Below are 144,179 nucleotides of genomic sequence, written 5' to 3'. Positions count from 1 at the left end.
GTTTTTTCTGATCATAGTGTGATCTATGAAAGCATCTACTCTAAATGACAAGGCAATACACGTTTGATTTGCTGTCCAAAAAAATCCCAAAGCTGCAGAATTGTTCAATCAATGAGAGAGCTTTCATATTTCCAGAAAAATTTGCTCAGCACTGCACAAGTCATACAGAACTAAACTACCACCGTGCCATACGAGACAGTCATATTGTGATCTTCTCGAGTTTCCCAGAGCTTCAGAAATCCAAACCCAGTTATGGATTTAGTGTTTAGTGAAATGAGAATGCTTTACAGGATATTTGAATATTTGACCAAGACCCTCCGTCATATAAAGCATTCCCATAAGGGGGAGGGGTCAATAGGTGATCATTGTCTGGGTGCAATACATGGAGGGCATGGGGGTATTGACTGGAGGATGTGCTGCCTGAACTGTGGAGACATGAATATAATGAAAAATCAAAGGGTTCAACAGCATTTGTTTTCTCTGACATGGAGACCAGAAATAGTCCCAAAAGATCAATAAACATCCAAAGGACTGATTGGATTAGCTCCTGTTTGTTGACAATGACAAAAGTTTTCACCATGCTGGCCTAGAAATACATACAAGATGCTAACCTATTGATTCAGTTATTAATTAAAAACTAGTAGTGTCTTAAATAATAAGATTTGTAATAAGGGTAAGCTATAAAGCTCAAGCCTACACCTTTTCAGTCCATTATTTTCCATGTCTTTCCCTTTCCTTTGTAATCAAATGCTTTTGTTATTTATTTATTTATTTCTATGTGTATTCCTGATTGAAAACTGTTCATATGGACCAAAATAAATGGTAACTATTATCTATCTATAAAGCAAGAAACGTCTGTCTGTCTGTCTGTGACTCGCATATCTCTCTGACAGTAAGTCAGATCGGCCTGAGCTTCCGGTTATGGCTTGCGCACGCACGGCACGAAGGTGTGCATCCTTGATTGATTATGAAGTTATGACCAAATATGTAGAAGTTATCATATTTATATCACGCTCGCGGCGAATACATGCGCACACTGAAGGCCACAGTAACGATGGGCATGAAGCGGCATGAAGTAGTCTCAGGCTAAACCCCGCCTCCCTCTGATTTGATTGGCTGCTGCGACCAAAGCTTGAAATGAGTGACGAGCGGGACACACACAGCAGATCTGCTTCCTACGGGCACTGCACTAGTACTTCTAACATCACATCGGTTTTGATCTCAAAAAAGCTTATTCTTGATTTAAGGCAGTGTTTTTTTTTGTTCTGAGCGCATTATTGGTTTTGATATCACACTTAAATGTTGTTTAGAAGTTTAAGTACAAGTACATTACTTTCCAACTATTGGCTACTCAGACTACCCTTGACGGAGCAGGCCACATTCTAGGCAACATTATAACATTCAACTATAGTGGCTAGTTACTTCCACACTGTTAAAAACAGAAGGGATTCTTACCACGATTTTTACATTTGAATGTAACACTTTGAAAATTATAACTAATAACTTATTTTAGCAATTTTAGTATAGAATAAAACCGCAATAAGAGCTATTGGCACATTATGTTTAATGGTATTTAAAGTATTTCTAACTGAATGGCAGCTATTAAAAACCAATGGGATAATGCACACCAAAATTTGTTTGTAGACGCGGGTTTTGTAAGTGAGGGTAATCCCTTTTTTTCTATTTTACATAGAGCTGATTGTAGAAATGATGTAGTGACCATGCCATATGCATACAATTTGGACGTACTATAAATTATTTATTTCATCGTAACACTGCGCCTTGATCTTGCCTTTTGCTTATACTGTCTGTCACATCACTGGTTGTTCTCCTAGGAGGCACCGTGGATGTGAAGTCGCTTCCGGTGCGCACTGGATTGTGGATCACCCAAAAAAGCATGCTGATTTCAAAACTAAAAATCAAACACTCATTGGCACCTACATGTTTTCGTACAAATTAGCGTGTTTATCCAGGTGTGTTGTTCACATCGATGCTGATACATCATAACTATCTATATCTTTTTTGAGGCATTACACTCTTTAGAAGGAAACTGTAGCCTGATAACAGATAATCTGGCTACCAACATTCATTTAAAACAGCGATGTAGATTTCATACAGAGCTGTGGGACTAACCAATCAGAGTGGGGTATTCTCTGTAGCCATGGTGCATGGGACTAAGTTTCCTTTCCACATTGTTGGGGGGGTCTGGCTAAACTTTGACAACAAACACTTCATTTCCTGCTTTCTGGTGACTTTCTATGCACCGATTTGTGCCTTTTTCTGCATTCATTTATGATTGAAATGTCGTTATTTCTTTAAAGGAAAAGACAACATTCAGGTTACTCCCGGTGACGGAAATATAATGGAAGATAATGCAGTAAGGCTCTCAGGAATTCTGGATTGAGCCACGATATGGGTAACACTTTACAATAAGGTAAACAAAAAAAGAGTAGTTACCCTTTTAAAAAGGTTAGTTTACCTCTTAAAAAGGGTAGTTTAACTTTTCAAAAGGGTAGTTTACCTTTTCAAAAGGGTAGTTTACCTTTTAAAAAGGGTAGTTTACCTTTCAAAAAGAGTAGTTACTCTTCCAAAAAAGAGTAGTTTACCTTTTAAAAAGGTTAGTTTACCTCTTAAAAAGGTTAGTTTACCTTTTAAAAGAGTAGTTTACCTTTTAAAAAGGGTAGTTTACCTTTCAAAAAGAGTAGTTACTCTTCCAAAAAAGAGTAGTTTACCTTTTAAAAAGGTTAGTTTACCTCTTAAAAAGGTTAGTTTACCTCTTAAAAAGGGTAGTTTAACTTTTAAAAAGGGTAGTTTACCTTTCAAAAAAGAGTAGTTTACCTTTTAAAAAGGTTAGTTTACCTTTTAAAAAAGGGTAGTTTACCTTTTAAAAGAGTAGTTTACCTTTCAAAAAAGAGTAGTTTACCTTTCAAAAAAGGGTAGTTTACCTTTCAAAAAAGAGTAGTTTACCTTTCAAAAAAGAGTAGTTTACCTTTCAAAAAAGGGTAGTTTACCTTTTAAAAAAGAGTAGTTTACCTTTCAAAAAAGGGTAGTTTACCTTTCAAAAAAGGGTAGTTTACCTTTCAAAAAAGGGTAGTTTACCTTTCAAAAAAGACTACCCTTTTTAAAAGGTAAACTACTCTTTTTAAAAGGTAAACTACTCTTTTTAAAAGGTAAACTACCCTTTTTAAAAGGTAAACTACTCTTTTTAAAAGGTAAACTACCCTTTTTAAAAGGTAAACTACCCTTTTTAAAAGGTAAACTACCCTTTTTAAAAGGTAAACTAACCTTTTTAAAAGGTAAACTACCCTTTTTAAAAGGTAAACTACCCTTTTTAAAAGGTAAACTACCCTTTTTAAAAGGTAAACTACTCTTTTTAAAAGGTAAACTACCCTTTTTAAAAGGTCAACTAACCTTTTTAAAAGGTAAACTACCCTTTTTAAAAGGTAAACTAACCTTTTTAAAAGGTACACTACTCTTTTTAAAAGGTAAACTAACCTTTTTAAAAGGTACACTACTCTTTTTTGAAAGGTAAACTACCCTTTTTAAAAGGTAAACTACTCTTTTTAAAAGGTAAACTACCCTTTTTAAAAGGTAAACTACTCTTTTTAAAAGGTAAACTACCCTTTTTAAAAGGTAAACTACCCTTTTTAAAAGGTAAACTAACCTTTTTAAAAGGTACACTACTCTTTTTTGAAAGGTAAACTACCCTTTTTAAAAGGTAAACTACTCTTTTTAAAAGGTAAACTAACCTTTTTAAAAGGTAAACTACTCTTTTTAAAAGGTAAACTACTCTTTTTAAAAGGTAAACTACTCTTTTTAAAAGGTAAACTACTCTTTTGAAAAGGTTAACTAATCTTTTTTGAAAGGTAAACTACTCTTTTTTTGTGTACCTTATTTTTAAGTGTTACCACGATATGTATTGTCGTGGATTGATCAACACTTTCTTCAGATTCAAAGCTTATCACAGATGTTTTGGGCTGTAGATTAAAGTCAAAGTCAAAATTATTTCTATAGCACATTTAAAAACAACATCAGTTGACCAAAGTGCTGTACAAGATACAATACAAAATAACATATAAGATTCATGAAAAAAAAGTTAGGAGTGTCAAAGTCTCAACTTGTGTTGAAGGCCAATGCAACAAAAGTGAGTCTTCAGCAACGTATTAATCTGTTCAACTTTAGGAATCATGTTCATCTCAGCAACAAATCTATTCTAATAATGAGACCGCCAAAGTTTAAATCAACATAAAAGCCATAACACTCAAAATCACAAGGAATCACATCTTTATTTTTACCTATAGGAGTAGGCTGATCTTACAGTCCCATTTAAAACACTTGATACAATTTAATATTGAGGACCTGAAGGTAAGAAAGTGTACTAGTGGTGTTAGAGCCATATTTTATGTTAGTTTAAAATCTATTATTATATTAAATTAATTCCTATTTGATTTAAGGGATGTTTATGTTTTATTCTTATCTATTTAAATATTAGATTTAAGTTGGATTGACCGGAGGTATAGCCTAATTAGAGGCAGCCGGCAGAGAGTGGGTGGGGCCGCCAGGCCAGGTTAAGAGCAAGGAAATGAGCTATTGAGAGGGGGAACAGGGGGAATCGAGACTGCTTTAGACCTCACGCTCACACTCACTGATACCATGCTCAACAAGCTGAATTAAATGTTCTGTGATACGAAAGAAAATAAATCATCTGAAACGAAGAAACAAGACTCTGAGTGTAATTGAACAGAGTGTGCGAGTCCAGCGAGCGATCCCCTGTACGGTGAAAAGTTAAAACTAATGTTAATAACTGGCCACAACATAGTCTAAAGCATCGAAATCGCTTTTAATGGGAAAAAGCTGGTGAAGGAAACACACAACTTGGATCGGAGTGACTGTGTTTGGAGCATGGTTTGGAGCTGCAAAGCAACCGCAGCGGGCCGCTGACTGACAATCAGCTGTTCGCAGGCACACGCTGATACGGTGAATGGAACAAAGGAATGGATCAAGCCGTGAGTAAATAAAGTAACTAAACGGATGAAGATGATCTGTGGACTTTGTGATGATAAACTATAAAACTGAAGGCATATGGATAAGTTTGGATGTCTGTGTAAAATAAGGAAACTGGAAACACAGCGGAAAGAAATGTTTGTTGATGCCGAAGGAAATGTTTGTTGATGCAACTCATGCAAGACGCGATGAATGGAAAAAAGTGATAAACACATGCTTATGAACTGATTGATGAATTAATTGTCTGGAACGCAATAAAAGTGAATGATGGCTGATGAAATGGCAAAAGCTGAAAATGACTTTAAAACTCTCAGCGCAAGTCGCCGAGGGAAGCTGGGCGCATGCACGCGCAAATTGAATGAAGTCAAAACACTGCTCGTTACTGACGGCGGTGATAGTGAAAAGGTGTTGAATGCTGTGGAACAATTCAAAGTGACGTTAAATGACTTTAAAGAGGCCCATGTTGCCGTACAAATGTTCTTATCTCCTGAAATAAAAGAGAATGAAACAAAAGACTGGTATGAACCCAAAATGGAAATATTTGAGGAATTCCTAGTAGAAGTGGATTTATGGAAAAAGTCAAGGAAAGATCCTCAGACACTCATTGGACCTCAGGACAGTGTCTCAAATGTGTCTAAACAAAGTAACAAATCCAAAAGTTCACACCAGACGGCAGCATCTTCATCTTTATCTTCATCATCCTCAACACGTCTAAAGATAGCCACAGAAAGAGCAGCTATGCAAGCACGTATGTCAGCATTAAAGGAGAAGCAGGAGGTGGAAATGGAACAAATTAAATTGCGAGCAAAACTTGAAATGGAACAAAATAAATTGCAAGCAAAACTTGAAATGGAACAAAATAAATTGCAAGCAAGACTTGAAAGAATTGGACTACAGACAGATATCGCTGAATCTGATGCCAAACTAAAGGTCTTAGACAGTTTCCAACAAGCAAACTCTCAATATCAAGCACAAGAAGAGGATGGCATGAATTCATATGTGGGCAAATATAATGACGGTGAGGATGATGAATTGGTACCCTCTCCTATTAAATTTGCAGGATTGGGAGCAATACCCAAAACACCCCTTCATAGATTCCTGACTCAACCGGAGGACCCCAGACCAAACCCCAGGCAGGAACAGAGAGAACAGACAGGATTAGATTGTTTTGAGGAAACAAGCTCAAATAAAAGAAACAATGATTTGCTGCATGTGATCCACAGACAAAATGAAATTGCAGATTTGCTTGTTGTACATCAAAAACAATCATCACTCCCCTCCAGACAAATACCAATATTTGATGGTGACCCATTAAGTTACCAAACATTCATGAAAGCATTTAGACATGGTATTGAAAAGAAAACCTGTAATGAAGAAGACAATCTGTTCTACCTCGAACAATACACTAGAGGCCAACCCAGGGAACTAGTCAGGAGCTGCTTCCATATGGAGCCGAGCAGAGGCTATGCAGAGGCACAAAAACTTCTTAAAACACACTTCGGAGATGGATTCAAAATTGGCAATGCTTACATGGAGAAGGCTGTCAATTGGAGCAATATTAAATCAGATGATGGAAATGCATTACACTCCTATGCCCTTTACCTGCGAGGATGCTGCAATGCTATGTATGCACTAAAAAGCATGGAGGATCTGAATCTCCCATCTGCCTTAAAACTCATCATTGCCAAACTACCATACAAACTAAAAGAGAGATGGAGAGCAATAGCTCATGAGCTTTTAGCAAAAAACCAGCAGAGAGCCATATTCTCTGATCTAGTGTGTTTTATTGAAAGGCAAGCCTCCATCCTAAAGGACCCTGTTTTTGGAGACATATTGGATGCTACGCCCAAAAGAGCCTCCTTGAAAGACAACACAGCAGACTCCCGACAACCAACCAACCAAAGAGGTAAAAGAAGTAGCTTTGCCATGACAATTGGAATGAGAGACAGTAACACCACAGATGATGTAAGAAATCAAAAAGCTGAACACCTCTTTCCCAACATATATGATGGTAACTGCTACATTTGCAATAAAGGAAAACATAGCATTGATGAATGCAAAATGTTAAAATCACAACCCCACACTGTCAAGGTGCAGCTGTTGAAAGTAAATGGTATCTGCTTCGGGTGTTTAACCAAGGGCCACATGAGTAAAACATGTAAGAGAAGAATGAAATGCCATATCTGTCAAGGAAATCACCCTAGCCTGCTACACATTGAGAGACAAGCAGTAAATGCGGAAGATAATACGTCGAACCAGATGAGAAAATCTGTTGGTGGAACTCTTGTCTCACTGGAAAAGGAGGAGGATACTGGGGCTGGAACAGAGTGCAAGCTGTCAATAGTGCCAGTACAGGTAAAAGCTTCAAAAGGCAGCAACACAATACTTACCTATGCATTCCTGGATCCTGGTAGCACCGCAACATTCTGTACAGAGAAACTCATGAGACGCCTCAATGCTACAGGAAGGAAGACTACAGTTCTTCTTCAAACAATGGGTCAAAAGAAACAAGTTAGTAGCAACGAAATAACCGGACTTCAAGTGGGGGATTTGTATGGAAACAACTTTATTGAGCTGCACAAAACATACACACAAGCAAAAATACCAGTGACAAAAGAAAACATTTTTTCGCAGCATGACCTCAGCAGGTGGTCTTACCTTAAGGAAATACAGGTGCCCGAAATCGACTCAGAAGTGGAACTCCTGATAGGAGTAGATGCCCCGAAGGCAATTGAGCCTTGGCAAATCATAAATAGCCAAGACAATGGTCCCTACGCAGTGAGAACTCTCTTAGGATGGGTGGTGAATGGACCACTCAACTCACCTGCAGCCGCGGATGGATTTGAAAGACCATTAGCATCAGTCAACCGCATCTCAATTGAACAATTAAAAAACCTTATTGTAAACCAGTACCAACATGATTTCCCTGAGAGAAAGTATGAGGGAAAACCTGAGATGTCAGCTGAAGACCAAAAATTCATGCAACTGGTATCAAGCGGAGCCACGATAAAGGATAATCACTACTACTTACCTTTGCCATTTAGAGATAAGGATGTCAGCATGCCAAACAACTACAATATGGCTGAACAGCGAGCACACTATCTCGCAAGGAAACTCAAAAAAGATGCTGCCTACGCAGAAGAGTACAAGAGTTTCATGAAAGATGTTATCTCCAAGGGCTACGCGGAGAAAGTGCCCTTAAAGGACCTTCATCAAAAGGATGGGAAAGTGTGGTACATACCCCACCATGGGGTGTACCACAAGCGGAAAAAGACACTCAGAGTAGTGTTTGATTGTACTTCCTCATACAAGGGAACATCACTCAATAATGAACTCCTACAAGGGCCCGACTTAACCAATTCACTGATTGGTGTTCTGCTGAGGTTCCGCCAGGAGGAGGTTGCTATAATGGCAGATGTAGAGGGGATGTTTCACCAAGTTCGGGTAAACGAAGAGGACTCAAACATGCTAAGATTTCTATGGTGGCCAGACGGTGATACAAGCCAACATTTAGAGCAATACAGAATGAAAGTTCATCTGTTCGGGGCTGTTTCCTCACCAAGCTGCGCCAACTACGCTCTGCAGAAAACAGCTGAAGACAACAAAGACAAGTTTGATGCAGTGACAGTTGACACCATTAAATCAAACTTTTACGTTGATGATTGCCTTAAATCCGTAGCTACAGAAAAGCAAGCTGTTATCCTCATCAGAAATCTCAGGAACCTGTGTGCTAAAGGAGGGTTTAAATTAACAAAATGGATTAGCAACAGCCGTGTGGTCTTGGCCACTATCCCACATGAGCACCGAGCCAAACGGATGAGAGAGCTGGATCTAGACAGAGAAAAACTACCGGTGGAGAGGGCCCTGGGGATGTACTGGAACATTGAAAAGGACACATTCGGATTCCAGATGGCACCTGAAACTACCAAACTTACCAAACGAGCAGTACTCTCCACTGTCAGCTCAATATACGACCCGCTAGGTCTTGTTGCACCGTTTGTGCTCAAAGCAAAACAGATTCTTCAAGATATTTGCCAGGCTAAATGTGGATGGGATACACCAATACCTCCTGAACTCTCCAAACAATATCAAAGATGGCTGACAGAGCTAGATCAGTTAAGACATTTCAAGGTCAGCAGATGCGTGAAACCAGAATTTGGACAAGTAAAATCAATTAACTTGCATCACTTCTGTGACGCCAGTGAGCAAGGCTATGGCACGGCTAGCTATCTCAGAACTGTTAATAGCTTGGGTGAAGTACAGGTTGCTCTAGTGATGGGAAAGGCTAGAGTAACTCCCCTCAAGAAAATGACTATTCCCAGACTTGAGCTAACAGCCGCCACCCTAGCTGCAAGAATGGATAGGATGTTACGCTCAGAGCTTCAACAGGACCTTCAACAGTCAATCTTTTGGACCGACAGTCAGTCTGTACTCAAATACATCCGCAACCAGACCAAAAGATTCCACACCTTCGTAGCCAATAGAATTGCTGTGATCCAGGACTTGTCAAATGAGACCCAGTGGAGGTATGTGGACTCCAAGCAGAATCCTGCAGATGATGCTTCAAGGGGCTTAAACATTGAGCCTTTCTTGAAATCTAAAAGATGGATACATGGACCGGACTTTCTCCAAAAGGAGGAATGTCAATGGCCAAAGAACCCCGACACATCACCAAAAATGTTCCTCCCTCCTGATGACCCTGAGGTAAAAAGGGATGTGATCGTCAACACAGTGACTTTAGAGGAGAAGAGCCCCACCAGTAAACTGATTGAATACTACTCAGATTGGAGCCACCTGAAAAAGGCTGTTGCCTGGATACTGAAGTGGAAAAGCTTACTCCTGGAGATCACCCAAAAGAGGAAGATGGCAAATAGTGGCAATAGAGGAACATTGAAGGAGCATGCTGCAAACTCAAAGGTTGTATTGAGCACTAACGTGACTACTGAGGATATGGACAATGCTGAAAGAGCCATACTGACATTCGAGCAACGGCAACACTTTGAGCAGGATATTGCCCTGCTTGAAAGAGGGAAACACTGCAGGAAAAATAGTCCTATTTTGAAAATGGATCCAATCATGGATAAAGGCATTCTCAGAGTGGGAGGAAGATTGAACAGATCAGCAATGCCTGTATGCAGCAAGAATCCCATAATCATACCTAAAAAATCCCACATATCAGAAATGATCCTAAGACACATACACATCCAAGTTGGTCACTCTGGAAGGAATTATATGCTTTCAAAACTAGGACAAAAGTACTGGATGCCCTCTGCAAACTCCTCAGCAAGAAAAATAATCAGAAACTGCGTCTTCTGCAGACGAATGCAGTCCAAAGTAGGAGAGCAAAAGATGGCGGATCTCCCACCTGATCGCGTGATGCCAGACCTACCACCTTTCACTTCAACTGGCATGGATTACTTTGGACCCTTCGAGATAAAGCGAGGTCGTGCTAATGTCAAGCGGTGGGGTGTTATATTCACTTGCCTGACTAGTCGTGCAATACATCTTGAGGTGGCCAGCAGCTTGGACACTAATTCATGTATCCATGCCATACGCAGATTCGTATGTCGAAGAGGAAATGTAAAAACAATAAGATCTGATCAAGGAACAAATTTCATTGGTGCACAAAAGGAGCTCGAAAAATCACTAAAGGAACTAAACCACGACACAATCCAAAGGAGTCTACTCCTAGATGGAATAAATTGGTTATTCAACCCAGCATCCGGCGCTCACCATGGAGGAGTATGGGAAAGACTCATTAAGTCCTTGAAAAAGATCCTGTGCTCTGTGGTGAGGGAACAAGTTCTCGATGACGAGGCTCTTCAAACAGCTTTATGTGAGGTGGAGGCAATAATGAACGACAGACCCATCACAACTATAACAAACGACTTGAATGATGTGGAACCTCTAACACCTAACCATCTACTCCTCCTTAAAACTAATCCTGTCATGCCAGTCGGACTGTTTGAAAGAGAAGATCTGTACACGAGAAGGAGGTGGAGACAAGTACAATATCTGGCTGACCTTTTCTGGAAGAGATGGGTCAGAGAATACCTCTTCATCATGCAGGAAAGAACTAAGTGGAATAAGATTCAGAAAAACTTCCAAATCGGAGACCTTGTTGTCATCGTGGATGACTCGGCCCCGAGAAACTCCTGGCTTCTAGGACGGATTCTAAAGACCCTGCCAGGAGATAAAGGACTAGTCCGAAGTGTCCTAGTCAAAACAAAAACAAGTGTCTTACAAAGACCTGTTAACAAACTCTGTCTGCTCCTGGAAGCAGAAGAATAGCAGAATAAAATGTACTGCTGAACGAACTCTGAACCCATACGGACTGAAAAGAGCAACTGTAATTGACTGTCTGAATATTGGCTCTATTTTGATGTGCTTAGGTAATTGCTATATAATGAGCAATTAGGGGCTGGAGTGTTAGAGCCATATTTTATGTTAGTTTAAAATCTATTATTATATTAAATTAATTCCTATTTGATTTAAGGGATGTTTATGTTTTATTCTTATCTATTTAAATATTAGATTTAAGTTGGATTGACCGGAGGTATAGCCTAATTAGAGGCAGCCGGCAGAGAGTGGGTGGGGCCGCCAGGCCAGGTTAAGAGCAAGGAAATGAGCTATTGAGAGGGGGAACAGGGGGAATCGAGACTGCTTTAGACCTCACGCTCACACTCACTGATACCATGCTCAACAAGCTGAATTAAATGTTCTGTGATACGAAAGAAAATAAATCATCTGAAACGAAGAAACAAGACTCTGAGTGTAATTGAACAGAGTGTGCGAGTCCAGCGAGCGATCCCCTGTACGGTGAAAAGTTAAAACTAATGTTAATAACTGGCCACAACAAGTGGGCTAAATATTTGGGATGCCCAGTAAGTTTATGATATAACAGTCCACTTTAGTGGTGTCTGAGACTGCTGAAACATATAGTGATTGGTCAGAAGGATATAGCAATGTTCCACCCCCTGAACTGTTATTCTCACCTCTTTTTGAGGAAAGGACCTCTTGTAAATATCAAAGAGGACATATCCACTTATTCGAATATCCGAGTATTCGTTTGATAAGTTAGCATTCGGAGCTCAATTCAGTATTCGGAATATTATTGTTATTTTTTTTTCTATTTTCTGCAGAAAGCACCTCAAACTGCAACATATTTCGTCGGCAAATAATGATTAGATACACAAGTTATACAACAATTGTAAAATACACATTAGACTTTCATTTAAAATATATTATCGAATTATTCAACCCGAGATCCACACGCATGGACCGGCGGCTCTATTACACGCCTTGCCTGACCAGGGCGTGTGAGTTACACGCGCACCTCCCGTAGTCAAGATGGCCGCCGCGGTCGCGCACCTCCCGTAGTCAAGATGGCCGCCGCGGTGTTCCGTCAATGTTCTATCTATATTCTAACCTCTCCCTGTCCCCTTACCCTAACCACCCAGGGGGCTGCAGCCAGATAGTATTGAAATGCTGGGAGAACATGTCGTGCTATTCCTGGGAGAACATGTCGGCCCCTGTTGGTGCTATTCCTCCGTTCATTTAGACTATTCCTCCGTTCATTTAGACGGGCGGGAGGTGCGCGTAACTCACACGCCCTGGTCAGGCAAGGCATGTAATAGAGCCGCCGGTCCATGCGTGTGGATCTCACGCCTCGGCGTGATACCGGGTTGAATTATTTGAACTTTGACCTAGTTGGCCGCTGACCTTTCAATGCGCAACCGGTGATATCAGCTGTAGTAGGCTACGTGATGTTACCAGAGCGAGGCAAACTAAAGCGGCACCAAGCGCAGTAGGGAGAGAGAGATGGAGGAATAATAGATTATGTGTTCCTCTTAACTCTATAACACAACATTAGCGCGATTTTGGAAGGAAAAGTAGCCTAATGCTTGGTGTAATGCTAACGTTAGCTTAGCCGTTTGTTTATGTTCCTAATGCAGCGCAGCTATCGCCCATCATCAACAGTGACTTGCTTGCATAATGGGAATACGTGATCAATAATGGATATAATATGGGCACAAAAGACTATCAATTGGACCTTTGTATGGATGTATAAATCCCCGAAAAGATGCATGTTCCGGGATGAATTGATAAGCTCCTGTACGGGTTATGATGGCACAGAGGACAGCTGATTTGGAACGGAACAACAGCTGTTCGCTTCCACGAGGAAAAAGTAAGGAACTCCGACTTTATTACCGTTCGAAAGTTATTAAAGTATCAACAAACTGAGACTTACTGTCTCTGCTCACACACTCGGTGCACATTTGGATTATTAATGTTGGTTTTGATGGTGTGTTTTTTTTAGAACGAGTACTCGAATATTCGCTCGGAAAATCTAACAAATTCGAAGCCTGTAAAATGGTATTCGGGCCAGCCCTAACTTTGGGCCAGCCCTAACTGTTAGTTATTAATGGTAAATCAATGATTGGGTAAGCATTAACTACTCTTAGTTAAGGAATGTTTAGTTTAGCATTATATATAAGTTATTACTTAGTTGATGTTTTTTTAAGCATTAAGCAACAGTTAATAATGATAATGATAATGGATTGGATTTATTTAGCGCTTTTCTCGCACTCAAAGCTCTTTACAGGGTTCCAGGTTGCATTCATTCACACAGTCATACCGGTGGTGGTGAACTACGATAGTAGCCACAGCTGCACTGGGGCAGACTGACGGAAGCGTGGCTGCCATTTCGAGCCTACGGCCCCTCCGACCAACACCTCAAACATACAGCAGTCACACGAGGCAAGGTGGGTGAAGTGTCTTGCCCAAGGACACAACAACCATGACACAAGTTTCAGGGCGGGAATCGAATCGCCAACCCTCAGATCATTGGCCGACCCGCTCCCCAATAATAACAATAATGTAGCTTTATTGTAAAGTGTTACCAATGTATCGTTCGTTGCTTATAATGAATGAATTATATTGTGCTGGTTCATCAAAGGTTGAAGCATACGTGTCACCAAGTGTTTTTCCCATCAGAGCAGTGGAGTAGTGGAGAAGGACGGAGACTGCAGAACAAGGTTACAAGGCCAGCGGGGCGACAGCAGTGCAGCAGCAGGGCCACAGAGCAGATAGTATCGATAGTGTGGGGAAACGTGATCGCCTGCCGTCTGCGCTTCTTTTTCATCTGGGTGAGAGAGGGGACGAGGGAGGTAGAGAAATCAGCGGGAAAAAGACAGAGGGGATGGTGAAAAGGGATCCTGTGTAGTCTGGCTGCTGTAATCATCAGCCATCCTGTCTAAACTGCTGCTTTGGCTGCCACTCCACTGTCTATCGATGGGGAGCTTTGGGTCTCTGCCCCCCCCAGCCCAGTCGCACTGGAGTCAGGCCGTCTGTCTGTCTGTCCGCTCGGGATACTCCCATCAAAGGGGGGAGAGAGGTCTTAGTTTAGCGTATCATATCAACTTATTGATAAAACCCCCTCTCTTTACCTTAAGTGAGGAATTGGAAAGTGGAACCAGGGTTTTTAAAAAGCAGACAGATCAATGCGTCTTATATGTTGGGCTCAGTCAGTGGCACCGGAGCCTGTCTGCAATTAAAGCACTTTCATTGGTGTTTGCAGAAAGATAATTTCATACAAATGACAAAAAATTATGTAGCATTTGCACATTGCTGATTTAAAAAAGGGGGGATTTTGTAAACATGCATGCCTGCATTAACAAAAGCATTTATTTTGGAGGTGTGTCCCCTTCAGACACACATTACATTTAGCTACTACAAGACTAAGAATATTTACAATATGTGCAATACTGCATATTGCACATATTGTAAATATTGTTCATTCATTCATTCCATTGCACATCTCAATTTTATTGATCTACTTTTTTATTTACTTTCTTTTCAATTTTTTTATAATACTGGTTGCGTTCTGAATCGCATACTCTTTCTTTTTTCTATTCTACATACTACATCCGGCAATAAAAATAATCAAGTTAGGATACAGTAGGCATACTATTGGGACATACTTTACTCTCTTATTTCATCATAACATTGCGCCTTGATCTTGCCTCTTGCTTTTATATCCGTCGCATCCCCGTTTGTTTTCATATGGAGGCTTCGTCGATGTGACGTCACTTCACGTGCGCACTGGATTGTGGGTCAGAATCGCCCAAATAGGATGCAGTTTTCAACACTAACAATCTTGGCCGCATGAAGTAGGACATCCTGGTACTTCTAACCATCCTAAATCTAGCCACAAGAATCGGCACATCCTAAATCTTTTTTCTACATACTATATAGTAGAAAGTATGCGATTCGGAATGCAACCACTGTTTTTTTTATTTTATACCCTTTTTGCAATATTTAGTATGTAGAATGTATTTAATCGTTATCTTATTCTACTTTACTTTTATTAATGTTCCTATTGCACCGTGGGTCAGAGACAAACGGCATTTCGAACCTTATGTATGCCTGCATATTTTAAGAATTGACAATAAAGTTGACTTGACTTGACTTGAAGCTGGTATTTCAGCTGGAGCCCTGATTTAAACTGTACATTAAATGTAACAGTGACAACGATTTATCATCCAGGAAGTTCATTTGGAGTAACAGAAATGGGTTTCAAAGATGTTGTTACGTTACACGTTTTGAGTTTGTATTAGGTATTTTATAGCCCCCTGCAGGCCATTACTAGTATGCAGTCTTTTTGTAGTTAATTCACATGTGTTTATTCTCATTGGCTGATATAAGTCACATTTTGTTAGTCACGCGATCGGTCATTATTTCGGCAGCCATTTTGATCTGTCATTTCAGCAAGATCTTTTGTCATCTCACGTCATCCATCCATGTAAGCCTTGGAGAAGCTTTGTTTGTGAGTAACTTGATTCATACATGTCTTATATAATTATTTATGTTAATATTTCATTGTATTTCATAACTTTATAAGTACATTTTATAACTAATTTGCATATTGGTTCATTTTCAGTTTCACACTTCTAAACCTGCTACAAACAACTTGTTCAACAACCTTCAATAAATGGACATACAAGTGCATGTCGACAACATCCTTAACGGTCCTTCATTATTGATCCTGTCTTCAAGTTTCGTGGGAAAAGTGTTTAGCTGTCTGGTGATGAGTGCATCGCTACGCATGAGGTTGTCCATTCAGTTTGAGGACTGATTTTCATGCTTAGTGAAATGAACAGAAGACAGTGTAAATGGAACGGAAAACATCATTGGTGAACAGTAGATAAACCTTGTTTAAAAAAGTCAAATGCTATAGTAAGATAGGGGGAAATTAAGAATGTCCCTTTTTTCTCAGTTGCCCTGGAAACTGGACTATTGTTGCATCCCTTGGTCCACGCACACACACACAGTTAACGTGGCTGCACTAAAGCTTAAGTATAATGAGGCCCAATTTGACTCAATTAGGCGGTGTTTGTGTTGATGGTTATTGAGTGTGTGTGTGTCTTTGGGGCTTGGCTGCTGGTCCCAGGGGGGCTCCCCCAGGCCACAGTGTGGATCATTAGAGTTGATGTGAGAGGGTTAACCCACCTCAGTGGGCGCAATAGAGCAAGGCAGCTCACCTCCCGTTTGATGTCTGGCCAGCTCCCTCTCTACCCCACTATATCTACCTGAATGTCAACCAATTGGGACAGTGCAAGGGCCTGACATTATGTCTGCGGGTTATCATTATATGTATCTTTTTTTCTTCACCTGATCGATTGGCTGTGGTCTGCAGTGGTGCTTGTGGGGGCTAACTGTCACTGCTAGTTAGGGATTGACCAGTGGGTATCATTAAGAGCCAGCTAGCGCCCTGCTCGGGGGGAGCTTTGTTGTGGGGAAAGGGAGGGGGCTGTGAAGAAGCCAAGCCCTTCTCTTTTAGCCTCCTGGACTAAGTTGACCTTTCACTTTGGGAGCAGCTGGAGCCCGAGAGATATTTAATTGAATGGAGTCTTCAGATGTATTTTGGAGAGCGAGAGCAGAGGAGATAGCGCCTTCTCAAGACCAAGCAAAGAGTGGGGAGAGGGGGGAGTTATCTTGACCTTCAAAGCCTAATTGATAGGCTTTTCATAGACCTTGTTTGAGATGTTGCGTTGGTCCCTGTTGTTCAGCAGACCCTTACAACTCCAAGCAGAAGTACAAAGTCAACCAGCAGGTATGAGGGGAGCCCCCAGTGGCCGCGCTGCAATCAATAGCCGGCGGCTCGGCTAACGAGAGCTGCAGTCACTCTCTGTAGCTTTCACACACACAGGGCCCCATTAACAGGGGCCAGCGCTCCGGCCCTAATTCAACACTCGTTAACGTGGAGAAATACAGGGCAACGGCAATATTATGAAACAGCCTGGAGAATAACTGGCGCTCGCATTTGGGCAAACAGAAGTCAAACTAGAAAAAAGGGCAAAATGATGGATCTGGTGCTGGATTGATTAGGAGAAAAGCAGAGTAAACAAACGAGGGGGTAGAACAGAAGCAGCCTCACCATGCTCCCTGCTGAACACAGTATCTCTCTATCTATCTATCTCTCTCTCTTTCTCTATCCACAGCACTGTTTATTTGAGCTCAGTGAGTTTTGATCAAACAGAGGGATGGGCAGCACATGAGCTAAACAGAGTGATGACAATACATTTTTTCCACCAAAGCTGCTAAGTGAAAGGCTGATGCGTAGAGTCTGTTAGCGACCCACTGGAGAAAATGCCTCTTCAAAAGTGAGTAAAACAAGCAGTTGAAGGTGTATTTCACTTGTTATTAGTACAAATCTGTCACTAAGTATTATGTTACTAGTATCAGGACGTGTTATGTATCATAATAAGCCTGTAATGCTCAACAGCAGTATTCCTCCCCCCCGACTTGTCCATGTCATTCTCTTCATTTCGAGTGTAATTTAACTGATTTCAAGTAATACATTAGTGGCACTGGTCTAGATTTAAGATAACCACCTACTTGAAATGAGGTTATTAAGTGATATTTTAGCTTTTTAAAATGAGATATACAGCTCTGGAAAAAATTAAGAGACCACTCCAAATATTCAGTGTCTCTTGTTTTACTCTTTAGAGGCATATGTTTGAGTAAAATGAACCTTTTGATTATATAATATAAACGACTGACCATATTTCTTCCAAATTCACAATAAAAATATTGTCATTTAGAGCATTTTCAATAAGTAATGTAGAGATGAAGATTGAAGGAAAATCCAGACTGGTCTCTTATTTTTTTCCGGGGCTGTATCTAAAAGTTAGCTGAAACTACACATATTGAGCATTGGTTATAGTAATAGGAAGAGCTTTTGTGTCATAGTAAGCCAGCCTTGTAACCCTTTATTTTCAATTCAAGTGTATTGAGTCTCTAGATCACACTTTGCGTTGCTTATTAGGTGATTGTGTCTTATTATACACTGCCATGGCCCAAAAAAAAGTCATCACCTGGATTTTACTAAGCAAATGTGGCAAGGGTCCTCCATCGTTCAAAAACTGCAGTGAAGTCCCGTGATTAAGCACTCCCTTCGAATCTGGACCCAACTTAGGAAGAATTTTGGAATGCAGAATTTTTCACTTTTCAGCCCAATTGCAGCTAATAATTTGTTTACTCCCTCGACAGTGGATGGTGCATTCAAGATCTGGCATAAAAAAGGCTTAAAATGCATCGGTGATTTATTTATTAATGATCTATTTGCTAGTTTTTCTCAATTGACAAAACACTTTGGTATCGAAAAGACAAATTTTTTCCGATTTCTGCAAATCAGGCATTTTACGCAGAAGTTAATTCCCCAATTCCCTTATAAACCGCCAGCCAATCATGTCGATTTGTTTCTTTCTGTAAACCCCACATTAAAAGGCTCAATTTCTGTGTTTTTCAACCTTATTTCGAAGTTGCATAGCCCCTCATTAGCAGCTATAAGAACCCTGTGGGAGCAGGACCTAGGTTCTGCCTTCACAGATCACATGTGGGATTCAGTCCTGGGTCGGATACACCCTACCTCCATGTGCGCCCGACATGCTCTTGTGCAATTTAAAGTAGTACATCGTATCCACATATGTAAAACTAAATTAGCTCGTATGTTCCCCGATGTAGACCCGACCTGTGATAGCTGTAAGAGCGCACCGGCATCACTCTTTCACATGCACTGGTTGTGTCCCACCTTGACTGAGTTCTGGACATCAGTTTTTCAAACAATTTCTGAAGTACTTCAGCATCAAATTGAGCCAAACCCTTTCACTGCAATGTTTGGCATTGCTCCAAATTCGGGCTTACCTAAAGTGAAGCTGAAGGTACTGGCCTTTACCTCATTACTTGCTCGTAGGGTTATCTTACTCAAGTGGAAAGATCCTGCTCCTCCTTCCCACTCACATTGGATTAGAGACATTATGTCATGTATGAATCTGGAGAACATTCGTTGCACTACCCAGGGATCTGAGACTAAATTTCACAAAATTTGGCGCCCCTTCACTAGAACCGCCACGGGGTCAATTTGACCCATGGTGGTTTTTCAACTGCCCATAACTATACTTTTACGAAATATTGAAGCCCCCAACTCTTTGACTTTTCCTAAAATTGTGTTGTGATGCTCTCCCTATGGTTAAATAAAGTCACAATTAAACTGGATTAAAAAAACTGGCATTTATACCTAGAACCGCCACACTGGGTCAATTTGACCCGCACAGGACAATGGAATATTTTCGAGCAGGTTGCTAGGCAACGGCATTGTTTGGGGTCCGCGATCTGACAACTGTACGTGCAGTCATTCATAAACACTTACAATAAATTAGAGATGAAGATAAATACCTAACAACATTAGAATTACTAAGTGAAATGAGTGATGCCAGTCTGATAGCGAGAGATCAGAACTGAGCGCTGTCTTCAACACACCGCAGCTCAACTGACAGACAGCTGAGTGCTGTCTGTGAGCCGGACAGAGAGCGTCGGAGGGATCCTCCGCCTCAAAACATGTCAACGTGGGGAAAAATGAATGAATAATCAATTAGAGCTTACCTAAAAATAAGTTTGCCATGTTACTGTTTATTGTATTTAGGATTTTAGCTCATTTGGACGCTGTTTTGACCTTCTATTTTCATTACTATACTTGCGATATTATATCTACTTTCAGTTTCATTACTGAGTCGCTACGAAACGTGATTAGTGTTCTTAAGCCCAGTTCAGACCAAAGATTCACCTTGCAACTGCTTGCGACGAGACGGTTTTAGAACGTCGCAGGGGATAAATCGCAGCAGTGTGAACTGCTCGTCGCAGCGCGTTGCAAGCCGTTGCAAGGCGTCGCAGAAGATTTAACATGTCAAATCGCAAGGTCCAGTTTTAGAATGTTTCGGCGGTCTCGTCGCAAGGAGTTGCAGTTGCAAGCAGTTGCAAGGCGAATCTTTGGTCTGAACTGGGCTACAAAGATACTTAGATTATAAAACAAGAGGTCCAAAACAGAGATGATTATTAAACAAACTAATTTATGACTTTATATCACACTAGAAATGCACGGGTCAATTTGACCCGCCTGGCGGTTCTAGGTATAAATAGAATGCTGGCGGTTCTAGTGTTAAATTATTTTAAAAAGCCAACGACAATAATAGAAGAGTAGCTACCCCCTCCCCTCTTTTATTTAATTCAATTTTATTTCTTGATGTTTTTTGTTTCATATTGATTATTTATTTTTATTTCTTAAAGTGTGTATTTCGTTTCTGCCATTTTTTAACATTATGTATTATTTGGGATTGTTTGTAATTGGGTGTGAGGGTGGGATATGGGTGGGGTATGTTCGGGGGGAAAAAATTAAAAATTCCATTGTACTGCAATTGTTTTGCAACTGTGTAATTTAATAAAAAAACCTTTGAAATAAAAACTGCAGTGATTAATATGTTTCAGTTGGCGACAAGTTATTAAACCCTAACTGATGCAGTGAATAGCTTCTTAGTTCTTAAACAACCATGTCAGAAGACATATGCTGTGGTTTTGGAAGAGATGTAACTCTTGTTTCAGAGGGGTGAAATTATTGGCCTGCATCAAACAAAGAAAAACTACACAGGAGAAGATGAAACTACTAAAATCATGTTAAGAACTGTCCAACGCATTATTTAAACCTGGATTGATGGTGGTGAGCCGTCACCTTAGAGGAAAAAATGTGGTCGGAATTTTTTTTTTAATGATCGTGATGGGAGATCGCTTAAAATGAATAAAATTATTTGGTAGCATCAAAATTTAAAATATTTACAGTAGAATTCCCGGCTATGTTTAATAGTGAAAGTTGAATTGACTTGACTTGTGCGTCAAGTCATGTCTTGAGTGTCTGTGCTGTGAAGGCTACTTTATGTAGTTGAGTACACACTGCTTTTCTATTCAAGGAGGGACATTTCAGGTGCACTCACACTCAGTTGATCTCCAAATAAAGTGGTTTGGAATCATATATGGATAAATTGTTAAGTTCTTCCCGACCTGTCCGATTATCTGACTGGTCAGCTTGTCATAAAGCCAAATGATCCAATAAACATTACCAGGCCACTAGTATAGACATTCCTCTCTTTGTTCTTCTACATTATAATAGTCAAATAAATATTGTTCTGCCTGTGAAATGCTTGTGAACAGTGCCGGAGCGGTGGTGGAATTTCTCTCCCTTCACATAAACCTAATTAGTGATTACATCAGGGGTTGTTAGGTGAATGGTTTGTTCATTATCCAGAGGTACATTTAATGGGCCCAACTCATTTAGACATTCATTATCAGACTTGGCAACACATTCTATTATGCTGGCGTTTTGATCTTGATCTGAAGGACGGCATGTGTGCGAAGAAAAAGGCAGAGAGGCGCGAGTAAAACTAACAACGTGCCAGATCAGCGCTTTGATTAAACATTGAAGGATCGCCTCTCACAAAGAACACTGTCGTCTCTCTACTCTGTTTCCACGGACCCCCATGAGCCCCCCCCCCCACACACACATACTATAGTCCAGACAAGCCCCCTAACTTCACCTCATTGGCCGGACAAACCTTTGATGTTTTTCATGTTGCTCAGACAAGGAGTGGATGTAGAATATTCACTCCTCATTCAGTCCTAATGCCTAATGAAACAGAAATGGGTGGAGACTGGATTTTTGATTGGCAGGCTCAACTCAATATGGAGTATTAAGGTCACCTTTTAATAAGATGCTGGTGATTCATGTTTGTCATGGATCCACTGGGTCTCCACAGAGGATGTCCCATGGTAGAGTGTGTTCTCATATTTTGAAGAAAATGGGATAAAAAATAATCGGATATGAATAATACAATGAGTGTTAGGCACAAAGTATTGCTTCATCATTTGTTTGATATGCATAATGGTGTCACCATGATTGTCTAACCCCAAGAGGAAGTGAAGAGTGACAGATGTGGAAAAACAGTCGATGAGAAAAAAATGAAAGTTGACTTGAAAAATATTACAGTGAGTTTCTCAGAGACTCCGAGTAGTGAAATTAAGAATACAGCTATAGCCTACAACTAACAATGAGCTTCTCAATACTTTATGACACCGCTACGTTGTTCCCACTGAATGATTAGATATTGAAGATATAAAGAATTCTGGCTATTGTCCTTCAATACTATTAAGTACTGCCATTAAATATCCCAATATTACACACTGCACCTTTAATTGATTGTTCAGGGGCCTCGTTTATAAAGCTTTGCGTGGGATTCACGTGGAAGCTAGCGTACGGAAGAAATGTAGGATGTACGTGCGAACAAAAATATTCTGATTTATAAAACAGTGCCCACTCACATCCTACGCCTGTTTCCCTTTATAAATCACAATCCACTCTAAATGTGGCGCAGCCTTTGCGGGCTTCACGTAACGCCCATATTTAACCATACATTGACACGCCCGAATTAATATCATTTACTGAGTGCATGAAGGCGGTAGTGGCAGTCGCCGACTGAAAGGGAAATGGAAAAATAGACTCCACACGGTGTGGATCACTAGCCTGGTGCTACCAGACCATCGTACTTCATTTAATTTGTACAGAAGGTCTGGAACTGCTGTAATTGGCAAACATTCACTCACTTGGAGGCGGGTGTCTGTTGAAGTTTAAAACTATTGGATCTGCTCAGTGCCACTCTGGATTAGCCAACCAATCGCATAACGTTTGGTCGGCTTCTGACGGTGCGTTCCAGTTGTACAGGGAACTCGGAAATTTCCGACGTCACTACATATTGTAGTCTATGGATCTACCGGTACCTGGCAACGGTAACTTACTAGAGCCTAACGTTTAGTTATTTGGATGAGAAAGGTTGTAGGCGTCCATACTTTCCAGAGCAGATGCACTGGAACACAGACAGGTCGGAACTACCAAGTCGGAAATTTCCGAGTTAAGGAACACAGCATTCAACTGAAACTGGAGCGCGACTTCGACGTCTTCGTTCTCAGCCACTTCCTCTGTTCGCTGATTGGACACTCAGAAATTTGTTTGAGCAAAATCCCACTAATACGCCCCATCCCCAGACTGACTACTGAAGGGAAAATGAAATTTGGGCGGGCAGAGCCAGGCTAGTGGATCACTGCGGTCACGCCGAAGTACCCGTTGGAGAAGTGGCGACCAGGGAAAATTTAGTTTGGTGGCACAGTGTGAGGGTAAAGGCGTCATAGTGCAGCCTGTGGCAAGCTCTGTGAACGCTGTGGTCGAAATAAAAAGAAGCGATCCGACATAAAAGTGGACACAAAAAAGTGCATATCCTCACACAGCAGTGTTTGTGCCACGAGCGGGGGACACTGAGACCCCCCATGAGATACAGATTCGGAGAATTCATCCCGGTGCAGTGACGGGCGGCGGAGGGTTAATAATAATAAACTTCACAGTCCCTTTCAAAACACAGTTACGACGTGCTTAAACACAAAGAAAAACACATAGATAAAACGGACTAAAAACCGCGAAAAATTAGCACAGTATGTGATGTACAATAGGCTTATGATTAGTGTATGAAACTGCACTCCTGTCTGCCTGACTGAGGCATCGAGAACAGCGTCAGTGTAAAAGTAATAGGTTGTATTCCACCTCAATATTATCAGAATGAATCCAATAACATGCAGAGCTTATTCAAACGTTTTTTTTGTTAGTAGGCTATTTAAGATCCTAATTCGTTTTGTTTTTTGTTGGTATCACTCCATGGACAAATCCGTGGATGCATTTTTTAATTAGTTGTAAGAATGGCTTCATCCGTTTTGCAAAGGATCTCACTTTATGATAGACCTACATGGCTTATAATAGGCCTATATTTGGATTCATTTTACACAAACACATTCTTTCTCGCACTTCATACATGTGCCGACGGAGTCGCCGTTTCTCCTTTCTCCACTTTCTGTGCGTACGCATGGGTCAGAGTTTGCGTGGAGGACCGCACATCTTCCCGTCAAGTTTGCTTTTTATAAATCCCAATATTTGCGTAGAAATTTATAAACGTGGCGTACGCCACGTTTATAAATGAGGCCCCTGGTCTTTATTGGAATTTGTTTATGATTGAAAATTAAGGAATGTCACCAAAATGTAGCTTTAAACGCTGTTTAGGGTCTGTATGCATATTCAGCAGAGCATACTTTGTCTAGTGGGTCATGATGAGCCTGTGTCGGGCCTTGAGGTATTTGGAATCAATCAGCATGTGGACCACGATGAAAAGAGAACGCTCTGTTTTAGATCTGGCGCCGTTAGAGTTGAGAGTCCTATATCCTTTCATTTCCCATCAAAGTGTCAGCGAGATCACTCGTTTCCCCAAATTAAACATCTTTCGCTGGTAACTTATTCAAGAGATTCCAATTAGCTGAAAAGTGGTTCTTCATGATTGTGTTCCCCCCTCCCTCCCCTCGCCCATCCTCTTTCCCATTCAAATACTTTAAAGAAAGCCTTAAAGGAGAAAGCTCCCCCTCCCACTACCATCCTCTTTTATCCGGTGTGTGTGTGTGTGTGTGTGTGTGTGTGTGTGTGTGTGTGTGTGTGTGTGTGTGTGTGTGTGTGTGTGTGTGTGTGTGTGTGTGTGTGTGTGTGTGCGTGTGTGTGCGTGTGTGTGTGTGTGTGAGCGTGTGTGTGTGTGTGAGCGTGTGAGCGTGCTGCTTCTATTGAGCTCTATCAAGTGGTATAAATCTTTAATTTTGGAGATCAGCATTAATGGTCGAAACATCCTCAGATCTGGGCTGCGCTCCTTCGCTTTCATCCTCTCGGCTGGAGAAATTCCAGGAGGGAGGGGGGGGCTATACGCAACCGTTTGCTCCCATAAGTACACAAAATTAGCTGCTTATCAGTTGATCTCCGTACATGATCCTTCAGAAATCTTTTCTGTGCATCCAAGGCCGCCACTCTATGCCTCTGCCAGGGCCTTGTTTCCCTGCTGGCTCCACAGAGAGCGAGAGAGAGAGAGGTTACTAAATACTCCTTTCCCCTGCTTCTTTCTTTACTCTTTAATCCAGCGTGGGCCGTGTCCTCAAGCTACAGGTGCAGGTGCGCTATCATCACACCCCTTTTGTCGCAGCGGGTCAAAGGGCACTATAGAAGCGCGATTAATCTGCGTTAATTTTTATAACGTGTTTATTTTTCTGTGATTAATTAATCGAAATGAACGCATTAATGTGACAGCCCTAGTTTTATAATGCTGGTAATGATTTGACTGTTCACCGTTTCATCCAGTGTTAATGCACAGCCTTGGCTCTGTGAACTAGCATGTTGCTAACAACGGTGGGTCAGTCCGAGCCACCGTAGCTATAGCTAGCAAGAATGCTATCGATTTAGGCTTAAATTTTGAAAACAAGCTTTCTCCAGAATAACTGGCCTTCAAAAATAGTCAACCAAAAGATAGCCTTACACACTTATTACACACAAAATGACTGTGCCAAATATTTAAACCTGTACAGGATAATTCTGTACTCTATTTTACTTTTACTGATTAGATAGTGAAAGAAGCACAGATTGTTCTGATGAAATCAAGGATGCCGACACATGAAAGGCCTGCTAGACTTACACAGACCTCAGATTTTTTTTCAGTTGATTGTTCAAATTTCTTTTGAGCAATGTCCTGAATATATTCTGAGTTTATGTCGGTTGGCCTACTCATACAGGGCAAAGCTCTTGAACGTATTCATGCAAATAAGCCCCCTTTGAATTTGAAATTTGAATTTGGAAGCCTTTGCAGACATTTGTACACAGACTCATGCTGTCAGATGAATAAAAAATATATTTATAAGACCCAAAAAAAATTGGTCGAGCAGAGGCCTGATAAAACAGATTTGACCAGCTTGTGTGTGTGTGTGTGTGTGTGTGTGTGTGTGTGTGTGTGTGTGTGTGTGTGTGTGTGTGTGTGTGTGTGTGTGTGTGTGTTTGTGATGGATTCATATAGGTGGAAAAACCTTTACAGGTAAAGGGAGCAGATTGTTATGGCCTTCCTCACCGCTGGAGTGATGTGAGATGTGTAATTAATTTCAATTGCTTTTTGACATTTGGAGAGCGGCCTCTGCCGTGACTTTGCTCGAGATCTCTGGCCAGTAATTATTCAATTACACAAGCTAATTGACACGCCGCGTGTTGTCTTTTATTGGTTGATTTATTGTGCTGCCTCTAAAAAAAGCCACTTCACCCCTTGCTATTGAAAGTCCGCGCCGGTTGGGTTCACATAGTACTTGTCAGGCCCATGACTACAGAGAGAAAAAAACAGATTTCAACCATGTTTTGGATTGCAGCTGTTGATTGCTCTAAGTGTTTTTTACATGAACAATGAGTGTGTTTCGGTATGGTCCCTCAGCTCTCCAGCAATTTAGTAATTCCCTGGATTCCTTGAAGTACCATTGAAAATGCATTGTTACTAGGATACTGCCACACATGTATTTCTATTCAAACTTTATTAAAATGCCTAAGTGAGAACGTTCTATACTTTATATACAATTGACTCATTGGAGTTAAGAGATTTAACAGCGGAGGTACAGTAGGCTAATGCTAAGGCAGCTAAGGGCGTTTTCACACCTACCTCATTCGGTGCAGATTTTTAAACTTGTCCTTTTGATCTGAACCAAAATTCCAGTTGAAATCCTCCACCAGACCAAACAGCTGAACCTTGGTCTGAGGAAAAGGAGGTGGTCTGGGTCCAGATCAAACTTCATGTCCAGAGTGATTTTATTTTTAGATGGTTATGACTTTCGGACCAATTACAGGAAAGTCCTGGTCGGCTATCTCCAGTCATAAAGATTAAAACTGAGCCGCAGTAGCACATGGGGAGAGGTGAGACACTAGGCTCGTTCGACCCCAGTTTCGGCTCGTCTGGAAAGTAGACGAGAGTAGCCGAGTGCAGTCAGGGGAGTGACGGGAATGCCTGACTGACAGCTCTGAGTCGGCTCGACTTGCATGTGCCGTAGGAAGTAGCGTCCCTGTTGCGGATGCAGATTGTTTTCTAGTATTATTTTGAAGGCCTATTAGAAACATATTCGTAGAAGAGCTACACATACTACAACCGATTAGAAGCAGAACAAAAAAAAAAGAGGAGTAAACACTTCAAAAGCGAGGGACATTTTCAAAACAAGAAACGAGATACAGTATATCCCCACACATCTTTATCTTTCTTGTTACTTTACTAGAAAACCTACTTTTAGTATTTGAGATGGCTATGATGAACTTTATTATGATGTGTAACATGTAACATACAATTCCCAGACCATTTTAGATCGCTGGGAATAAGGCTATGATTTAATCTTAATGGTATTAAAATATCACTTCACCACAAATTAATGTGACTCAAGTTTGTGTTCACTTAATAAATATATACAGGAGAGTTAAACCTGCATGCTAATTATTGCTTTCCAAATGTTTCCTTTGTCAAGGGTTCAGATCAGTGAAGGTTTAACTCTGATTAAATATATTTCTGCTTAAATGCATACACTGCGTATTAGGCCTAATGATTAAACATACATTAAAATCAAAAAGAATGGTTCGTAATTTAATTTTGAGCGGTGATGTCAGACTTTTGCCTAACCAATTGGGGGAACGCATCAAAGGCATGGGGTTTAAACTCCCAATTAGCGCTCAGCTCCGCAAGACGTTTCCCATCAAACATTTCGCTCCCGCAGCCCGTGGGGAGAAACTGCAGCGACTTGCTCCAGTGTCTGTGTCCGTCTTGATCCCGCGGCAGGGGTGGACTGGCCATCTGGCATACCGGGCATCGTCCCGGTGGGCCGACAGGCATTTTGGGCCGGGCCGGGTCCATTTATAAAAAATAAATAAATAAATAAAAATCTTTTTTTTTTTTTTTTTTTTATGGACCCTTGGCTGTGTGACTCGGCCCGGCCCGGCCAAGTCACACAGCCGAGGGCCGAGGGCCGAGGGCCCTTCCCTCTCGGGAGTGCCATGGACATATAATTGTGCGTGCAGGCTGTCAACTTCACCTGAAAGTTAAATAAAACTTTGTCCCAGGCCATTACTAATTATGATTGGTTCTAGGCTGGGCCTGGCCCAATCACACACACAGCAGAGGGCCGCCCATTCAGAGGCTGCATTAAATTGTATTATCATGCATTCAACTTCTACTCCGTTATTATGAGCATCTGACGATGGTCAGTTACGTTCAGGGCCGTCGGACTGCGGACAGGCTTGGGGGGCCCAAGGCAGAGGGGGGCTGCACCCCTATTATTTTTTTACTGGCTCAATATAGGCCCCTGATCTTTGAAGGCCCAGAAAAACGTTATTTAGGGAAAAAAAGATTTCATGGGCCTTTCATTCGTCAGTACATTTATGTTATTTTTTAAATAACATTGTTCGGGGCTACGAAGATCAGGGGCCTATATTGGGCCATTAAAAAATACAAACAAAGGAAAAAAAATCCCGAAGCTGACTGGATTTTTTAAACATGTACATTTCTTCTTTCTGCTTTTTGGTCATCTGTGTCTATACATTTTTCCAGCAAATAATAGCCTACTAAATAGCTTACATAGGAAACAGTTGATTTATCCTTAGTTTTCTCTTCAAAGTGCACCAGATTGATGAATTTTACTTGAACATTTGAAAAAAAATCTTCCGGGGGAGCATTCCCCCGGACCCCTCTAGAACAGTGGTTCTCAACCGGTGGGGCGCGCCCCCCCCCCCCCCCCCACTCTACCATGCATGTGTGTGGGCACGTGTCCCAGCAGATTTTTTAAATCTGAATAAAAAAACTTAAGTTTGTAGTTAGCAAGTGTAACATGTTCTTAGGGCAGAATTTCATAAATAAAGGTTTATTTTTTAGCAAGATATTTGGTCAAAATCTAGTTGTCATCCGTCCCTCTGTCCAGTTGTTAGGCATCTGGCTGCTAGCAAGTTATGTTGTCTTGCTAATTTTACTATTCATCTGAACTGAAATGAATATTGACTTTTTCCTTTATTATCTTCGCCAGAATGCACCAGAATGCTTAGATTACATGTTAAAAACACAAAAAAATATTCTGGGGGGGATACCCCCAGACCCCCCTTCAGGGGTTTAGTTTTCTGACAAACATTACAATGGATACTAACATGGCATATGGGATTATAAATCATCTTTGAATTGGTTGTACAGCATATCACATGCTATTCATTCAGGGGTGTGATGGCCACCCCACTCTAGCTCTGTGGCCCACCTTGGCCACCCCCAGTCAAAATTTCCTGGAATCGCCACTGAGACACACACAACTTCGCGTTCAGGCTGCACAGCACATTAATCGCAGGTAGCATTTTGAGCTAAATCTGGCCACTTTCCAAATCCAAGACTCAATAGTTGAAACATTCTCTGAACTGGGTTGTCTGACAGCAGTGTTTCCCATTGATCATAGACTTTGTTTTGTGAAGCTTTTTCATAACAGGTATACCTATTGTAGAATTTATTCTGTGTATGTTCTATTTAGGCTACTATTTTCTTCTCTTCTAAGGAGATTTTTAAAAAAAAAACATTTCCTCAGTGTCACATAAAAGTGCACCAGAATTTAACGTTAAATTATAAGAAATTTCCGGACCCCAACCCTAAACCCAATGTTCAACTCATGGGTGCGCCACTGGCCTAGCCCTTGTGATAATAACAATAATAGAGTATCTATCTATCTATCTATCTATCTATCTATCTATCTATCTATCTATCTATCTATCTATCTATCTATCTATCTATCTATCTATCTGTGTAGGGTGGTGTGTGTGTGTGTGTGTGTGTGTGGGGGGGGGGGTGTCAGGGTCGGTGGGGGGGCCCAACTGCAATGACCCAGCTTTGGGGGGGCCCAGCTTGCAGAAGGTTGAGAACCCCTGCTCTAGAAGGTCCAGGGTCCACGACACAGTCTCCCAAATTCCTGTGAGAAACACTGTGTGTGTGCATGGTTATTAAGAGTCATTAGACCAGGGGTTGTGTTCAAGTACGCGTAATGATTTGGTCATTCATCAATAGAAACATTGTGTTGTTATCTGGCTCAGAGAGTGACCAGTCACTCATACGTTTTGGACTATAGACAAACATAGCTTTTGCATGTTTGTATTGTAAGACTGCCTCTCAGAGGGCCCATCAGGACTTCCTGTATAGGGGCCCAGAATTTGGAGCAACGCCCCTGCCTCCACATATCGTATAAATAATCATGGTGGGCTGCCATGGCCAAAAATGCCAGGGCTGAATTTTTGTCCCAGTCCACCCCTGTCCCGCGGGACTTCAAAGTCTCAAGCAGCCGAGCCGCAGCCAGCCGCAGGTGCAAGTCGGACAAAAAGTTTAACCATTTTTGCTTTGCGCTCAGCAAGACGAGCGTCATAATTGCGCAGGTCTTAGCAAGACGGCTCCAACTCAAACAAGGTTAAAGTGTTTTTCTTCTTCTTCTTCTTCTTCTACTTCTTCTTCTTCTTCTTCTTCTTCTTTAGGGTTTATTGGCGGTTGGCAAACCAAATTGTAGGTGCATTACCGCCACCAACTGGACTGGAGTGTGATAAAATAAAATAAACAAACAAACAAAAAAAATTGATTCTTTCTGGCTGGTCACAGTGATGGCGTATACCAGTTGGATGCTTGCCTATTTTATGTAACGAATAATTCAGACCAAGAGACAAAGTGTTGATCAGGTGATAAAAAGTCAACTGGAAAGAAGTCCTAAAAAATGCAGACACTTTCCATGTATTTAGGGAAAGGATGAAAGAGAGTACATGAGAGGACAATACCATGAGGACGTTCAATTGATTTTGAATGATCTTACCAGCCATTTCCAACCTTCATATTTACCAATATTGTTCAATTTGAAAATTCTTTCTAATGTTTCATGTTTATAGTTGTGCCATCTACTGTATATCTAGTCCAAGTCCTTTTTAGAATACATACAGAACACTTCGTCTTACTTTTCATGCTAATTGCGTGTATTTCCATGTCTGCTATGTCGCTGCTAGTCAGTGACATAGCATCTGAAACAACTGGGTTGTTCTCCTCCATTTCCCTCCCTGCCACCTTTTGTCTCCCACACACTTTTAATGACTTGGAGAAGAAAGTTTCCCTCCTGCACACACAACTCTTCAACATAATAAATCAAAGGATTTCCGCTCACGTTAATTGACATTTGACAACATCTCATTTGCATAATGATTCAAAACAGCCTCAAGGGAGATGCTTAAGAGGAAGGGAACATTATGGATTTGCTAATTAGTCATCGTCAATTTTTCTGTGTTGCCGCAGTCGTTAGTCTTGGTGAACTAACTCGATCAGACAAGCATGGCTTTATGACAGTCGTCATCACTATTCAATCGTGATTATTGCTGCTTTTTTTCCTGGGCGGCTGAAATGATCAAGTTTTAATATATGCCTGACAAAAACTTTCCTGGTGAAGTTTTGAAATGAGAATGAATAGACTAATCAAATGAAGGTTTGTCAGATTTATTTATTTATTATATATGTTTCCACACACAGAAAAAGGACTCAAATCCTCTTTGAAGACCAGCCACATCTTAGACATCCACTCTCATTAACTATCAGAGGCTCAGCTTGTTTCCCCATACAGTTATTTAAATGTATGCTACATGACCTCTGATGATGTAATATTTTGAGAATCTTAGACCAAACCCCACAGTCAGCATGAGATTACGCTTATGCATATACAGTTTTTCCAGTTTGAGTCTTCATTTAGCTGTTAACTGTCGCAGTTCAACTTTGATTTTTAATTGTGAGATTTTGGTGTGAAAACAAGAGGTGCTTGTCGTTGGAGCACCTTGAAACCAGACTGGAGATGCTGTATCCAATGAGAAAGCAAAAGTCAAGTCAAGTCAACTTTATTCATATAGCACATTTATCACACCCGAGGCGGACCAAAGTGCTGTACAGTAAAATAAGTAAAATACATTACATCCAAAACATCATAAAGACACAAAAAAGCAAGAATTAAAATGAAATTAAAACACAAAACAATATAAAAACTACTAGTAGACACTGCTGGGATAGAACGCCCTCAACTAGAGATAAAAGCAGAGGAAAATAAGTGGGTTTTTAACAAGGATTTTAACTGAGCTCTACTACTACTTACAACTTGGTTACGATCAACCACTACGAAATGCGAATACTTCACAATATTCCCCTGGTCTTAAGATTTTGATCAGGAGTATAAGTTGATAATCAATCATAGGTTGATTAGTTGATAGAGGTCATAGGTCAAAAGTCAAGGTCACTGAGACCTCATGCCTTTTGAAAGCAAAAACGCATTTAGGGATTTTCTTCAAATTTGGTAGAAACTCGCACTTTGACTAGAGGGTAAACTGATTATATTAAGAAGGTTTAAGGTAAAGGTCACTGTGACCTTGAGTATTGTGAACACAATATCTCATGAACGCTTTGAGGGATTTTCTTCAAAGTTTGCACAAATGTCAACTCTGACTCAGAAATGAACTGAAATAGATTAAAGGTCAAGGGTTACTGTGACCTTACATATTGTGAGGTTGCATTAACCTTGTACCATATTGTATCTTCTTAGGAGCTTAACTTTCTATAAAGCATTGGGTAACACTTTACAATAAGGTACACAAAATTGTAGTAGCTACTACATAGATATGTGTTGCCTACTACATAGGTTTTTTTTTGTGTTACCTACTACATAGGTTTTTTTTTTGTGCTACCTAAGGGCCCGTGTCCAACTAACGCCTTTTTCCAGCGTTAAACGCTGGCTGTGCGCTCGGGAGTGTGTCTACTGAGCGTTTTTTTCGACTGCTTTTTTCAAGCGTTTTATGAGCTGGGAGAGAGAGTGCTGTGATCGTCACCTGTCAGTCAGACCTATCAACACTGGTTTAACTCTTTAGGCTTGCTGTTTTCTATTTAAATCGTTACATTTTAATATGAGTAGTCTTATGAAACAGAGAATACTTTCCACCATCCTCTGTTTGGATGAGGAGTTATTGCGGCTCCTGCAAACACACACGGAGCAAGTTGTAGGCTGACGTGTGCGCACGAAACGATCCGTAGAAGATAAAAAAATACAGCGAATCAAGTGTTCGCCTAATCTGCTCCCACAAACGGGCTCTCCTCCCTCTGTTCTGGTCATTTTAAGTCACTATTTTCGTACAGTTTCGGGTAAACAGAGACGGAAAAAGCAGTTTCTCTTCCGTCTTCTTTGTTGCCAAGGCGACGAGTCCCGACGATCTACTATCTGATTGGCCCTTTGAAAAAAGCGGCGGTGACGTCCCCGCCGCCTTTCTGAAAAGTTAAACTTTTTTTAACTGGAGAAACTCGAAGCGGCCGCACAAAAAGGCAAAAACGCTCGGGAAAAAAAACGCTGGGCGCTGCGCCTTTTCTCAGAGCGGCCGCTTCTCATTGGGAATCAATTGAAAAAAGGCGCTTGCGGTGGGAAAAAGGCGTTAGGTGGACACGGGCCCTAACACATAGTTTTTTTTTGTTGTGCTACCTAACACATAGGTTTTTTTTTTGTGTTACCTACTACATAGGGGTTTTTTTTGTGCTACCTAACACAGGGTTTTTTTTGTGTTACCTACTACTAAAAAAAAACCCTATGTGTTAGGTAACACAAAAAAAAAACCCTATGTGTTAGGTAGCACACAAAAAAAACCTATGTGTTAGGTAACACATATCTATGTAGTAGGTATGTTGTAGCTACTACAATTTTGTGTACCTTATTGTAAAGTGTTACCGCATTGGCTTCCAACACTGAACTTTCACTGTGTTGCAACCGATGCCTCGTACAGGCATTACAACTGCCAAGAGGTACTAGTATTTCTTCTTGAGCTTTATAACACTGGCAGTGTATTCCAGAACGGATAAGGTTTGTTCAGTTGTCGTGGAGATACAGTAGGTCAATTGTGACATTGGTATAACTGTAGACCAACATGTTTAACTGTTGGTAACTGACTAAAAGTATGCCTTTACAACTGTGGCCCTTCTATTAAAGCATGAATGTTGTTCAAATCTAAAAGTAATGCTGTACATTCATCTCCGAGCTATTCCATTCAGATCTGTGCTGACCTTTGATGATTGCAGCATTCTTCCAGTTTTTATAAAAAGAGGTTGTAACCGAAGATAGGCCTTTTATCCAAACAAAGTGAGGCACCATTGTGTCTGTGTATGGCACTGAGCTTACAGCCCCCTCCTTGTTAGAGATAAGTGCTGCGATGAAAACATTCAGCCTAATTGGCCATGACATCTCTCTTACACCGTCACATACAGTGTGTGTTTGCTGTTAGTTCTCCTCCACTGGTGAAGGGCTGGAAGAGGTGGGCAGTCTGAATCTCTACCATTATGTGTTTGTTTTCACCATGTTTAAGTGGAGAGGTGCTCAATGTTCTCAGCATCCAATTGGCAGCAACATAAAAGCTGTGATAAAAGATTCACGCGTTACTGTTAAATCTGCTTCAGCACAATAGAGCCACATCCACTAAGAATGGATTGCGCGTGCTAATAGCTCCACGAAATTGCGGTGAAATAGTGCCCGCAATCTGCTCCGTTTTAGCACGGTATCCACTAAGGGATTTGCACTTAAGAGACAACTCCGAATGTTCAGTGTCTCTCATTTCACTATTTAGAGGAATTTGTTTGAGTAGAATGAACATTTTGGTTTTATAATATAAACTATTGACAACATTTCTACCAAATTCCAATACATTTTCTGTCATTTAGAGCATTTTCAATAAGTAATGTAGAGAAAAATCCAGAACGGTCTCTTAATTTGTTCCGGAGCTGCATATACCTGCGCTAACACACCTACAACGTGACAGCTGTGCGCAGTTTGCCCTCGTTTAGCGTTTACGTGCGTGAGCAGTGGACACCCAAGCCAGATCTAGGGGTACTGTTGAAACCATACCGTACCGAACTGGTCTGTACTGCTCAATGGAAATGAGCCAACACTGTTTTAGGGGGAAGGAAATAGTTTTGATAACATGGTCCAATGTCTAGTTTGTCAGTCACCTACCAACAATCAAAATGAATATCCTAAAACCAACATACGTACATTCAACCAAACCTTACCAGTGAGGAGGCAAATCACAAAACTGCTCATATGAATCACATGGGTCATTCTGGATGGCTAATCTTCTTTACCTGGTCATTTGTATGAGCTGGAGGAGACCCTGCAGTTTACTGTTTACAACATACCAAATTACACTGTGTTTTTAGTATTTGACAATATTAAGCATGTTTTAGTCCCATAAGCAGATATTCAAGTCAAGTCAAAGTCTTTTATTGTCAGTTCTGATAGATGCAAGACATACATCAGAATAGAAATGGCGTTTATCTCTGACCCACAGTGCAGTTGGAACGATAAAATTAAAAAACATATTGAGTTAAATAAGATAAACATAAACAATATTTACATATGATTCATTCTAAATACTAAGTAGTGCAAAGGAATTTTCTGTGTATAAAACAGTATATATAAAATAGAATAGAAAGTAAAAAGTAGATAAGTTGAAATGTGCAATGTGATGAAAAATATTTACAATATGCAATATGCAGTCAACTGGATGTACATTTTAATTGGCCTTCTTTTGGTCATATGTTACTCTCAGTGCATTTGCTAACTATTATGCATAAATATATAACTATATAAAAGTTAAGAAACAGAGTGGCTTCTGGGTTTTTCTCCATCACCGCACACTCCCCTAAGGCGAGACACTGGAGGCAAAAACATACTAGTATAAATCAAAGGTCCTACATTTAGGTGTTTATTTAACCAAACCCTGCGTCTGCTTATCTCTTCTATACAACCATCTTTAACTAGCCTGGTTCTACCAGACCATCGTACTTCATTTCATTTGTACAGAAGGTCTGGAATCGCTCAATTGACAAACATTAACTCACTTGAAGGCGGGTGTCTGTTGAAGTTTAAAACTATTGGATCTGCCTAGTGCCACTCTGGATCTGCCAACCAACCATGTCATGCGCCGGCTTCTGAGCCACTCCTTCTGTTTGCTAATTGGACTGGCAGAAATCTGTCCGGAGAAAACTTAAGAAAAGACCGCACACCCAGACTGACTGCTGAAGGGAAATTAAAATTGAGCGGAAGTAGTAGGCGGGCGGAGCCAGGCTAATCTTTAACTTTTAGCTCAACATTTGTTTTTGTTTTTAAAGTTTCATGATGATATCTACGAGTTAAAAATGTTACACTACATCTGAAACTGGTAACTTAAGTCATGTCCTATATACCCTCAACCATATCAGTTCCAGTGGGCCACACCGGAGTACATGAGTTTTATTGAAAGGCCAAATATCATCCCAGTGATAATTGTCTTCAGCTCTAGTTTAGATGGCCTGGGCTGACCAACTGTCTGTCTGTCTGGCTGGCTGGCTGTCTGGTAGCTGGCTGGCAGCTCATTTGGAAAAGGGGCGCTTACGGCTGCATACAAAGTTCAATCCCATCTGTCTCCGGCAGAGTTTAAGAGTCAATGCTGGTGCCACAAACACTCACCCGTGACATTTTGCAGTCGGCTCTTCTTAGACACAAATCATCCTGTGGGGAGTCTTATAATTAGGAGTGTTTTGCATGATTTAATCGATCAACAGAGGGGGAAAAAACACGAGAAAATATCCACAAGGTATTAATTACGGCTTTCCACAATTTGCCATGTACCCACAACTCACTGGAGTGGGACACGTTTTACCCTCACGGCCTCAAGTCTCCCTCCACTATGAAACATGAATGAGCACCCAGGGTGGTCCAGGCTTCTGACTATACGCCTCGAGCCAATGCCATAGGCAAGGCGTTCTTGGCAAACCCTCCCACCCCTCTCTCCCCTTCTCCCCCCAGCCAAGAAGCACAGCCTTTTCAAGTGTGTTACACAAAGTGGAAGTGTTGAATACGAGGAGGAAAGGGGAGGAACTGCACCAACACAGACAGACCAATCAAAGGCCTGCTTGTCGGGGGAGGAGGAATACACACACCTTAATCAAGACAAGCTTGTATATTTTATTTATCGCCTATTTATTATTGAGTACATATCACTGTTCAATAATTCACCCAACTTTCTCCTTTTTTCTTACCGGTAAGTTAGGTTTCACTGCATACAATACCTAGACTAGAGGGATACTACATTTTTTACATACATTTTTTTTCCCCCACTAAAGTCTGGCTGTTAACATAAGTAGATCTCAACTTTCTTTTTACTCCCCTCAGGGGGATTTCTGATTCATAATTCAATCGTTAATTCCTCAAGGTGACATAGGACTTCCTCCAGACTGGGGGTTTTGCTTTCATAATGTAATTAGCCATTAAACAGACACGGAGACATTTTTAAAGGTGACATGATCACTCTACGTCGAAACGTAGTCACATTCCCCCTCAAGGCTCACAATCAAATCTATTGGATATGTCCAAGTACAAATTATACACAGATTACCAGTGTTAACGGGACTGTCAATCAATCAGCTGTTAGTGGAATGGTTGTCATCAGGTGGCCATCTCCGTGCTGAGTCTTGTCTTTAGGAGCATGTTAGGATGAAGTGAATAAACAGCATGGCCAGGCCCAAGCCAAGCAGGCTGCCAGGAGACGCTTTAATTAAAACTGTGACATTGTATCATAAAAACCAGAAACCTAATCGTGATGGAATAAGTATAATGTAATTATCAGCCAGGTTATAAATAGCTTTAATTTCATGCTTTGCGGAAAATGAAATGGAAATGGCGTGGAGAGGAGAGGAGGTGGCATGTGTGTGTGTGTGTGTGTGTGTGTGTGTGTGTGTGTGTGTGTGTGTGTACTTGTACCATCTTTGTGAGGACCACAGTTTCAGCTTTTTAACCATCGGAATGAGGACTTTTTTTGTAAAGGGGGGTCTTATCCCTTTTCTTCAAAAGGGATAAGACTATGTTTCAAGGTTGAGTTTAGACTAAGGTTCAGGTAAGGGTTAGTGTGAGAGTTGGGGCTAGGCATTTAGATCTGACGGTTAAGGTAAGGGTTAGGCGCTTGGGGAATGCATTATGTCAATGAGTGTCATTACGAGGGTAGAAGTGTGTGTGTGTGTGTGTGTGTGTCTGTGTGTGTGTGTGTGTGAGAGAGAGACAGAGAGGGTAGTTTACCGAGCTTGTCGCCACCCTCTGCCAGCGCCAAAGAGACAGGAGCCAAATCCAATTTCTCCTCTCTCAGGTCACACGTCTGTCCACTCAGCCATCCTTCAAACTTCTCTGGATGTGTCACCCTGCTCCTCATCATCCTCATCCTCCTCCCTGCAACACTATCCAGTGTTAGGGGGATCTGGGACAGCCAGCAGGCCACAACAAGTCCTGCCAGGTTGATGCCTTGATTAGACCCATCTACACAATACATGGAGGACCTCGCATTCTAATTCTAAAAGTGTACAAACTGAGATTGAGATTGAGATTGAGCGGGATAAGACTTTTCCAAACCCTAGTTCACTAATGCTAATAAAAAAGTGAAGTGTATAATATCCGAATATGTAGTGGTTTCTAGTGGTGAGATACTAGATAGCAATGATGCAACCCGATCTCACGCCGAGGCGTGAGATACACACGCATGGACCGGCGTCTAACTCACACGCCTTGCCTGACCAGGGCGTGTGAGTTACACGCGCACCTCCCGTAGTCAAGATGGCGGCCGCTGTCGCGGCCGCCCGTAGTCAAAATGGCGGCCGTGGTTTTCCGTCAATGTTTTATCTATATTATAACCTCTCCCTGTCCCCTTGCCCTAACCCTAACCACCGAGGGGGCTGCAGCTAGATAGTATTGAAATGCTGGGAGAACATGTCGTGCTATTCCTCGGAGAACATGTCGGCCCCTGTTGGTGCTATTCCTCCGTTCATTTAGACTATTCCTCCATTCATTTAGACGGCGGGAGGTGCGCGTGTAACTCACACGCCCTGGTCAGGCAAGGCGTGTGAATTAGACGCTGGTCCATGCGTGTCTATTAGACGCCTCGGCGTGATACCAGGTTGAATGATGCCTTCCCTGGAAAAAATAACAGAAGCTACGGTGGCCTTCAAGGACAAGAGGCTATAGTTACAAAAGATGGCATCATCCAACACTGCCTCAAGTCTTCCTACAATATCAAGTGATGACATGACAGGTGAATTTATTAACAGGACCCAGAATTTCACTTTGTTTGGCAGCCTGATTTCCATTTGGCTTTTCTGAAAACTTCAAAGGTTATGCAAAGAAAGAAGACACTTGTTTTAGTTAAATTCCCTTTACCATTTCATCCTTGAACCTTCAGAAAATCTAGGAATTAATTGAATAATTCATTCAGAAAACTGCTGAAAAACTACCGTGAGACACAGAACTTGATATATTATATTGTGACAGGACAGTAATAACTGTTTCATTATCACCAATTCATCTTTTAGGATTCAAAATTTGTGACACTGCGTCCAAAATGTCTTGCCCAGTTTTGAATAATCGCTCTTTAGAGACTGTCCTCCTCAAAAAAAACATCAGCACCAGTCCTTTATTCAAATTCTACACGTGTTCATGGTTCGCCCTGAAAGAGGCCCTTTAAGGCGAGACACGGCAGGCAAAACATAGTTTTTTGAAGCACTGGTCAATTTTGAGATTTCTGTCTATTTAGCTTCTATAACATGTCTTCTTTCATACTATTATGAATAAAAGGTCCAAAATATACGTTTTAGGTGTTTATTTTACTAAACCTTGACTGCTTGCGTCTGTATTTTGCTCCTAAATTCATCAAAAGTGAGCATTCTAACGTAACATACAGCACCGCGACCGCTGTATGAACCATAATAACCATGGTACTGTTGGAAAGCTCTGAATCTCAAGCATAACGTTATCGGATCCAAATATGGTCATTCCCTTTGTATCAGTAACCAATCGTGAAAGTGTGAGGAGGGATTTAATGCTAGGAACGCAACCTCATAGAGACAGAGCGGAACGTGTGATCATCTGAGGCCACGCCCATCTTGGGGGAAAACAATTCACAGCGCTCCATTCACTTTGTATTGAATGACACCTGTATTCTGCAAACAAACTTAATAAAAACTTAATACGACATGCCTTTCACAAATACACCTTACTTTCTTTAAAGCCACGACTCTTGTCTGTCTATACGAGCTGTTTGTGTTAAAAATTATTGAGTAATTTTCAATATCGAGACAAAAGTCTCACCTAATGTATGCTTATGTTAGCCTTCTGCTGTAGGCTAACCCTCACGTATACTCCATACACGTTTGTTAAAGTTACATTTATCCAGGAGTACTGTCAACGTCAATCCTCTTCCTTATTGCTGATAGAAACAGCAGACAATGACATCTTAAATGTCCACTTTCTGTCTCAGTGATTGATGACAAACGCGACTCGTTTAGACCCGCGGCAAACGGAACCGAGCCCGAAATCACTTCCCAAGAATGGACCTGAGTCCATGCCGCATACCCAAAGACTTCTACTTCACCTATAAGTGTATTTAGTGTCGGCTATTGATCCTGGCATCCTCTCTTCTTATCCACCGTTTCCTTCTTAACGGATCACGGCTTTTTCTTAAGGCCAGGACACACCAGCCCGATAATCGCCGTCGTCAAAAAAAATGGAGTCGGCCGTTTCAGGAAGCTCCAGCTTCCCGTCGCTGCTAAAGAACACACCGAGACGACTGTTTATTTTCCGTACGCTCGCGGGACGTAATGTCTCCACAACAGCAGGCGGCGCTAATCTGTATTGTGGCCCGAAAAAATTCGAAAGCCGGAAATGATTGGACATCTCTCTAGAGCATAAACATAGATAGAAATACGTATTTATATTTATGGACCATAAGAGCACAATTTTTAGCAGAGAGTGTCGAGCATGGTGTCGAGCAGTCAACAAGGGCTGATGCATGTGAGTACTCTCAAAACGAAACGAACAAACACATTAAAACGATGGCTAGCTGTTGTTAGCTGTTTGTGCTACCCGCCTCACTTCCGGGCTTCACTGATTCGCTAGCCCTCCACCAATCAAATTGCTCCAAATGAAAGACGGTCGGCCGCCGATTGAACATGTTCAATCGGCGGCCGACAGGCTCAAAACAAGCCCGACGACCTCTACGTCGGCCGACGTCACGGCACACACCAAACAGATTCGTCTTTTTTTTTGACGACGGCGATTATCGGGCTGGTGTGTCCTGGCCTTTAGGTTTACAAACCGTTTTAACACATTTTTACATTTGAATAACTTGTGTTGAGTGTGCAGCTCAACACACAACAGCTTTTAGGCATGTTGTGACCGGTTGTGACACTCTGATCATGAACAACTCAGACGCAAAGTGCATCTCCTCTGCTGACATGTCTCTGCTGTGTAATTCAGGGTTCTCACCCATTGGCGCTGTATAGCGCCAGGTCAGATGGGACCAGGGGTGTAGGAAGGAGTTTAACATTGGAGGGGAAACAAGCGAGCGCGCAAGCGGAATTTTTTTGCCCTCGCAAGATCTCTGCGCCTGCTTTATGGCACAGCTACTGTAATGTAAGCTTTTAGACACATAAATGCTGGAGGGGGGGGGGGGTTACCATGATAGCACTACTACCAGAAGCTTTCCACATCAGTGTAACAACCATCTGCCACCTTCCATGGAAAGCAAAAATATTATATTGTCAAATTTGCTTTGAAAATAGTAAATAGATAAAATATACAGAATAATAAAAACACCTGTTGAATCCCTTCACAACCTTCACAAAGACACCTCAGAACCTGATGAAATATCACCGTGTTTATGGATTGAAACTCCACTTATGCAGAAACACTGATATTAAGGAATTTTCCAGACAAAAGTAGTAAAGTAACAAGAAAAAAATGAAATGTAAAAAAAAATAAAAAAATAATCTTATGCAATCATACTTTGAATGTTACTGTGTGGGAGATTTAATTCTTGCAAGTTTAGTTTCCAAATTTTTCATGAAGAAAAACATCACCCTTTTTTCTTTTCTTTTTTTAAAAATCGCACCTTGCATCAACCTGAAAACCCATATTTACAGTAGGCAGCCCGAGCCCGTAGAACAGAAGGCTTTTAGAGAGCGCATGCTGAGGGGCAACTTTTTTTTTTTTTTTTTTAACCTTTATTTATACAGGTAAATCCCATTGAGTCCGAAGACTCTTTTGCAAGGGAGACCTGTTCCCATTTACACGTTACCATTCACACACACATTCATACACCGATAGCAGGCTAACTATCGACATTCACACGAGGCAAGGTGGGTGAAGTGTCTTGCCCAAGGACACAACAACTATGACACAGGTGGCAGGGCGGGGATCGAACCTCCAACCCTTTGATCATCGGCCGACCCGCTCTACCAACTGAGCCACAGTCGCCCCAAACTGTCCACAAACAAAACTTGTGGACAGTAATGTTCAGGAGCAGTGAACCTCTGATGTGCCAGCAGCAGCATGAGCGAGGCGGAAGCACTAGGCTTGTTTACAGGCTTAAATAAGCGATACGCTACACAGAAAGTTGTTTAAGTCGGTTTGGATGAAGTAGGAAGTGATTGAGCTTTTGCGCAGAGCATTTACTAACACAGGGGTTCTCAAACTTTTGATAGCTGAGGGCCAATTTAGGAACCCAACATTGGCCCGAGGGCCGCCGAAGGAAAAACATTGAAAAAGCTGAAATCATTTCAATGGCCAGGTCATCTTTACAGTTTACATGTATTGGTCTGCATCCAATAATGTGTAATTAACACATTTTAATTAATTAATGAAGGGCTAGGTTTCATTTCAACATTGGGGGGGACTAGGGTGACCAGATCCCAATTCACCAGATGTGGGACAAAGACAACGTTTGTGTGGGACAATGTGAGATATCAATGCATCGAGGCAGTCTAAAATAAAATAAAATTTAAATAAACATTTCTATTCTTCCCCTTTGCTTATAATGTTACTATGATTTGCCATTTGGTTGATTCAGCAGCACATAACAGCCTGCAAACAAAAAAGTAACAAATGTATTTAAATGCAACTTTCCCAATGGAGTTTTCATGCTGTTTCACAGTGCCCCTCAAGTTAACACTCCTGACTATGTACAATCAAACAGAAAGACAAGGCTACAATTGTTCTTTCAAATATTGTACTTTAATGTGCCTTTTCTCCAACAACAGAGAGCAACAACAACATATCCCCAGCACAATTCCAAACACCACATTTAAGTGTTTGCTCTTGTAAAAACAATAAACTGAAGTACATACATTCAAGTAGAACATACACTTGATGGGCTACATGGAGCACATAGGCTGATTATCTGAACATAACAACTCAATCAGCTCAGAATCACATAGAGATAAACTACACAAAAGAAATGCATTTGAAAATGCTCTGCATTTACTGGACCAAGTAATGCTACCAAAACGCACAAATTGGTATAGGCACTACATAAAATAATAAATAAAACCAGAAGTGCAAATCAATACTGGTCAGGAGGTAACACAAACTTGAATAAAATAATATGTTTTCATTTTTCAATAAAGTGTTTGCTCTAGAAAACAATAAACTGAAGCACATACAGTATTCAAGTAGAACATACACTGGATTGGGCTACATGGAGCACATAGGCTGATTATCTGAACATAACAAAACTCACTCAGCTCAGAATCACATAGAGATAAACTACACAAAAGAAATGTTCTACTTGAATACTGTATGTGCTTGAGTATATTATTTAACTAGAGCAAACACTTTAATGAAATATGTTTAGTTAATCATAGAAAAATACACAATTAATGCTATTCCAGCACCAAGGAGAGCACCTGGCTGAATTTTGTTTTCAGTTCTCTACATCACAGCAACAACTGCAGGCAGGCCCACACAGACGATGCACTTTCAGCACCACGGAAAGCACCTGCCAGCGAAACACAAGACTAGAGCATTGTTTTAAAATCTAGCACCACACTGGCTCAGTGCTCACAATATTCTAAATTTATTTAGACAATGTTTATCTTACCTTAGATCTTCTTGGCTTTATACTTCTTGCTTGAGCCTGCAGCTTCTAATAAGGCTTTCTGCTTAAGTGCATAACTGTAGAATTCCTTACAACTGTATTCAAAGTTGGTCTTGACTTGAATTTCACTCTTGATGAGCTCCACAGAGCAACGGTTCCTCTGGTCGGTCCAGGCTGCAGTCATCAGGGAAAACACTCTCTCTACAGATGCGTTGGTTATGGGGATGCTGAAGACAAAGGAGGCAACTGCAGTCAGGTTTGGTGTCTTCATGCTTTTGAGAAAGGTCGACCACTTCTCCACAACAGGAGCTCTTCTCTGCATAATTTCCGGCTGGCGTGGCAGAGTCACACAGTACTCCTCGTAGAGTTCGTCCATGTCCAGATTCCCCCCTATATGTAGGGCCTCCACGGCATCACTGAGCTGGGTGAATGTGAAGCTGTTCTTCAGTGACAAGCAGGCAACTTTCTTCTGATAGTTGGTGTCGTTGAAGTCATACCATTTTTCCAGGTAGTTGAGTGCTGTCTGGTAGAAGTTGGACATATCCTCTTTGATTGATGCTGCCTTTTGGTCCGGAAACTGTTGGACAATCGCACTGGTCTCCATTCCAAAGAAGGAATCGATCTGTCGCTGTTTGAGCTTGGTCTTGAGGGTCTGCATGATGTCATAGAGCTCGCAGATCCTGTCCCTCCAACAGCAGCACAACGTCATGGAACACCTTGAGTATGTTGTTGAGGAAAGCCAGGTAGGCCTGCAGCTCAATGGGATGCCCCTCACCATCCTGATCAGATTTTAAGAGCTTCCACAGTACTTTTAGGCACTCACTCTCTCCCAGCGACAAGAAGTAGCTCTTGATAGCTGCCCAGCTGTCATGTAGCCCTGGACAGCAGGCCACAGACTTAACCACCTTGTTGGTACATGTCGCCGTACAGCATGATAGTCTTCCTCCACAAAGGCGAACACTGCTTTTAATTCCTCTGTGCGCTTTGCAGAGACTGAAAAGTGGCTGAATATTTTGTTGACAACAGATTCAATGTCAATGTTCAGCATGTTTCCAGCATGCTTTGCACAGTTGTGCACTATGTGGGCCATACAGTTTGCCTTGATGATGCCACTATTTTCTGCCTTTAGCTTTTGGTAAACTGAGTTGTTTTTCCCATAGTTCACACTAGCATTGTCTGCAGTGTAAGCTGAAATCATTTCCAGTTGCAGACCATTTTCCTCTAACTTGCTCTTTATCTGGTGGTGTATGGCAGCAGCTGACTCTTGGCTATCCGCTCGTAGGTCTTTTTTATCCCCAACGCGGTCTTCTAGGCAGCGCTGCGTTAAAGCACTCCAATGGGCACTCCCCGCCTGAATGCCCCCAACCCTGTGCACTGCCTTAAAGGCTCGGTTCGGGGCACACAGAAAAACATTCAGGGGGCCGGTGACAAGAAGCGCTTTCAAAATAAAAGCAATATCAAAATCAAATATTTTTCTCCTCGCAGTATACATTTTGGGGGGACAAATGCGTCTGTCTCCAATATTGGAGGGGACACGCTCCCCCCGGTTCCTACGCCCTTGGATGGGACAAAAACACCTCAATATTGAAAATTACTCAATAATTTTTCGCAAAAACAGCTCGACAGACAAGAGTCGTGGCTTTAAAGAAAGCAAAGTCAAATGGATGTTTTATTAAGTTTTAATTAAGTTTGTTTGCAGAATACAGGTCTCCTTCAATACAAAGTGAATGAAACGGTGTTCAACGGACTCTGACAATGTTATTCGCTAAAAGGCATCACGTGAGAAGCTAGAGGCTAGCCGCGGGTAGCTCGAAAATTGCAAAATAAAATGGGAAAAACGCCGAAAATATGCCAAACCAACACAAAAAAAATACCTAATCAATTGGCTACGGACACTACATGATCGCCATTTGAAGGGGAGAAGTGTTAAAGACATGTAAATCACGTCGGAGAGACACAGACTGTCAGAGGATCAGAGGGGAGATGGTGGTGGGGAAAGAGAGCGTCTGTGCCGACTCCGGAGCAGGTTGACAGACAGTGGCTAATAATGAATGAATCACGATTAAATTAGCGTGTGGATGTAAATGTTTGCAATGCTATGGTTTATATATGTTAAGTAGTGGTAGGCCTATATGGCATTGAGGGGTGTAGGGCCTAATTCAATAAATAACTGTAGCTATTATCAGTAGAATTCACGTTTTTATCTTTAACAGCCGTTTTCTCAAAATGAGCTTTTTCCATTACTCTGAACCAAATATCTCAACTTCCACTGACATCGACCAAACTTTCCATAATCATTCATAGCACTATTTTAAAGGTTTTTACTCAAGGATTTATTACATTTTGTTAGTTGTCTGATTTATGATACATTTTCCTCCTAAAAACATGCCGAAAATGCATTTTTAAGACACTTTTTTTTATTTAATGAAAAAAAGCTGAATCCAAAATCTGTTGTGTAAAAACTTTAGAAACTAATATGTGTTTAAAATAAAATAGAGATTTTAACTCTGGCTTTATCCAACATCTAGATTTTTTGTTTGAAAAATTACCCAAATGTACGCATAATTGTGTGTACGAGTTTCGGGAAGAAGTGGTGGGGTCCTCTTCGGTTAACTCTTTCAAAAAATAGTCTGGATGAATTTTGTTTGTCAAGGGATGTCATGTACAGCTACAAAGCTGCAATTATTTATGAAATGTATGTATTTTTCTTTATGTATGAAATGTATGTGATTTACGAAATTGTTGTGACTGCTAAACTTTTATATTATGGTCATTGTTTTGTTGTTGTTCAGTGTTAAATATTAAAGAGTTTTTAATAGAGGATTGTACATCCTGTGCCAGAAATGGTTAGGTTTTCAAAGTATTCTTGAATCATGAGATAATACAGCTTGCCTCAGAGTCAGAGTTGCTTCTTTTCACCATGACGGCGATTGTTCTCTAACAAAAAATGTGTTTGTGTCATAAATGCTTAAAGTGTCCCATAATCCAATGTAACAAATTATAATACAAACTTTTTGGGTTCCACTCTGTTGTCGGACACATGAGCTGCCCAACAACGGACAGCACAGAGGATAAGGCTGAGATGAAAGCAGCACAAACAGCATTACTGATTTGCTTGTGGACGGATGGAATTCATGAAGGAGGTTCACAGGTGCGAGAAGGTGAAAAATCCCATGCGCCTGGGAGCCTAATGATCTGAGGGGGGCCTTGAAGTAGTCCCTGGGGAACCCCAATAAAAGGCAAGAGGAAGAGGACCACCACACCAAGCAAAGGCATGGTGGTCTTACTGAGCCCTAGAAGAGAGTTTTCATTTCAATAATGCAGGAGCTGATGAGGGTTTGATCATTGGAAAAGAGGAAGGCTAGAAGAGAATGGTCCGAGGCTGCACAGAAACATGCCCAGTGTTATAAGTTTGATATACTGTAGGCTAAAGATCGCATCGCAAATGTTGTTTGTTAAGGTGCGGAACGCTATTTGACACAGTGTCAAAGTTTAATTAAAAAGCCAAAAACCTAGGTCAGAGCCATTCATTCTTTTTTAAGAACGTTTTTATTTAAAAGTGAAGGTCTAAGCACCGGTATCAGCGCTTAATAGAAATGCCTACCAATGAAAGGCAAGAGAGCAGAGAAGGCTATGCTAAGGGGGTGATAAACCTTGCCAGGGCTTTTTAAACCTTCCCCTATTAAAAGACTAAATGAAAAGGTGAGTCTTAATTATACCTGCTGTAATAGGCCTACATATAAAGCAGGCTGAATGAGCTCACACCACACATAATGTTGAAGGACGTCTTTTTGTGCTTCGCAATCATAAAAAAAAAAAATCCCCATGTCCATTAAAATTAAAATGAAGCAGCTTGTTATGTCCCAATCTTCTCTAAAGCTTGCTGATGATGAGAATGTCTATTGAAAAAATTGGCTATTCCCTGTTTATGTTTATTTCAGCGTAAAGCCCTTCGGTCTTATTTAGTGTTTTTATTTTCTCCCATCTTGCCGAGATGCAATTTGCGTTTTTTTTCATTGTGTCGTATTAATCCCCCCCCCCCCCGAAGTGACATTCTTGATAGGAGCAGAACAGATGGAGATCTAGGATTGTCCGGGCAAAAATTCATCATGAAAAATGCATCCGACACCTGTGTAATTTGCCTAATCATCTTTTCCTAATAAGCTCCCGCCATTAATTATGCACGACTTCCACAATGCAATCAAGATAAAAGTAAATCTGATGACTTAATACCCTTCAAAATAATTAGCCCCGCCCCCCCTACCCCTCACCCTCACCCCCACCAGCCCACACCCGTCTCTGGGACAGCTTTTCTTTTGATATCTCCCTCCTCCATCGCCTCCAGGATTTTTAATTGGGATTAGAAGAAGAGGAAAATACCAAATGTGGCCTGTTGTCTGCTCCAGTGTAGTGTGTTCACTGCAAAGTATAGAAACCGACTTCAGCTGACTAACCACAAACAGACTCCTGCCTTTTTAGTATTGTGCACTTTATTAATTTAAAAGAGTCTTTTACAGATCATTACACTATGTCATCTCATTCCCTTACTGCATTGTGTGATACATTATCCAACATAATACAATAACAGGTATTCAATCCACACACAGTATAATGCTGTGTCCAGCTGTTTAGTGACACTTAGTGACTTTTGACCTCTTCCCAACTTAGTGAGTCAACCAATGCCTACCATACACTCTTAAATGACTTTGAAAAGACTGAATACTGACACCGTCTCACATCTAAAGACAATCAACTCTCACGGCCACGGCAGTGGAGCAGATATTAGTTTCACTTTTGTCAAACATAATTAAGTACGGGCCCGAAAATTATTGTTATCCACCATACTTATTCTGGTGGTGGTGGTGGTGGTGGTTATTCTTCCATGACATTTTTCTAGCTCCTACTCCTCTCACACCGTTACACGCAGACATTCCAAACTTTTACAGAACGTGCGTCCCTACCCCACGGGGTGTGCTAAATACAGTTTTTTTAATTTCCACAAGGGGGCGCTTTGAGAGGCCATGCCCCGCACACCGTAAGTCCGATTCACTTGAAATTTCTCACACAGATGTATGTTAGGGTGCTCTACAAAAAAGCCTCTGGGACCATATAAATCCGCCTGGGAATATTTTCCGCTAATTAGCATAAACTGAAAAAGACGGTTTTAACCACAACTTTGTCAAATTTTACTTCATCAACACCAAATTTCTCACGAAACCCCGGGGGACTATGACACACATGTATGTAAAATATTAGTAGGCTATCTTAAAAAACATGGCTGCCATTGACCAAAACGTTTACGCAGGGGCGGGGCTTATTAGCAAATTGGCCATAACTCATTGACCATAGGTCCTATCATCATCAAACTTGCTGGATACGTGCAAAAGACATGTGCATGTCCCTCTAAACTTGTAGGGATTAACCCATAGGGGGCGCCACAAATGCGAAAACCATCATTCAAAAATGCAATGTTTGACAGGCCACGCCCCTTTCCCCCTGACTATGATGGACTTGAAATTTCTAACACATGTACAGCTCATGGTGCTCTACAATAAAGCCTCTTGGACCATAGGGGTCAGCCATGATTTTTTTTTTTCCTAATTTGCATAACCTGAAATACAGTCAAGTGACATTTACTCCGTGGATTTCCAACCTATCATCACCAAATTGTAAACACAGCATCAGGGGACCGACATACACACATGTATAAAGTTTTAGCGAGATAGCTAAAAAAAACATGGCCACCAAAACGTCTTTGCGAGAGCGGCCATTATTCTGCACATTTGCCACGATTGCGACCTTCAATAGGCCACAACTTGGGACTCGAGTTTGGAAAGCGTGCGGCGGTGGTTTGTGGAAGCGTTTGAGCCGGGCCGACGGCTGGCCCGTACTTTCAAAATCTCCGCAGGATTTTCTAGTTTAGGAAGCTATCGATAGAATCGGAGAATGTTCGGATTTTCATGTAGGCTAAACACAATCAGCACATAGCATTAGGTTGTCCGTGCACTACGTTTTCACATGTTTTCAGTAATAGTCGAGGTAGTTCGGGCGAGGAGCGGCAGGTGTGTGTGTGTGTGTGTGTGTGTGTGTGTCAGTGTGTGTGTTTGTTTCTGCAGCATGCAATCTCTCCGTTATAATGACAGCCTATGTTATGATAACAGCCTACGTTATGATAACTGCCTACTTAATGTCATTCCGCGCAAGCGCAGAACGTACGGCAAGTCGGCTCAGTGTGTTCTTCGCACTTTTTTGACCGTGTCGGGGAGAATGAAGCTGACTGAATCAGCAGACTCTATTTTCTGGCAACGGTCAGTAGTCGGCCCGGTGTGTCTTCGCCTTTGAGTTTATGAAACAATGACAATATATTTGATCTAATAGATAGATAAATATGCCTAACTCTTTTCAGGTACTTACTATAGTGCAACTAACTCCACAAATGACATAGTTAAAACGATTGTGTGGATTTGGATTTACAGGGCCTTTAAGTTAACCAGTTGAAATCATGAGTCTCATCTTGCAACGACTCTAATAAAAAAAGAAGGCGTTCCTACCAGCATTGAAACTACACTGGACTGAAATTGGTGAAAAGCCTTTTGTCATAATATTCTCCCACACTGCTTGCGGATATCTCCTCAAGAATATTCTGTGGGTTGTGTCTTGGAGTGAGCATTAAAGATTTTGATCTGTATGTACATGTATAATTGAAATAGGTCAACATCATTTAACATCCCCCTCCCCTTGACTCCCCTTTAAACATACCTTTATTGACCCTATTGGAAACTGTCAGAGAGGTGTGATGTCTCAAGTGGTGGCGTATTTTAGTGTTGCCCCCTTCCTCTTGGCCACAGCCTGGTGTGTGTGTGTGTGTGTGTGTGTGTGTGTCTGTGTGGTCACAGGTAGCAGGTGCAGATGAGTGTTGTACAATGGTTCTCAGCAGGACATAATGAGTCAACCTTTGCTGGCTTGTGACGCGGCCTATCTGTCATGTTGTTATAGACTGTATGTGTCTTGACTTAACTTTGCTAAATTAGCTGCTAAGAAGGAGGGGAGGGGCTTATTCAATGGTCACTTCTCATACAGTAGCTAGGGTCACATGTTGCACCGCCATTGTAGCACAGAACAGCAGCGGCCTTAAGCCTTTTCATATATAGTGGGCGTCCTGAGGAAATGCACCTGTTGGAAGACCAAGAAGAAGAAGTACTGTAGAATAAATAACTAAATACATCTTCACCTCATCACTTGATATTGTGGAAAGACTTGAGGCAGTGGTGGATGATGCCATCGTTAGCAACTAGATTCTTGTCCTTGAAGGCCACTGTAGCTTCTGTAAATTCTTCCAAAGGGAGGGGTTAGCAAGGGAGCGTTGGCGTCTAGAAGCACACACACACCACTAGATGTTACTAAATACTCCAATCATAATCAGTGTGTTTCACATTAAGGTTCCTCCTGCTTCTGTCCTCTGAAGGTGTTTTTCAAGGCCACCTCCATTTCCCAGTTGCAACATTTGACGCTCAGAGCAAGTGGCCGGGCCTTTGCCCAAATCGTCAATCCGTGTTCTGGGTGGCTGCCGGCTCTGAGCTAGGCTTTTAGATCCCCATTAGCGGAGCCGCAGCTGTGGAAACACCCAACTTTTCTTCAGCGTGCACACACGATGGACAGGTAGTGGATGGTGAGTAGATATTAGCTGATTTTGAGAAAGAGAGTTATAGATTAGATTAATAGATTAAATTGCTTCTTATGCCTTTAACAATGTCGGCCTCATGATGGACAGTTTAAAAGTAACCAAAGTCAAGTCAAAGTCTTTTATTGACAGTTCTGATAGATGCAAGACATACATCAGAATCGAAATGGCGTTTATCTCTCAGGTAAATAAGATAAACATAAACAACATTATTTACATAAGATTCATTCTAAATACTAAGTAGGGCAAAGGAATTTTCTGTGCAATATAAAACAGTATATATAAAATAGAATAGAAAAGTAAAAAGTAGATAAGTTAAATAATTTAGTGTAGTAGTAGTGTGTGTAGACTTCTCTGAGTCAAGTGACATCATTTTAAATTAGACTTCACAGAGCTCCCTCTGGAGACACTACAGGCTTCATTTAACCCTTTTCTCTTGTGTAGTTCTCTGAACACCTGTAAACATACATCGACGTGTAGAATCAGTGAAGTTTAAATATGAAGCTAGGTTCTGAATTGGATGTTCTGATCCCATATGAGCACTAGAGTGGTCCCAATCATAGTGATTATCAGACAAGAGTTCAACTGTTGACAGGTTAACCTGTGCAGCTACAGTCTGCACCCTGATGGATAGACAAGCAGCAACAAGTCAAGGTAACAAATGGTTCTGTTTGACAGAAATAGCAGAAGGCAAACTGTGTAATACAGTAAGTGCACTTTGAAGAGCAATATCTGTTGGAAGCTTCAGCACCGCACACTTGATATCTAGAACCCTAAGGTTGTACAAGTTAGACCATGAAGAGGCCAGAGAATAAAAAACAATGGCGTAAGGTAAGCAAGTGAGGAAACCTTTTGTATTTTTTACATTCCATTTCATTTAGTGTATACGCTTTTATCAAAAGCTACTTCCAGTTAAAAAAACTTTATTTCACACATTTAGAATGGTCAAAGCTATAACAAAATTGTGTAAATTATTCCTTAATTGCATTAAAACCACAATACCAAAGCCCTGTACCTGGTTCACATACAGTATATTGAGCCAACATTAAGTTGATTAGTGTGCAGTAGTTTACAATTTTTTTTTATTAGTCATATGTACAGTAGGTTAACACAGTACAAATACATGCACTGGACCAGAGTTAGGATCCGAGAGAGAGAATAGAAGGAATGAAATATAAGAGCACTAAACATATCTTGCTGAGATCTATCTGTATGCACATTAAAGTGACAAATACATCAAATCGATGAGTACATAAATGTGACAATGTCCATTACAACTGTACTTTTTCTGCTTTGACAAGCTAAAATGTATGCTGTGTACAGGGTCTATAAAGCAGATGAGAAACCCGTCATAAAAACCAGGTCTGTAGAATGTAATGAGTATTAAGATGTATTGTGAATCTCATTGTTATATCATATTGTATATTAGGTGAGATTAACCCTAACCTAGAAAATGTTGTGAATGTAAACGTATGAATATTATAGTTATACCTCTTTAGGCTTGATGAAAAAATAAAGTGTCCCTATTCAGTTCAACTGCCTGTGTGGGCCTAAACGCGTGGCATTGGACAGGTGACTTGGAAGCTTTCATTTCTTAATCATGAAGTGGTAACACTTTACAATAAGGTACACAAAAAGTGAGTAGTTACTGAGGAATGAATGAGGAACAAATGGTTAGTTAATGAGTAGGTACTGAGAACCTGATTCAAGCACTGTTTAGTTACTGGTAAACAGACTGGGAGATACTGTATTAATGAAGCATTAGGTAATGGTTAGTTAATGAGTAGGTACATATTCACAATCGGTACATTAATGGTCAAGTAAGCATTCGTTAATGAGTATGATGCATTTCTTTACTTGAAGGTACACAAACTGCTTCACTAGATTTCAAGTGATCAGTTGAAATCTTACAACAACAAATAGAAACACTAACAACAAACAACAACAACATGCAAAGTAGAATAAAGATACAAACAAATACATAGATTTTAATAATAATAGTGTGAGGTTCTCTTTCGTCACTGAGGCTGACTCCATGATAACAGCCCTGCTTTCACACCTGTAAGGACCTGCGATGCACTGCTGTTCTAAGTAGCTGATTATATTATAGGAGCGTTTTCCTTTGTTAATTTGACATGTTCTATTGCAAAGTGTTAATCAATGCTGTTGCTGTGGCGACTGAGCAAACGGCAATGCAGGGTTGTCGTTAATTGTGTTTTTTTTTTTCATTTTTGACACTTGCAAATAGAGAGATGGAGCAAGCGTGGGTAGAGAAGAGAACACACTTTTTAATACAGTCATACAGTTCCACACTGATTTTCATTATCATTTTGTAACCGGTCATTGCGTTGGTATTTTTTGCACTGACTGCAGGCCAGAGGTGGGCAGAGTAGCCAAAAAATGTACTCAAGTAAAAGTAAGTTACTTTAAGATTATAATTACTCAAGTAGAAGTAAAAGTACTCATAACAATTATTACTCGAGTAAGAGTAAAAAAGTATGCAGTGAAAAGACTACTCAAGTACTCAAGAGTACAAGTAGGCCTACTGAATTACTCCGGATTTATTTTTGAAATATACAGAGCAACACAAACGGTACAGAATAGACACGAACATAATATAAAACAGCAATGTTCAAATAAAGATATGTTAAATAACATAATTTTAAATAAAACAATAAATAAGGTATTTAAAAATCAAATGAATAACCCTTGAACTCAAACAATAATACATTAATTATCTGCCAAATTAAATACATCACCCTTCAAATAAAATGATAATAAATTAGGCTTGTCCAAAATTATATTAATTAAAACCAATACACTTATAACACTGTTGCAATTGTTTTGCACATACACATTTTAAAACAAATTCCTACAATATGTCACTGGCCCTGAGAAAATTATCTAGGTTGTGTTTAGCCCCAAAAATATAAAACACACAAAATTAAACTTCGTTACACATCAAAACCTGCTGGCACACTCACTTAACGTATGAAACTACAGAGTGGCTGAACAAAGAGACCACTCTCAGACTCTCACGCAGCCAGACTGGGGCATGCGAAGTGAGTAGGCTACAGGGAGAACAGGACATGTGTCAAAGAAGAACAGTTTCTCTGTAATTGCGAGTGTGTGGGAGTCTGTGTCACTGTGATTGTGTGAGTGTGTATTTGAGGCTAGGGGTGTGGCTATTGCTCCTCGGAATCAGCGGTTTCTTCCATTTTTCGACTCACCCAGATAGTCGGTAAAATATGCGTTTAACCCACATGGCACGGCCACAACATCGGTGCGGAACCGCAGCCTTTAAAAAAGTCCGCGGACATTGTTGAGCCTATGGTTGAGCCCTATGACAACATGACAACACTTGTCATGTGACTGAAGTGGCTGCATTTGATTGGCAAGCTTTTGTAATGTGTTTTTTATTGGTTGAAATAGTCACGTGATACAGATGTTGGCTGAAGACTTCCCTGGGGAGAGAAATCATGAGAGAAATAGCTCTCGCATGTAATAAATAAAATATATAAGAAAATAAGGTAACGACCGTCACGTAGCCAAATGGAACGGCGTAAAAGTACCGTTCTTTCTTCAAATAATTACTCAAGTAAAAGTAAAAGTATGTTGCAATAAAACTACTCCTAAAATTACAATTTATTCAAAAAGTTACTCAAGTATTTGTAACGGAGTAAATGTAGCGCGTTACGACCCACCTCTGCTGCAGGCACATTTAACCTCCTGGAAAGATGTTTAAATGACCAGCACCTGGAAAGCACCTGGATAGCTGCTTATCAGTTGGGTTGTTGTAAATCGAGTGCAAATGCTCTAGTGCACATCTCGAGACGTTAAGCAGGCATACTGACGGTTTCAAGGAATTGACTCACTGGGCACCAGGTCTGAAGAAGAACCGGTTCTCCATTCCCATCCTGACTGAAACTTTGACCTTCAAAATGGAATCAGTTTACCCTCTGATCAAAGTTTGTGTTTGAGTGCCAAATTTGAAGAAAATCCCTCAAAGCGTTCTTTAGATATTTTCTTTATGAAGCGTTAGGTCACAGTGACCTTGACCTTTGACCTTCACAATCTTACCCGGTTTATGTTTTAGTCATAGTTTCACATTTGTGCAAACTTAGAAGAAAATCCCTCATAGCGTTCTTGAGATATTACCTTCACAAAAATGGCCCGGATGGAAGAACAAGACATACTTCATTCGGATGGACAACAGGAAAACATAACATCCGTTTTTTTTTTAGGTGGATGAAATGCTGGAAGTCTTTATATATATACATATATCCAATGCATACAGTTTTTCTGTGCTGAGCTTCAGCAGGTTTGGGGAGTCAGGTTTTGGATTTGGTCTCTGTACAGACATATCGGGAATTCAATTTAGTATCTTCATGCTGGGCATTGTTCAGGTGTGACTTTTTTTGCACATCTGGAAAGTAATGGAGCTTCATAAGTTAGTCCTCTGTGCATCTTGAAATATTGGTGGATGATGCTAGTGGTGAAAAAGGTGATGGGGGGGAGGGGGTTTAGAAAACAGCCTCTCCTTTCTCAAATGTTCACTTCCACCTGGATAGCATTTCCTGTAAGTGTTAAAAGTTGCCATGCTGTAAACAGTGCTGCAGCTTTGCACTTATACTACAACCCCAATTCCGAAAAAGTTGGGATTTTATGCAAAATGTGAATAAAACAGAATGTGATCATTTCCTTATCCTTTTCGACATGTATTCAATAAATAACAGTAGAAATACATCATATGTATTTGTTTAAACTGATAAACTTTTTTGTTTTTTGTAAATATACACAAATATACAACTTGAAAATTGCAACACGTTTCCAAAAAGTTGGGACAGGGGCGTTAAAAGACTGGCAAAGCTGTAGAATGTTAAAAGAAATACTTGTTTGGAACATTTCTCACATAAACATGTTAACTGGTAACAGGTGATATTATCATGAAATATATCTTAAAAACTAATTTCCTTTACATTCTCTTTACTAAACCTCTTTTGTGCCAACCCCACACTTCCAGAACGCTAATGTTATGTGCTGTATGTGCATCACCAGAAATGTTACAAAGCTGTATGGAAAATGTAGTAGAAGTTGCGTGTATAGAAAAAAATCAATGGGAAGTTTTAATGGGTTTTTACGTGGGTAATGATAGAGGAGGTTAAGAGGCTAGGGCGCGGGTTTAATAGCGCTATCAGGACATAGACCAAGTTAAGTGCAAAGTAAAAGGTCTGCCACCAGAGGTTAATTAACCTTTCTAAACCCAAGGTGTCTGCACGCACATACATATTGAATGGAAGCTGCCACAAAAAGTCTGTAGGTCACGGCTAATACATTCCGCGAGTTACAATTAAAAACATCACCAGACCAAAACCTGATCTCTTGTTTGAGAGCCATTTATGAAGCTGCGATTCAGGAGGCAATTTATTACAAGTCAAAAGCCATCTGAATAGGGGGGCAGCAAGGTTAACAGATATGTAATTTCAGTCAATGCACAAAGTAGTGATTGGGGAAAAGAAAGGCCAGTTGTAACAAGCAGTGAAGCGTTTACTGCATCTAGCACTCCCCTCAGTCCTAATGTTAGTGAATACAACTAGTGAGAGAACATGGAGATACAGTACGTTTGACTGCGTCTCCCCCCAGGACAATAACAACGTAATCATTAAATACGCGGACGACACGACCATCCTTGGCCTCATCAGAGGGAGGGATGAGTCTTCTTACAGGGAGCTAGTCCACAAAGTCACCATCTATGGAGAGGACAATGACCTAGTTCTAAATATTGACAAAACAAGGGAGGTAATTGTGGATTTCCGGAGGAAAGCCCCCCCTCTGCAGCCTCTCACCATCAAGGTGACAACGGTGGAGCGGGCTGACAGCTACAAGTTCCTTGGTCTCCACATCACGGATAACCTGAGCTGGGCCCAAAACACTGCTAAAACAGTGAAGAAAGCACAGCAGCGGCTATATTTCATCAGGCTGCTGAAGAAGACTGGAATTAAAGTTCAGCCCCTCACACAGGCCTACAGAGGACTCGTTGAAAGCCTCCTCTCCAATGCCATCACAGTGTGGTTTGGAAATACCACACTGTCCGAGAGGAAGTCGCTTCAACGGGTCATAAAGACTGTAGAGAGAATCACTGGCTCTAACCTCCCCTCCATGGACACACTGTACACACAGCGCTGCAGGGGGAAAGCACAGTGCATCCTCAGGGACAAACATCACCCAGCTCATGCTCTGTTCAGGTGGGAGAACTCTGGCTATAACCTGCGACATCGCCGGCCAGAGAGCATCTCCACCCACAAGGCCCGCTACCACAACAGCTTTTACCCTGCTGCTGTGAGACTGGTAGCACAGGACATTAAGATGGGAGGTAAGTACTTCACCCCACATCTCAGTCTAAATGGACAGTAGTCAACCTCATAATATATGTGTGCATTATTAACCTTAAAATAATGCAATTATATAACATAATGTGAGCATTTTGAGTGCAATAACCTTGTGTGTCTCTTTTCATCTCAGTGTTCAGTGCTCTACACCTCGTAGTACAATTTAAATTTAAGTGTGCAATATTAACCTTAAACATTTCAATAATATAATGTCAACATTTCAAGTGCAATAACTTCATGTGTGTATACAATCAGTGTAGTCTACTGTTTTACAGTGCAGTAAAAGTGCGCAATATTAATATTAACCTTAAATGCAATCAGGGAAAAATGTGTCTCATCTTATTGTACAGTGCTCCCCTTTGTTATTTATTTTTATTCTATTGTATTATATCTTGTTTTAAGAGAGAATAGCCTCTGTACATGGTACTTAGCTGTTACTTATTCTTATTTTCTACTTTTCTACGATTCTTCTTATTTTCATTTTTTTTTTTTTATTTTCCTGTTATAATGCTATTTATACATTGTTTGTATTGAAGCTGACTCAGGGAGATTCGCACAAGAATCCCAATGCACTTGTACTTGTACCTGTGCAAATGGCAATAAATATATTCTATTCTATTCTATTCTATTCTATTGATGACAGGAACCCAAAAGCCCTACGGAGCACACACAGTGCGGACAGGTAGCAGTTTGTGAGGAGATATTCACTGATTTTGGCAAAAAGTGAATTGGACAACCATATGATCCAGAATCGCTGACTCCATCATTACATACAATTAAGGCAATGTGTTTACGTAGGGATATACAGTCATTGTTTTACCAGTTAATTACCAGTATGTCTACAGTCAGCTTTCTGGGGATTTTTTATACATTTGTAAAGAAGAAACCTAGTTTCTGTTATCGGGGTTGGGGATTAGAGAAAACAGGTTTCCACAGCTTTCTTGGCCACGTTTATAGTACATGTAAGTGGGTTTCTCATCAGCTTTTTCCATAGCCTGGTGAGACCAGCCTGATCTTGCAAGCTTCATATTTGTTTGAGCCCGGACCCATCTGTTAGTGTAAGGCAGCTTCTGTTCATGTAGTCATCAATCTATCCAATGATCTTATCAATTGTATCTTATCCTGTGATTTGTGACAGAAGGCTGTCTTTGGTTGAACTATGAATGTAGCTGCGTCCCTGCTTTTGACAAATAGGTGTGTGATTTGACATGCCATATTGGCGTCTCCCCCCCCCCCCCCCGGGCCAAGGCCCCACAGCAGACCAGGGTTCGAATCCCGCCCGGGTCAGTTCTCTGCATGTCCTCTCCTCTTTGCTCCATTTCAACCCTGTCTCTCCAATCTGTCTAATAAAGCAAAAATGCCCCAAACATTTTCTTTAAAAAAAAAATAATAATAATCTCAGACACATTCCTAGAGGAAACAGCACACATGTTAAACTGATGGAAGATACATATTAGATATACAGTATAGAAAAGTAGATAATTACAAATACATTTCCCTTTAAATTTACAACTATACCAGAATACGCTACTGAGAGGTCAAACAAGCTTCTTCCAGAGCTGACTGCTTTAATTCCATGTAGCAGTGTGGGTCTACCTGTAGTTACACATTGCTCCTGCTCATCACAGTGCCTTATAGTCAGTGGCTAATGCGACCCCTCCAGCTATGGAGGAAAGTCAAAATGAGATGCATGCACGCACCCCAAAGTTACATTATCAAACGCAGCAGCTTCCTCTTTCAAGCAGTGAGTACATGGGGTTCTGCCATTCCCTCGGCGACCATAGTATCCATGTTATGTTGATGCCTCCATGTTGGAATATCCCCCATGGGCAAAAACACTTCCAAAGGGGGAACACACTTCAGGAGGAGTTTCATGCATCCGGTCTCTAGAAAGCTTCCTAGAAAAAAAGTTGCAGCTTGGAATGGAAGATAGGTTGATCGGTGTAAAAACAGAAATATATATAAATAAAGGTGTATGGGTGTAGTAAAATCCTCCGCTCAATCCCATGAGTCTGTCGATGTACACCCTCGACAAAGACATCAAAACAATCCCCTGCAACAATCCCCTGCTGGAGAGGGGCCATTTTCTGACTGCTTGTGTACCTGCACACTACACGATGCATCCTCTCACATAAACACGGGTTCACACACACTTCCATTCCATACTTCATGATGTAATGCACCTGCAAGGCTTTCCCTTTTTTCCTTTCTCCTCACTCTAGGATTTTTTGTTTTTTAATGCACTTTTGATTCACTTTCAGAGGGAAAGTTTTTTTTCAAGTGCGCCCCTCCCCTCTCCTTTGAAAGACTTCAACCGGCTTGTATTTAAACACAAAGTTTGAGTACACGCGCAGCACCTACTCTACTGGATGAGGCTAATAATCCCCCCCCCCCCCACCCCCTCCCACCCCGGCTCGCTCTTTCGAAGTAATTGCCCTGTTTTTACAGAAAGTACACGGATTCCTGCACTTACACCAGTGCCATGCTTTAATTTCCAGGGAAATATATATTTTTCTGCTGAGTTTAAAGGCACTGTGCCCGTTGGGGGATTGAGCTTTGGGGAGATACTCTGAGGCTGAGAGGAATCATTAGGCGAGGGGTTGGGAGGGGGAGGTGCTTCTTCACCGTGCAAACAAACAGTCGACAAGCAAACGTGACAACGGCTCACACTAGATTTGATTTTGATTTTGATTTCACATGGCAAGATTTACTTCTCACTGAGTGTATATACAGAAGTGTGGTTGAAGGTCAAATTTATAACAGATGAATGCTTATGTCTACAAAGTGCTAATCACTTTGATCATACATTTCATTTCTTTTGTTAGCATTTTCCAAGCTACTGCACTCGGTCCAATCTTTTGTGGTCACTTCATAATAAGTGTTTACCGGAATGTCAAACAGTGTCTGAGACTTGTGTAACTGTCTGTAAGTGACAAAAGCCGACTTCATGCAATAAGCAGGCTTTGAACTTCTCGCTCACATTTATCCTTTTATTACTTTTGTGTGTACAATAAGCACAAAGCATCAATGTCTTTGAGAAGCAGTCTAAAAGTGTGTGCCGCTATTCCAGTATTTAAACCATTATCATGGCTCAGCTTTGAGTTATAGGCTGTTCAGAACATATTCAAACATCTTTCCTTGAAAGCTGGGGTATATGTTTTGGGGAGAAAATAGCAGTTGGGATAGAGATTCGAATCCAAATACCTCAACTGCTCCACTAATTCTCTTTGGTCCCTCCCCATATGGTCCCTCCCTGACACGCTCTACTACACCAACAAAGTTGTGCCAAAGTGAATCGACAGTCCCAACAGCCAATAAGAACGGAGAATCGGAGCCTCACTCTGATTGGTCAAAGTGTACCGCTCATGTTCACTTTGACCAATCAGAAATCATATACCCCAGCTTTAAGGCCGCGTAGACAAAATTATTAAATGTATTTAGAAATATGACGTCATCCACAGAAACCCTTCATCATGGCACTTTTCCAGTACATGATACAAGCGCTACTCTATTCTACTTTATTCAACTGTTGCACCATTTCCTTTTTTTTTAGGTTGATTTTCATTACAACATAGTACCATGATAGCTCAGCCTCTGTGTAGCTGGTGGTCATAGAGACGTTAGCCACTAATGTTATGAGCGTCTATGAGTTTCAACTCAGTCTTCATCGGTCACGATTATTTTTCACATTTTAGAAAAACGTTCGGTACCTTTACCACCAAGAAAAATTTGCCGTGTCATAGCAACTTTATACTTTCATATTTTTATATTTATGATTTTAGCCTATATGTTGCCAGGTCAGATCAGATGAGCCAACCAATGTGGCACCGTCACAGCCAGCAGAACCCTCCCTTTTCATCTGCATATGTTTACCAGTCCGCCTCATCTGTATAATCCCTTCATTAGCAAAGGGTCGTCTTCTGAAACCAGCACGTTGCACATTGACAGCGGTGAGGAGATCACATGACGCTAATTGCCCTTTTTAAATGGCCAGGTTTCCCTTTGAAGACCTCTGTCAAGAAATTCCTCAATTTAAAAGAAGTGTCTTTATTGCTCTCATCCCTGGCAACCCCCTTGTTACTATTAATGTGCCTTCATCCACTGCCATGTGGCTCTCGGAAATGTGTAATTATTAGCATACGGTGGCAAACGCACAAGAAGTCATTACAGGGACGACATGGGACTCTCTCTAGCTGTCAGCTCAGAAACAAGTTCCAAATGAGCCAATTTCACAATAAATTGCTGATTACTAACGACAATGTTCTGTGATTATATCCTTAATCATTTCTTCTGATTACCCATTCAAAAAACAGATAAGCCTAATGAAAAAATAAATAACACATAATTGCTTAGTCTCAAAGAAAATGTATAACCCCCTGGAATTATATCACCCTCCTGTTTTTTTGCCCATGCAGTCAACATGGCATTAAAAAATGGTCTTTTCTGATTGGTGGCTGGCAGGTGTCAATTGGAACTGTACTGTAATATCAGGATACCGCATGAACATTGTTTCAGTGAGGAGCAGGTGAACATGAAATTGTCACACATCGCACCAACAACATAATGGCTCTTGTTCAGAGCAATGGTTCAATTCAAAGACCTCAAATTTAGTTTCCCTTCATATGTCAACATTATTGAAAATGTTATATTTCTCTATCCCATCTGTTGAGATGTTGGCAACCACTATCTTAACACAATCTAATTAGGGACTGGTGGGGGGCTCTGGCGAAGTGGATAGGGTGGTGGACCCGCAACTATAGGGTCGGTGGTTTGATCCCCAGTCTCCCAGCCACATCCAAGTGTCCCTGAGCAAGACACTGAACCCTTAATGTCTCCTGATAGTTAGCCAGCACCCTGCGTGGTAGCTGCTGCTGCTATCGGCGTATGAATGTGTGCTCCAGTTGTAAGTCGCTTTGGATAAAAGTGTCTGCTAAAATAACATGTAATGTAAAAATGACATGTAATGGGATAGTTCTCAATTCATTGCAAGTAGGTACAAGTAAGGCAATTAAAACATCACAGGGATTCATTATCCAGGCACCATGTAAACCTGTACAACTGTTATGAGTCTGAACCAAGGCAATGGACTGATGCCTGTTGCCAATTTACAGCCAAACCAGAGTTAACATAGTTAATGAATGGCTTCACCATATACAGCACATAATCAATTTACTGTGTACCAGTCCAGTTATCAGTGCATGTGCTAATCAGTGACTGGTTAAAACCAGTCAAACCCCCCATCTACAGTATTACATTATGAACAATCTCCTCTTATATCCATTGCCAGTTGTCTCATATTTAACTATTAAAACATAATGAGAGACACATGGGTCAGATAACATGATATTCACAGCTGATGTATGTGAGGATTATGGGTAAATCTCTAAGGCCTCTGATAACTTTATTAAGAAGCAATAAGCCTTTTTTATCCTGAAGTACCATATGTAAAATAATGCAACCGTCCATTGTTGGATTCCTTCGATCAAAGCTGAATCTTGGATACTACAAAGTTACATCAGGATCTGTACTAATAATGCCTTAGGAGGAAATCAGCAGCTATACTCAGACTCCCTCTGCAAATAATGAAAAAAAGATCTGAAATTGAAAAGAAAGCCTTTCTTTGGATAATTAACCGATTATAAATTAGATGAAAGAGCAGTGAAAATCAGTAGGCTTAGAAAAAGGGGTTGCTGCTCTTGTTTGTTTATCCTCATTTTTGCTTTATTAAACAGATTAGAGAAACAGAGTTGAAATGGGGCAAAGAGGAGAGGACATGCAGAGAACTGACCCGGCACTGCTGCGGGGCCTTGGCCCGGGGGTCGGGGGCGGGGGGGTTTGTTTCATATTGGTCCTGCATTTGTCAATTGTACGACTTTTAAACATTCCTGTGAACAGTTACCGTGGTTGCAGCAGGTCTTGTTTCTCTAACACCAGGTTTACTGTGTGGTGATTAGTTTGGGGGAATTCATCAAACGATTAAAGCAAACTTAAGTCAGAAGTGCCATAAGGTGAAGGGGGGCTTAATGGGGGACCAACGGACTTGTTGTGACCCAGGCCCCTCCAGGTGGGTGATCTGGCCCTGCTTATGACTATAGCAGAGTTCTATTTTCAGACTTGTCAAAGTTTTCTCCAAAGCCAGAGAAGACATTGTACAACTGGTTTCAGAAGCAGTGGCGGCTCCTGACAATAATCTCAGGGGGGGCAATTGTTGCCATGATGGGAAATATGACCCAAAATGAACCTAAATCAGATAGCATATGACAATGTCATATTGCATTTAACTGTTTGTTTTTCCTGTTCATCTGGCATAACCACTCTGGCAACATTAGACAAGCATTGCACTGTACAGTATTTTTGGAAATTAAGTTAGTTAATTTCTTGAATAAAATTATTTTAGCTCTAAAATGATTTAATTATCCGGCTGTGGCCATCACAGATAACTTGTCATCTACCAGTGTGCTCCTCAGATAGGCTTCCTTTAAAAGTTAGGAGACAAAAATGGATGCTGGCATAGCATGTGCAACATTAACAGTGCTAATCATCACATTGGTTTGGGTTACTACTGTCTACAGCACTTGGTAGGCGGGTTTATGTCGGACGGTGAAAGCAGCTGTCAGCTAAACGACGATCAACAGCTGATCGCCGAACGGCGCTGGCTCGTATATGCAGATTGATGTTTAATGTTTGTTTTACCTTTTCTGAGAGATGATGCATAGGGGTGACACCCAAAGTTATCCATGCGGTCTCTGTGCTGCCATCAGGATGGATAAAAAGCCAGTATACAGTCCATATCATCATGCAGCGGCAGCAGGACAGAGCGTTAGCGCATTAGCATCCTGCTAGCCTCGTTATCCGTTCAAACGAGCCCCGTGAAAATCCGCGTTTATACGATACCCCAATCCATCTTGGTAGATACTTGCTTGATGGTTACATTTTGTCTGGGAAAGACCTAGTCCGAGTCCGATCAAGTAAGTAGCTTGCCAGCCTAGCCTGAGTTGATATAAAGTTGTGTTGGTCTTGAATATGACCGCTCTGGGCTGCATACTGGACATGTGACTGCATCAGTCACTGTAATTGGTTTATTGTTTACTGTACGTATGACGACAACACGTTAGGGCGAGCACCCCCGGAACCCATAGATTGCATTGCGAGGCTTGCAGTTTGAAAAAAAAAAGTTTTACATTGATGTCTATGAGAGCGCTGGGGGCGATTTTCAACCAGCCCGACATCGCCCCAGAGTGACGGTACAGAGCACAGACGCTGATTGTACAATGATATTCAGACTTAGATGCAGGTAAAAACTGTATTGAAATCATAAATTATGATTATTAATACAAAAAAAAAACATCATTATTATTCATTATTATATTTTCGTTTTTTGCTGATATGGCTCAAGGAGGGCGGCGCCCTATCGCCCTCTATGGGCGAGCCGCCACTGTTCAGAAGCCCCTTTTACACAGAGATTGCAGCATATTGACGGAACAACATCACTCCAATATGCCAGCTTTGCTTGCTTCTGTGTTCTTTACACAGAACCAAGCAACGCCGGCCTGCTGGCGCATCAGTAGCCCCTTTTACACAGCGTTCCGGAATGAAAGAGGTGCTTGTAAACAGCGTCAGGTGTGACGTAAAGATTTAGCGGCGCGCCGGTCAGCTGCTTAACAACAACAACAACACTGGCCGGTGAATTGAGAGCAGAAGTGCTGGGGCTTGCACTAAGAGGGCCGTATTCTACTGTCCCCGTGATGTGCCGGTTGATCTCGCTACGCGCTGAGTCCAACATCTCTGGGACAGTTAACCAAACTGACAAAATCACTCCGCTCACTGCTTCACCTGTGTGTCTGTGTGTGTGTTTGTGTGACAGGTTGGCTGTGAGCGAGTCTCTTTGTCAGGGCAGCGATCTGCCATTCAGACATACACATACACACAGTGTGTGAAGTCATGTTACTGTAGACATAAATAAAGTGGATATACGCTCAGATTTAGGATAATAATAGCGGCGGCAATCCGGTCGCAGCCTAGCTTAGCCTAGCCTAGCTTTCCCATTGTACAACTTCCCCTGGGCAGAAATAGACTCATAAACTCTGCAAAATGAAGAGTGGGGGTTTGGATTGAGCAGCGGACCTTATGACCAGCTAGATTATACGCCGTTCCTTTTATTTGGTGATTTGTACGGGACATCAGGCCGGCGTGGTTAATGTTAAACGCACGACGCACGTCCTTCAACTGCTAACATGGTCGCATGTTTAGAACGTAGGCTATGGAATGTCAAACGCCCCCCTGTTCCGCAACAACAAGCTGGCCGCATTTATACAGAGAGGCGGAACAGATTGTGTCGGCAATCTTACTACCCCCCGAGGTAGTAAAATTCCTGGAACAATCTCTCCACCTTTCTTCCCCCGTTCCGCAACGGTCGCATTTATACAGCAATGCGGAGGGCCGGAATTCCGGCATATTCCCGGCTTTCACTGGCTGTGTAAAAGGGGCTACATGCTTTCAGCAGTTCTCCACATAGCAAGTAAACTAGATTATAACATCCCTCCGGCATGCATCCTTCCCAGGACCCTCTGGGTTTTGAATGGAAGTACTCACATCCTTTACTAAAGTACAGGAAAACTAAGAGGAACATTTATATTAATGTATAGTAGGGTATAAACGTATAGTTTATATATCTTTATCTTCTGATGATGCTGGAAGGGAACTGACAATATCCATTTGTATCTGCCAACCCAATCAGTCTTGGACCAAGGTTTAGGTGCCATGGCGTAGTTATTTTACATTGATAGAAAGGAGTACCCAGTATTTACTCCCCAACATCCCTCAGAATTCACCTATTTCGACTAGCCTATCCCACATAACTCCCCTCTCTCACGTATCCATGGAAGCGTTATTTTTTGTTTCATTGTTGTTCATTGTTTATTGTGTATTTTTTTTACTTTCGTTTAAACGATACCAGCCTGTTTTAATTGTATTTTTGCTTGTTTTAACAGTAAGGTGTCCTTGAGTGTCATAAAAGGCTCCAATAAATTAAATAAATTATTATTAAAAGACCCGGGATTTAGTGTAATTTCTTACAGCCTGTCTCTAGTTCTAGACCTGGTCTATCACTACAGGCCCATTTCATAGTTTGACGCTTGAGTGACAGCTTTCAAGTGAGTTAGTGTCCCTGACCATCAATTAAGAGAGACCTCATTGACACACATAAAAAACCCTGCCATCCAGTGCTTTCAGTAATTGCATTGGGCATGATGACAGTTTATCATTATCCATGAAAACCGCTGGGTTTTGCAAAAAAGCATGGCAGTTTTGATGGTCCTCACACCACTCGAGTGTCACTCAATTTTGTGCGTTTGTTTCGCAGTGATTATTTTTTCCTCTCCCAAGGCCAAATGGTCATTTCTCTTTAATGAGCCCAGCGTTCTACACAACACACAAAACAGCACAGGGGTGTGAAGTGCAAAGTTCCAAAAAGGCCCGATGGAGAGTTTTAACCAAGGCTGCCCATTGTAGACAATAGGCAATTATAGTTAATTGCTTTTGAACAGCTCTTAAAAACACTCTTGTTCTGCTTTGTTCTTCTTACATATATTCTGGGTTTTATTTGTGCAGATCAGAATATTAAAATGTAATCTCCATGCCAATGTTTTATTTATTTTTTCAATTCCCAAAACCCCATAAATGAAATATTATTGAATCTCAATAAAGTGGTAAAAAAAAGGTTTGTGTAAAATACCATTCACTTTCAATAGTTATCCTCATTTAAGGAGTTCGGTCTTCTCATGAAAACCGAGACATTTCTCTCAAGAGTTGTAGAAAACAATTGCATAAAAACATATTACAGTTTTAACTACTTAAGTCTAAATGATACAATTATGTACTTGTCAGCGGCATGACTCAAGTGTCAACACTTGACGCCATAATTACCATTTGACAAAAACATTGTTAATTACAACTCATAAAGTTCTGTGAAGAGCCGGGCGCTGAAGCATTCAAACATAAATGAAGCCTTTGCCCCCTCTTCACCAATATGGTGATAAAGGGATTTCACATCAATAAACACTGAAGAGATTTTTTTTCACAAGGAGCCGGCATTCCTGCTGGAGAAAAAAAGTAGCAATTTGACAGTAATATTTTCCCCCTGTATTCACTTAAGAGATTTCTGTCCAACAGTGCTCATATTTATTTTGAAGTTATTTTTTATTTGTTGTTGTTTTTTCCCAACTCATCTTGATATATCTCTTGGACTTCGGCAACCTTGTTTCATATAACATCTTCCCAGCTAAGGTAAGAAGTAGCCTTGCCTCCCTTTATCCCTTGAATAATTCATGACCATGCAATTCAATACTATTGGATTGGATGGGGAGAAGGGGGACTGGAAAAAAGTTGAATTTACAAAACATCACATTCTTTCATCTGGTATAAGTTTTTTATTTTTTTTCAGCGGGTGCAGAGGTCAATTATGAGTCCTGTGGCAATAGTTGGCATGAATAATACACCGTAGGGCTGGGGGGGAGGGGGGGACCTTGGGAGAGAGAGTTCCTTCACCACTTGTGTAGATTATATTGACGCTTTGACTTTTTATCCTCTTCCCTATCCTCAGGTGGAGAAAAGAAACGGACCCTTTGTCTGTGGTCTCCACCCCGTACTGTTCAGGCCTTCCCATCGCCTCCAGGCAGAAAGGAGGCCTAATTTGCAACCGATCTGTTTTTTTGGGGGGCCAATTATTATAATACAAAATGTAACTGCAAACACAACGAAATTGAAAACAATAAAGAGTGTAGGCCGCTACCGCTATCATGCATTTTAATACTCTCCACTCCTCATTAAAGATGCATTTCACCTTTTAGCAATTTGCAAAGAGTTTTACCTGACTCTCTTTAGACACACATATAGCTAGTGTTCAGTCAGCTACTTTGTCCTCTTTACACAACGTTTTCCACAGGGAATTTCACATGGGAGGATAGCAGAAAAAGGGAATTGCTATTCACAATCAATCCATACATGATTGAGTGACATGTGACATTTGAAACATCTAATGTAATTCCATTGAGACTTTATTTATCCAGTGACATTTTGCATTCTCTAACCATTGTATGCTTAGTTTTCCACAAGGGTCTTGTTAGATATATTTTAGGTTAACCATGTTTTGGAAATTGTAAATGGTCATTGTTTGAAGGCTAATATCACGTTGTTGGCACATTTTTTTTTATTATTAAGCATTTTCTATTGGCATGACTTTAAGTCTTTGTGTATTGTTTCAACTAGTGGCACATTAAAGCAAAAAAATCTGTTGTCGTATCCTATCCCACTTTTTCCTAATGTTTATCACTGTCATATACCTTTAAAAATGTGCACCTTCCATATTTGTATAAAATTCCCATAATATAACTCGTAGTACAGGAGTTCTGAGAGGTTATCAAATGTGTTACATACAGTAAGTCAATAAGTAACAAATGCTAGACTGTTTTGTAAAGTATGTCTTTGCATTGATATGCTGTCTGTAAAATACAAAATATTATAACTCATTCAAAATTGTGAAATGTATTGGAACTTCATCTGACATTATCTCGGTTGAATTGTAACATTCATCAGCATTATATTTACATTCTGTATCAACAACATGGAGCCATATCAGGACAGGAACTGTATGGTAAACCTCATAGTAAACAACTAGGCTTGTTTTCATCTGTTTTTTTATTCCAATCCCCAGATATATTTTATATTTCTACATTTTCCCCCCATAAAAGTTATTATGTCCAAATACTTCCCTGAAGGATTATTGTTGATGACATGTTATAGTTGAATCAATGGAAGCAGACATTCAAAGGTCTTTAGTGGGCTCTTTCTAACAGTAGCACAATCATTTATTATTAAGCATTTCTATTGGCATGACTTTAAGTCTTTGTGTATTGTCTCAACTAGTATTACTTTAAAGCTTTAGGATGCATAGCAAAAGTCATCAATAAAAAAAATCTGTTGTCATATCCTATCCCACTTTTTCTCAAGGTTTATCACTGTCATATCAGTGATATTACCGGAGAGGTGGTGTTTGGGATTTCCTCTGGTCCCTGTCCTGACTTGTGTCCTGTCTTGCAGCACTAGATGTCAGTGTTCTGTCAGTGGCTGCTGTCTGGAGCTTCCAGGCAGCATGGGTCTGCAGCCTGCGGTGAGCTCCAGAAACATGCCTCCTATTCTAGACACTCTAAAGTCCTCAGTGCTCAAGCTATAGCCTCCTGTGTCACGCCCTGATTACCCACGGCTTCACTTTTATCTCATAATGAGCTGCAAACTGCTGAGCTGCGTTTTCCTCTCGCAGACAGCACCGATGCATCTCAACACTTGTCGCTAGGTCAGTTTCTATCTTTAAGTAAAAACGATAAAAACTTTGCACATCCACAGTCAAATCTATAGAGGTCTGTCGAAGGTTCAAGACTGAGATAAAATAAAAGGAGAGAAGATAAGAGTAGTGAAAGTTGACTCAACCATTTTAATCTCAAACAAAAAGCATTCACATTAAGTATTCCTTTGATGCTCCATATAGAAACATCAGTGAAAAGAAAAAAGTTATGTTAACAGAACTGCAGGGCAATGGAAGGCTCCAGGCTTTCTGTGTGTCGACTGGTATGTGCACATTTAATTGAATATTATATTATGAATATTCAAAGAAGTATATCATCTGCAATGATGGGCCGTATGGGTCCTGCTTTAATCCCTCACCTTTGGAAAAAATAAAATAAAAAATAGTTTAAAATGTTTAATTTTTTTTCTTTCCCATTTTTATGATATGTTTGATCAAATGACGTCACATGTACACCATCCCAAAAACTGTATACATTGTACTAGATGGAGAGGAAGGTGTTAAGATGGAGCCCTGGAGCTCACTCCACCATGGCCACAAAACAAAACAAAAACTACACATGTTCAAACAAGGTAACGCTGAAACATATTTTAGACACTGCAATATGATTGATGCATTTGATATATTGTCATTAAAATTATTATTTTTGAAAGAAAATACTCATCACAAAGTTCCAAACATAAAGAAGGGAGTTTCATTCGTACAAAAATGTAATAAAGACAGTATACAAAAGTGCCTTTTGAATCCATTGAAGTCCATTCATTGAAGTTAGTACATTTTCAAGTATTTGTCTATTTTTCACCACATCTGCAATTAAGGTGTGAGTGACACAGTCTAGGTCAAAAAATAAATAAATAAAGAACCAATCCATTTAAGTATGCAGATGTATGAAGTACTTGATGATCAGCTACTACATCATGGGACTTAGTAGCCTACCTAGGCCTATGTATTTTCCTTTTGACAACACTCAATATCTACTCAACATAAAAATGTGTAAGAACTGAAATTGAAGAATAGTTCCCTATTAAAAACAAAATGATCTGTAAAGTCTGCAATCAACAATGTCTTTTCTTTGTACACGTGTCATATTCCTGGGAAATGAAAAGTTAATGACACGAAGAGAAGTTTTTTGCATTGCACAGTGGCCCACACCTACCACACATATGTAGTGGTTTTGAAACTATTTCCAATAGGCCTACATTTGGCTGAACAGTATAAAAAAATAAAATAAAATGTATTGTGTTTATTACTGCATGGTGTAGGGGAGAACGGGGTGAGTAGGCACACTTTTTACTCTAGTGAGAATTGCTCATCACCAAAACATCTGTCAATAGCCATTCCTACATTAAATTGAAGCTTAAGGTGTTGGCTAGAAATGTGTGTCTCTCTTTTTTTCCAACTTATTGTAATGAAGAAGTAATTTACCATCAAAGACACTCTGACACATTGTGACAACCAACCCCATCAAGGGGTCGGTTGTCACACACTATGGGGTTGTTTGTCACAATGTTATCTTAATGGGAAAAATCTTAAAAAGAAGGCAAGGAGGCAGAACCAAATTTGAATGTTTAATTGCATTGTCAAGTTGACAAATAGGCCTACATAACGTTCTGTAGCCTTGGCAGCTGGTCTAGTTTGGGATGCACTGGGTTGTTTTGATTTTGTTGCCCTTTTTTCTTTTGCTTGCTAGCTGCCTTTTCCTGCTCTATTCTTTCCTTCTCTGGGGTGTCAGTGAGGATACAGCTTGACAATTTCTTTCGTTATTGGGTTCCTTTTCTGGCTGCAGCCTTGAGATAACATGTGACAACCAACCCCCCAAAAAATTTGACGACCAACCCCAACTTGAATTTCTTGCTAGCATCAAGGCCAACAACCATCTGACAACTAATTAGCTTGCTAACCATAATCTAAACTATAGTTTACCCTTCACACTTTCTGAGGGTAACAAGTGTTTTGTTATAAACCCATTGTGTAAAAGCCTAGAAGAAAAATACTGAGAAGCAAAATATTTTGAATTTGACATGAAAAACACAAAACATCCTCTCACCTGAAATGCAGCTGTCTTCCTCCAAGGAAGTCTATGTATGTGACCTCTGATCCCAATTCTGGACCTTTTTTATATCAACATTTCAGAGCTAGCGTGCTCTGGTGGCGAGATATAACGAATGTGACATCCAACCCGTGTGACAAATTACCCCGTTCTCCCCTATTCCAAACATTGATCACTCCATTGAATGTAAGCATTTTAAATGAAGGCCAATGGGTGTTAGCTCTGCTACATGCATCACATGGACATGATGCATCAGTCCAGTTGTGTACACAGTGGGGGAGGGGCCTTGGTGTGGAGCAGCCAACCAGCGGGCGCATCAACAACGCAGCCCGGAAGCAGGAAGCTGAAACCCGAAAAAGAGCGCCTTGGTTAAAAAGTGGAGACGTTACCTGAAGGAAAGCCACCACGTATTACCTCAACAAACGGTATGTAAGCGGTTTAAGACATTAGACGCTAATATCGCTTATTTGCTTCCTTTAAGTAGCAGCGTCACATTTTACCTGGCACGTAAATTTGTTGTTAAAAAGTTTTAATTTCGCTTTCCTGTGTAGTGACAGGTCGATAGTAGCCTATGCTGTCCCTTCGAAAAGAAAAAAAAGCTACAGTAGGCTAACATGTATGTGTGTAGGCCTTGTTAATTGACTTTGACTAAAATAAGAAGTATGTAGACTATGTGACGTTAACCCTAAACTAACACTTTACAAGTCTCTGAACGTACCACCTCAATTTAAAGTAACATGCAGATGTAATATGACTAAGAAGGGAAAAACAAAATGAATTGACCAGTTGTTGTTTATACTTTTATGGCTATCCTTGCATTATTTATTGGGAGTTCAATCTCAGACTGAGACACATCAAGTTGCTTTAATAAATAATTGACTTATTCTTAAAATTCCAAATCTGAATTTGAATAACAATTTTGTTTGTGGGGTAGTAAGATTTATTTTAAGTTTTATCAGCCTCAATAACCACAGTTCATTGCAAAGTATATTGGTCCACTGACTATACTAGTATAGTGTAACCATATACCTCAGTTAACGATGGGATTAGAATTGAGCCTGGCATTGTAGGCATGCTTCATGAATGAGTATGAGCATGCCTGTCTCATCTAACCCAGGCCAGTTATTGCGTTTATTCAGGGATTTTTAGCTTGGGGCACTGGGTACAGGCTTCATAATGAACTACAAAGCCAGAGGTGTGTTGTTAGACGGTGCTGTCGTAGTTAAATCAACATCAAGTACCAGCCAGGCTCATGTCCGTTGGGAGAGGTGTTAGCCTGGTTAGCATTGATCAGGCCCTCTCAGTTAATAGCTGCTGACGCTGTGCTCAAATAGCCCTTTTCCACCAAGGCAGAATGGAGATGACAGTAATGAGCGGATGCAGGGCGGAGGGCTTGTCCTGCTTCTCCGTGGCTGTAGGTCAGCAGGGGAGAGATTCACACCACAGCTGGTTAAAAGGAGAGTTAATACACTTATCAGGGATAACAACACAAACACCAGCTCTGACTGTATTCCTCCTCCGCTGTGTTGTCTTCTTACTGGCGTCGTGTGGCTATTTTTACAGCAAATGTAACAGACCTAAGCATGTGCAGAGTGGAGCTATGATGTCATAGTTATCACAGGGAACGCCGGCATTGCTATTCACATGGTGACGCTGGAGTTGAGTTTTTACAAAAGATTTCATTCTGGAACCTGGTTTCAAAAGTTTACGTTTTTAACATTTAATAACAAATAACCTGAACAGATTTGAACACAAAGAACAATATACATGTGGGGGGAAAAAATGCAAATCTGCCTTCTCACAACGCAATACAGGATCATGGCTCTGTGTATCGCAATCTCGGTTTGGACATGCAAAATGGTAGCAGCTAATAGTGATAGTTATATGTCATCTCCTGTGTCTCTGCAGTGTCCTCCTGGTCACCATGAGTTTCTCCCCTGGGCCGTCTGCTCCCCTGGGACTCTCCAACATCCAGGAGCAGAGGGAGCGCTGGGAGAGGAAACGCACCCGCACAGCCAAAGAGCTGGTGCAGACCGAACAACGCTACGTCCAACAGCTAGAGCTGGTCACCACTGTATGTACCGCAAAGGCCAGGGACGTTATACTGTCTGAATGAAAGTCATTTATCAGTGGGAGACGACACCTCCACACCCACAGACCATCATCAGGGGAATTCCTAGCCTGCTGAGAGCAGCCTGATCTCCAGATCTTCACATTAGTTTCTCTCCCACAAATCAGTCTGGACTTTCTCCAATCTCCGTGGGGAGGAGTCCGGTCAAAAAAAAATTAAAAATTAAAAATTCCGGGGCCAATCATGGTCCACGTTCTTACCTAATGTTCGTCCATTGTATTGGAAGGCAGCTTCTGATTGGTTCTGTTAGTCAATCTTGCCTTGTGAGACCAGCCATATCTTACAATCTTATTTGTTGATACATGTGAATGTCAATGACTACAATAACCAATCAGGAAAGTATGGAGGGTCCGGTCTGACTGGAGGCTAGATTGATGACTACATGAACCAATCAGGGGCTGCCTTCAAGTAATGGACGGGGCCGGTCGCTTCCCCACGGAGATTGGAGAAAGTCCAAAATGATCTGTGGGACAGAAATGAATGTGAAGTTTGGGAGATCAGGCTGGTATCACCAGGCTTGTCTGAATGAAGAAATAGCTAATACATTTTCTTTAAACTGTTGACGCTGACGTTTGTCAATTTTATATCAAAGGGGACACCATTTCAGGACATGTCAAAATGTACTTATTTTTTTATTGCTTTAATTAACGCTGCAATAATTCCAAATTAAATGAGAGATCTCAGAGACAGATATAAACCACACCAAGGAGGAAAGTTACTTCATCATTTTGGATGAACCAACCTTTTAAATGTGCATTTGACTAATCCTTTCCATACTTAAACGATCAGTAAAGAATCTCCGTGTTAATCATTCTCCGGTAACTATTTGGACCTAAAGCCCATACTGTACTGTGCTGCTACATTGAAACATGTGAAGTGCACAGCCTAAAAGGTAGCATTCATGGAACTATTCCTCCCTGTTGAGAGAACAGACTTCTCCACCCACTGCTGCAGCCTCAATTCTACACAATTACTCACCCTCCACCCGTTCACTCCAATTAGGAGTCATTTTTAGGCCTAATGCACATTCAATTTGCTAATCCAATTTTCACTTCAAATGACTTGAGACCAGCCCAGCTGTCGCTTTATTGTGAGTGTTGTGCTACCACAACTTCTCTCTGTGCTTGTGCTTCATTAGAGCCATGCAGATATACAGTTATGTGCCGTATATATATAAGTAGATCTAAAGAACATAAAATATAGAATGTTAAAAGTCAGTCTGGTTTGTGGGGCCTCAGGTTCTCAAAGTCCCTGTTGTTAAAGGAATCGTTCAACATGTTCTACTTTTAGCTTGTTGCCTCACTCTCAGGTTGAATACAAGGTGACAGAAACCAGTCCTTTAACTATGCATTTTTGAAGAAGAAATGGGCAGAGGACACTCATTGCTCTTTAGCTTAGCTCAGACACTGGTAGTCAATGGGGGCATTAGCCAGAGTTTCTGCGCTTTGTCATTTTAGAATCAACTATACCAGTAGCAGTGAAAGCACCTCTTTATCAAACAATATTCCATACAATCCTGTTTTCCTTCCAGTATGTATTTGGTTCTAAAATGACAGTACAAAGATACAGAGCGCAACGTTACATCGCAGCAAGCAGACAGGACTGTTTAGAGATGTTGTTAAGTATATAATGTTACCTATTGATCACCAGTATTTGAGCTAAGCTAACTAGCAATGCATGCACAGTTAATGGTTTCTGTCGCCTTGTCTTGAACCAAAGTGTGAGGCAACAAGCTAGAAATAAAAGAATGTTGAACTATTCCTTTAATGGTTGTAAATGTTTTATGTAGTCTGTCAATGGTATTAGATATTTTGGGGTTGAAATAATTGAAATGTCAGCAGTGACGGAACCTCCTTATCAAACAATATTTCCATTCATAGGCATATTATCCAATCAGACACAGCCCCAGTTATGGCTTATTAATACAAATGCAGAGATATAACGTCTTTTTTTCCCTCTTTTATCTCCCAGTACTTTTTGGAGATCCTGAAGGCCAAGGGAACCCTTAAGCAGGACATTAGAGAGACCATCTTCAGTTCAATTAAAGCCATTCATTCAGTAAACCAGTAAGTATCCTCTGAATAATTGAAAGAATTGCCTATGCTATGAGATGGTGTAAAAGGGGTTGAGGATTAGGAGGTTTGTCTCTTGCTAAAGAATGCAGTCTAGATAAACTCTTAGTTTACCAAAGCAAGTCCTTATCTCCCCCTCCCCCCTCCCCCCTCCCCCATTAGCAGGGGTTAACGATATTGTGTTGCAGTGTAGAGGTGTGCTCTTCCCTTGTGGATACATTAAAGCCTATCAGGTAGAATTACTCCAGGTGATATTGCTAGTGAAGACCAATTTTTGTTACCGTGGAAAAATTCATGAATACTAGATGCCTGCCCGACCTGCTGCTGAAGATCTCAAGGGGGGCAGAGAGGGCCATTTGGAAGCCTGAGCTGAGTGAAGCTGATCTCATCACATCTCCCATGATATGAGCTTGATCTGCTTGCTGTCTAAAGTGCTGTACAACTCAAATCTCCAGGTGCACTTGAAAAGACTTCAAAAACTTTGGTTACGTGAATAAAAAAGGTTTGAACTGTTTTGAAGTTAGTAGAATCAATAAAGTAGATAAAATCGGACTGACTATTTGTCGATGTTATGTCAAAGATAACAATATTCGCTTTCCTTACTGGATTTTGGCTATCGTTAGCCTCATAGCATAATTGCCTAAATCATATTTACTCTACTCTATTTTTACTCTACATCTACTCTATTCTACATCTACTCTACATCTACTTTACCCTACTTTATAACCCTTAAAATATGGCTAAGGCAATTATGCTATTAGGCTAACGAAAAGAAAATGTAGAGTAGAGTAGATGTAGAGTAAAAGTAGAGTAGAGTAGAGTAAATATGATTTAGGCATTTATGCTATGAGGCTAATGCTATGTGTATTTAGAAATGGGCTTCTGAAGCATTTCACCAATCTGTGTGCCCAGCCCGGAGATGGACCTTGTCTAGACCGGGGCCAAGGTGCACTCCAAGCTGGCTACGATGACGTCACTGAATGATGAATCGGCGTCATCGTTAAATGACCCTTTTTAGCTACATATAAACAGCCTCCGCTTCTCAGCCTGATGAGACAGACATCTCAAACACATTCAATGCTATTTTAGAATGGAAAACCCTGCAGCAGAAATTGGCATTATGATTGAGTTAATGTTAAACTATGCTAAAACTATAAACCGTGGACGTATTTAATTTATTTATTTTTATTTATTTATTATTCTTCCGGACAATTACACACAATTTTCTCTTTGCATATTCATACATATTACTTTGTGTTATCGTCCGAAGGGTGGCAGGAGAAGCCAAAGGCTTATCATGTCCCGCCCCCACTGACGTATTTTAAGAGCTATAAATGGTAGAAATGGGTTATTGTTGTATACTTCATCAACTCAGGGAGGCGCATGGTTTTTGTATTGATCTTTTATTAACAGTTATGAAATGGTAGCCTGGTGCTACCAGACCATCGTACTTCATTTCATTTGTACAGAAGGTCTGGAAGTGCTGTAATTGGCAAACGTTCACTCACTTGGAGGCGGGTGTCTGTTGAAGTTTAAAACTATTGGATCTGCCCAGTGCCACTCTGGATTAGCCAACCAATCGCATCACGTTTGGTCAGACGTATGTCATGAGCCGGCTTCTGACGGTGCGTTTCAGTTGTACAGGGAACTCGGAAATTTCCAACTTCACTACATATTGTAGTCTATGGATCTACCGTCCCTGGCAACGGTAACTAGAAAGGTTGTAGGCTTCCATACTTTCCCGAGCAGATGCACTGGAACACAGACAGGTCGGAACTCGGAACTACCAAGTCGGAAATTTCTGATTTCCGAGTATAAAGGAACGCAGCATTCAACTGAAACTGGAGCGCGACTTCGTCGTCATCTGGACGAGCAGAATTCCATGAACACAACGCACCCCCAGACTGACTACTGAAGTGAAATGAAAATTGAGCGGAAGTAGGTAGGCGGGCGGGCGGAGCCAGGCTAATGAAATGGTACATTCAGTGGTCAAATATATATTCACACACATAAGTCATTAGTTGAATGCACACCCACAACCATGGAAATGCAGCCGAGCCAGCACATGTACATATATGGAAAAACGTCAATGCACTAGTCCAGCTGAATTGTGCTGCGGCTGATGCTGAGTACGGCTCCTTGTTTGTGATTCGTTTCTGTGGTTACCTCAAATTCAATCACTTTCTCTTAGGCCTCCTCCCACAAACACATCAGAAAACCAATGTATTTAGTTATCATTTTGTACCACTTTTTGCAGATAATTATGTGGACAGTCAGCTTCTAGATTTGAGAAAAACCCACCAGACAACACAAACATACAGCGTTCAGTATCAGACCGCACAGCTTGACAAACTAGTGCAGTGTGTGGTTGGGATACCTTTGATTGGGGAATGCCATTTCCACCACTAAATAATGAGTGGTGTGTGTGTGTGGCTTCCCCCTGGCTCTCATCCTCTGCAGACTGACAGGCTTTCTTGTTGAGAGTGCCACAATGAAGATTGAAGTATGAATTACACACTCTGATGTATTGGATAGATTGTTCTGCCGTTCCCATACATCTTCATTATGAGGCCCCTTATTGAATCAATGGTTGAAACATAATGACAAGCACTCCCCTTTAAAAAATGGTCCATGGAGAGACAGTGTGTTAGTGCTAGACTGATTTAACCACCGCCAAATGATTGATTGTAGGCCTCTCCCATATTCTTTGAACCTTTCTTTCATTCTGACATTTGGTATACATTGAAAATCTGTTTGACAGAGGCAAGAATAATTGACAATAACCAGTGCTGATAATTAGCTCTCATAGATGGATATGTGGGTGACTTTCTCATCCATCTGTCACACATAAGCATTCAGTGTGATATACTGTAAGTCCTTATGCATTAAAGACTTTAATCAATTGTATGGCTGAAAATGAAACCTACCAAAACACATTATTTTGGTACTGTACCAATGGGGCACAAAACACCAAGCATTAAATATCAAGTCAGATTCATAATAGTTTTCATATATATAAATTGTACGTTGGCCCGTAATATAATATATGACAAATGATTAAGTCAATAGAAGTCAATAAAAACAAACTGTTATTGGGTGTTTCACTCTTTTTGTTTGGTGTGGGGGATTAAAATGGAAGCCGAAGTTGTAAATGAGAATATGGATCATTGAGCAGGGGAGGCGGGGAGGGACAAAAATGTGTCCATCGACGCAAAATCAGGGTTGGTTCGGAGCTGGTGCCCAATCGAGAACCAGTTCTTTGGTTTTCCACCGCCAGAGAAACTGGTTCCAGGGGGCGCTTGTGGTGTAGTGGTTTAGAGTGTCCCCCATAGAGGCTCAGTCGTCAGCGCAGCAGACCCGGTTTGAATCTGTCCTGAAGCATTCTCTGCATGTCATTCCCCTCTCTGCCCAATTTCATCTCTGTCTCTCCGAGCAAAAAAAAGAAAAAGAAAAATTATCTTAAAAGAAAAAACTGGTTCACAAGTGTGGCACCAGTTTTGAGCTGGTCTGGAACTGCAAACCTCTTACGTCAGGGGCTGGGGGGGAGGTATTATCCTGACCAACCAGACCAACTCAAAATTCATGGCCGTAATCATGACGTAATCATAGCATAATTCCCGAACAAAGCGATTACATTGACCGACGAGAATACTCTGGATAGGTCTTGTTTGGTTAACAAAGCAAAGCCAGAGGCAAAACATGTAAAAATATGACGGAAACGCTGCTGTTGTTGCGCTTAAAGCTAGTGCTAGCGTTAGCATGGAGAGTGGCGACGTACCCCGTTTTTAATAGGTTCCCAAGTTGAACCAGCTGTCAAACTGGCTCTAGCTCTGGCCCAGAACTGGAACATGTTTTCTCTTGGTAGAAAAGGGGTATGATTTAATTAGAAGTGTGTCAGTGTTTGCAGAGTGTAGGTTTATTCATCTGATGTTTGTTTGTCTTTTATTGATTTAAAGCTGGGGTATATGATTTGGGAGAAAATAGCAGTTGGGATAGAGATTCGAATCCAAATACCTCAACCGCTCCACTTGTGTTCTCTCTGGTCCCTCCCTGACACGCTCTACCTGCTGTAGCTCCTCCCTCCCAACGACAGTTATGCGCGTTCATGTCTTTACAACTAGTGTCTTTCCCCGTCTTTCCTCATATCCTTGCTGTCTTAGTGATGTAAGCAGTTGTTAAGCGGGGAATAGGACATTTAGGGGCCGTTGATTGTAGACATTGTTGTTTGATGGCTGCCGTAGTGCCAAACTGTCAGACTGCTAGGGTTGTGAACGCTCACGCAACTGACGCAACAACGTCAGTGCCAAAGTGAATGGACAGTCCCAACAGCCAATAAGAACGGAGAATCGGAGCCTCGCTCTGATTGGTCAAAGTGTACACGAGCGGAAAGCAATTTTTGGGGGCGGCATACAGAGGCAGGGGAGAGCAAAGTGATGAGTAGATATTCTCAGACCACTTCACCTACATATATAGCTGAACGGTTAATATGCCATTTTTGCCAAATATCACAGTGAAAAAGTTACCCACCCCAGCTTTAACTCCAGAGTGCAATAGGAGTAATAGTAATGAAATCAGATTCCATGACTCCTACTGCTAGTTCTTACTTCACAAAGCTTAATGAAGAATACTCTTCATTAAGCTTTGTTGCGTTCTAATTAAAGGAGACGTGAATCTATTGATAAAGCCCTGCCATTCATTCTGCCGCTTACTGTTTAAAGAACAAGAGAGCAGGGAGCAACCCAATTATCCCTAGCTGCTAACATGACAAACGAGAATCAACATCTTGAAAGAGCAGTCATGGATCCAGTGAGGAGCATACAATCACTGATGGATTGCATACAGGGAGGAGAGAGAGAGAAAAGGAGTAGATCAGGCACGGAGACACACTGTTTCAACACCACATGAATCACATTGTAACAGTTCACCCAGAGCTACACAACACTGCTTTATTGCTTTATTTGTCTCATCAGTGATTTGTGTTTATGTTTATTTATTTCATAAGTTAAACATTCACGTCTGGCGGAAGCTCACACTGTGTCCTAACCGCCATCCTCAGCCTGGATTGTGTACTGGAGGATGTGTCCTCGCCCAGATGTCGCAGAATTAATGTGGATTAACGTGACCCACACCGAATGCTAATGTTATCCTGCCTGCCGCTGATGGCCAGACAATTTAATTGCTGTGGAGAAAAAAAAATTGTAATCCATAATTTCATATTTATCATAATAGCCTCTGGCGGTGAGAGAAAAAACGGAAACACAGTTTTTGCCGCCCTTTGCCCCTCGTTAGAACTCTCTCGGCAGCTTGTGCGTCTTCCTGATTATGAACAGAGGGCTACCTTGGTGCACAACTTCATTAAAATCTATTTAAATCAACTTCAACGCAAGGCAAAGTGCTCCTTCTTTCCAGCGTGTACGAACAGAAGTCTCTGGGAACATCATTAGAGTAGGGGTGTGTGTGTGTGTGTGTGTGTGTGTGTGTGTGTGTGTGGTACTTCCTCTAAGTTCGGATAACAAGCTCCTTCACAAGTGTCAACACCCCCCAACCCCCCAAACCAATTGCGTCCGTGTTACTGTAATGTGGCTGACAGACTGGCAACGACTTGCTTTGCCTTCTTTGCCTTGATCCAGTTTGTTTTGTTCCTGAGTTCAGCGGGGCGTGTTCTCACTACAAAGTGTGCCCTTGGTGCCCTGAAGGTAGACCCCACACTGCCTCCCAAGTCCCAGTAAATACGTCACCCTACAGGGATAAAGCCTTTCAAAATGACACAACTTAGCCCCTCCACTAGCTGAAACCTCCCATTAACAGGGTAAGGCAAATTCCTCTGAATTTTGCTCAACCCCTCCACACTTTCTCTAAACGTGTGTGTGCCTTTGCCGAAAGTGATGCTTCAGATGCGACTTCGCCCTTATTTGAGCTCCCTTTTTTTTCCACTGATGCAGAACAGCGGCGCGTTCCCAGGCAGTTAATGATGAGCATTAACTCAAAGTCCAATGCGGTTTTGACTGGAGGCTAAATGCTCACTGGGGGGAGGACACTTTGAAATGAACGTGTCAGGTTCTGACGCCCAGAAAAGTATGCCACACACATATTGTTAAAAGTTACTTCCGCTCTGTCATGTTTTGGGAGTTAAGGATGTTGTGTTGACTCGGTAATGATGCCTGTGTCTGCTTCACGGCATGCCTTAAAAAAGTGGGTGACCGTGACCCAATGAAGTAATGTGGCTAGGTCAGCGTGTTCTACACAATGTCTGGTGATTTAGGGAAAAGAAAAGAGATATTTTTCTTTTATTTTTTTGCCTGACCAATATTGTGGTTGCATTTTTTTTTTTTTTTTGTAAATTAAACTGCAGGACTGTGGTTGTGGTCTACATAGTTTTAAACAATATATATATTTGTACCAAGCAATAACCATGAATGTATTTTGTTTTTCTAAAGTAATAACCTGGCTTATGTCCTCCCAGAAAAGGCAGCTTTTTAAATACACTTGGCACCTCAGCTTCTGCAAACCAGTTTCCTTGGGGAAACTCTGAATTCATCCCACTTTTATAAGTTATTACAATACCTATCAACTTAAAGGTCACATATTGTGCTTATTCTCAAGTTATGTTGTAGGGTCCAAAAACTTTTAAATTTCTTACATTGCCATTGCTGAATCTCCTCTTTTTAGCTTCTGTCTGACACAATCTGTTTTAGAGCTCTTTAAGCCCCGCCTTAAAAAATAAGCCAATCTGCTCTGATTAGCCCTGTATCTAACTGTCGGTTATCTAGAGGTGTGCTTATCACAGGTAGGAGGTAGTTGGCTTCTCCCCTTATGACGTCTGAAGGGAAGATAAATCTGACTAGTTTTTGAACACAGATTTTCTGAAAGGTAAAATTGGAGAAAAAGAGAGATGGTTGTTTTTTTCTCAAGTTTTTTCGTTCTTAAGGAGTCTTGAGTCACACCGTGGAACCCATATTTGGTTGAAAAACCATTAAGACATTGCATTTTGCGTAATAATTGACCTATAACTTACTCATATACAAATATTATGACGTGGTATAGGCTGGTCTAGGAACAGAGTATTATGCTGTTTGAGTGTGTTAAGAGTGTTAAACTGCTTATTTGACTGTTACCTGTCTGAAATTGACATGAGGCAATTATCTAGATCATTTATCTTCTAGAGCATGCCTCAGAAGTGATGGTGCCTTTTGAACAGCAAAAAGACAAATCACATTCCTTCTCAGTTAGACATTAACATTTAACACAGTCATATGTTTTTTTTCCATGAAAAAGCCAAAGTAGTGGCGTGTAGAGAGCACACTACCCCACACAACAACAGAGTTTATTTTTTGTCATTTAGCCAACTCACAGAATTGGCGCTAAATAATTAACAAAAGCTGAGTTGCCAGTCGCCCTTACGTATATCCGACCTTCATCTCGTGCAGCTTGTTAAGACACAGCTAATTATGCGGGCTCTTGATATTTGAATATTGCACTCTTCCAAACTTGATTATTGGTTTTGAAATGATAAATCTTTCCACTTTAGCGGCAGTGGCTAAGTGGGTAGGGAGGTCGCCTCTGGAGTGCAGGGTCGGAGGTTCGATCCCCCGCCTACCCGCCACATGTCAAAGTGTCCCTGGGCAAGACACTGAACCCCACATTGCTCCCGTTGGTTCAGAGAGCGAATTGCATGGAAGCTACTGCCATCGGTGTATGAATGGGTGAATGTGTTAAGAAATGTAAAGTGCTTTGGGGCTGAGAAAATCAGCTAAAAAGCGCTATATAACTCAAGTCCATTTACCACTTTTAGCGTGGTGCTTTTGTGTTGATTTTATCAAACCTTTTTTTTTCTTTTTTTTTCCAGATCTCTGCTGGTCCATTTGGAGAACGGTTATATCGGCCGAGGCTTGGACCAGTTCTGTCCACATCTGCACAACTACAACACCTACGCGGACAACATCTACAATGCCAGCAAAGTGCTCAAGGTAGGAACACATGGTTATCATAACACGTCTGTGTAAAACTCTTCTGTTGCTTTTTATGAGCATTTCACAAGCATTTTATTGCATTAAATGTGATTAGATTCTTATAATCACTGTGGGAGAATTGGCCGACATATTCTTCAGTTATTGGACTGAATACACAAAAAGAAAAAATGCACAAGTGGTTATTGGATACTTTGTTGCTGACACAATCATATCCACCGCTGTCAGTGATGCCATGGCAACACATTCATGTACATCATAGCATGAAAAAACTAGTTTTGCAAATCCAAAGTGATTGGTTTTGTGGGTTTATTATGAGCACAGATATTTAATAATGTTCAAAATTGTGTGGTTTTGCCGTGACCGAGCTCGAACTATTTCCCTGCCTTCAAGTCTTTCTGCCAGCTAGGGTAAACCCCGTCCTGAATCCAGCTTCATACCATAACACACAAACAATTTATTTTTCATCTCAATCTCAGAGCAAAGCAAATGAGCATTTTCCCCAACATTTAAAAAATATTTAATTAAAAGTCATCAAAGCAGCAGTGTTACAGAATGCTTATTGATATTTGAACTGAGCTATAAAAAAAAGTCTACTAGGTCAGAAGCCAGGGCCCATCCACCCATCAAGTGTTTTGGAATTAGAATGACTGAGTATGCCTTATATAAATATTGTTTATGACACGTTATAATTATTGTTGTTTTGTGTTATATGTATTTGTATGATGTGTCATACTTGCTTTTCTTATTTATTTATTTATTTTTGTTCGAAATAAAGACGAAATGAATCATTTTAAAGCTTCATCCTTAAAAATGTAATCACTTTCCACAAATCCCACTCTGATAGGAACGGTGGACTTGCAGATACAGACTGTGTTATCTGTTGTTTTTTGGACTTGCCTTCTGTGCTTGTTGCCAGCTTTGTATCAAAGCTGCAAAAGATAATATAGTCTTAATTAAGACGAAAGATGTGTGTGCAGTGCCCTGACTAATGTCACTAATTATGGCCCAGGCTCGGCAAGTTTGCATCGATTCTCCTGCGGATCAACATCCCTTCTAATTGACTGAACAGGAAAGCATGTTTCAGTGACAGGCGTACTAGTTTACTCAGGTGACCAGCAATCTGTCCAAACAGGACAGACCTTCTATAGTGAAGTGAACACATAAATGAGAGTGTGTAAAATGCAAGGCAGTCTGAAAAATATTAGTGATGCCATTAAAGGTGTGTAATTAGGGCTTGGTGATTATTCAGTATTATAATGAATCTACTTTCAATGGAACTGTATTGCAATTAAATAATTTTATCATGCAATTACAAAAAATACTCATATACATTTTAGTTAATTGGACCAGAGGAGCTCAGTTAATGGCATTGAGCATCAGCTTGATTATTTCATTTGACAGAAATAGATTTCTGTTTTGTTTTTATTATTGTCATCCATCTCTCAATACCTTCCGACAATAACTCTGTCTGTGGCTCTCTCTGCATTTTGTTGAGTACTATATTTAGTGGTGAATTATTCCACATTTGGTGCTGTAGTGAACATTTCTGGCAGTATGATCTTTGCGTAGAAATTAGTAAAAATAAAGTGTGTGTGTGTACAACAGTGTGGCTCACTGATGTGTTTCAATAGTTTTTGGAAAACAATGGATCTCAATGGGAAAAGATACACACAATAACTGTGTGACACGTCACATTTGTTCAGTTAGAATGTATAGAATACTTCCAGACTCATCCCTTCATATAAACTTTTTCAGATTTAATAGAATGATTCATTCTCAGGACAAAAAGTAAAACATTCTCTTAATTCTGTTCCCACTGACGGTAGTTGCCATGAGATAGGTTAGAGTTCTCCTCAGGTCTATTAGAAAAACGGCAGCCATGTTTATTTTAATGATTGACAGGAATGACGAGATGAGGCTTTTTTTCTTACTCCAAATGTTGACACATACTCATGCTGACATGATGTGCAGAATGCATATTTAATGACGCCTGCACGCTCCCTCCCCCCTCCACCTTCTCGTACCTTAGCTGGCAATCCAGCGTAATGAGTGACAACAACCTGATGTTTGGGTTTGTCAGGCAGAGAATGCATCCAGGAAGTGACATGCGATTCAGGGGGGTTGACACCGGTTGTGACATGTCCATCTTTGGGGCTACAAGCTGAATGCAGATGCTTTTTGCAGAGGAAAAAAACAAGTTATGTTCCTGTTGTTGTTTATTTTCTAGACTGTCATAGAAAATGGTTTTACTTCTGACTGAGTACAGAGTATACAGGACATTATTTCAGTATCTACGCGGGCGAAGGCACAAGGAGCATTCAGAGTTTGAATGGATATCGCCCTGTTTGGAAGTGACAGAGAGGGTGATTTTAACATGACATTAGCTTATCACAGATTTTGTTCTTATTTTAATCCTGAAATACTTGAACAGTCCAGGAAAAACCTTACCGTACCTCAGAAAATGCCACTTTGCAAAGAATCAAGTTGTGTCTTGTAAATTCTGCCTGTATGTGCTCTAGGGAGTTATTTCACAATTTCTTTGTGTGTTCTTAGATCCAGGTGAAGAAAAGCAAGGCCTTCAGACGTTTTAAGGCACTTCAAGAAGCCCGACCAGAGTTCAACAACCTTAAACTGGAGGCCTTACTTCAACTACCCATTCTGCGGATTGATCAGTAAGATTTCTTCACTCTGTTTGAATGTGCTTAATCTTTTCCTTTGGCTACATAAACCTTTCGTTGCACCAAAGTTTGGGTTGGTTTGAGTTAGGTGCCAAATGGGATACTAACTCGATAAACAGTGGCAGGACTGAAAGTTCAGTGCTTTATACATTTTGCTATAAACATTGCAGTTGATTCAGTTAATGATTCAACAACTGCTCGTAATTTCTGCTTTGCTACTCGGCTCCTCGGTCGGCTTTCAGCCCCTTTGTGTGACGACCCCGCCCACATTCAGGTGGTACTATTTGCAGTGGAAAACGACCCGTGCTGCTACCAAAACCAAGTTGAGCTGAGTCGAGTTGAGTCATGGCCAAATCTCAATTGATTTGAATGGTGGTGCCGGGTTTTTCACTCACTTTAGAGAAACACCAAATACACACTCAGTATGTGGATGTTATGCCGCTCCATTGATAGCACTGCTGTAGATGGGTCACAGATTTCACGCTTGAGTTCTGTTTTTGTTGTTTTCCTTTCACCAGTCACCTGCTGCACTGCACAACGTCTCTGTGACGAATGTAATTATCAATATTTCATGTTTTGCCTAAGCACTCAGACTGTCCAGAAACTGTCAAGATCTCTAGGCAGACGTTTCTTTGTTTGGTTGTTGTGTAATTTCATGCGGTCTTGATCTTGCTCGTTAATTAGTGGAACAAGAGAAATGGGCTGAAACGTGCTTTCCAATGAAACAGATATCATGACAGAGGTTTATCAAGCTGCGTGCGTGTATCTTAATTAGGCCCTTCTCATATTCACATTCCTCCAGATGTACAGTGGAGCGCTTGAGATGTTCCGTCCATCTATCATCACAGAGAGAAGTTGTCTTTGAGATGAGCTGATCCCTCACCTTAACATCTGAGACATTTTACTGTAATCTCATTTATCTTCCCTTTTCTCCTCTACAACAATGGATCTCCTTCAGTTTATTTTTCCATTGTTCCCATGCTTGCTGGGATAATGTGGAACTGGAGCTTTTCCCAGCCTTGGAGAATTATAGGGATGCACCAATCCAACCTCTCCCAGTATGATACAACACAAAGGGTATCGCCAATATAGCAAGTGCCGATCTAATACCATTTTATTTTAATTTTTTTAATATATAAAAGCAGGGTCTTTGGCAGCTGACATAGCAAAGGCAAACAGAAAGGATTGAAAAAGGATTGAAAATGGATTGGGCTCTATGGCTGGTACAATCAAAAAATGCCTGGACCTGACACACTCCGATGTCCAATGTCTGTTGCCTTTGGTCATCACCGATCACCACATGCTGGTTAGTATTTGGGATATGTCAATCCTAGAAGCAAATGTACTATACATACTGGGAAACGGCACTACTCTGTACTCTGGCATGTAAAAGTGCATCTATTCTGTTGATATACACATTATTTAGCAAATATGGCCACTTTTTTGTCATTTTGCTTGGCCTGTAATTATGTATCACTAAATGGGAAAAATGTTCACATCAATCTTCTACTAGTTGCTATTTCGAGTTGAAGAGATCAGACATTTCTAAGTGCTGCAATTTCTCCAAGTTGGCAAAAAAAGAAAGCTGCCTGCACACCTTTGGCAAAATGACCCCAACTGACGGTTAAAGCAGCTACGAGTAACATTCAAATATCTTTTAAACAGCCTCATGTTTCCTCTGATAATCATAAATTACCTTTAACAGCAAACGAGACAATCAGTGCAAAGAAAGACGTTTTTATATAGTTTTTATTACTGCTTTTGGTCTGGTCGCACACCCAGTCCGATTTTTGGTTCGCTCGTGCAGGCTCTATGGTCACATATCCGTATTGGTCGCAGATTTCAGTGTGGCGCAGCAACGCGATTTGAGAAGCCTATCCCTCCAGGTGAGGGAAGGGGAGCGGGAGCCTTGTTTGAGACAGTTATTTGTCGTCATAATGACTGATAACGGGGCTGAACCATCAAAGAAAAAAAAGGGAATTCAATGAAGAAAAGCTAAAAGGGAGAGTGATATAGGCTACGGGTGGGGCGAGGGCGTTGCCAAGCAACGTTTATACAATTTCACGGGAGCGAATTAGACTGCAGTGTTTACTCCTAAATGAATGAGCGGTTGGTACTAACACAAAGTTTGATTTGCTTCACCATCATCAGATTACCATTATTCATCGGAAATAGTCATTATTTACAACAACATAAACACGTTACCTCATCGTGATCCATACTAACTGCCGTCTCTCGTTCATTCGCTATCTGTGAGGACACGTAATCTTTCAGCTCCGTGAGAGTAGATAGGTGACACTGCTGTATCAACTCATTGCAATCAGGTGTGTGTGTGTGTCACTGACTGGCATTAGTTGCATGTCACTAACCACTCTCACGGAGCCGAAAAGAGTCTGTGCCCTCACACTTTTAACACATGGACATGCACTATATTACGCCCCTTCTCAGTTGACACTTGCACGGCTGGCACGAGCTAGAAAACAGCTTTGCAACAGCGGGCGTCGTAAAAATACTACCGCTTTTGTCCAAAGGAGCCGCCAAGCGACAAAGTTACTCAGTGATTCTGGGGAATGTTTGTTATCACTTTTTGACAAAATCAGTGAATAACCTCTCAAAATCTTCTACCTCAGTATTGTGTGCATGCCGGGAAAAAAAACAGTGTTAATACACTGCCTAGGCTCTGTAAACTAAACGGGAATGTTGCTAGCTAATTATTCATTAATTTTAACCTCCAACAGAATAAAAATTAACCTGCTAGAAAAAAATTCACCCCCCTCAGTGTTGTCATGGAGATATGAACTAAACATACGGACTAGAATTTTTTTTTTGTACCAGGCCTTAAGTAGGTTTAATAATGCTGTGAAAACGGCATATTGAGTCAATGAGAGATTTCTCTGTTTTGAAACCTGGCCCTAGTGGCCACTTGGTTCACTGCAATTTCTGTCACTTCCGCATTGGATGCTGGCAGAACTCGCTGTGGTTGGGGCTTGGTTTACACATACCATTTTACAACAAGCGCTCTCCAGAATCACTGACTCTACCTTCAAGGTTTAAGGCAACGTATACTGTTAACAATAGCACTGAAGGAAGAAGCCAGCCAAGAAACTATTCTGTATAATTTTAGATTAAAAAGAAAAATATAATAAAAAATTTAAGAGTATAGATTGATTTCCTCATTTGGGATGAAATTCATAAAGTGACCATTCCACATTAAAACAGTTTAGTAAAATATAAAATGAATACAAATTAGCGTTAAGTGTAGGAATGGGTCTAGAAATGGGAAATCCATATTGGAATAAGAAAAAGAATAATCCCATGTTGTATAATAAGAGGCTTACCTGATCATTGCACTGTTTGAACGCATCATACCCACAGACTAGTATGTATTAGTCTATAGGGCAACATAAATGTCCTTGAAATATGTTCTTCATAAAAGTGGGTGGCCTGTTTACTGTGTATCCGACCAATATGGGAAATGAGAATCCTCTCCCTCTTTCATATGAGTAGATTGACTACTGTTGTATTTGACTGACACATTATCAGTCGGCTCCATTCTCTCCAGCTCAGCCCTCTCTCACGCCGCAATTTTTTTTTTCTCTGCAGTTCCCATCATCATCATTGATTCGTCTGTCGTTCTCAGTGAAACGCGGCAGACTCCAGGGATGTGTCTAATTGTGTGATGATTTTAAGTGGCATGGCTAGTAGATAATCATCTATGGCTGGCGCCTTACCTTGCACATGGCTCCGTGGCTGGAAATAGCAGGAAATTGTTGTCACTTATCACCATTCAAGGATGATGGATGGCGAGTATGAGGCTTGGAGTGTGGATACTTATGTTGCTGCTGGGGGAGGAATAAAATCATTGCCTTTTTATTAAGTGGCATTCACTAGAGCTGGCTGGAGCAGTCATCAGCGTCCTCCCCACTGAGATCACCATTATGACAGTGATGGAGTCTGGAGTTGATTGTGGCAGTGAATAGCAGCCCCACTCTGCCTGTATTAACCGTGTTTGTGTCGATAATAGACATGCAATTGAAGGCCTTTCGGATATATCTTCTCTAGTATAACAAGAGAATGGCCAAGTGGATTGGCTCCTCATACCGCCATGCTCTATGTAAAAAGGCTGTACAACTCTCAGAGGTTGGCAGGGGTCATTGTCATATATTTGCTAGGCATTCACAAAGTGTGTGGCTGTGTGCTGTACTGGCCATTCTCGATTTTATCTTTCATTTGTCAAGGTGGGATTCCAAATTGACTGCTTTATGCGCTCATGTAGTTCCATCATCTCCAACAGCTGAACACAGTGAGGTTCTCCAACACAAGGTCAGAAATTGATTAATTTTCTTTTGTTAGAATGTTGTAAAGCTGTGGTCCACGGGTACCCAGTTGTATTTCAGTTAATAATTTGTCTTGTCATTGTCTGTCAGTTGACCCGGTAGGTCATTGCCAAGTAAGCCGGGGTTCCTGCCTCTGTGATGGTGTGAGAAAGTGTTTTGTTGCTAATCGTACATTGAGACCACACTTCACAGTTGAGAAGAGGGTTTTCATTGAAACATTTGAATATGAGCTGTTCATAATCAAGTGACCCAAACACACTTTAAACAGTTATTATTCCAGGGGCTGAACTTCAGTCAGTTTTGTCAATTTCACCAGGGTGGGCTGATGCTTGACATATTTTGGGTTGGGGGATTGAGTTTTTTCCCCAAATCAAACGTGTCTGCTTTTTCTTTCCGATGTAGAAAAAGACAGTCCAACTACAAAAATCAGCCCAACATTAATGGTGCAAAGAAACATTTAATAATAATATCTTGGTTTTATATAGCTCCTTTCAAGAAACCCAAGGACGCTTAAGGGAATGTATTCGTAACTAAAATTAACTGAATTGTACCGCTTGGTCTTTGGAAATTCTCCTCTGTGTTGCCATTAATAAGGGTGAATGTAAACAGTGTGGTGTGTAGACGTTTAGGGCCCTATGAAATCTGTTTTATTTTTTCCCAGATTCCGTTAAATTTTTTCACAAATTCAGTTTTTTTCCGTTTTAATCTCATGACTTCCGTTTTTTGACAATTAATACTCATTTAATCATCAGAACGAGTGTCTAATTAATGTGAACAAATAATATTCAAACTATTTAATCAGATATAAGAGTCTAGACTACATATAAAATAAATAACAACATTGCACTGTTTTTAGTGCTTCAAATGAAAACAACTAGGCTACATGACTGTAAAACGAAAAAACAGATTTGTTGGGTATAACGGAAAATAAAGCCATTCATTTTGTCCTTCAAGTAAAACATTAAAACATTTTTTTTGCATAAATAATAAAGTCCTTCTAAACTTTTCAAGAAACAGGACTAGAGTGAATATTGGACAGGCTTTATAGGTCTATGGCTTTTACATGTGGGACAGTGCTTCACTCAACAGCGGGCTGCAACCAGGCTGCAACACCAACCTACAGTCTGTTGTGCGACGGAGAGCTAGTTAACATTAGCATCAGCGTTAGCCGACATCACGGCAACAGCTGAATAATGTAACACATAAACACAAGTTACACTACATGAAAACAACGGGCTGTAGACGCTAGAGTTATAATTGCTTATAAGGAAACATTGTTGAGACTGGAATTTATACCGCAGCAGCCGTTCCATAATACTACAACACTCCCTTTAGCAATGGCTGAATATAAGACTTCCCTGTGCTGTGTATCTGCGGGAGCGAGTTGCATTAATACTCTTCAAAACAGTAAACGTTTAACATGATTACGTGCTTTTAGATGCTTTAATCATGTTGAATGTATAAACAGTAGCCTGGCATTCCCAGACCTGCCACTAGGCGCTGGCAAATTAAATTTGCTGCGCGTGTTGGTCTGGACACGCTCCGTTTAAGCTTTATCAAGAAAACCAGAAATCTGGCTATGGTTTCAATTGGTTCTATCTAATATGGGCGCGCCAGAGCCCTTTATATGGTACTCTGGGGAGGACGTAACCGGATGACGACAGTGACGTGCATGCGACGTTCAAAGCCGTGATAGTAAACATCAAAGATGGCTGCGGATATGTTGTGTGAGTTTGAGACTGCTTTGGCCTCCACCCTTAACAATTTGGAAGACAGCACTCAAATCTTTCATTAGCAAGTAAGTGGAATGTTCTGTTTTGCCGACCAACAACGGCAAACGTTTAATTTAACAGTTTAACAGCTGTTCGCTAAACGAAAGGGGCTTACGTCACCTTGTGCATCGCTCTGATTGGTTGTAGTGCTATCCAACTGCGTGCAGTGGCATTTGAAATGCACGAGTAGGAGCCGCCCCTTGAGTTGGAAATTACTATTGATCGTGGCCAGACCCTCTATCGTTCAAGATATCAGGGTCTGGATTTCCAGGCTATATAAACAGACCATATTATTAACAATAAATTAAGTTATGTACATGCCAGAGTTACGTTTATGGATAAATTAGTGAGTAAACATTGAATAGACAGATTTGTTAAAGGGGTTTGGCGCCGTGTGTTACATTACCGGTAGGGAGAACGGGGTAAGTAGGCACACTTTTTACTCTAATGAGAATTGCTTATCACCTAAACATCTTTCAATAGTCATTCCTACATTAAATTGAAGCTTAAGGTGTTGGCTTGAAATATGTACCCCTCACTTTTTCTATCTTATTGTAATAAAGAAGAAATTAATCATCAAAGACACCCTTACACATTGTGACAACCAACCCCATCAAGGGGTCGGTTGTCAAACACTATGGGGTTGTTTGTCACAATGTTATCTTAATGGGAATAATCTTAAAAAGAAGGCAAGAAGGTAGAACTAAATTTGAAAGTTTAATTGCATTGTCAAGTTGACAAATAGGCCTACATAACTTACTGTAGCCTTGGCAGCTGGTCTAGTTTGGGATGCACTGGGTTGTTTTGATTTTGTTGCCCTTTTTTCTTTTGCATGCTAGCTGCCTTTTCCTGCTCTATTTTTTCCTTCTCTGGGGTGTCAGTGAGGATACATCTTGACAATTTCTTTCGTTATTGGGTTCCTTTTCTGGCTGCAGCCTTGAGATAACATGTGACAACCAACCCCCCAAAAAATGTGACGACCAACCCCAACTTGAATTTCTTGCTAGCATCAAGGCCAACAACCATCTGACAACTAATTAGCTTGCTAACCACAATCTAAAATATAGTTTACCCTTCACACTTTGTATGGGTAACAAGTGTTTTGTTATAAACCCATTGTGTAAAAGCCTAGAAGAAAAATACTGAGGAGCTAAATATTTTCAATTTGACATGAAAAACACAAACAGGCGTCTCACCTCCATTTCAGCTGTCTAACTCCAAGGAAGACTATGTAGGTGACCTCTGATTCCAATTCTGGATATTTACATACCAAAATTTCATAGACAGCGCCTTCTGGTTTCGAGATATAACGATTGTGACAACCAACCCGTGTGACAAATTACCCCGTTCTCCCCTACTGCAGCCAGGCTCTACTTTTCACGGCAGTATTTTGGTCTTTAGATGTCTGTTAACAGAATTTAATTTGCTTTATTGTATAATATTTTAATGCACAATACATGCTTTCTGGCTGTTGAACTTTGTCCCAGTTTTGCTACAAGTTGTTGTTTAGCCTTGAAGAAGAAACTGCCTAATAAGATTTTGGCACATACAGAGGTATGACGCATTCATGTGCACAGTAAGAAAAGACTCCCTAAATTTCCCATATCCTGTTATCTGCCTAATTAAAAACATTTCTGCTTTCGCCAGCAAAACGGGCTGGACACACAAACCTAGTATGTGTTTGCGCACACACCACCTTCTCTTGCATATAATCTCTGTACACTGTTCATTCGATGTATTCAATCATGTAAGCCCATTTGTGATACATGTTGTTTGACCCTTGCATGCTGTTTGCAAGTAAATTCACCTGCTTCCAAGAAGGCCTGACTCAGTTTCAATTATTCAAACACTTGGGTAGTTTGATGAAATAATTCTAGTAACAATGTCGCCAAACCAAAATTCCTCCCTAGTTCTGCTTTAATTTCAACCGTGTTGTATCCCTTTGCCTTGGAAACTGAATTTCACCAAAATAATGGCAAATTTCGTGACATTCCGTGTTAACAGTAGATTCCGTTTTTAATGCCCGATTCCGTCCGCGTTTTCGTTATCACGGAAATCATAGGGCCCTACGTATTTCACGCAAATCAAAGTTTTTATACAATCGGCATAATTATGATTCCGTCAACGCTTCATTGCCTTGATTGGTATCTCACTGCCAGCAGTGTGTAGAGGTGTGTCATGTGTCAGGTAGATTAAGACCTGCCCAGGTAGATAAAACTGTTATTCCACTTTTTTTTAAAATTAAAAATTCAAATAAAATGTATTAGTCAGTGTGATTGGTATCGTTGTGCGGCCCATGCTACATTTGTTTTTGTTGTTATTTGGCATCATTAAAGTGCCTCATGCACCGAGTTTAAGTCTACCCTACAGTCACATCAAATGAAATACATTAGTGCCACCACATGTCTTGTTACTTCATTCCTCTGCAAAGTTGATCAGGCAGCTAAAGCTAGTTTGCCTAGACAAGCCAAAACAAGGACACTTGCTTATGCCTCGTTTCCACCGAGTAGAGCGGCTCAGAGCGGGACAGCTCGCTTTTAAGAATCTCGGTGGTGTTTCCACCGCCGACCCTACCCTAACTGGTAGGGCGGGGTTTAGGCTCTACTGCGATAGCCGCCGCCAGAATATGGGTCAAACTATTGGGCTGTGGAACAACTGTGGTCAAGCCAGAGGTCTTTCCTTTTTGCTTGGTCAAACCAACCTCTTCTTTTTTTATTCCCCCCGTTTTGTGAGCGTATTACGCCTGTAAATGCACAGAGACGGCTCGGTGCAAGTCAACAGCGAACAGCGCTGGCTGCGGCAGCTACGTGACATTGCAGCAGTGGGAGACAGTGTAACCAACTGATTAATTTAATGACGGGGAAAAACACCACACAATAAACAGTGCTGCGCTCACATTTTTCGCCAAAACACAAAACTCTCTTCACTCTTGCCGAGGTGACTACACACGGCGGAAATGATTCTTTCGACCAATCAACGGACAACAGTGTGGAGTTCCACCTTTTCGGCACAGTTTCAACTGAGGAGTACCGAAAATGGGAGCGGCTTAGAACGGTTAGGCTCGCTTATATCTGTACCCTACCCAACTTTTGGCAAATGGAAAGCCAAAATAACCGGACGGAACCGCTCTGACCCAACCCGCTCTGACCCAACCCGCTCTACTCGGTGGAAACAAGGCATTAGAGACCAGCGCACTCCCAACTACAGTTCGGGCCAAGAAGCTGACGGATAACAACTCCTGGGAGTGATGTAACCCTTCATTTGTCAAATAAAGAACCTAAAGAAAGGGCAGCGCTGTTAACCCGTTGATGACTATGGCAATCTAGGATGCATGTCCTTAATGCCTGAGGGTTTTCTGAACAAATAGTATGAATTATCATTGAATTATTATTATTATTATTTTTGACGTGATTTTCGGCAAACCACACAACATTTGGGTGGTGACGTGGTCTTAAAAAAATCAACAAAACCCACCTCATGTGTATTTGAACCAATGACGGTGCATTCTATGCTGCGCACGTTATGAAAATTAGTTAAAGTAACAATGCTGCACTACGCAGCAGCCGGCAGGAGATACAATGTAGCGTCGCGCAGCAGCCGTCATCAATGGGTTAAGACACCCACGAGTAACTGTTAAAAAAATATTTCATGTTCTTTTAACCAGAGTTGAAGAAGGAAAAACAAGTAGAAGATTTATTTCAAAGCTTAAAGGTTTATTATCTAAATTGAGTGAGCAGAAACATGTAGGCCTACATGGAGCTTACTGGTTCTCAAAAATCGTCCCCAGTAAGACTGAAGACAAAATGGTGGGACATAGTGTTATATGGAAACAAATACATTATTTCTGATTGGTTGACTATGTGTTAGAGGCTGGCCGTAGATGTTAGGCTTGGCTTCCCGATGACGTCTTCTTCTTGCTGGTCTTCATAAGATACATTTCATGGTTTACACTACCCTGCTCATAAGAGAGGTGAAGGGTGCGGGGTCGTTGCTAGGCCGGTTGTCATGTACTGGCTCATCCCACACAAATAGTTCTCCCCTGACCTTGGGCAAAGTATCTACTGAAACGGCCTGCCTCTGCATATACAGTTTTGTTATGTGCACTTACAAATGGTGAATGAATGTGAAGTTACTAAACATACAAAAGTGTATAAGTTTAAAAAGCACAAGAGTATAAAATTAAGATTTATTCTCACATAACTCACAGCCACAGAAAAGAAAAATCACGTCACGTTACACGGTTATGTGTTCAAGTGCTGTTTGTTAAAGTGACAAGTTGGCGGAGATAGTTCATCATGATTAGTTCAATGTGAACTTGTCAAATCCACATTTTAGTACAAAGTATGTTTATTCAACATTGTATGGTAGGGGAGAGTGGCCTAAGTTGTGCAACTTTTTACTCAAAGTGATTTTAAAGTGAGGCCAGCGTATACAGCCATGCCACTGGCACAACTCTCAGAAATGTACTTCGCACTAGTTGCTCCGTGCTTGTGACTGCCACCTGACTAATGTGATTCCCCCTCCATTTCTGCCTTTAAATCAAGGCTCAAAACCCATCTTTACACCCTGGTTTTTCCTCCCCATTAACTATCTTACCTCTGCACTACTATCTTTGTTTATATTTGTGGATGTATGGGCTTTATGTGTTTTATTTTAGTTATTGTTATTTTACCTTCATTGTTTATCTACTGAATGCACTATGTACAGCACTTTGGACAGTGCAAACTGTCATAAATGTGCTTTTATAAATATATTTTACTTACTTACTTGTAACTCACATAGGCCCTTTGGCACAAATCACCCCAACCCCAGAATTTTGGATGATAGGCATGATGCAGCAGTTTAGGGCTGACATTGTGCTAACTATATAGACACAAAGTGTAGCATACTAAAGCACTAAAACATGTGTCAAATGTTTTCAAACGTGTCACATATAATTGTTCAGACACAATAATCAAAAAACCATGATCATGGAAATTTTACTTTGAAAGGCAAAAAACAGTTTTTTGAGCTTAAATGTGCTTATATCTTATTCCATGTTTCTCCCTTCTTTACAGGATGAGTCAAATGGATGGCTCTTCTTAAATATGTGGTCACATTTCCAATTTCTTCTATGGTTTTCTAGAAACAAGGGATGGCACACTTCCCCAACCGCACAACTTAGGCCACTCTCCCCTATACATCTGCATAGAGACTGCCTCTACTGGTTAGAACCTGGGTACTGCATACACATCTTTCTATTGGCTGATCTAGTTGAGCATGATGTGGGTGGTTGGTAACATTTTACAATAAGGGTAAATTAATTAACTTCTAGTTGATGCTTAAAGCCGCTTGTAAAAATCTGACATGGCAACAGTCAGTCAGGGTATGGTTAGGGAGGGGTTAGAATACTGTGTTATCTGGGTGTGCCTTTACTGTCTTAGCCTGCCTCCCAGCACCGCCCAAGTTGATGCACTTTTTGAATTTCATGGAGGAGGCAGTTCAGCCCAAACTAGGGGGGTTTAGTTTCCCTTTAAGATTCACAGGGCATCCCTATTCACATTTCTCACACTGACTCAAGTTGAATCGTGCAGCAGCACACCCAGATAAAAGCTCCAGTTATTCTGAAGTTTGATTGAAAAGTGTTTTTCCTAATGTCCACTTTTCTACAGATTTCCCTTCTCTTTGAGTAAATCCCTGTTAGTCAGCCTTTCAGAGAGAAGATAAGAAGCTCCTCAAATTCTTTCATATTACATTTTAATTGTTCCAGTTTGGACAATTAAGTATTTCCAGTCTTCTGTATTTACCAGGGATGTGCATTCCTTTCCTTTTTAAAGCTATTAATTTTGAGTAATTACCCTCAAGCCCATTGCCCATGTTCAGTAACCCATGCAGGAGTGCTGCCAGTGCCTCTTGTCTCTTAATTACAAATATGAATCCTTAATGCATGTATGGGAAGCAAAATAATTAGACAGATATTTCTCCTCATCTCTTTTTTTATTTCTTTACTGACATGTGTGCAAAAGCCCAAATGACCTGACGTGCCTGCTAAAGAGAGAGTTAGAAAAAAAGCCTGCATATCATCTGCATATTCTAAAAGGAATTAGAACCTCCCGCTGCTGTGCCCGGTCGCATCCCTTCACCAGCGTGTGTTTTCCAAAGCTGTATTCTTCATTAGAATATCTGAACTGCTATAAATATGGCTCTGGATTAGGTTATTGTCTCATTATCTTTTCTTTGCTTTGCTGCTAATAAGCAGGACAGGGCAGCTAAACGAGCGAGTTGCGTTTACATTATTTGAAACGTGCTGTAATAATGCTCATTAGAGTGTTCCCCTTTTTGTTACACAGCCGCTTTAATTAGATTTTTTTTGTCTCCACTCCTTATTAAGAACCGGGGCGCCCACTGCTAATAATGCCTGTAATGTATTTGTTATTACAAGACGAGACAAGGAAAGAAAGAAGTGGAATTATTTCTCTTTTTAAGTGTCTCTTAATTGAAGGATTTTTAATTGGAGCTTGTTTGACTTCCGATGAGTAATCGACTACATGGAACAATGCCCCCCTCCTTTCCCTCCTCCTCCACCCACAGTGCTAACCTACGCTTCTGTTGTTCAGCTCCTGTAAAGACAAGCCCACACACACACTTGACCAAGTTAGTTTGAGGCCAAGTTTAAGGCCACGCCTCCTGGCCCTGCTCAAGCTGATGGAGGTGCTCAGTTGTCGTGGAGATCGTTTAGTTGTTGTTACTATCTTAGAAAAAAAACTTCAGTAGATAGCAGGCCTTTGTATGGAGGGAGATGTCTGCAGTGTCATATTGGGAAATCCTTCTTGATCTTTCTCTGTTCGTCCACTGACTCCTGGTGTATTGTATTAGCTAGTTAATAGTTAGCATGGAAATTGTTTTTGTAGAGGAAAAAAACCATCCGTGCGATAAACCTTTGAGACCCATAGGCTACTTGTATTGACTTTGTGACAAGAAGAGGACAAAGTAGTTTTGCCACAAAAAACAACATCCTCTTTCTTCATGATAATTTCCCAATTCCTCGGGACGCAAAACGTAATGATACAGGATCATGTTCCTGTTTGAACACTGACTTTAATACAAGCTGTATAAAAATAATGAAGCATATTGATATTTTTTTAAATAATCTTAAATAAATAAATGTATATATATATATTTGTTTAAGATATTTTTTTGGGCATTTTTTTTTAATGCTTTATTGATAGTGTAGAGACAGAGTTGAAATGGGGCAGAGAGGGGAGTGACATGCAGAGAACGACCGCGGGCTGGAATCGAACCCGGGTCCGCTGCTGGCCGAGGCCCTTGGGGGGGACGCCTACCAACTGAGCTAAGGGCGCCCCCTATTTTAATTTTTATTTATATACATTTTTTTTATATTTCTTTAACATACTTAACCCTTAGTATTTACCCAAATATCTCTGAATACACTACCTCTTCCAAATGCTCAAAAGAGCAAAAACAGCTCCCCATTCAGTAAACGGATCATCATAGATCATCAGGGGTCAGGCAAGCATGTTTCCAAGTGCACCTTAGACTCAACATTTGGTTGTTATATTCCTTACACACAGCATACATGCCGTATACACCATCACACTAGACTTTTGTCACCCTCTTACACATGTCTCGACCGACTCATGCCACGACATGGACCAGTAGCAGAGGTGTACAGTGTGCAGGCATTACTAATGGCCTCTCTGTGGCACCACTATGTCTCTAAAACAAGCCCAGACTGCACAAAGAGAGTGCTGCCAAGGCAGACACACACTGGAAATCAATGTCAGTTGTCAATGGATTTCAAGGCCACATTATCCTAGTAAAAAGGATAAAGATTGCTGGGGAAACTGATGCTCTTCAAATTTTTTACTTTAGATGACACTGAAATGGGTACGATAACATACTTCATTTCACCACAGATGCAGTGCATTTTCAGGTCAGACTTTTCTCTTCTGTCCTGGTTAGGCCAGGCTGCTGAATATCTATTGAGTTTTCTTTGTGTAAGTTGTAGCTGTGGTCCTGGAGGTCTATTCTTTATAAGTGAGAGTGACAGTCCAAGGCACTGGATAATTTCTGGACAACTCCAGCTCATGCTTGTTTGTTAGAGGTAGGCATAACATTTTTCACTCAAACCCTGTAATACACTCATCTTGGTCTTCATGGAATAGTAATCCCAATTGGTTGAACAATGTTCGTGCTGTTTTTGTCTGATTCACCAGAGGGGCAGATTTTGCACTCTAAGTAACCCCCAAAAAACCTACTAAGATATAGGTGAGGTTAATTCAGCAAGAAATATTTAGTGAAATAGAGGACTAATAAAATAAATATAATGTGTGATCCACATTAAGGCAAAGCAAGTTTATTTATATAGCACAATTCAGACACAAGGCCTTTCAAAGTGTGTTACAGGGGCATACAACACATCAAAATTAGGAAACAGGGAAAAAGTCAAAGGCGTTAGCCATGTAGCTGTGAACCAGTACACATAAGCACAAACACCACAACACTAATGAACAAACAAAACATCAATGTTTCAGCTAACCAGAAGGACCGGTTTTGGTCTACCAGGTTTGCATGAGTTACTTTTCTAGACCTGCTGAGGTGTAGAATAAATTCGAGTGTGTGTGAGCTTAATTCATATTTAGTTCATAGAATGAAGAAACCTATTAATCAAACATTCCACACAGAACATTTTTGGACGAACACGTTTATTTTTAAACCCCTACTTAACAAGGGGATTATAAATATGCTTTTGGTAGAATAGAGTGTAGAGAGAATAGGGGAGACTATCCATTAGTTTGATCCATCAAAGTAATTCATAAAACATACATTATTAAATTACAGTCTTGCAATGTAAATTGTATTTTGGAAATGCTATTCTCAGCCAGGCTTTTGTATGATTCATTTAATCAGATGTTTCAAATAGTTTTTTTTTTTTTTTTTTTTAGATGAGATGAGTTCCACTTTCCTAATGATTTGTCTCAGGTCTTGATTCTCTCATCATTTATAACCTTTGGATTGAGTAACAGTCACTTACTTACTTAGGCCTTTAAATTCCTTTCAGAACATAGGCCATTGATGAATCGTTTCCACCCTTGTCTGTCTTGGGCCATCCTCTCCGGCTGTTTCCACGTCAGTCCTATCTTTTTCACGTCTCTGTGCTCCTTCTCCAGGTGTTTTTGGGTCTCCCTCTGCTCCGTTTGCCTTGTGGGTTCCATGTTAGTGCCTGTTTGGTTATTGCCATTTTGCTTTTTCTTAGTGTGTGACCTATCCAGCTCCACTTTCTCCTTATCAGCTGTGTCTCTATTGGCTCTTGATTGGTGCGATCCTACAGGTTGGTGTTACTGATGCGGTTTGGCATAAAGGTGCGAACACACCGCACTGGCAAACTTGAAGTTACATTACCTATGAATGAAAAGTTGAATTATCCCAACACAATATAATTAGTTGGTTCAAATGAAGGCCTGTTTTCCTTCAAACTTAAGCGTCTTAGTTGGCCTCAAAAGTAGCGCAGGCAGTTACATTAAACATTTAGAGTTTTCTTAACTTGTTTTATTTTTACAGTGTGCACTGTTCAACTGTGGCTGTGGTGCTGTTAGTGCTTGCTGTTCTAGTTAACTCTTTTTACATTTTTTCCAATTAAATGTTTTACCATTTTTCTGTCTTCTCACAGGTACAAGCATTTCCTACAGGATCTGACTGCCAACACAAGTCCAGACAACCCAGAGTTTCAGCAGCTTTCAAGTAGGTGTCTTTTCTGCCTCAGTAATAATTTTGCATATCTGCACAGTTCAATATTTTTTTATTTTTAGCTTTTTGCTTCACTCTCCAGCTCAAGAAAGTCGACAGAAACTCTTCCTGTAACTGTGCGTGCATTTTTCATGTAGAAATGGGCAAAGGTCTCTCATCCAGGTTAGCTTAGTTCGAACACTGGTAGCCAAGGGGAGCAGGTATAAAGATAAACTTTACACTAGGGGTGTCGTTGTCGTTGTCCGCACCACCCACCCTTGCCTGTCTTGCAGACTACGCGCGCACACGCACGCACGCACGCACGCACGCACACACACACGTGTATTCACCTTTACACACACACAGTTGACGTGAACTACGGTTGTGCGCACACACACACACACATTCACTTATTATTTGTTCACCGTCATTATCACTTTTTGTGCTTTTTACTTATTTCATTTTCCTTTATTTATTCTCGAAAGATCAATTGAGGTTACCCTCTTTTACAATGACGTCGAGACAGATACACAATATACAATGAGAATACAGAACAAGCTTACAAAGAGACAACAACAATTAAAACATTCAGATTAATTGAATAAAACAGAACAATAGCCTAATTAAAACAGTTACAAGTGGAGTGGGGCTGATTCAAAATAATAACTTTAAATTGGTTAACAGTTATGCGTGTATTTATTTTAATTTGATGTTGTAGGCTGTTCCAGGAGTCAGGGGCACTGTGGCTAAAAGCAGTCTTACCAAGGTCAGACCGGGCGTATGGAACATATAACATGAGCATTTCAGTTGAGCGGGTTTGATAAAGCCCATCTGAAATATGCAGCATTGTTGTCAAATAGAGTGGCAGCTTTCCGGTCAGGGCTTTATATATAAAAATATGCCAATGTGCATCACGTCTCTCTTTAAGAGAGGACCACCCAACCTTTTCATATAAAAGACAATGGTGAGTGTCATAAGCATCTCCTGTAATGAACCTTAGGGCAGAGTGAAAAACGGAGTCTAGGAGTTTAAGACATGATTGAGATGCATGCCTATAAACCACATCACCGTAATCAAGGACAGACATAAAAACTGCCTCAATAATCCTTTTCCTACTGAACAACGGGAAGGTGGCTCTGTTCCTATAAAAATATCCAATCTTTTGTCGCAGACGACAGACAAGATTTTTTATGTGAAATTTAAAAGATATTTTTTCATCTATCCAGATGCCGAGATATTTATATTCAGTGACTCTTTCAATTTGAGATCCATTATTTGTATGAATATTAAGATCATTAAAATGTATAGTTCTTGCTCTGGAGAAACACATATATTTTGTTTTGTCTGTATTAAGAACAAGCCTGAGGTCCACTAGACAGTCCTGCAGGGTGTTAAAAGAGCTCTGAAGGTTCTGAACAGATTGATGGACCGAATCAGAAATGCAATACAGTACAGTGTCGTCAGCATACAAATGGGCTTGACAGTTTTGTAGCGATGAAACAATGTTATTGATGTAAATTGTGAATAGGACTGGACCTAAAATTGAGCCCTGCGGAACACCATTTGTAACTGTTAAAAACTCAGTTTGGTGGCTTCCCAGTTTTACTGACTGCTGTCTATCAGAGAGATAGTCCCTAAACCAGCTACATGTAGAATAATCAAAACCAATATCATGCAGCCTCTGTAAAAGCAAATGGTGATCTAAAGTATCAAAGGCTTTTGACAGATCAACAAAAAGTGCTGCACAGTGCTTTTTATTGTCGATAGCTGTAACAATGTTGTCTAAGACCAAAGTGACAGCAGATACAGTACTGTGACCTGCCCTAAAACCAGATTGAAATGGGCTCAGAATGGAAGCACTGGATAAAAAGGTTTTCAACTGATTATTAATAACTGATTCTAGGATTTTTGCCAGGCATGGGAGTTTTGAAATTGGCCTGTAATTATTGAGATCACTTTTGTCACCCCCTTTATGCAATGGGATGACATGAGCTTTTTTCCAAACTTTAGGAACAATACCGGAGGAGATGGAAAGATTAAAAATATGGGTTATTTGTTTTGATATTATATGTGTAGACTTATGAAAGTTGTATTGCACTGAGGCTACTTACGACTGTTCACGACAACTGGGTATGCACGCATGCACACCCCTACTCTACACTATCACTAAACACGCTTGTGGTCTTGTTAGGACTTGTTTATTTGCAAAGTATTGTTGAACTCTATATTGCTATACGTACAAATGTAGAACTATTCCATTTACCCCTTGCTCTATATTGTGTAGCTAGTGTGTGTGGAGCTGCACACTCACATTCTCACATGTGTGAAGCTGAGGTTGTTGCTGTCACCTCCCTCTCCCCAAGCTGTCATGTGACATTCAGGGTTTGTCTGTGACGGGCAACCTTACAGCTAGTGATGGGGCTGCGATGATGTGTTTCGCCTCACTACACACACAGACGTTTGGCTTCACTCAAACAGTGGATCCCTTCCTACCTGTGACAAGTAGTTTGAAACACAAGAAGAGACTCAAGAAAAGCTATAGCACAATTACAGAATGTAGGGGCCAAGTCCTCCAACAGCATGCAAACAAACAGAGGAAAAATCAACACTTTGATCTCAGCAAGTCAGACTCTGTCATAGTGAAAGACAGCACTCATTATATTCATTTGAGGAACAAAAGAAAGTGCTCTCTCTCCCTTTCATTCCTCATTTGTTATTGTCACAGCTTGGCTTCGGATGGTGTAGAAAACCGAAAGTGAGGCAAATGCTCGATAGGCGTGTAAGTTCAAAGTTTTGACGTGGATTTTGACATAATTAATTGGTAGCGGATCAGAGGGATATTAAGCGGGGAAGCGATATTAATAAATAAAATCTTTCAACATCAACACGAATCCCCTATAATGACTCATTTCAAATCGTCAAATAAACAGCAAATCTGACTCGAGTGCGGAATGTACACAAGGAATTATTTATGTGTATCAATTAAAATCTCATTGCTTGGTGTGCTGCCTTTGCTTACAAATTAAAACAGCCCCTGACTCTAAGATGAAGGTACATATCTAAATGTGCTCCACCATCGCCTCTTCCTCTTCTCATTAGAGATTTTTTTTTAAACTCTGCTCGCTGCTGCTTGTGTGTGTGTGTGCGCGTGTGTGTGTGTGAGTGTGTGTGTAAAAAAAACTTCCTGTAGTCAGCCCGGTTGTATTGTAAAGGGAATTATTTAAAAAAAGAAATTCCAGACAAATCACATTGTATCTGATTAAGCAAACTAGCAGATATAATCACAAGAGGCTTTGTTGTTGTTGTTGTTGTTATTATCTCTTTGTTTTTTTCTCTCTCTCACTCACACACACACACACACACACACACACACACACACACACACACACACACACACACACACACACACACACACACACACACACACAACCCTCACAGTGAATTCGGGCTGGATTTAATTTTTTGTAAATGCAGAAATATGACACTCGGAAGCCTTAACATTGCCGTGGTAAGCATAACCAGGTCTGACCCTAGCTGGAAGCAACTCTCCAACTCTGTCAGGGAATTTAACAGTAATAGTTAACACGGTCAAACACAGTCTAAATAGTGAATAAATGAGAATAAAGAGCCGTACCAAGTGGAAAGATATCTTCAGAAAATGTAATAGGCTAGATGTATTATTAATGCCTCGGCCTGAGCTCAGCCCAAGAATACTGTAATTAGGAGTTTTTTTTTTCTTAAGCAAAAAAAGGCAATAGTAAATATTCCAAACATGTGCAACAAAGGGGAAAAAAGAACGTCTGTGCGGATGCGTTGTTTGCTTTACATTGTAATTGTTGTGAAGTTAAGCGTGCCAATTAAGGGCCGTGATTATTTTGGTGTAGACAAGTCACCCCGAGGATCAAGTTCATATGCAGCAGAGGTTTTCAGCGTACACAGAAAAACAAAAGCAAGCCGAAAGTTGAGCTTGAAATTAGAATCCGACTCTTTGTTGTTATTTTGGATTGCGTTAATGATGCTCAGCTCAAAATGTTTGCAGCAATTATTATGGCTGGCATTGTACACAGTAATTGGATGCTTCTGTCTATTTTGATGATTTGCCTATTTGTTCTGGGGCGAAGATTTTAAAAGCTTTGTGCATGAAAAGTAATGAAGGTAGTTTGTGAAAGACTTCTCTATACACAGATAGATGTGGAATAATGCAGTTTTTCTATTGACAGAGTTCATCATCAGTCAGATTTACATGGAACTTTTTCTCAGTTTTGATATGCCGTTGATCGACTAAGTGGTTCTGCTTTTGTGTAAAAGGGGTAGGATTAAATACATTCATACTTCTTCCTACTCCTTTTCAGGCATATCATATCAATATATGTAAATTGTAATGTTTTTTCTTTTTTGTAAAATAATTTAAACATAATTTTGTTTTGTATTTTTTTATATATGTCTGAAAGACATTTAATCAATCAATCAAATCAATTCCTCAGTACTTTTTGAATACTAGTTTAACTTTGTCCGTAGTCTTTTGTATGGAAATCTTTATAGTACTGACAGTGTGCACTGACTTAGTCACATAAAGTTCTATTGACTAGTGTTGGATCAGATATTTCCACATTTAAATCATCAGAACTCATAAGGTTTACTCTGATCAGTGTTGGGAACGTTACTTTAAAAAAGTAATTAGTTATAGTTACTCACTACTTTTTCCAAAAAGTAACTGAGTTAGTAACTGAATTATTTTTATAATAGAAGTAACTAGTTACCAGGGAAAGTAACTATTTGCGTTAGCCTACTGTAAAAAAAAAAAATTGTCAACAAATTTGGATTTTTCTGAGCAGTTTTCACAAGTCAGTTGAAATGAGTAGAACAGACAGGTAGGCCTACTTGTAGGCTACATAACCTTCAATATGTATTGCACATCAACAGACAGCAAGAGGTTTATCCTGCACTTCAAGTAGGCCTAGCCTATTTCGTTCTCAACAAAAGTAGTAGAGGAAACTGCTGAATGTACCGTGCTGATCTGCTATCACTGAAGGCCAAAAACGTCAGACTATGAAGCATGAGACGATGAGAGGAGGAGTAAGGATTTATCCTATGTTTAGCCTATTTCCTTCTTTAACATGCACAGCAGCATACAGATCCCAGGAAAATAACAGTAGCAATATTCGGCTAATGATGACACGCTAAACAGCTGTTGCAACCGGCGAATCGCTGCTGTTTAATAACGTGCATAAATTATAATTTATAGAGATCGGGAAACTCCATGCACTTACTCACAAGGGCGATGCAAACAAACTCAGGGAGAGCACGTTTCAACCGTGGATTGATAGGTGGTTACTGCGGCAACGCACACGCACTCACACAACAGAGAGAGAAAGAAAAAGAAACTTCACTAAACAGGCGCTCCGGCTGACTGACGTGACGGCGCTAACTGACAGTTATAATGTCATCCACACTGAATAAAACACATCTTAAAACAATAAGAAATAACAATCGCTTGTCTTGTTGTTAACCCACCGGTCTCCTTTCTAGCAGTTTGTGTAGTATGAGCCAGGGGTGCTTTCGGATTACACAGTTTATTCAATCAATTCATAGTAACGCACCGCATTTAACGTTCAGTAACGATAACGGCGTTGTAACGACGGAAAAAGTAATTAGTTAGATTACGCCGTTACTGAAAAAAGAACAGCGTTACCTAACGCCGTTATTTTAAACGGCGTTATTCCCAACACTGACTCTGATGCATTGGGTTTGTGTCTTGTGAAAAGTGTTTTTCTTCTTTTTTTTTAAGAAACATGTGTGTGATATGTGAATTATTATAATGAGCTTTATTAATATAGCACTTGTCAAACAAAGTTTAAAGTGATTCACAGAAATACAATTAACTGAAATAAAAAACAACAAAAGCATAAATAAAAAAATTATGCCAGCACTGACAAAACATTTAAGTTGATTCAGGTTAATTCACTAACTTTCTTTCTAACAGTCTTTATAACTTGTCAGTTGTCTGGGTAAAGACAGAGAATGTATTACATCATCACTCCATCGTTCCTAAAGCAACCAGCTGTTGTACAGGAGCTGAGGTGGGATTGGTTTTCGTGTTGTGGAGGAAGTAGGTTTATTCAACCAAATGAGCTGTGATTATTGGGGGCTGCTGTTGTTTGCAGACAATTACAGACTGACAGCTCAGCCGATTAGAAGGAGTGCAATGCATTATGGGCTACATGGGCCTCTGTGGTGGAGCCCCGCTTCGCTCTCATTAATATCACCATGCATAGGCTTGCCTACACACACACACACATACACACACACACACACACACACACACATTCTAGGGTCAAGTCATATCAGGCTGAGGTTTTTATTGTTTTTCAATGAATGATAACAACTTTGGACACACATAAACACTTATGGTCTTCACGTTGTTTGCTACCTGCTGTGTTTTGGCTGTGACTGCAGAGGTGATTTAAAGAAGCCTTTTTACTACTTAAATCTTCCTAGTTTTGATTTTCCTGTACAGTGTTGTCTTTTGTTAACAGGACACACACACACACACACACACACACACACACACACACACACACACACACACACACACACACACACACACACACACACACACACATATATACGTACGTACGTACGTACGTACGTACGTACGTACGTACGTACATACATACATACATACATACATACATACATACATACATACATACATACATACATACATACATACATACATACATACATACATACATACATACATACATACATACATACATACATACATACATACATACATACATACATACATACATACATACATACATACATACATACATACATTAAAAAAAACACAACACCAAGCCCCTCCAGACCCATTGGGCAGAGCATCAGGACCAGTCATGATTGTCGCGAGGTTTCCATTTGCCCAGCTCAGTTAAGTTCTCTGCTGGACCTCTGATTTGAACTGAAATTATTCTGCTAAGATCTTAACCACTTAACATTTCTCTCTGTGTACCTGTGCACCATTTGGTAGCATGCAATAGGTTTTAGTGTATTTTTGAAAAAAGACATTGTGTTTGGATCTGAAAAACAGGAAATGAGAGAAAAATTTGACAGTGATTTTGACAACAAGTGTTCTTAAGAGTTGCTGACTCCACCATTTAATCCCCAGGTTAACCATACATTCTCAAATATATGACTAAACATGTATGAACAGTCGGGTTCAGTGATTTGAAGCTTTTCTCACAATGGTCTGATGTATTAAGAAATATTACAGACTCCACACACATCCTACTTCTACTGCGCGTCTGCGTCTGACTTTTTTTCACCGACCGTGAAATCAACCTAGAGCGGCCACACATCCAACCTTGGCCACGCTGCAGACGGCCGTCTGAGGCGAGTCTGCAGAGACGCTTCACTTTACCTCAGGAGGCTCGCCTATTTTTTCAGGGAGACGCGCGTCTCTCTGCTTTAACTAATAGAGAAATACTCTGTTGACAGTCATACCAGCAGCATTCCCTGTAGTTTCAGGATTTCCCTGTTTGTTTCCTTCTAAATAAAACTCACCAAGAGCGAAAATGTGAAAAAAGAAAAGTAACGAGGCACTAGGATTACTGCCGAAACTCAATATTAATCATATGCATCATAACATGACATGAAACAACTCTGTATTAATGGGAATTATCTATGAAAACTCTATGTAGAAAGACAGGGCTTTTAGAAGCAGCGCTGCAGCAGCAGCAGTTGAGACGTTCCTTGTGTGTCCGAAAAAAGCGCGAGAGAGGCAGCTGTAACGGAAGGCGACGCACTCCAGAGGTAGATGTGTGTGGAGGCTGTTATATTCTTAAAGAATTCCTCATTGAGTGTCCTCACATGTACAGTATGCTATGTTAATAGAAATGTGGTGTGTGTGTTTTTAGGGGCGGTGGCTGCGGTAGGTGAGGTGTCGCAGCGTATCCAGAAGAATAGCCGCCGCCATGAGAACCACCTGCAGCTGTGCCGAGTGCAGAGACTGCTGAAAGGGAGGAAGACCAAGGTGCTGGCTGCAGGTTAGAGCCTCTATACTCACTGATTCCTTTCATCTGCTTCAACAACCATCTCCATCCCTCTATACCTCTCTCTCGGCACCCTAGTCCTGTGGGAGAGCGGGGGGGGGGGTATGGATAGGGAAATGAGTTAAGTATGGAGATGTCTTGAAGGTAGTCCTCTTGATTGCCTTGAATCAATGGGATTTATTGGAGTTTCTGCTTCATGTTTTATCTGAGTTTGTAGCCTGGATACGTTTCGGTAGTGCTAAAATCTTAATTCTAAACTAAAGTAACTAGTAACTTAACTGATAAGATAAATGTAGTGGTGTCAAAAGTTGAATATTTCCCACTGAATTGTAGCTGAGTAGAAGTAGACAGTAACATTGAAAGAAGAGATTCAAGTAAGGTAAGTGCCTTACACTTGTTTATAAGTATAGTAGGGGAGAACGAGGTCATTTGTCACAATCGTTGTTGCTGTCTGTGAAATTTTGGTATGTAAATATCCAGAATTGGGATCAGAGTTCACCTACATAGTATTCCTTAGTTAGACTGCTGAATTTGAGGTGAGAGGACTGTTTGTGTTTTTCATGTCAAATTGAAAATATTTAGCTCCTCCTAGTATTTTTCTTCTAGGCTTTTACACAATTGGTTTATAACAAAACGCTTGTTACCCTAAAAAAGTGTGAAGGGTAAACTATAGTTTAGATTGTGGTTAGCAAGCTAATTAGTTGTCAGATGGTTGTTGGCCTTGACGCTAGCAAGAAATTCAAGTTGGGGTTGGTCGTCACATTTTTTGGGGGGTTGGTTGTCACATGTTATCTTAAGGCTGCAGCCAGAAAAGGAACCCAATAACGAAATAAATTGTCAAGCTGTATCCTCACTGACACCCCAGAGAAGGAAGGAATAGAGCAGGAAAAGGAAGCTAGCATGCAAAAGAAAAAAGGGCAACAAAATCCAAACAACCCAGTGCATCCCAAACTAGACCAGCTGCCAAGGCTACAGTAAGTTATGTAGGCCTATTTGTCAATTTAACAATGCAATTAAACTTTCAAATTTAGTTCTGCTTTCTTGCATTCTTTTTCAAGATTATTCCCATTAAGATCACATTGTGACAAACAACCCCATAGTGTGTGACAACCGACCCCTTGATGGGGTTGGTTGTCACAATGTGTAAAGGTGTCTTTGATGATTAATTAACTTTTTACAACAATAAGTTAGAAAAAGTGAGGGGTACACATTTCAAGCAACACCTTAAAGGAATACTTCACCCATACGGAACCAGCGTTCTATCATTATAAAATAACTATTATAATATAATGAATTAGGTTTTTCTTCCCTCAGTCTTCCCTTAGTCTTCCCTTGGCCCAGCTGTCCTGTTATTCCTGACCCTTACTGTGATGTCACAGTAAGGAAACTGTAGGTTTAGACAGTGAGACCATAAAACACTCTTTCTGCCTTTTCTCAGGCTAAAATGATCCGATTTCAATTTTTTTTTGCACATTTATACTAAATAGGATCTCCGAGTTCAATACACCTTCATATTCCAACCGGTGAAATAGGCCTTTAAGCTTCAATTTAATGTAGTCTATTGAAAGATGTTTAGGTGATGAGCAATTCTCACTAGAGTAAAAAGTGTGCCTACTAGCCCCGGTCTCCCCTAATTGAGAACACATTAATGTACATTCTACCTCTCACATTCATTGAACATTACTGCGAGCTGTGAGCGAGCTCCTTCCCTTCATCCTGCCTTCTATGGTGGTTGTCTCTGTACTTGTGGAGCGGTGGCCCTTTCCTTCCTGCCACTCCCGTTGTTTGTCTGGCCTCCTTGTTGCTCTGCTCGCCCTGCCAATCTCCCATAGGACCAATTAGAGCCCAGCCTCTACTCACCCAGCAGCACATAAAGAGGTGTGTGTGTGTGTGTGTTGCTATATTTGCTTGGATATGCAGGCCTTTTTTATGTGCGTGTGTGTATTAGCGGATGTGTCGGTGTAGGCTGGAAGTTGAACGCGCTGAATAGAAGCTCATCCCTCTAATGCCGATGTGGGAAGTTTCAAAAGCTCCCTCTCATCCCAGTTCTCAGGCCCCTAACAACTCCGCTGGCTTTCCCCTTCCAGCCAATAAAGCTAGGCTCCCTCCAGGCAAGACTTCAGAGCAGAAGCACCACCAACCACCTCACAAGCCCCGCAAACCTCCCCACCAACACCACCTCTAACGTGGGTAAAAGAAAACGGTCTCTGCCTTTTACAGATGAGAAGCACCGGAGCCCTCTTCAAACATATTAAGTAGCTCTAAAGGAGATGAGGGGGGGCCATGGTGAGACACAAAGCCTGAATCAATGGGACATCGATACAGCAGACAGAAGGCCCCGTTTCCCTGGGAGGTCTGCACTCTTCCTTCAATTTAAACTTAAGATGTCTCACATTTTTCTATCTGGTTTCACATTGATTTTTTCATTGAAATGTATTTCCCTTTTATGTTCCTTTTCATGTATATGTATTTTCTCTCTCTTTAAATTATAAAAAAATGTATTTAATTTTTTTGTCAGGTGTCTTGAGGCCAATGAAACCACCTCATTAAATTAAACTTTATTGTACATTAGCTAATCCTACAAAGATCCATCTACTATTTTTCTACGATTTATTGCTGAAATAGTAAGAAGATATGTCAGTCAATCCACAGAAAATTAACTGACATTAATCTTTACCGTAACAAATAATTATTGAAGTCAATCATCAAGCAAACATGCCAGCCATATCTTGCTTCCAGCCTCTCAATTATAGGGATTTGCTGCTTTTACTCTGTCATCATCTCAGCCTTTGGGAAACTGTAAAAGGTTGTTTTTCCCCCTCAATGTCCTGCATTTTGTCGATAAAACAATCAAATAACCAGATTTAAGGGTGCATATCTCTCCCTCAGACTACTCAATACATATCTACATAAACACTTTACACAATCTGATCCAAGAACAATAGAATATGACTGGATTTAATATTGTTTTAGTTCAGATGAAACTGGTATATGAAGTGCGTATTAGTTTTTAGTGACTAATTTAAAAAGGGAACATTTATATTCCTAAATCAGAAATAAACTGATACAGTATGTACAGTGAATTGCAAAAGTAATCATACCCCTTGAACTATTCCACATTTTGTCACGTTACAACCACACGCATACATTTATTTTACTGGGATCTCATGTTATAGACCAACACATACTGCCGCATAATTGTGAAGTGGAATGAATACATTTCTTATAAATAAAAAACGTAACAAATGTGGTGTGCAAAAGTATTCAGCCCCAGAGTCAATACTTTGTAGAACCACCTTTCTCTGGAATTTACAGACTTACAGCTGCAAGTATTTTGGGGTATGTCTCTACCAGCACATCTAGAGACTGACATGTTTGCCCATTTTTCTTTACAAAATAGCTTATACTCAGTCAGATTGGTTGAAGTATTTCTATTGTATACTCCTACAATCTACAGAATCATAGATAATGAAAATTATCAGTTGTCGCTGATGTAGTCTTATGTACTCCTTAACACTTATAGTTCACCGCTTAATGTTATATTATTATTCACTTTTAAATGTTTTGTTTCTATTCATTCGCCTTTCTAATGTGTATTATGTATTTTAATCTTGCCCCTGTAAAGCACTTTGAATGGCCTTGTGTCTGAATTGTGCTATATAAATACACTTGCCTTGCCTTGCCTTAACTTGTATCACTAATAGCTCCAATTTTCAAGTTAATGTTAAAAGAAGCTTGTTAATTGTCCAAACTCAAGCATTGCCATACCGTGCCTTGCCCTCATTCTGCCACAGCGGCTGCCCTCTGCCTGTGTTATGCCTGGGACACATGAGTAGGAACAGGACCCTTTGTAGATCAATCTTTTATTTCCTCCCCCCCCCTACCTGCCCCAGCCCAAAGGCTTTGTAGTAGAGCAGAGGTGCTCTTTGACAAGGGGGAGCTGAAAGGCCTGGACATGGAGAGGAGATGCTTGGGCACTTCCTGCTCTTTCAACCTCCCTGCCGCCTTATAGAGCACTGTGGATGGTCAGATGTTAGGCAGGGGGTCTGAAGTGAAACCTGGTCCACAAAGAGAGACCCTTCCTCACACAACCTCTCTGACTCTGCCGATCAAGGGGTCAGATTAAGTCATCAAACTGTAAAGGTTAGGCAAGTCTCGGTTTGCTTTTAAGTAGTTTTAATAAATCTATATCTATCTATAACTCTACATACAAGTCTTTAAATTTGAGTCTGGAAAATAATGTCATTTTGAAATGGAAAATGTGTAGGAACCCCCAATATTTGTTTCAAATATTACCATTTAATATGGTAAATAAAATCTCTTGGTTATTGTCCTTGTCATTTCACCCACAGTACAAAACCATAGGACTTGCTGTGTTGATGTGAACTTTTAGCACACAGCTCCTGATCAGATATAATTTGAGGAAGATCTGATCATGTTTTGATGATCAGATCACTGCACTTGAAATGTAGTGAAATGCATCAGTTTCAGCACACTGGACACTAGCAGCATTCTGATGCTTGAGCAAACATGTATCACATCACTGCCCATGCGTGGTTTAAAACGTGATAAAATATTCTGTTAGCGGAGTATGATGCTGAGTTATGACAGTGGACATATCTGCTCTGTACTGCGTTTACTCATGCCCTGTGCTTTAAACAAACCCAAATGGGAGAGATTTATGCAGGTAAGGTCCTTACTCCTCAGTTTATTTCCTTTGGCAGCCATACGGTGTATCACTGGCACTCTGCCTGCCAGAGGCTGTCATTCAAATAGACCCCCCCCCCCCTCCCTCCAACAACTGAAATGAATAGGAACATTTCTGATACTTCCCCAAACATATTTTCCCTTCATTTTAATAAAGAAAGTTTGATATGGTACATAAAAACATTATTTATAGAGTATCAGATATCACAACGTTAAAAGCCCCTATTGTGTAGGAGAGTGCAAGAGATCTGTTTAATGAAAACATATCTCACTAAAGTTGTCTTTTAATCAAGAGACTAAAACCAAAAAATACCCAAAAGATTTGATATGTTTGCACCAGGAACCTGAATGTTGTCTTTTCCTTCACAGAAAAATAGACATTTCAACCATACATTTATGCAGAAAAGGCACAGATTGGTGGATAAAAATCAACCAGAATGCAGGAAATTAAGTGTTCGACACTTAAATGTCTGGGGGAGCACCCCATACCCCCGCCTATAATTTATCACCCAAAATGTTGAAACAAAACCTGGCCTATGTCCCTGCCCTGTATGTACGCAGGTTATATACGTAGATATGTTGTTTTTAAAAAGAAGGCATGTCAGTAGACATGTTTGGCCCTTAGTTTGATGTGTGTTTGACACCCTGCGCTAGTCTTTATGGTGAAAACACCAGACGTTACGATAAACATGCGTCGCTGCGACGCGCACGCCCAACGAGTCGCCGGTATGTACTATTTTTGACCCCTCACCTGTTTGCATCCCTGCCACATGCACTGTCTTTAAGGCATGTATAAGACTCTTCACACCCTCGTATTCATGACATATTTAATAGACAGATCACAACCACTTGCTCCAATCTCCTCACAACACCTGAGAGAGTCATGGGGGTGTCTCTGGACTGTTTTTTTCCCGTTTTGAGACCCATGGCATTTTAAAAGCAATTTGACCCTTGCCTGCCCCCCCACCACTTAATCTCAGTGGGGCTTGTCTGTAGCTGAAAACGTCCTCACTTGAGCCCCAGAGGCACGGCTCCGGCCACGCAATCACAGGGCTACTGGCTGGGGCCAATTACAAAACACACCCTGGACCCGGGCGGAATATTTCATCTTTATCTATCCAAATGTCAGCCTCTTGCTTATTAGCTTATCATCACGCCGCTGCCAATCACGGTGAAATGAGAAGAGAGCGTTTGCCTCAGCCGCCCGCCACACCCCGTCATGTCTACCTCCCACTGAGGCTTGTCTGAGAATTTTTCTCCCATCGTCTTCAAACAGCCTTCATTTATCTTTTTCAAAACGGCAAGGCTTAAGTTAGTCTCATTATTTTTGTTCTCCGCACTTCCGCAATTTGATGCTTTAGGAGATGATCATTATTACCACTGTAGCACTGACGTAGCGACGCCGGGTGAAATCTGCATTTTGTGGTTTGATCTCAATGTGTCACTGTGATTTGACAGTGTTTTTTGCAATTCAATGGCATGTTTCCAAATGAGCTTTTACCATTTGACAAGTACCATACCCTCCTTTTTACATTGTGGAACAATTTTAACCCATTTCTGTCTAAAATAATCGTATTCCTTTCCTCCTGGAATTTAATTTAATTTGTTCTCATTTAGGTTCATGATGACCTTTTAGGTTTAAAATGAAAAAAATAACTAAGTTATAAAGTGGAGAAAATAAGTATTTGATCCCTCACTGATTTTGTAAGTTTGTCCACTTACAATGAAATGAACGGTCTATAATTTTAATGCTAGGTTTATTTTAACAGTGATAGACAGAATATCAAAAAGAAAATCCAGAAAATCACATTAAAAAAGACATAAATTATTTAGCATTTCATTGAGTGAAATAAGTATTTGATTCCCTATCAAAACATTGCTTAGTACTTGGTGGAGAAACCCTTGTTGGCAAGTACAGAGGTCAGACGTGTCTTGTAGTTGATGACCAGGTTTGCACACATCTCAGGAGGATATTTGGACCATTCCTCTTTGCAGATCCTCTCCTAATCTTTAAGGTTTCGAGGCTGTCGCTTGAGCTTCAGCTCCCTCCACAGATCTATTGGATTAAGGTCCAGAGACTGGCTAGGCCACTCCATGACCTTAATGTGCTTCTTCTTAAAGATATTTTTTTTTGCATTTTTATGCTTTATTGATAGTGTAGAGACAGTTGAAATGGGGCAGAGAGGGGAGTGACATGCAGAGAACGACCGCGGGCTGGAATCGAACCCGGGTCCGCTGCTGGCCGAGGCCCATGGGGGGGGACGCCCTACCAACTGAATGTGCTTCTTCTTAAGCCACTCCTTTGTTGCCTTTGCTGTATTTTCAGGGTCATGACGTAATGGAAGACCCATCCATGACCCATTTTTACAGACCTGGCTGAGAGAAAGAGGTTGTCACCTAGTATTTCATGGCCCCATCCATATTTCCTTTGATGCAGTGAAGTCCACCTGTCCCCTTAGCGGAGAAACACCCCCAAAGCATAATGCTTAAACCTTCATGCTTGACTGTTGGGATGGTGTTCTTGGGGTCATAGTCAGAATTCCTCTTCCTCCAAGCATAGCGAGTCATTATGATACCAAAGTAAATCACCTTCTCCTAAGCATTCTCCGAGTCGTTCAGGTGCTCATTGGCAAACTTCAGACGGTTCTGTACATGTCCCTTCTTGAGCAGGGGGACCTTACGGGCACTACAGGATTTCAATCCATTACGGCATAGTGTGTTACCAATGGTTTTCTTGGTGACTGTGGTCCCAGCTGCCTTGGGATCATAAACAAGCTCCTCCTGTGTAGATCTGGGCGGATCCCTCACCTTTCTCATGATCATTGATACCCAACGAGGTGAGATCTTGCATGGAGCCCCAGACCGAGGGAGATTGAGGGTCATTTTGTGTTTCTTTCATTTTCGAAAAACAGTTGTCTCCTTCTCACCCAGCTTATCGCCAATGGTCTTGTAGTCTATTCCGGCCTTGTGCATGTCTACAATCTTGTCCCTGATGTCCTTAGACAGCTCTTTGGTCTTGCCCATGATGGAGATGTTGGAGTTTGATTTATTGACTCTGTGGACAGGTGTCTTTTATACAGGTAACAAGTTGAGACAGGTGTGTTTTATACAGGAAACTAGTTGAGATTAGGAATACTTTTTTAAAGCACGAGGACTAATCTGTGGAAGCCAGACTTCTTTATGGTCGGTAGGGGATCAAATACTTATTTCACTCAATGAAATGCAATCTTTTTATCTTTTTTTTAATGTGATTTTCTGGATATTCTTTTTGATATTCTGTCTATCACTGTTAAAATAAACCTAGCTTTAAAATTATAGACCGCTCATTTCTTTGTAAGTGGGCAAACTTACTAAATCAGTGAGGGATCAAATACTTATTTCCTCCACTGTATGTAAATTGTACTGTACACAATGTACACCCATTGTCCATTCTTTCGTGTTTCCTCAAAAAGCACATGTCAGCCTTCTGTCTTGTGGAGCTTGTTAGCACCTGTCTTTTGGAAAACATCTCCTGCACCTCTGTATAGTGTGAGATGGCCAATCAGACAGGTTTATCAGGAGAATCCAACCTCAGTCAGGCTGTGCCCTAACAACGAAAACACATTTTTATTCTGTGACTTTGCACCTATTTATGTATATTAAGGCCTTTGGTTGAACTGATTTGCAAACATCATAGTTGTTGAGGACAGATAATCATGATCCCCAGAAGATCACTGCTTCTTACTTTATTGATTGCTTGACTTTGCTTCTGTTTTTCGGCTTTTACTCAACATCTTGACATTAATTGGATGGGTTGTAAAGCACTCATAACAGGAGTTGAATAAACCAATCAGGTTTAACAGTAAATTCCACAGTGCAGTTAATTAACATTAACAAAACATAGGACTGCAGGACTGCTTTATGTTAATTAATTAAATATTTAAAAAAATAGTATTAACACACACACACACACACACAAAATGTCACCCAGTAAGAGCTGATATAATTTGCTATGGGTTATGTCACTTGGCAGAAGCAACTATCAGCGCTGACTGAAAATGAAAAGCCTGTTACCAGAATGTCCTGTACATATTTCTTTGCTGATAAAATAACTTGAGACACAGCATGTAGGAGAAATGAACCTGGGACATCTGTATTATTCGGTACTTAATCCAGTGTCATTCTGTCCAGTTCTGTGTCCCTCTGTGGTTTAAACAGTAATCAGGGGAGAAAGGAATAACCTGTGACAAAGGTCTTGTTTGAATGGTTCAAATGTGGCTATTCAGCGTGTTCAGCAGAGCTTGTCATACACAGGGTTCCTGTATTACAGTGGTATTGGATGACTATTGTATCATAAGACCCTTTGTACTGTACAAAAAGCAGAAGGATTTTTGCTTAGTGGCTATGATTGGGTTGCACCAGTGATGACATGCATTATTTTCTGTTTAAAGCCATATAGTGACACCATTGAGTTAGTAAATCAGGTTGCACCAATGAATGTCTTTACAAGTAATTCTGTTAGTAATGTGTAACATTAGAATGTCCAGTGGTCACCCATAATTGTATGTAAGACCCTATGGATCAAACAGCAGTGGCATACTAACCAATATGTTATCAAAATCAAAAATATATCGTCACTGTATTTGCTCAGTGAACATAGAAAGTGGGTGGATGCGTGGTGTCTGGCAGATTAAAAGACTGGGACATTGACAGTGTTACACATTCTTATGTGACCCCCCAGATTCTGTGATCTGTGAAGCAGTGAAACCATCAATCCGCCTTCAGGGAACCTTATGTGCATTGTGTGCACAGTTTATTTAGTTGGTATTTGTCCAATGATATTATAGCATTATGTTGTTTTTACTTTACTAAAGCTGTAGCACAGCCTGTCATTGAGGAGCAAACACTACTTTATGTCACAGCAAAAGGAAAGTGTTGTTTACTTTAGTCACAGGGTGGTGACAAAATATGTTGTGAAAGCCCTACAAAGTTTCAGTACGGTACAATCTTTTTTTATGATTATTTTCTTTTGCCAATAAGCCGGCTTTGCTTGGTTCTGTGTTATTTACACAGAACCAAGCAAAGCCGGCATCCTGGCGCATCAGTGTGCCAATTTACACAGCGTTCCACATTCCGGAATGAAAGAGGGGTGCCTGTAAGCAGTGTCAGGTGTGACGTAAACATTTAGCGCCGCACCAGTCAGCTGCTTAACAACACTGGCCGGTGAATGGAGAGCAGAAGTGCTGCGGCTTGCACTAAGAGGGCTGTCTTTTACTGTCCCCGTGATGTGTAGGTTGATCTCGCTACGCGCTGAGTCCAACATCACTGGGACTGTTAACCAAACTGACAAAATCACTCCGCTCACTTACAAGATTCACCTGTGTGTGTGTGTGTGTGTGTGTGTGTGTGTGTGTGTGTGTGTGTGTGTGTGTGTGTGTGTGTGTGTGTGTGTGTGTGTGTGTGTGTGTGTGTGTGTGTGTGTGTGTGTGTGTGTGTGTGTGTGTGTGTGTGTGTGTGTGTGTGTGTGTGTGTGTGTGTGTGTGTGTGTGTGTGTGTGTGTGTGTGTGTGTGTGTGTGTGTGTGTGTGTGTGTGTGTGTGTGTACAGTATGTGAAGTCACGTTACTGTAGAAAGAAATAAAGTGTGGATATACGCTCAGACTTCAGGATTATAATAGCGGCGGCGATCCAGTCGCAGCCTAGCTTAGCCTAGCCTTTAGCTTTTCCAATAATTTCCCCCGTTAAGAAATACTCATAAACTCTGGAAAATGAAGCGTGGGAGTTTTGGATTGAGCAGCGGTGATTTTTATGGGACATCAGGCCGCTGTGGTAAAAGTTAAAGACATTAACATAACTCCCTTTCTTGTGATATTTGCTTAACTATCCATCGACCTTCAACTGCTACCATCGCATGTTAGAACATAGGCTGTGGAACGTCACACTCGCCCCTGGTCCGCAACAACAAGCAGAAGCGCAACAGATTGTGTCTGCAATTTTACTACCTCAAAGGTAGTAAAAATTTGCGGAAGAATCTGTTGCGCCTCTCGGCCCCCGTTCCGCAACGGTCGCATTTATACAGCAGGGCGGAGGGCCGAAATTCCGGCATATATCCCGGCTTTCACTGGCTGTGTAAAAGGGGCTATTTATACAGCTGGCGGAAAGGCCGGCATTTTCCCGACTTTCACTGGCTGTGTAAAAGAGGCTACAGAGAGAGGAGGGATGACACGCAGTAAAGGTCCACGGGTCGGATTCGAACCCGCGAACACTGCAACGAGGTCTGAGCCGATATGGTACGCGCTCTATCCACTATGCCACCGGAGCGCCCCAACAATAAAAGTTTTTAAACTAAAATGTCTTCATTTCCTTTTTAAAAAATGAATTAATTTAAGGATTTAGATTTGATATGGATTTTGAAACGGGATGAAGATTTGATTGAATGATATGCACCCCGTTGCTAATCAGATGTTTTGGACACTCTGATTGTCAGGTCACGTAATTTTTGGGTTCAAAATTGTACTTTGGGTTTCTACTAGAAACTGTTTTCATGGTGTAGTGTCCAAATAAAAACCCTTTATATTTCTCACAGTGCCATTGCAGAATCTCCCTCTGGTCAGCCTCTATTTGCAACACTTTGTTATAGACCCTGTCTATTTAAACCCAGCCTTCCAAAAAAAAGCACAGTCTGCTCTGATTGGCCCTGAATCTACCTGCCAGTTAGAATATAACTGAATATTGTTTCTGGGGGTGTGGCTTATCACAGGTGTAGATAAGCCTAAATTAGGTTGGTAATGAGGGGGTGTGGCTTCTCCCTTATGATGGGTTTATAAACACATGTTTTCAGATTGGTGGGGGTGGAGAAAAAGAGAGGGTTGTTTTTTCTTTAGTCATACAGCAGGGACCCATATTAATGCTGAAAGTGCATTTTGCTAAATGGTCGACCTTTAAAGGTGGAGAGTCAGCCATTGTCAAAATCACTGTTTGTCAAAATCAGTGAATATCACCTCATAATCTGCTGCCTTGCCGTACTGTGTGTGCACTGAAAAGAAAATCCTGTGCTAATACACAGCCCAGGCTCTGTGATTTTGACAACAAGCATTTGCCTGAAACGCTGACTCCACCTTTTTAAATGGCCAACAGATACACACAGCGGCAGCAGTCACTGTGTCAGATGAGATCCATCCCATTTATCTCAGTGCATATTGGGAAAGCCATTGAGCTTCTCTGCAACTCAGACTAGCATCCATAGCTAATGACTGTTCCTTCTTCTGTCTGCTCCCATCACAGGGCGCTGGTACATCCGCGAGGGCTGGCTCAAGACAGTCCCTCCTAAAGGGGCCGACGTCAAGCCCAAGATGTTCTTCCTGTTCTCTGACATACTGCTGCAGGCCAAGCGCTGCAGCCCCCTGCACCCCACCAACGGAGACAAGTTTGTGGGTCAGCACGCCTACCCACTGCAGGACTGCACCCTGGAGAAGGTGTTCGGACACACCAGGAGCCAGGGAGGACTGCTCAGTGTAAGTATCTCGACAACTGGCCTCTGATCTGCCTACTGACAGTCATGTGTCAAGTTTATTTTAGGGGTGGGGACCAACCTGACCCAATATATGTATCGGGTCCGATATGGCTGTAATGGACTAATCGGATATCAGACTGACAACTACGCTCCACCTACCGATCCAAATTCTGTGTTGCTTGAGCCTTCCTAACCTTACACATATCATCACCACCAACAAAGAAATGTATCATGATTATGATATCAGACAGTATCTGGATTGGACGATCTCAAAAACACCAGATAACGGAATCGGATCGTGCTGACAAATAGTAGTCTCTAGCATCTCTAGTTTCTCTCTAAAACATTACAGCGACCGGGGAGTTAGTCCGACTTTGTGGAATATTTTATCAGACAGTATTCAGCTCAGTCCAGAGTGGAAGACTGACTGATAAACAACATTAAACACACCATGAAGGAAATATAAATGAGTTCATGCAGTGCTGACTTATTAATGAACATCGCATCGGCTTAAAATTCATATTAGGAGACACATAGGAACACATAAGTAAACCATCAAGAAACCCCTTAAATTCTAGCAATCACATTTTCTTATATATCAATATATTCTCCAAATAGAATAGATACATGAGTTTAAAAGGTATAGGGTTACATCTTCTATTTAATTCAATACTTTAATACCAATGTATACATGGAAAGAGTTATCGGTCACTAATAATAGTAGTATGAGATAGTTGGACACATTTTTACACCGGCCCTATTTTGTCCCACATCTCTTACAGTGATGTGGAAGGGATCGCTTCAGGAGGAATACTCTCAGATACTTAATAACTCTTTCATGGAATATACAGTGTGTCATAAAGCACTGTATTGAAATACACTATATGCTTTAGAATATAAAAGGATATTAGCATTTGACTCTCCAATAAATATAATGAACAATAACACAATAAAAAAAAGTAATAAACACAACATCACAAATCATACAGCAGTAAAAAAAAAATGTACAACTGTCAAGTATTGTATTGATTGCACATGGTATAAAAGGGTTCCACATCTCTATCCCTTTTGTTCATTGTAGTACACGTTCCATTTATTTGCTACGGTACCAGATTCAAAAAGTCATTGACTGTCCTTATGCATCATACTTTTGTGACACGGGGGCCACTAACATTATTTGTCAGGATTTAACATTTTCTGTGTTCTCTAAAATTGTTTTGGAAAAGTTTTGTGTTTATATATATAAAAAAAAAAAAAAGATTGTCGGGCAGCAGGTGTGGAGACATCTGTTCATTGGTTTGACTATACACATGAGTAAGTCCTTAGCAGAGCACATTATTTTTTTTCACTTTGATTTGTCTTACTTACGGCCCTGACACTTGCTGTTACTGTATATATAATCTACCAAACAGAGGTTTTCCTGAAGCAGAATCAAAATGTCTTTTAGCTTAGCGCTTGTCAAGGGGGAAGGCATTTGTTCCCTCACCACTACTTCTTACCCCCTAACCACTACAGGCCCTTGTTCAGAAGGAGCCCCAAAAAGTTAAACTTTTAATGTGCCTCTCCAATCAGTCTCCCTAGGTCTCAGTACAGCTGCTGCCGGCTGACAAATTGTGTCTAAATGATGTAGTTGCTGTCATGAAACATTCAAAAGGGAAAGGCGTCACGCGTCATTGAGTGAGTAACCAAAGCGTTTTATGCAGCGAGTGTTTAGTGCCAGTGCTGCGCGGGTATCAATATTCATTTGTGGCTCAAAGCGCTCTTTATGTTGAAGCTGATGTGAAGAATGGTGGCTATGGAGAGGTCTGATTACTCTACTTGTCTGTCCACACTGAGGCTTGATCAACACAGTATACACTCAGACAGTAAGTCCCTCAATACAACTAGACAGAAAATGTACAAATTAATTGTATTATATATCTTACATTAAAGGTTCAGTAAGCGGAATGGTCAGTTTAGCTAACTTCCTGTCACTGACTGCAGTTAGCAGTCCCTTCACGTCCCCACATTAATGCATGTCTTCATGCAGCGAGTTATCTAGCATCATCTCAGATAAGTCAGTGTGATAAAACATGATAAAAACCATCAAAACAGACATTGGGAAGGTTTTTTACCTGCTCCGCCATTGTAGGCGCATAAACATTCACCGATCTGTCGCTCTGCGCGTGCACCGGCAGTGAGACGGGTGCCGGTTTGTAGCGTTCTCTCTTCTGATTGGATATCAGTAAAGGGTTCATAGAAAAGTTTATTTTGCTGATTACACGCAGAGTGAGTGACTGAGAGATCGGCTTTATGAAACGCGCACACTATGTAAGTGATCACTGTATGAATAAAGAGCGATTGAACACTTATATTAACATAAATGAATCGCTTACTTCACCTTTAATGATTTCAAACTCGGAAATGTAGCACATGTAATAATAATATTAATAATAATGGTAATAAATAATTATATAGCGCTTTTTATTGCACTCAAAGCGTTTCACAGGGTTCCAGGTTCCATTCATTCAAACAGTCATAACGGTGGTGGTAAACTACGATCGTAGCCACAGCTGCCCTGGGACAAGAACATATTTTCTATATTAACCTTTGGTATTTTATAGTTGTTGATTCAGAGTAAGAGTAGTTGAGGTAACAGGGCTGTGCTTCATGACTATGACTATTATAAAAAATTAACCTATATCTATTTTTCAATCAATCAATTAGTCTATTCAACACAACCTAAGGGGAACATCTTTATACGTCTTGTATGCGACCAACAGCGCAATGCTTAAGGTAATGGATGAAATGAGAAACCAGAGACAAGCAGCAGCTCCACACATTTTATCAAACGAAACCAGAGAATGTTTGGCTGTATTTTCCTTGAGCAGATGTAAGCAGATTTATTTTTTCATTTATTTATTACGGCTCACGGCCATAGCACATGGCATGGAGCACACAATTCATTATTATTAATGAACCGTGTATCAGAATTGTTGGCAAATGAATTGTCTGTCTATTGACCAATCCAGGAACTATTGGTTCAGCTCTAATTTCAAAACACTTTAGAATAGTAAATTGAGATTGAAATCTGTACACTGAAGGATTCACTGGGTCAAGAAAAATAGATACACAGATCCATAGTTGCAGCCAAACTTTATGTTTGAGAACTCCATGTTTTGGTCTTACTAATCATTTTAAGGATTCTGAAAAGTTAACCTGCTATATTATTGGCAGGGACTTTAAAAACACACATCAAGATACGTGGGTCAAGATTAGGGCCGAAAAGATTCCTCGAATAAGGGAGGGTCTTACTTGTCTGACGTACAGTTCAGAACCCAAATATATTTACCATGACATGTATTCAATGCTGATGTATTTTGTGAGAATGTTCAGCACGAAATAGCGACGAGAGAGAGTGAACTGAGGTAATCTTAGTATTCTGTATAAGACTACAGTGTGTTCAGCATGTGTGTTGCAGTATTATCCTGTTGTCCGACATCATCATTACCAGGCCAATGTGACTTCATTTGTTGAAGGCGGCGTGAATAAAAAAGCATCCTTCAAGGGGACTAATGAAAAGGCTACTGATGGGGAGATTAGTTAGCTGTATTATTTGGTCTGTCTGTCTGTGTGTGTGTACATGTACAAATGTTTTTGTGAGAACTAATTTCAGTTTGAGACCTTGTGAGTGAGGACATTTTGTTCGGTTCTCACTTTGGAACAGGCTTTTCAAGGGCTGTTTGAGTGTAAACACTATAGGGTTTAAGGTTCACATATGTTAGGGTTAGTGAACTGGTTGGGGTCACGCAATTAGTTCTGAAGGGGTGCCTAAGGAATGCATTATATCAATGAGTGTCCTCACAAGTATAGCCGAACAAACAGGTGTGTGTGGGTGTAGTGATGTCTGCCTGCTGTAACAGAATCTCTTTTGGTTGCTGGATCAGATTAGGCTGCAGATCCATCTCTTCCGGTCCTCCAGTAAATACATCTTCCTCAAGCCTGTCCCCCCCCCCCCCCCCCCCCACCGCCCACCCCCCCCAGCACCTTATCTAATGGCAAGAAATGGCATTTCATTAGCCTCTTATCCCCGCCGAGGCCCAAATGCATACTCAATAGCATTACACGTAATTTCTCATAAGGACACATTATTGATCCCGGGTTCCCTTTACCTGAGCTCACAGAAAAGGGCTGTCAGCACTCCAGGGCCCTTCCTCATCCAGGGCAATGAAGAATTAAAGCCAAATTAAATTTGACAGCTGTAAATGCCATGGCAATCTATATGCAAAAGATGAATAAGAAAAAAATCGTTTTTATTTTTCTTCTACTTGGTCCCACATTTGAAGAGAGCTGGCTTTTAATGTGGTTCGCCCCACGTTTTTCTCTTCACCCTTTCTTTCAACCCTTTTTCTTCTTCTCTGCTCTCCCTCTCTCTGCTCTCTCTGTCTGCAGTTCTTCCTGCTAATATCCCCTCGCTACTTGAATATTTTCCCACATCCCTGACAGATTCTCTTTGATGTATAAATAATCGAGCTAAATTATGTGCGGTGTGCGATGAGCCTCCGTTCTTATTATACAAAGTCATTTCTACCTAAGAGGGTCACATTTCCCGACAAATCCCTAATTACCACGTCGGCGCAATAGAATCTATTTGTGCATAAATCAACCGGCAGCCCCCACCCCCGAACCCCCCCCCCCCCCCCCCCCCCTCCTAAAGTGGCAAGCACCTAATATCGTGCGGCACTCCTTTCGGCCCCCGTTCACTAAACTCTGTAATTAGATAATACTTTTTAGATGATGGTACATTTGAAATCTAAATCTATTTAATGTATAATGAGAGACACGCCCCTCCCCCAAAAGTTCTGTCCAAATACACATCCAAGTGATCGATATAAAGCTGCAGGTTTCCCTATATAGAGGCAGCAGCAACATGTCAATGTGAATATGGTCATTTAATATGGTGAAGGCCTGTTTTTGATCCTCTGTAATAGCTTTCCTAGTGTAATTATGCTTCTCTAAAAGCACCTTTTGTTTGGGCTCAGACCCGCCCCCCCCCGCCCCCCCCCATTCACTTTGTTTGATGAGTACAATCACTAGCTGCTTTTAGCAACGTGAACCAGAGAGTTTGATAATGACTGTTGGCTCAAAGGACACGGGGGCCTGTGACTCTGTAGAACAGTCAAATACAGTGCCCTCCAAAAGTATTGGAACGGTGAGGCCAATTCTTTTATTTTTGCTGTAAACTGGAAACATTTGGGTTTGACACCAACATATGAACATGAGACAATAGATCAACATTTCAGCTTTCATTTCCAGGTATTTACATCTGGATCTGATACACAACTGAGAAGAAAGCATGATTTGAAAATGGAACACCACAAATGTGAGGGGACTGTATATCTGAAAACACCTTTATGTCAGTCTCCTACAATACGTCTGTCCTGTAAATGTGACCCCATTACTTTACTCCACATGACTTGCTTTCTATGTTTTTCCATGAGTGTTAAACGTGATGAAAGCCTTTTGTAAAGTGGACATAGGCTTTGCTGTGTGACAAGCTTTCAGATGGAAAAAGGCTTTTGCTTGATGTTGCCTGCTCTCTACTGTTTGTATAAAGCTACTGCAGACGATGATGATGACTAACAGATGGTGAGGCCACTACAATGTTCAGTTTCTTCGACTTCGAATTTACGACTGAAAAGACTTAGTCAAAATTATTTCTAAAGCACATTTGAAACAACATCAGTTGACCAAAGTGCTGAACACGATACAATACAAAATAACATATAAGATACATGAAAAAAAAGTGAGAAGTGTCGAAGTCTCAAACTTGTGTTAAAGGCCAATCCCTACACACTGCTAACTGCTCTCCTCTTCCTTCCAGTTGACCTTCCCCAAAGCCACACTCCTGCTGATGTCCACCAACCAGGAGGATTTCAATGACTGGTACCAGAGCCTGAGCTCAGCTATCAGGTACATCAACACACACAGACACACACACACACACACACACACACACACACACACACACACGTACCTCTGTACTTTAGATTTGGCATACAGACATAATGCATTCCCTAACACACACACAAGCACTGTGTGATGGCACATAGCAGTGCTTTGTGGTGTCGATCACTGTATGTGTATAGAGTGTATTCTTTCAATCTGTATACTGGAAACAAAGCTCTGCTCCAGTCTTGTCCGATTATACAGTCCGCCCACTTTCTAACCCAGTGTCCCCAGTCGCACATTTTGGGTGGTGTCCGGTCCAACATCTTTTTGATAAAATAATTAAGAAATGAAATGAGTTATCATGGCATAAAACCAATGATCCTATACTACAATACCGTAGTCTAAAATGGCACAGCCCTCAGTTTTGAATGGAATTGGGACAATAAAATGGAAAATCCAATCTAATTGAGGTTTTGGTGAATAGTGACACTCCTAGTAGTATAGAGTGGTTTGATGTCCTAACTCTCAGTATGTGTAGAATGACTCTCAGTCAAACTTTGACAGAGTGCTACTGTACCTGGGGGCCTGTCTCTCTCTCTACATTGATCAGACAGACCTCAGTGGCTCCAGTGTCAGCCCGCCTGGCCCCTGCCTGGCCCCCTCACTCCCTGGTGGAGGGTCCAGGTCAGCCAGGCTGTGTGGAGGGTCTGGGGCCCCAACCCCGCGCTGCCCCAAACAGGCTAATTAGTTTAGGACTTTGTCAGAGAGGAGGCTGTCAAAGAGCCTGGGCCAGGCTGCAGGCAGGACGGACATAACACTCCAGGGAACGCAATTAGCAGCTCAGAGAGGAACCAGGGGTCATAGTGCTCACACCGCCAGGGCTCAGGGCTCTCTCTGGCTGTCTACACACAGCTGAATTATTGATTTAACACAAGACTACACACTGAATCTATCTGATGATGCTCTCAGTCATTATCAAAAATGTATGGCTATTCTAGGGTCAAGTCATATCAGGCTGAGGTTTTTATTGTTTTTCAATGAATGATAACAACTTTGGACACACATAAACACTTATGGTCTTCACGTTGTTTGCTACCTGCTGTGTTTTGGCTGTGACTGCAGAGGTGATTTAAAGAAGCCTTTTTACTACTTAAATCTTCCTAGTTTTGATTTTCCTGTACAGTGTTGTCTTTTGTTAACAGGACACACACACACACACACACACACACACACACACACACACACACACACACACACACACACACACACACACACACACACACACACACACACACATAACTCTTAGCCAGGGGACTTAATTAGTGTGTAGATCAATGCTTGGTGACAGTAAGTGAGCGGTGAGGTAGCCTGACAAAGTGAAGGCTAAAGACACTTTAACTCTTCCTTCCCTTTTCATCAGCAGATATGTGACCCTCTGCCCTCCTCACACTGACCTCAGAACATACATACTGTATATGGAATGTGTTGGATGGACATCATTTCCATATAATGATTTTAAACCATTTTCATTGTTTAAAAGAAAAGTTGTGGTCCATATTAAGTCAGTGTGCAGTCAGTGCCTCTGGAGAGAGCTTGTTCACTGAATGTCCCCTCATGATCTGCAACCTGTCTGTACTATGTGTGGTCTGAACAAAATAATCTAGCAGGTCCTTGCAACTGGCATGATGCCAGCTACGGTCGGTTGTCTATAAACCCTTTGTTAACACACCAGTTTACAGAGCCTAGGTTGTGTATTAACACTGGATTTTAGCACACACAAAGTACGGACAGAAGATCGCTGACTCCACCTTTAAGCATTCTAATAGTATAAGTTAGATTTATAGAAAAGGGATTCAATCTTGATGAGAAATGTGTGAGATGTGGAATTTTCCCAAGTGAATGCAGCAAAACTCAACCTAGAATAGTTTTGTATTTTGGAGTGAGCACTTAAACAGCTGACAACAGCTGTGTGTGAGCTGGTCGGTTGGTAGAATCATATAATGCATTGACCAGCATTGAGGGTTCTTGTGCTGCTTCAAGTTGCACATTTCACTGCATTATTATTGTCTATTTAATTCATTCATTTTGTCTTTCTCTAAATATAAATATTCTACCTACTGTAGATAAAATTAGAACTACCTTTTAAAAGAATGCAGTCCAACTGTGTGTGTGTGTGTGTGTGTGTGTGTGTGTGTGTGTGTGTGTGTGTGTGTGTGTGTGTGTGTGTGTGTGTGTGTGTGTGTGTGTGTGTGTGTGTGTGTTACAGGAAGCTGCAGGTAAAGTCAGTGGTCCATCATAGAGATCCCCTCCACTCAGCTAGCGATGTCCCCAACACCCCGAGCAGCAGCAACAACAGCAGGAAGAGGAACATGGTCAGTCACACACCATATGACAAACAGAGTTTTACCATTGATCATATACATGTTTAAAAAATTAATGAATTGCAGTGTGGAGGATTTTGTGACACAGGTCTAAAAGTTTATAGCTATTGTGTGAGAGAAGAGCAATGAACACATGCTACTGATCCCGATAGCATGTATGACTGAGTAAGGCTGTGTTCCAAAAGCCATACTAACGTCCTACTCATACTCAATTTTGACGTCAATTGGAGTATGTTGTGGTTGTGTATGCGAGTTTGTGTAGGCGACAAATGCCCGGATCAGTACTTTACTTCCGGGAAGATTTTGTGTGTGGATCGATAGGTTACTTTTCCTAATCAAGCGCCCCACAATGCATTGCGTCTTTTCAAATGACAAGGACGTTTTTCTTTTAAAATTATTTATTGCTTCTGTATACTTCAGTGTAAACGGTCCGACGAACCTCGCATACACAATCGATAATTAAGTAGACAGTATGTAGTATATACATGTTGAGTATGTAGGAGGGAGGACGTTAGTAGGGCTTTTGGAACACATCCAGTGATGCGAGTATAATGTGTGTCTTCAGGTGAGCTGTGAGTCCAGTGAGCGTGCTCAGCAGCCTGCAGCAGAGTGTGAGGGCAGCGCCTCCAAGAGGATGAAGACAACCACTGACGCTACACAGCACAGGTCAGATATCATGTTAGATGGGCTGCATTCCAAATCTCATTCTACATAATACAGCTGATCATAAAAATAATCTAGTTATGCATCTAGCATGCAGTATGCATATAAATGGGATGTACTTTTACATGTTTGTTTCATCATAACATGGTTCTGTGATCTTGCCTCTTGCTTATCTGTCTAATCCCTGGTTGTTTTCATACGTAGGCTCCATTGATGTGACGTCACTTCCGGTGCGCACTGGATTGTGGGTTAGAATTGCCCAAATAGCATGCTGATTTCTAACTAAACTAAAAATATCTGCCAGATCTAGTAGACATCCGGGTATTTTTAAGCATGCTAAATCTGACCACAAGAATTTGGGACATCCTAAATCTTTTAATAAATAGCAGAAAGTATGGGGATTGGAATGCAGGGATGGTTTATTGCTCACTGGTTCTTGAGTTACCTGCAGGCTTTTTGTGTTATTTGTGTATATTTCATTTAATTGAGTTCATGATAGACAAACAATAAAGGAGATAAGACCCTAGATTTTTTTTATTTTAGATTTTATTTAAACCTAAGTTAACCTTAAGTAACTTTTAAATGTTTGTGAACAGTGTAATTTTTCCTCTGGTGATCATAAATGAGCTGTAAAAGCAAAAACATCCAGGAAAAGGTTGCTATTTTTTATATGGTTATGACAAGGGCTGGCTCAAAATGCAATACTTTTTTGGCACAGAGAAAAATGCCTCCATACCATCCGATTGAGTATCAGATTGTCAAGTATAGAAAAAGTATTAGCGAGCCAATGAGCGTGCAGCATGATTCATGTGCTCATATCTGAAAGTGCTGGTGGTTGTCTGTGTGGAGCTGCAGTGGCTCAGGAAATAGGTCATTAATGCTAATCTGAACTGAAGGCAGTAACTACAATGTCATCTTATTTAAAATTTGATTTATTGTACTTTTTGTAAAAATGCCAAGAAGCTGAAAAATAAAACTTAAGTCTTTTTTTACCATAATGTGTAATGTGAACTTGGTAAAACTGTTTTTAATAAAATTGGTATCGAAAAAAGTAATGTTCAGGAACCGGTATCAAAGTCAATGTATGGCTATATAAATGTTTTGAACTATAGCCAGCCCTAGTTATGACATAAGAGGTTAGAAATGGAAGAATTGAACTGTCGGACAGAAAGGCATGCTGTGTTGTTTGACAGTCTGAGGGCTAATCCATGCAACAACACAAAAGAAGAACATTTATAAATTAAAGAAACTATTACTATTCCCATGATCACTGTGGCCTACTATACCTACAGTACGGTATATTGTAACCTTAGAATTAGGGTTATGCTGTAAACAGTAGGGCTGTCAATCTTTTGGAATCCCACGATTGGACTCAAAATCGATTTTCGATTCCTTATTCAAAAATCGATTTCTGAATTAATTTCAAAGGAGGATTTCAGGATCTCCTACAGGCCACTGTGTGCTAAGAGGTGTTGTGGCAAATTATGGCATGAAAGCAAATTAAGGTCCATGTCTTGTCTATCTTAATGTAAGTCTATTTTAATGTGAAGCTTGTAATGCATGTGATTTTATTTATAAGTCAACATTACAGCTGGCAGAAAAATAATACATATTCAAAAGAATAATAAAAAAATATATAAAAAAATCGATTTTGGCAAATTATGAATCATTATGAAATTATGAATGATTTAAAATCGCAGGAGATAGGAATCACATTTATTTTTTTACATGAAATCTTTCTTTTCCCCAGCCCTGGTAAAGAGCCAGCAGCAGGATGAGCCGTGTGCTTGTTGAGCATCATGTGCTTTGGTTCAAACCTTTTGTCTTTGTGTGTCCTGCAGTGAGGAGACGTCTGCCTCCAGCTGTGTCATCCTCTGAATCTTCTTCATGGATTGATGGTGGGATAATGGTGGACGCTGTGTGGCCAGTCTGAGAGTAGGGCCCGACCGATTTATCGACCGATTATAGCACATCTCGGCAATCTGCAAAATGGCAGATTTTTTTTTAATTTTTTTATTCAAGCAATCATGTTGAGTGAAATGCATTGCTGCCCCGGAGGTAGCCTACATGAATAGCATTAAGGTTGTAGCCTAATAACAGCAGCAGCAGGTGTGTTGTAATACATTGGATTAATTCACACTTGACAGTTCCCCCTGACAACAACAGCAGTGTCATTGGTCATCTCTTGACTGTTAATAGTAATTGATAGAATTTATATAGTGCTTTATTGGAGGTCATTCAAAGACACTTTACATCATACACATAGAAAATCAGGTGAGTCAGGTGTTGTTATGCTTTCTTAAAGAGGTGAGTTTTGAGTTCACTTTTGAATGAGTTTATTGTGTCTGAGTAAAAAAATGCGTTATGTCACTTTAGACTAGGGATGGGCATAATTAATCGATCGTTGAATATTGTCGATCACGTGAAATTGTTATGATCATATAGCCGTTGTGTTGCGCAGTGTGAGTCCAGCAGCACAGCAATGAATTTCACTATGTGGCAGCACCAAAGACTGTATGGGCAGCAATTAAACATCCTACCAGCAGGGGGAGATACTTAACTAGTAGTAGGAGACAACAGAACAGGCTCAGGCAGCAGCCTGCGAGCTGCCGTAGATGTCAAAACATAAACATGAAGAAGTCGAGGCGGATTTTGGCATCGGACAGCTTTAGAACATAGATAGTAAATAATATGGATGTATCATCCGTGCTGACCTCAGTTATTCACACGGCATCCAATAATCCTAGTATATGCGCGTCGCCATCTTGTGAGATTTTTACTCCGCCTCACGTCAGGGGGAGGGAGATACGCCCATCTAGCTGACGTATACCTCCAAGGCAAAGTGAGGGACAACGGGCGGAGAGCTGTCACTCAAGAGATCGTGCCAATACATTTTAAGATGTAAAAGATGTATTTGAGTAAAAACCTCTTGTATACAGTCTATGGTAAAAACGCTGTATTTTGGATGTTCTGTTGGCATTTTCTAATATGTAAAAAGATAACGATTAATCGATAATTGATTGTTAATTTTCCCGATCGATCAATGAAATTTCTTAAAATGCCCATCCCTACTTTAGACATATTTGTAACACTTTATTTTTTTTAGATAATGCATATTTCAATTGATAAAAAGTTCCTGTACACATATCGACAGTAACAAGTATTCATATATATATTTAAGGGTTCAAAAAAGTTCATTTTTTCCAATATATATTTGGGGGATTTAAAAAAAAAAAACGGACGATTTAATAGTTATCGTAATTTTTCTCTGAAAATAATCGGTATCAGCACTCAAAAATCCATATCGGTCGGGCCCTATCTGAGAGTGTCACTTCAGACTGCTTAGTGTGTTTCAGTTTAGCCAAACATGACACACACACACACACACACACACACACACACACACACACACACACACACATGCAGATCTACACTTTTGCTTTCTAACATTTTCACCAAGTCTGGAGAGGTTTGGTTTGTTACTAACAGCAGCTTCTGCTGATTCTGTGCAATATAAACTAACTGCTGCGTAAAAAAAGACCAAAGATCCTATGAATTTTTTTAAAGATAACTTTTTATTTGCATTTTTGCTTTTATTTAACAGTTTAGGGAGACATAGGTGAAATGAGGTATGGAGGGGGATAACAGAGAACGACCCGGGCTAGATTCTAACCTGGGTCTGCTATGAAGAGGACTGAGCCTTTATTGGGGTGGGGGGGGGGGGCTCTAACTACACCACGAGCACCCCCATATCTGCTGAATGTGTAACTGTACAGCAAATAAAAATGTTCCCATAGTGTAGTAACACCAGCACTGGGACTGCACTACAGCGGTGTATTTGTGAGCTCACTCTGGAAGTCTGTATGCAACACTCCACCACTAAGCATTTTGCATTCACTCACTCCTCTGTGCACAGTCGTTTCATTCTTTAATGACAAGCGTTATATAGATGGCACAATCACAGGGTTCCCTTTGAAATGACAACTACCCCATCATCTAACTGGTATGTATAAAATGGCCAATATTAAATAAATAAATGGACATTTTTGAAATAAATGCTCATGTGATTAAGGACAGTGACAAGAGGAAATCAACCAAAATATTCAAAATAAGCCAGCTGTTGAAACAGATTTAATTTTAATTTGATAAGATTGAAGTTCAGTTTGTCATATAATTATACTTTTCACAAATGGCCTTTTTCAAAAGTCTGTTTTTGTATATGAACTGTATTTCCGCTGTAAAACACTAATATGAAATAGATAGGTCATTTTGAAATGACAATAGCTATAATAAACTGAGGATTCCAATAAAACAACCAAATATAAGAAGGTTGAGTGTTATTGAACACTTAAATTATTCAACATTTTATTTGATTTGTCCATTTATACAATTTACCATGTTCATATACATGTATATTTTTTTTATTTAATAGTGGCCATTATGATGTTCCATCTACCCATTGATAGCTGGGTTCAGAACACACAAACACACCATACGGTCTGCTTCACACAGCTTCACTGCCACATACTCTTTGGAATGTCTTTTGAATGATTTTTCTTTGTGCCAGATATACAGTTACTACTCTACATGGGAGACATATTGCGATGAATTATATGTAGTATTTTAATTGATTGAATGTTTTTTTAATGGCATCAGTTGCTTTTTGTTCTACAATGCCAGTATGTGTTTATGTAGATGTCTGAAAGCATCTGCATCCAGGAGAGAGAACAGATATTCTATGTTGATTTATTTTATTACGTCATGTCATTTATCTTTCATTATATTCTTTAATCATGTCATTTATATACCAATCAACACATGTTTACTATACTACTGCATATATATTTTATTCAAAACTACTTTAAAGTCTTTAATTTTTTTTACATATCATTTATAATGTCCGATTTTTATATTTATCTAAAGCTATATACAAATCATGAGATGGTGAAAAAATGAGAAATTCTCAATAAATCTCAAAATAAGGCCATTGTGTGTGTGTGTGTATTCTTCTGCACTTCAGCAAACAGCCACTAGAGGGAGACATAGAACAGTGATGTGTTAACATTTTGAATTGGGGGTCTTGATTCTTCTGATTTGTTTATGTAAACTCTTGACTTAGAAGGAACCAGAGAACAGCACATTGACAGCCATTTTCACTCAATAACATCCACAATTTGGGTATAAGGGCATCAGCAGCAGAAAAAAATTGCTTTTTTTGAGAAAAGGTTCAATAAGTTTCAGGCCTGTCTTAAAACCTAGTCCCTATTTGAACACGGAATAGTTTTTGCCATTTATAATGTTTACTTTTGTTCATACTGGATGATGAAACTTTAAAGCTGGGGTGGAGGATTTGGGGAGAAAATGGCAGTTGGGATAGAGATTTGAACCCTTCCCTATGGTCCCTTCCTGACACGCTCTACACCAACAAAGTTGTGCCAAAGTGAATGGACAGTCCCAGCCTCGCTCTGATTGGTCAAAGTCTACAGCTCATGTTAACTTTGACCAATCAGAAATCATATACCCCAGCTTTAACATGCTCCCAGTCAAATCCAGTGATTTTCTTCAATGGGTAAAGGCTCTACAAATGTCCTCCTTGCAACATGATGTAAATAAGAATTTTCGGTATAAATAGTGACCAAATACAGCGAAAAAAAAAAATGCATTAAGACGAATACAGTACAAAAGATTTAGAAAAAAACAAGTCTAAGCGTATTTGACATGTCAGCATATGTCAAATAAGGCAGACAAGTAGGCGAGGGTAGACCACCAAACAACATGATGGTAGAGTCTGTGACATCAGGTCCATGTGTTTTAGACAGAGTTCCCCAATCTGACGGTATTGATGTTAAAATGTATATTGACAGAATCCCAGTCCTCCAGGAGCAGTACAGTGAAATGATCATTATGAGTCATAATTTATGACGACATTTTAAATGAACACTGAACAGCACTTCTATATGTGGAACACAGACACTAATTGGGTTTCTATTTTTGAAGGCAGATTGATGAGTGTTTGATTTATGTGTCAGCCCCATAGATAGTATATCCACCTGTCACTGCCTGTCTTCACTCTGCAGTACCGCTTTATAAACACTAGATGGAGATAAATACATCACAATATAATGCTACTGGATAGCAGGGGCCACTGATGTTGTGATCTTGCTTATCCAGATGTCTACAAACATTACAACTGTGATTTCATGTTTTTAAATGGATTCCAAAAATTGTCAAAGGCCTACTTCACCGGTTGGAATATGAAGGTGTATTGAACTCGGAGATCCTATGAAGTATAAATGTGCAAAAAAAATGAAATCGGATCACCCTAGCCTGAGAAAAGGCAGAAAGAGTGTTTTATGGTCTCACTGTCTAACCCTACATTTCTCTTTCTGTGATGTCACAGCAATTTATGTTTAGGACATGACATACATATACTGTATGATCTAAACATACAGACTAGAACAGGGGTGTCAAACTCATTTTCACAAAGGGCCGAATTACGACATGATAATCCCACAAAGGGCCAGACATGTCGCTTACTGACATGCCTTCTTTTTAATCCAAAACTCAAACAACATATCTAGGTATATAACCTGCGTACATACGAGGCATAGGCTAGATTTTGTTTACATATTTTGGGGGACAAATTATATGTGGGTGGTATGGGGGTGCTCCCCCAGAAATGTTTCAAACACTTAATTTCCTGTATTCTGGTGGATTTTTCTGTGTTGGTTTTCTGTGCCTTTTCTGCATCAATTTATTGTGGAAATGTCTTTATTTTTGTAAAGGAAAAGACAACATTCAGGTTCCTGGTGAAACAATTCTAAAGGACTATAATGCAGTAAGGCTCTCAGGCATCCTGGATTGAGCCACAATATGTTTTCTCTTGGATTTTTCAAAACTTTCTGCACATTCAAAACATATCACGTTTTTTTATTTTATTTTTTTATAGGAATCATGACCCAGCACCAGTGTTAACTATTTATGACACTTTACATTGGTAATGAAATGCAAAGCCACCATTGGAAACAAAAGGGGTGGGCTATCAGCGGCTATCTATCTAGTTAGTGAGCTATATTGTAACTTCAGGCAAAAGTTAGAAACCAGATAATGTTAGCATTCATCCTTAGACAGTTGACACAATCAATCATCATATTAGCATGCTATTTAGCCCCATAGATTGGCCTATTTACAGCCATTAGAAAACTGACATATTTTCTTCAATGCAAATTCATCAATTCATGGCTTAAAATCCTGAGCTGTGGAACTTTCAGCAGACATTCCTAGTGGTAAGCTATGCGAGTGTCCTAACGGTTGGGAGCGTGGGCGACGTGCCAATATGGCACAGGCTCCGCATGAGAAAAAAAATAAATAAATCATGATATTTTTTTTTTTTTTTGCGGGCCAAATTGAATGGAATTGCCGAATTGGTTCGCGGGCCAGATTAAATATTGAAACGGGCCAGAGTTTGACACCCCTGGACTAGAATGTTTTTTTTGTACCAGACCTTAAATAGGTTTAATAATGCTGTGGAAACACCACGAGGGAGGGGAATCCTAACTGCAGTCACTGACAGGAAGTTAGCTAAACTGACCATTTCGCTCACAGCACCTTTAAGGATCCTCCTGAGGGCAATGTATGCATCCAGTAGCTTATTACGACAAATACACACACTCTTTTAAAAGAAAAAATGATATAAGAATAAAAACGCACAGCACTGACAAGAGTGAAGTGATAGTCTAGCCAACAGAACTACTGCAATGAGCTGTGACTATGATAGATTATGTGTTATGAAGGTAGAGAAAATGTTAGGTGATTTTTTATTAAAAGGGAAACAATGATAATCAATATATTGAACTTAGAAAATTTATTTTTTCTCACAGACCTGCTCGGCTTAATGATGAAGACTTCAGGAAGGCAGAGGACTTTATCAGTATATTGAGTGTCATGTTCCAATCAACACTTTGTGTATCCACTTAGAAAAACCAAACCTGTGGTCAGATTCTGACCATTCTTAAAAAGCTTCAGACACCACATTTTGCTGTTGGAGAGGGAGACACAGCATATGTGTCCGATCTGAAGAAGCAAGTTTGGGCACATTTTCAAAGTGGTACCAGGTAAATACTGAGGCTTCAAAAAGATGAATGAATAATTAATTAAATATTTCTACTTGTTCTGTGACTTCAACCATTGAGATAATTATTTGTTACAGACACGCCCCAACCACAATGAGTTCTATCAGCATCCAATGCGGAAGTAGTCTCGCAAAGCCAGACCAAAACTACAACAAGTAGTATGGTCTGGATCCAGGCCATTTAGATCCGTCTATACGGGGGGAAACTGGGCTGGCCTGTTTTTATTTATTTAAACCAATCACAATCGTCTAGGATGACAATACATTTACACTTTATTTAACCCTCATGCCACCCTGGGACCATTTTCTGCCATTTGGCCTTTTTTTTTGTTTTGTTTTTTGAATAACTTTGGCTGTGCTTATGTTAGCCTAATACATTTTGGCCAGGGTTAATTTTTATGCAGATACTTTCTGAATTTCTACTCAGCGACTTCATAGCACCTATAATAAAAGGCAGGACATTTTTTTGTTACACAGGAGGACCTGGGACCATTTTCTGCCGTCATTCACTTCCATTCAAAACGGCCGTTTTTTCCAAATTTGATCCTGCTGACAAACCAGCATAAAATATATTTTTCTATTATTTTGTGGTTTCATCCTTGACAAAAGGCATCACAATTTGTGATTTTCACCCCAACTACTAGTTGGTGCCCTTTGGGTATATTTTACATGGGGTTGAATGACAGGCTATTTTCCTGGTTGTCAGTCCTGCAATATTGTTGCCCCCCAAAGGTCAATGTCAAAAAATGTTTCAACCTAAATGGTGTTGATGTGTTGGTAGGGATACCAGTGTGTGGTTTATATGTAGATATTGAGAAATTATGGTTTGTGTGTGTGTGTACAGACAGCCAAACTTCAAACACCCAAACTTGTATGTAAAAAATGGCTCAATTTGAAAGCATTCAAATCTGTAAAAACTTATCTTTTTCAAACCATAGCCATGTTGACAGACATATGTAAATGTGATGATATTAGGCATGCATCCCAAACTTAAGACACCAAAATTACACTTTTTACCCCCACTTAGCTGAATTATTAATGTACTTCACCTTGTACTGATAAGTCAAAATGCTCCCTAAAACAAAACAAGAAAAAAACATGATTTTTTATAATTTTTGTAATTTTTTAGAGTTGCAGACCTATACATAAAAAAAAATTAGCAACACATGAAAGGTTAGGGTCCATATGGATACCTAAGGGTTGTGTCTGTGTGTTTGTTGTGAAATTATTGTGTGTGCGTATGTGTGTGTCTTTGTGTGCTTCCATATATATGCAGCTAAAAGGTGCTATTTTGCGGCTTTCAGGTGACTGCTCATCCAGCATGCACAAAAGGTCACTAACACTCTCCTAAAACTGTGTGTGTGTTTGTGTATTTGTGTGTGTGTGTGTGTGTGTGTGTGTGTATTCATAATAAGGCCACATTTCTTGTGGTAAAACAAATAATTTTTTGTAGTTTATATAGATTGTATTCATGTGGATAAGAATGAAGAACAGCTCAGAGCCTCTTTGATAATGGAAAATCCTTCCTAGATACTCTTTGAAGTGATGCGCACTCCTGCATCTTGCAGTGCTACAAAGATGCCGATGAAGTGAAAACAAAAGTCTGGGTTTGTGTACATAGGTGCAACATTGACCAATGTTTTAAGTATGGGTGCTCATTTACAGCATGGCCAAGCAACTTCCATGCTTGGCCATGACACATTTGCAAAAATTGCCAGCGAAGTGTGTTCCTCTTCCATTGAATGTCTTTTTCTCTCTCTCTCGCTCTCTCTCACACACACAAACAGACACACACACACACTCACTCACTCACTCACAAACGCGCACACTCACTCACTCACTCACTCACACACACAGTTTTGGGAGAGTCAGTGAACTTTTGTGCATGCTGGGTGAGCAGCCACCTGAAAGCCCCAAAATAGCACCTTTTAGCTGCATATATATCTATTCTAGCCTGTTCTACTGTTCGATTTATGTTTTTTGTGATATAAATGTTGTTGTTGCTCAAAAACTAAAAATGCTTGAATGTCAATCTTTTCGTTGATGATTAATAGATCTGATCTGGTCAACATCCACAGAAAAAAATCCACCTTGCATCTATTGTATGAAAAGTGTTTCAGTTATTATTATTTTTATATATAAAAAAGTGTAATTTCATCACAAAAACTAGCCTGAAAAGGGATAAAAACAATGAAAAATAAACAAATATCAAACATGTATGTACAGAGCACAAGTGGGGTGAATGCTTTATAAAAAAAAAAGTTAAAAAAAAACATTATTGTATAAGGTTTTTATGGAAGTTAATTGGGAGTGGCTTCTTGTGGCCGCCAGGTCCTTCTGTGTAACAGTTTATTTGCATCTGAGCATGCGCAAAAACTAAACATGCATCAAAATAAATGTTTGTATAAATCATTCATATGCCCTAGACTCTAGTCTAGTTATTCCACTTAAAAAAATCAACTCTGCATCTATTATATCAGAAAAAAATAATTTTCTTCGTTTTTAGGGAAAAAAAATACTGACTTTGACACAAAAACAATCATTTTAAGCATTAAAAGCAAATGGAAATCAACTAATATTAAATATGTATGTACAGAGCACAAGTGGGGTAAATGGTTTATAAAAAAAAAGTAAAAAAAAACATTATTGTATAAGGTTTTTATGGAAGTTAATTGGGAGTGGCTTCTTGTGGCCGCCAGGTCCTTCTGTGTAACAAAAAAGTAAGGGTGGCACAAGGGTTAATGCATTGGGCAGCCAGCCCAAAGAAGCCACTGCACTTTACGACACAAGCCAAAATAACCGCAAAACCAATATTAGCAAGCGACTTTACCAAAAAAAAAGCAAGCCCAAAGTTGCTTCTAAAACTCGGACGTGGCAATCTTGATCCCATCTGTCTTACAAACAAACCTGCAACCATGTGTCTGCCCCCTCCCTCCTCCATTCTCTTGCAGATCTCTCCATCACATTCTCTCCTCCTGTACATTCCTGCCATGCCTTACCTGAACAGGTGTGTCCCTGTTGTAATGCAGAGGGGTGACACAGTGAGTTAATGGAAACAGTAAACAGCACTCAGCTCTGTCTGTACTGTGTGTCTCATAAGAGGAATGCTGGCAGCAAGCCTCTCAGCAGTGCTCTGAATGGAGACCTTATCCCTGCTATCAGTGGGCTGTGTGTGTGGAGGCTTGGCAGCTGCATGGGCACAAGGTCAAGGGGGTTCGGAGGAGTTTAACAAGGACGAGTGAGATATCTGTACTGTAGTAGGTGGGGAGGTTTTGGGTTTAAAGGTAAAGTCAGCGATTCTGGAGAATGCTTGAAATGCAGGTGCACTTCCGCCTTCGGTGCGCATCTTTCAGGCTGGTATTGACTACAGCAATCGCACTTGGGGACAGACCAAACAA

The 144,179-nt window shown here is 40.6% G+C and overlaps 1 protein-coding gene across 1 annotated transcript; it reads left to right on the top strand.

Annotated features, from left to right (window-relative positions):
- The first annotated feature begins 73,099 nt into the window (after positions 1 to 73,099).
- arhgef39 (Rho guanine nucleotide exchange factor (GEF) 39) lies at positions 73,100 to 137,530 on the top strand. The gene is made up of 12 exons (XM_080050937.1): positions 73,100 to 73,160; positions 74,644 to 74,809; positions 76,838 to 76,932; positions 84,785 to 84,905; positions 87,462 to 87,580; positions 103,366 to 103,436; positions 111,344 to 111,472; positions 123,447 to 123,676; positions 129,539 to 129,627; positions 131,873 to 131,978; positions 132,553 to 132,653; positions 134,492 to 137,530. The coding sequence occupies exons 2-12, from the start codon at positions 74,660 to 74,662 to the stop codon at positions 134,526 to 134,528; spliced, it is 1,248 nt and encodes a 415-aa protein (XP_079907063.1). The 5' UTR covers positions 73,100 to 73,160; positions 74,644 to 74,659; the 3' UTR covers positions 134,529 to 137,530.
- The last annotated feature ends 6,649 nt before the right edge of the window (positions 137,531 to 144,179 follow it).

The sequence above is a fragment of the Ammodytes marinus genome, assembly GCF_949987685.1.
Source record: "Ammodytes marinus genome assembly, chromosome: 22".
Lineage (NCBI taxonomy): Eukaryota > Metazoa > Chordata > Actinopteri > Uranoscopiformes > Ammodytidae > Ammodytes > Ammodytes marinus.
This window is presented reverse-complemented; position numbering and strand designations above follow the sequence as displayed.

Excerpts from the sequence above, each read along its gene's own strand:
- arhgef39 (XM_080050937.1), top strand. The coding sequence starts at position 74,660 with ATGAGTTTCTCCCCTGGGCCGTCTGCTCCCCTGGGACTCTCCAACATC. Across the intron at positions 103,437-111,343 it reads AGAGTTTCAGCAGCTTTCAA|GGGCGGTGGCTGCGGTAGGT; the intron begins GTAGGTGTCTTT and ends GTGTGTTTTTAG. Across the intron at positions 129,628-131,872 it reads AGCCTGAGCTCAGCTATCAG|GAAGCTGCAGGTAAAGTCAG; the intron begins GTACATCAACAC and ends TGTGTGTTACAG.